Below are 144,179 nucleotides of genomic sequence, written 5' to 3' on the forward strand. Positions count from 1 at the left end.
GTTACTTATAATGTATTCATGATCACAACATATCAACATTCATGATTTCCATCCAACTACGATTCAATTGTAACACTACTCATCCTTTTAAAAACTCATTTTCCATGTTTTTTCTACAATCCAAGCATCTTAGCTTTCCATTACCTTAAACAACATAGTAAAATCAAAAAAACATACCTTAGATGATGGTGGAACAAGCTTTGAATGGAATTCTTACTCTTGCACCAAAGTTTCACTTTGCCTCCTTAGGGTTTTCTTGAAGAAGATGAATCCTTCTTGAGTTCCATATGCTTTGCTCCATGGATTTTATGTTGTTGATCTTCAATTACCCTTGAATTATTCTTATGGATGAATGTTAGAGTATTCTCTAGAGGGTTCTTGAAGTGAAGAGTGGAATTGAAATGGAAATAAAATGGAAAGGGTCCCTTATATTTAAAATTCAAATCTGGCCATCCTACTTTACACGGACCAACATACGGTCCGTATAATTTTCATTGACCGTATGTTGGACCGTATATTTGGTCCAATGAGCTATATTGTGCTGGGCCAAATCCACGGTTGGACATACGGTCCGCGGATTTTATACGGCCAGTATGTCTGGCCGTATGTTTGCCCAGTTTTTCGAGACTTGTTCTCGTCGACTCGTTTGATCTCCGATCCTTATGAAACCTTCTTAGTACTTTCTTAACACCTCAATACCAATATTAGGGACGTTATAACATGTATCTAACCATTATTATGCCATCACGGAATCGTTACGCATTATTTTCATCTGATACACAACATATGGTTTGTTTTTCCTTACTAACTTTCTTTCCTCACCTCGGATGTCTTGAGAATCTTAATTAGGGCCATTTATATCATTCCTTGCTCGTCAAAACATCGCATATGTTACGTCCTTCGCTCACCCATTCACTGTACATGTACGGAGGATTTCCAAGGTGTAACAGCAACGGTGCGAAAGAGGCATGTCGGATAGGGCAAGAATATTGAGGTACGATTGAAATGTAAAGTTGAGGAATGAAAGAGAAGGTCGATAGGAAGGTATAATAGGACGGATCGTTAAAGGATTAGGTACGTCTCGAGGTACGATATGTGAGGTAAGTTTTGACACCTTTATACTTTTTACTTGAAATTAGAAGCCTTATGTGGCGATGATACGATATGATATATACGTATATATGTTGGCCCTGTGAGGCATTGTTGGTATTTCCTGCGTGCAGGTTTTGGGATAGTAAGAAGTACAGAGGAAACTCTGCCCAAATTTTCCCAGAAATAGAAAAAAAAGAATGAGATATAGGTTCATAATATGTCTTGAAAGTCGTGGGGTAAATTTATTATGTTGGATTAAAGCTTTAAGAGATACCCTCCATGCCATCCATAAGAGGCACCATTCTTACTTGGGAAATTTCATTTCGAAGAAGCATATATGAGCAGCAAAGTTTGGAATTCATTTGAACGGACCAGAATACTTTCCAGCCACATTTTTACCTTAAAAAAAAGAAGCTCATGTTGAAGGACAAAAACGTCCAGCGATTAAGTTTCACTTTTATTGAAAAGTACAAAGCATACAGCAAGTAGTTTATGAACTTTAATTCGGAAGGGCTTGTGATGCTAAGGGATGATTTAGAAAAAGGTGGCAAATCTTAACAAAACATTTTATTGAGGTATCGAGTGAACTAATAAGTAGGGATAAATTACGACGAGTTTACAGTTAAAAGGAGTAATAGTATGATTGAGATAAAAGTATGGAGGAGGAAGAATTATGACAAATTATGAAGGTATTTATAAGACAGTGTGTGAGATATTATGGATAAGATTGATCAGAAAGGGTGAAGGGTTAAATACGCCTACTCCACAGAGTGCAATTAAAACATAGTAAGAATCGTGAATAAGGTTAGGAAGTGTTACATTATAGGATGGATTACGAATAGGATGTAATGTGAATACCATAAGGATTGTTATAGAATGAGTAAAGCCTAGCAAGGAAGTAACTAAAGGATATGATGTGATCAGCGTGAAACGAAAAGCAAATATAGAAAAAAAAATATTTACAAATTCCTATAAGGAAAGTTCAGAATAGCGATCGAGCGGTAACGAAAGTGAAAGCGAGCACAGGGAGAGGAGGAGTTAATAGAAGGAAGAAGATAAGAAGAAAGCGAGTGGGATTGCAGTGTAGCAATGTGTTACGACGTGTATAGCTGAGAAAATGAGTAATATAAGCGACAGAATTGTGAAAGACCGGACTAAAGGAAGATGAGCAACGGGACAGAATGAATGTCAGAAATGACTGGTATGATAAGAACAAATGGGGATGAACAGAACATACTTTGAAAATGAGAAAGGGGTTATGTAGGAGTAGTGTTTTCCGAAGGATACGGGAGTAGCATGAGATTCCTCGTGCACAAAATAAAAGATGGACATAAACTGGAGAAATGAAAGGAATACTAAAGGAAGCATTCAAGACAGCGTAATTAATTGAGTATGAGTATAGGATAAAAGGGAAATATCTAGCTACAAACTTAAGGTGTAGTACGACGAGAAGGTGATAAGACAAGACCACTATTAAAACGAATTTGATATGATTTTGAGTAAGTTAGAAGTTAGCGTTGGGTATACAACAAGGGTGTAAGAGCGTGAGGCATAAAGGAATACTGCGTGTATGTGACTTCACCTCGGAAATAGTGAAATATTTAAAGGACAGGGATTGCGGATTTGCGAAACAACTGATGTATTGTGGATTTATTAGAAGAAACAGATGATATCCGTTGGGATAAAGATAGTGTTATAGGAAAGCTTGGGACATTTATCATCAGAATATAAGTACTACCTAATTGAGAAGTTGAAACGACTATAAGCACTAGCTAATTAATGATCGGAATAAATGGAATGTGGCTTTGGATAAATCAATACATTAATTATATTACTCGAGTTCCAACCATCAGATAATATTTTGTATTATATATCGAGAGTTCTCGTCGCTTCGTGATTTGGTTAAGGTTTCGTACGTGGGGAATCAAAGTTATAAATGATAAGGAAAAGACATGGATATGGTATAAGTACAACCCCAAAGGGGGGAAGTGGGTGAAAGCAAAGTAAGTATAAATGGAAACAATTGACACTGAAATATATTTGATATAGATGCTTAAATTTCAATTGAGATCCCCTGCTGAAATAAGTTAATAAGCTCTGATAGCCAGCAATGAATGGATAGAAGACAGGATGGTATTTGAGACAAGACTTAGGATTATTTGTAAAGATTCTGTATAATATGACATTAGAAAGTGAATGCTTATAAAAGGAAAGAATACGACAAGAAAATGGTAACGGGTAGCTTAAGAGATATTATAAAGGATAGCAACGCTATACTGGATTAGAGGTTAAGGCATTGGCAATGGGGTTGCTTGCTAATGACACTGTAGCTTAAAAGTGGCAAAGGAGGAAGGACAGGAAATCTCCTCTAGTAGGATATGAGAAAATCAAATGGTGAATAAAGAAAGGGGAAGGAGCATGACAAGATAGACCGCAAGTGAGTTTTAGTACAAATAAGATATGCAAAATAGAATGAACCAGGAGAGGGGAAAACTATGACAAAGATTGGATATACTTCATACAAGTTGTACAAGAAGAGTTATGCAGTCTACGAATATTTGTATGCTAAGAATGACACCAAGTGTGTACTAGATAAGAAGAGTAAGGATTCAGTAACAATAATGTGGGTGTGACATTCTGGACACATTAAGGAAAGGTGAAAAATGGTTTGAGCCAAATTACCGGGATAAAATTTTTACTGAGGACAATAGGACATGGCCATAGTCGAGCCCCGACCCCATTGAAAGGTACGAGAGAAGAATGCAAGGTAAAGCATAAAGACTAGTGAAACGACGCTAAGGTATTTCCCGGGCTAACTTGAGCACTTACGCATATTCCGATGTGTGATAGGAGAACTAAGAGCAAATACAAGTAAAGGGGCAATAGAAGAGTGTGAGTCAAAAATTAAGAAATGACACGAGATAATATGCTTAAAGTATTGCCAGTTAGGTTAAGGGAAATTACGAAATGATTTAACCGAGACAATCAGAACAAGCGAGTTACGGGATGATAATGAAGTTATAATATGAGGGAACTCTAGCGCTATTTGATAGCCAACCCTAAAGATCGAGATCAAGACCTAAAAGCAAGTGATAGTTAAAAACCTTTAAAAGAAAGTCAAAAAGTGACACATGATGCTAAAGATTATAGAATACGGACTGCAACAGCAGAGCAAAGAAAGGTTATCGGAGTAGAATAATATTACACTCTGGGAAATTTCGTTTTATCCGTAGAGTCTGTGATGGGTCTACAAGTACCGGAGGTATGAAATACTCCAAGAATTGTAAAGTCTAATAAATCGATGATGGATGTCCGCACGTTACAAGGTCTTACTTAAGGATTAGCAATAAAGTGAAGTAAACGATACATCATCTTAAGGGAGTAACTGTAGAAGAAGAAAGAGTCGAGTTGTGGCTAAGTGCACCATGAATACAAGTCCAAATCAATCAGTGACAGTACAACTGAACGGTATGCAGACAAGAGAAAGAGTAACACTTCAGCAGAAGAGCTCGAAATACAACTGACAACCAACCGCGAAATGAGGAGGAGAGCAAAGACAACGACGTGAAATAATTACCTTGAGAAGCAACAAAAGGAGGAAATATTACGGGAATGACTATGTAGAGACCTGGAATGCGTTATAATGAATTATAGCAAATCGACCAATGAAAGAGGCACGTGAGGGGCATAATTAAATAAGGGAACACTTGAGTAAGTATTGGGAGTTCAGGACCAGTTTAACATTCGAGGACGAATGTTCTAAAAGGGGGAAGGATGTTATATCCCGTATTTTTATACGTCGAATTATTCACAATCTAATCGACATAAGTTAAGGACGGGATTATTTTCGGATATGAAATAGGAACCCTTAATTTTCAATTTTAGTTAGCATAAAAATTGTTTATAAATTTTATTTAGTGTAGAAATATTATTAGAGATTAGGGACTAAATAATTGTGATTAGACTATTAAGTAAGAATTAGTGGTTAATTAATTTAATTTTTAGTAGTGGGCCCCACCCGAAATAAAGAAAAAAAATATAATAACAATTCAAGAAAATATTTTGGTGAGTCATTAGAGGGGGGGGGGGGGGACGTGTCAATACAAGAAGCACCTTATATAAACAATTGGGTAATGAACAATTCCACAATTGATTTCATTTTACCAAAAAATCAAAGTTAGAAAAAAAATATAACTTCCATGGCTGCTCTCGGCCAGCCATGGTGATTGAGGAAAAAAATGATTTGTTGCATATTTGATCAAGTTCCAAGTGAATTACAAGTTCAAGGAGGTGATAGCAATATTGGATATTCAATTGAGGAAGAAGAAATTGTGAAATTGGAGCAATTAAGTGTAGAAATTCCTCCGAGAAAATTTAGGTAAGATTTTCTTATTTTGTGGTGTAATGGTATTAATAGTGTTGTAATGGAAGGATAAAAATTGGATTGGATGAAATTGGAAGTAAGAAATTGTTGTTATATGAAATCGTGGGTTGAAAAGGATTAAGAAGGGTAGTTGGATTGTTAGAATTGTTTGTGGGATGAATTGTAAGGATTTTATATGCGTATCTCTATTACTGTCATTGTTGATATTTCTGTGATAACAGGAGGCTAATTGGAAGTTCGGGTTACGTGAATATATAGGGGAAATGCTGCCCGTTTTCTGTTAAGTCCTTAACTAATGAAAACCCTAATCAAGAAAGTATAAGTTAAAGAATGAGTCCTATAGGCGATTGGTTACAGATCTACGAGCTAGGAAGTATAGTTGACTAACGATAGCGTTACTTTTATATTAAATAGGCTAAAGGGGCGACGAAGCCAACGTGACTACGATTAACCTTTAACAGGTATGTAAAGTTAACCCTTCTTTCTTTTTGGCATGATCTTTATGAAACGAATAGACGATGTGTATATGATTCCAAAGAAGTTCCTATTCTTAGAGCCACTAGGATGGCTACTGTTCTTGATTTCCAGAAGCTATTTTATTATATCTTGATACGTGTATACGATTCCAGAAGTTCTATTTTGATATAACTGTGACATTCGAAAGGTATTTGATATGACTATTGTCTTGATTTTCAAATGACAGTTCGTTTTGATTATTCCATTGTGTCTTTGATAATGTTTTAACTTTCATATGCTTGCTCACTACTCTGCTCGTGCATGCCTCAATATATCTTTCACTGAGTCCCGGGCCAGGATACGTTTTCGTGCACAGTTTCACTGCATTGTTCACCGAGTCCCTCACTAGAGGGCCGGAATATGATATATATATATATATATATATATATATATATATATATATATGATGACGTTATGATGTGTTTATGGAGTTATGACGTGTTTATGGCGCCAAGGATGGTATGTGGCGACCTTATTCACCGAGTCCTATAATGGGCCGGGTATTACATATAATATTGACATGCATGATTTATGTTTCAAAAGGGCAAGTGTTTTGGTATTCTGGATATTATACTTGTCTCCTGTACTACCTATTTCAGTTATGATCCCTTTTATTGTATTTCATTCTTTATATACTCAGTACATATTCCGTACTGACTGTTATGTCCCGTGTTTTCGTATAATTGGAAATCGTGAAATAATTACGACTTGTGGATTATAAGGACATATTTTGATTTTAGTGAATATGACTATGTTGGTTGTGAAATCTTTAAATGCTAAGACCTCGGGAAAGGCCAAGGGTAAATTTGGAACTTCGTAAATTAGTTTCGGGAATTTCAAAACGGGGCATTTTAAGAATTGGGCCCAAGAAATTACAATGCAAATGAAGCCCAAACAAATGAAGGGGGGGCCGGCCATAGTAGTGGCCCAAGCCCATTTTAAAGGGGCATGTGCTATGCACATGACCCCTAAAGTAGATATATACATGGATTACACTTGAACTTATCACAAAATTAGAAAAAAAATCAAGAACTCACCAAAAAGGGGTTCGGCCGAAGTGAAAAAAAAGAAAAGAAGAGAAAAATTCCAAGCTTGTGTGGTGATTCAAAAATCTTGGTTTCTACATATTTGTGAAGTACTCAAGACGCTCTCCGACGTGGTATAAATAGTTTGGCACGGGGACGACGTTTTCGACAAGTCGGGTTTTCAAGGAAAGGTAAGAATTTTGCCCCTTTTATGTTATAGAATTGATGTGAATGTGTTAAGCATTGGAAGTAGATGGAGATCCCGTAATTTTAACGTAAATAGAAAGTCGTGGGTGTGTGTGTGTAGTGTGTTTGGCCGTGAGTTATGGAAGGAAAGAAATGGTTTGAATTGATCTTGTTTAAGTTGGCATAATGTGTTGTTGTGACCCTTAGATCGTAATTGATTGATTGTTGAATTAAATTGGCGGTGGAAAACGAATTCGGATAATATCGGAAAGTGTATATCCTTGGTATTCTTATGTATATCAATGTATATTTTGGGGTGCTATAGACTTTAGATATGAATCTATATCGATGTTGACGAATTCAGATTGAAACGACGTTAGTTAGAATGTTCGTCGTGAATTTTAATGTTTTGAAGAATTATGGAACTAATGGATTTTGGTGCAATTTCGTGTATGGTTTGAATTGTAATGAGAATGTGGTTGTATAAGTTTGAATGTGGGAATGAATACAAATAGGTAGATATAGAATTGGAATTTTGAAATTTTGAATGGAAAGTTGCCAACTTAAGAAATCATGTAGGACTTTGAAGCTAGAGTGAATTGATTGTTGTTTACATTGTTTGGTTGATGTGTGGGCTGTTGTGGTTGGTTAATTTGAGCCGAGCTACGCCTCGGGGATGTTAGATTTATAGGGGAAATGCTGCCGAAATTTCGGTAGGCAAATATGGAGTTAAAGGCATTTTTGAGCCTAAGAATCTCAATTGGTAACTTTGACCATTTGCAGATTTTCGACGAAACGGGACGGACTTTTGGAGGAGCTTAGGACATCTGAGAGGTATGTAAAGCTTCCCAATTCTTTATTTGGCATATCTTAGTGTGTTAGTTGAATATGAGACCTTCCGGAGCATTTCTGCTCCTCGAAACCCGATCCACAGGAAAGTTACTATTCATTCAATTCGATTGAAGCCTAAAGGCTCCCTTTTGGCTAGAATGCCATTATTCGTCCGAAACCTATCGAAATGTGGTCGGGTAACCTAGAAATGATTATGTATGACCCTTGGCATATTACTGCTCGTAAAAATATGTTCGCCACCTCACTTCGACTCGAGGTGGGTCCGCTACCCCAAAATGCCCGATTTGCCCTTCGGGCCATCTTTGAGAATAGAGTTGAACGTACCACTTCTGATCTTTGGAACATCCTTCCACGGGGTATGTTTGGACTATGTTTGACAGTTTGGGTACGGCGGGGCCCTGTCTAGCCTTATGTTATGTTTTGAATTCGTAGAGGCCTGTAGTCATCTTTGTGGGGCGAGGGTCCTATGTGTTTATTGTCTGATTTTGCTTTCGGGTCTTAAAGCGGTCTGTTTGATATGATGGCCCCAAATGACCCTTTTGTATATATTTGTATTTTGACCGGCGATGTCTATTCCGCCGCTTTGTTTGAGTTTGATTTGATATGACCGCTTAAGACATATTTTCGATATAAATTATGTTTGATATAACTTCTTGAAAATTCTGAAATAAGTTTGGATTCGGAAATGAATATGCGATTTGGTCTGGGTACCCAGGTAGGGTGCCAGTCGCGGCCCACGGGGCTGGGTCGTGACAAAAGTGGTATCAGAGCGGTTTGTCCTCGGAATGTCTACAGGCCGTGTCTCGTAGAGTCTTGTTTATCGATGTGTTGTGCACCACATCTATAAACGGGAAGCTACAGGGCATTTAGGATGTCACTTTCTTTGAAATCTTAGATCGTGCGATAGAGCTGTGCTATTAGGATGATTATGATCTGACTCGCCTTTGTGTTTGCAGTGATGCCTCCGAAGAAGGCAACGGCGGCCCAGAAGGGAAAGGCGAGGATTGGAGAGACTAGCCAGGCACAGCGAGCTACCCGGGCTCGTGTCTATGATTTGCCTGAGGATGTGCCTCATTCTGAGGGGTCTGCTACACCCCCACTAGTACAGCCTGGAGCAGGACCTTCAGCAGCTCCAGAGGTCCGTGTACCCGCACCTGAGACTCCAGCTCCTCAGCCAGGGGCGGAGGATAGGACCCTGAGGGAGGCTGTACAGCTGTTGACTACACTGGTAGCAGGACAGGCTCGCAGGCGCGGGCGGAGGGACGACGATGATGATGACAGGCGGGACAGCCTGAGAGTTCGGGAGTTTTTGCTATGTGGCCCTCCAGAGTTCTTCGGGTCTAAGCCCGACGAGGACCCCCACGACTTCATTCAGGGGATGCGACGCTCACTGGACTTGGTCAGGGCTTCAGAGACCGAGTCAGTTGAGCTGGCTTCGCACTGGCTTCGAGATGTGGCTACCCACTGGTACGAGACTTGGGAGCTGTCTAGAGGAGAGGGTGCCCCTCCAGCCACTTGGGATCAGTTTGTGACAGCATTCACCCGCCACTTTTTGCCACCAGAGTTACGGCGGGCACGGGCTGATCGATTCTTACGTCTGCAGCAGAGGGGTCGTGTTATGTTCCGTATTTTCGTATAACGGGAAATCATGAAATAAATAAGACTTGTGTGTATCGAGGAAATAATTTGATTCAAGTTGCTATGCTCGTGTTGATTATGAAACTATTAATGTCAAGACCTCGGGGAAGGCCGAGGGTGAATTTGGAATTTTAGAAATTAGTTTCGGGAATTACAAAACGGGACATTTTATGCATTGGGCTAAGAGAATGGAATACAAAAATTGAGGCCCAAAGGAAGGAAAGTGGCCGGCCAAAGGGGGGGGCAAGCCCAAGCCCATTCCATCAAGGTCATGTGCTATGCACATGACCTATAAGTGGATATATATCACATTGTAATGGATAATTATCTAGAACAAAAGAAAAAAATTCAAGAACAAGAAAAAAATGGCTCTCGGCCGAAGGGTATAGGGAAAGAAAAAAAAAAAATTTGCTAGCTTTGTGGTGATCTAAAAATCCTTGTCCTTAACGTATTATGAAGTACTCGAGCCCCTCTTCAACGGGGTACAATTAGTTTGGCGTAAGGTGCTCGTTTGCGGCAAATCGGGATCTTAAGATTAAGGTAAGATTTCAATGTTTTTATGTTATGAAATGGGTACATATGTGTTAGTGATTGAATTAGCATGAAGATTTTGGAATGGTGTTGTGTTTGTGCTTGGCATGTGTGTGCAAAAAGAGTGTGTTTGGCCGTGGCTTGTATGTAGTGCAAGACCATGTGAATTTAATTCCGTTTAGTCGTTTGAGGTGTCGTTGTAACCTTTATAACGTAAATGAATGTTTGGAGAATTGATTTGGTGTTGGAAAATAATTTCGGACGTTATCGGAAAGCGTATACATTTGGTATATTTGTGTATATCATAGTATATTTATGACACTAAAGACTTTAAATAAGATTTATGGTTGATGATAACGAATTTGGAATGAAACGACGCAAGTTAGAACGTTCGTCGTAACTTTTGGTGTTTTGAATGAAAATTGGAAAGTAGTGAACTTTGGGAATGTTTGTATGTGATTTGGAACTTGTATGTAGTGTGTTTGAATAATTGAGAATGAGTGAATGAATGGACTAATGTGGAAATAGAGTTGGAATTTTGAAGTTGAATCAAGAATTTGCCAACTCATGTATTAAAGTAAAATTTTGAAGTTAATGTAGTATGATTGTGGTTTGTATGGTTTAATGATGTTTGGGGTTGTTGTTGTCGTTGTATTTTGAGCCGAGCTAAGTCTCGGGGGTGTTAGATTTATAGGGGAAGTGCTGCCAAAATTTCGGTAGCCAAATATAGCCCAAAGACTAAAGTGTTGATTCTCATGAATAGTAACTGGTAAAAGTGACCATTTGCAGTTTCTAGACGAAACGGGAATTGCGATTTGAGGAGTGTAAGGCGCCAACCAGGTATGTAAAGCCTACCTCTCATTCTTTTGGCATGTCCTAGACCAACTAGGTAAATTTCGGAATCACGGGAATAACTCTGCTCTCGGAAATCGAGGTTCAAGTTCGAGCACTATTCATTCAGCGCGATTGAAACCTTTTGGTCCCATTTGGGTAAAAGAACGCTCGTACCTCCATAACTTGTGCTGTTGAGTCCGAAACTCTTCGAAACTTTTGTAAATGACTCTATGGAGCCAAAAATCTGCGATTTGTGTCCGCCGCCTCAATTTGACCCGAGGTGGGCCCGCGAGCCCCGAGGCTCCCCTTATTCGGTTTGTTTGATTCGTTTGTGTCCGTTATGATCCGCAACCGTCTGTTTATGACCCAAAGATGTGTTTGAAACTTCCTATGCCATCAATGTACGTTCTGTACTTTGAATGATGTGAGATTTTCGGAAAATGACTTATAAACAGTTCTTCTTACGAATTTGACAGTTTGGAACTTCGTAACCTTTATATGCCTACTTTTATCAATTCGATTCCTACTCCGAGCCTTCTGGCGTCAGTATCTACCTATATGTAAACGACATGTTGAGTCCGACAAATTATTTTGATATGCATATGGTTTCTGCACTACTCTGTTCGTGCTGTCTGTTGTGACTTCGTTCGTCGGTACCCGGGCCGACTTTGTGATCGTGCGCGCTATAATATATTCGGGAGTTATGATGTGTTACGGTTTCCGAGGCCTCGCCATAGGGCCGGTTACCGTTTATGGAGTTATGATGTGATATGGCATTTGATATGTTCTGATGATATGATGTGTGTGTGATATGATGTGTCTGGAGACTGTACGGAGATTTGAAAACTTCTGGAGTTATGATGTGTTGTGGCACCAGCGTCGGGGGGTGACCACGTTCCTATACCCTATGCATGATTTGATTTGCATTTGTACGTTCGCCTCCCGCACAGGTTTGCTTTGTCTACGATGTCGGTGTGTTTGTTCTTTCTGACTCCAGCTGTGTTGTGATTTCTGTACCCTCTGCTTTACATACTCAGTACTTCTCCCGTACTGACCCCCGTTTCTTCGGGGGCTGTGTTTCATGCCCGCAGGTACAGAAGCTCGTCTGGGTGGTCCTCCGATTTAGGCTACTCAGTCTGCTGTGTTGGAGAGCTCCCCTTGATCCGGAGCCTACTTTTGGTACATATCTTTTGTTGTGTCTGTATTCTGTATACTTGGATGAGTGGGTACGGCGGGGCCCTGTCCCGTCCTATGTTCATATGTCTTATGTTCTGTTTTGTCTAGAGGCCTGTAGTCAGATTTGTGGGTCGTGGGTCCGGTGTGTTCGTATGTGAGCCTGTTTTGTGTTCTTAAGCGGCCCGTACACTGCTATGGCCAAGTCGGCCTCTGATTTTGTATGTATGTGTATGCTTTTGGGGGCGATGTACATTCCGCCACCCTTCGGATGTGTGTGTGTGAAAATTTGGCGAAGTACATTCCGCCTCTTTTCTGATTTGCGATTTGTTTGATCTGTACGGGCGACTGCTTAGGATCAGTATTCGGTAGATGTCTGATTACGATGTTGAGTCTGAATATCGTATGTTGTGTTTGGACGAGTCTGATTTCGATGATATGGGTGTGAGTTTGTCTGGGGTGTCCCTGTAGGGCACCAGTCGCGGCCCACGGGGTTGGGTCGTGACAAAAGTGGTATCAGAGCGGTTTGTCCTCGGAATGTCTACAGGCCGTGTCTAGTAGAGTCTTGTTTATCGATGTGTTGTGCACCACATCTATAAACGGGAAGCTACAGGGCATTTAGGATGTTACCCCTTCTTTGGATTCTTAGATCGTGCGATAAAGCTATATGATTAGGATGATTCTCCTTTACGAATTGTTGTGCCTACAACAAGGCTCCATGGAGCAGAAGTGTCGGTATTTGGAAAAAAAAAAAAAAAAATGATTCTGACCCTCTTCCTGCAGGTGATTGTAGGTTGGTGAAGGATGAAGAGGACGGCTTCCGACGATGAGGATGGGGGTGCCAAGAAGGCCCCCAGGCCGTCACCAGGGCCAAGTAGGCAGGGCCCCAGTTACTCGATCGAGACGGATCCTTCGGAGGATTCCCCGGAGGATAGCTACGATACGGATCCGTCGGAGGACCCCTCTACGACTCCTCCAGAGTCCCCGATCCCTGGGGCGGAGGATCCCGTGGAGGATGGCTACGACACAGATATCTCGGAGGGTCTGGCGATGACCCCTCCGGAGTTTCTTACCTCCGCGGAGGAGGATAGTGATGAGGCAGGCCCATCGGAGCATTCTTCTGGGATGACTCAGGAGGAGATTTTCAAATACGCGCCAGCTCTTGTCATTAGGGAGAACCCTGATAGCCCGGCCACCTCGGAGAGTGCTATGGATTTCTCCGGTTCTTGGCCTGGGTCACCGGTGAGCCGGGATTTGTCTGACCGTCCGTACCCCTCCGATTCAGATGCAAGTGATAATGGAGACCAGATAGCCAGGGAGCAGACAGACGTGGATGATAGTGGACATACCTCTCACGGCAGCTCCCCAGGTCAGACCCGATATTGACTATTTATAAGTGTATGAGTTTTTAGAATTTTCTAAATGTGTATGATATTCGCAAAAACGTTGTCCTATGAAGACGACGGAAATTTAAGGGAATTAGAGACCGGGTGACCCAAGGCAAGGGCGACTAAATATCCCCACCGTTCGAGTGATTTTGGAAATCCTGGATGAAGGTAAACAGGGAGGTGCCCCGATGCCGTTCGAGTTGGGCACGTGTGGTAAGTGTCGACGATGTTATAATTTCTATTTGAAGTCATCAGCCCTGTGTGGCTGCGTTACGACGTGATATGATATGTATGTGTGTGCATATGTGTTGGCCCTGTGAGGCGTGGTTGGTATTTCTGGTGTACAGGTTTCGGATAGTAAGAAATACAGAGGAAACTCTGCCCAAATTTTTTTCCAGAAATATAGGAGTAAAAATGGAGACCAAGTACAAAAGGCCCCGCGATACTTATCGGGCTTTAGTTTTCTTCTGACGGTAGCCAGAGAACACCTTACGGTGGCATTCCTATCGGATCACATCGATTATTTGGAGGCTTAGACTCGTGGGTTAGTTGTGATCATATGTATATGTGTATGAAAGTGAATGTTGGGAATTCAGAAAGGCGACAAGGTAATGGTACGGCTTAGCCGAGAGTGGGACCCGCTACGAAAAATTTCCGAAAAATTTGCTAAGACCCCGTTTGGCCTAAAATTTCGTGACAAAGGTCGTGCGAGGCAATTGGCGAAATTATATCAGCCCTAACGCGTTAAAATACGTAAAAGATTCGGGGTTAAGCGTGCTCAAGCCAGAGCAATTCTGGGATGGGTGACCCCCTGGGAAGTAATGCAAAATTTTGCACAAGTGTAAGTATGATTAATGTAAATGAGAATTTGGGGTAACCAAAGATAAATAGAATGTGTGTGGAATAATTAGTGCCCTTTCGAGAGTCGCGCGGAACGAGGCGGACTAAATGGGCAAAAAGAAAATGGTATGACACCGCTTGGGAAATTGAACGAATTTGAATAACAGTCAGAGATGCTCGCCAGTAAGGTATGAGTAAACGTGTGTATGTGTATGTGTATGTGTGTGTGTATGATTTCCATTCAGGGCCATGAGGGCTAAGAGCCGAGCCCCGGAAACTAATGCTGTGATAAATAAAGGATAAGCAGTGTGAGTAGTTGGAATGTTTGAAGGAGTCGATACGTAAGACGCAAGGCGAATTGTGTGACGACTTGGTGAGTGAGTTTGCAAATAAAGGGAAATTCTCATGAATTATTGGAGCCTTAATATAAATGATTTAATCCCAAATTGATATTCTATCCATAGTGCTTCTGCACTTCCGATGCCGATGAGGCTCTACCTAGTACGCCCCTATATTTCTGAGTTCGACTGCGTTCTTGTTCGATGAACCTTTTGTGCGTTTGATTCTGAATCCGTTTCTGTCTGGCACACCTCTGTGGGTCTGACTCTGGATATAAATTCATCTGATATGCTTCGGTGCGTTTGATTTTGACCGCGTGTGTGTTCGATACACTTCGGTTTGACTGGTCACGACTTTGTATGAAACAATCCTGTATATTTGATTCTGATTTCGGATCTGTCCGATATGAGTCCGTACGTCTGACTTCGATTGTGAATCTGTTTGGTATACCTTCGTGTGTTTGATTCTGCTTACGAATTCGTCCGATACTCCTTTGTACGTCTGACTCCGATCTCAGATGTGTCTGATATGCTTCCGTACCTTCGATGTTGACTACGAATCCGTCCGCCATCGTTGAGTATGCCTGCTTCCGATTATGAATCCGTTCGGTTTTAGTTCTGAGTCTGTTGGGCATGAAGTGTCTGATATGAAGTAAAGTGAGATTACGACGATGTGGTAAGGAAACTCAGGAGTGTGAAAAGAAGATGATATTGGCGATGATATCTGGAAAGCGTCCGTCCCTTACAAGAATATAGTGCAGAGTTCGGTGATTACGTAGAGTATGAGAAAATGTATTATGAAGGTATTTGAGTCAGTGATGTGAAAAATCTGCCCTAGTATTGGTAAAGCAGCCATGTCGGAGAAATCAATAAGGGACAACTATCAAGAGAACCCTCCCGGAGTAGTATGACGCTCCATAAGGTCGATTTAACATTCGGGGACGAATGTTCTTAAGGGGGGGAGAATGTTATGTTCCGTATTTTCGTATAACGGGAAATCATGAAATAAATAAGACTTGTGTGTATCGAGGAAATAATTTGATTCAAGTTGCTATGCTCGTGTTGATTATGAAACTATTAATGTCAAGACCTCGGGGAAGGCCGAGGGTGAATTTGGAATTTTAGAAATTAGTTTCGGGAATTACAAAACGGGACATTTTATGCATTGGGCTAAGAGAATGGAATACAAAAATTGAGGCCTAAAGGAAGGAAAGTGGCCGGCCAAAGGGGGGGGCAAGCCCAAGCCCATTCCATCAAGGTCATGTGCTATGCACATGACCTATAAGTGGATATATATCACATTGTAATGGATAATTATCTAGAACAAAAGAAAAAAATTCAAGAACAAGAAAAAAATGGCTCTCGGCCGAAGGGTATAGGGAAAGAAAAAAAAAAAAAATTTGCTAGCTTTGTGGTGATCTAAAAATCCTTGTCCTTAACGTATTATGAAGTACTCGAGCCCCTCTTCAACGGGGTACAATTAGTTTGGCGTAAGGTGCTCGTTTGCGGCAAATCGGGATCTTAAGATTAAGGTAAGATTTCAATGTTTTTATGTTATGAAATGGGTACATATGTGTTAGTGATTGAATTAGCATGAAGATTTTGGAATGGTGTTGTGTTTGTGCTTGGCATGTGTGTGCAAAAAGAGTGTGTTTGGCCGTGGCTTGTATGTAGTGCAAGACCATGTGAATTTAATTCCGTTTAGTCGTTTGAGGTGTCGTTGTAACCTTTATAACGTAAATGAATGTTTGGAGAATTGATTTGGTGTTGGAAAATAATTTCGGACGTTATCGGAAAGCGTATACATTTGGTATATTTGTGTATATCATAGTATATTTATGACACTAAAGACTTTAAATAAGATTTATGGTTGATGATAACGAATTTGGAATGAAACGACGCAAGTTAGAACGTTCGTCGTAACTTTTGGTGTTTTGAATGAAAATTGGAAAGTAGTGAACTTTGGGAATGTTTGTATGTGATTTGGAACTTGTATGTAGTGTGTTTGAATAATTGAGAATGAGTGAATGAATGGACTAATGTGGAAATAGAGTTGGAATTTTGAAGTTGAATCAAGAATTTGCCAACTCATGTATTAAAGTAAAATTTTGAAGTTAATGTAGTATGATTGTGGTTTGTATGGTTTAATGATGTTTGGGGTTGTTGTTGTCGTTGTATTTTGAGCCGAGCTAAGTCTCGGGGGTGTTAGATTTATAGGGGAAGTGCTGCCAAAATTTCGGTAGCCAAATATAGCCCAAAGACTAAAGTGTTGATTCTCATGAATAGTAACTGGTAAAAGTGACCATTTGCAGTTTCTAGACGAAACGGGAATTGCGATTTGAGGAGTGTAAGGCGCCAACCAGGTATGTAAAGCCTACCTCTCATTCTTTTGGCATGTCCTAGACCAACTAGGTAAATTTCGGAATCACGGGAATAACTCTGCTCTCGGAAATCGAGGTTCAAGTTCGAGCACTATTCATTCAGCGCGATTGAAACCTTTTGGTCCCATTTGGGTAAAAGAACGCTCGTACCTCCATAACTTGTGCTGTTGAGTCCGAAACTCTTCGAAACTTTTGTAAATGACTCTATGGAGCCAAAAATCTGCGATTTGTGTCCGCCGCCTCAATTTGACCCGAGGTGGGCCCGCGAGCCCCGAGGCTCCCCTTATTCGGTTTGTTTGATTCGTTTGTGTCCGTTATGATCCGCAACCGTCTGTTTATGACCCAAAGATGTGTTTGAAACTTCCTATGCCATCAATGTACGTTCTGTACTTTGAATGATGTGAGATTTTCGGAAAATGACTTATAAACAGTTCTTCTTACGAATTTGACAGTTTGGAACTTCGTAACCTTTATATGCCTACTTTTATCAATTCGATTCCTACTCCGAGCCTTCTGGCGTCAGTATCTACCTATATGTAAACGACATGTTGAGTCCGACAAATTATTTTGATATGCATATGGTTTCTGCACTACTCTGTTCGTGCTGTCTGTTGTGACTTCGTTCGTCGGTACCCGGGCCGACTTTGTGATCGTGCGCGCTATAATATATTCGGGAGTTATGATGTGTTACGGTTTCCGAGGCCTCGCCATAGGGCCGGTTACCGTTTATGGAGTTATGATGTGATATGGCATTTGATATGTTCTGATGATATGATGTGTGTGTGATATGATGTGTCTGGAGACTGTACGGAGATTTGAAAACTTCTGGAGTTATGATGTGTTGTGGCACCAGCGTCGGGGGGTGACCACGTTCCTATACCCTATGCATGATTTGATTTGCATTTGTACGTTCGCCTCCCGCACAGGTTTGCTTTGTCTACGATGTCGGTGTGTTTGTTCTTTCTGACTCCAGCTGTGTTGTGATTTCTGTACCCTCTGCTTTACATACTCAGTACTTCTCCCGTACTGACCCCCGTTTCTTCGGGGGCTGTGTTTCATGCCCGCAGGTACAGAAGCTCATCTGGGTGGTCCTCCGATTTAGGCTACTCAGTCTGCTGTGTTGGAGAGCTCCCCTTGATCCGGAGCCTACTTTTGGTACATATCTTTTGTTGTGTCTGTATTCTGTATACTTGGATGAGTGGGTACGGCGGGGCCCTGTCCCGTCCTATGTTCATATGTCTTATGTTCTGTTTTGTCTAGAGGCCTGTAGTCAGATTTGTGGGTCGTGAGTCCGGTGTGTTCGTATGTGAGCCTGTTTTGTGTTCTTAAGCGGCCCGTACACTGCTATGGCCAAGTCGGCCTCTGATTTTGTATGTATGTGTATGCTTTTGGGGGCGATGTACATTCCGCCACCCTTCGGATGTGTGTGTGTGAAAATTTGGCGAAGTACATTCCGCCTCTTTTCTGATTTGCGATTTGTTTGATCTGTACGGGCGACTGCTTAGGATCAGTATTCGGTAGATGTCTGATTACGATGTTGAGTCTGAATATCGTATGTTGTGTTTGGACGAGTCTGATTTCGATGATATGGGTGTGAGTTTGTCTGGGGTGTCCCTGTAGGGCACCAGTCGCGGCCCACGGGGTTGGGTCGTGACAGGTCGGAGTGTTCGCGAGTATAACCTTGAGTTTGATTCTCTGGCCCGATATGCACCGGCCGTGGTAGCAGATATGTCCGATCGGATGCACAGATATGTTATGGGATTCGACTGGTATTTGGTTGATAGTTGTATGGCAGTGTCATTGCAGGCAGACATGGACATTTCCCGGCTTCAGGCCTATGCGATGGGTATGGAGGACCGTCGCAGATCTGATCCTGCTGGCAGAGATCGAGACAGGAGGCCGCCCAAGAGGGCTAGATCCGTGGGTTATTCAGGGGATTCTCGAGGCGGACAGCCTCAGCAGCAGCAGCAGTCTGACAGATATTTTCCTCCTTCCGGCCGGGGTACTCAGTCAGGTAGCCGGAGATTCGATAGTACAGGACCGTCTGGGGCCGGTCAGAGCTCCAGAGTGGCAGGTTCACAGGTACCCAGGGGTCCCAGCCAGGCCAGACCACCCAGGCCCCGTTGTCCTCATTGCGGGAAGTCACATCCCGGGGAGTGTTACCGAGCGACGGGAGCTTGTTTTTCTTGTGGCGGTCAGGGCCACTTTATGAGAGATTGTCCATTGGCTAGCGGTTCTGGTAGTGCTGCTCAGCAGACAGGGTCAGCCGCCGGTTCTTCTTCTGCTCCATCAGTTGCACGCCCTGGAGGGCGAGGTATTTCAGCACCGGCAGGACGCGGTCGAGGCCGCGGTGGCACTTCAGGTTCTAGCGGTCCCTCGAACCGCATATATGCTTTGGCTAGCCGCCAGGATCAGGAGGCTTCGCCAAACGTCGTCACAGGTACATTGCTGGTTTTCTCCAGATCTGTATATGCATTGATTGACCCTGGCTCTACTTTATCATATATTTCCCCGCTCGTTGCTAGTAAGATTGGGATAGTGTCTGAGCCTATAAAACCATTTGAGGTAGCTACGCCAGTTGGGGATTTTATTATAGCGAGGCAGATTTATAAGGATTGTTCTGTGACCATTTATGATCGTAGCACTAAGGCTGATTTGATAGAGTTAGACATGCTTGAGTTTGACGTCATTATGGGCATGGACTGGTTGTCTTCCTGTTATGCTAATGTCGACTGCCAGAAAAAGGTAGTCCGTTTTCAGTTTCCAGGGGAACCAGTCATAGAGTGGTTCGGATCTACAGCATCGCCGAGGGGTAAGTTTATTTCATACCTCAAGGCTAAGAAGATGATCCAGAAGGGGTATATCTATCATTTGGTTCGTGTGCACGATACTGCCGCGGAGGTACCTACCCTTCAGTCTGTTCCGGTCGTCAGCGAGTTTCCAGATGTTTTTCCTGAAGAGCTTCCTGGCCTTCCGCCTGAGCGAGAGATTGATTTTACTATTGAGTTGATGCCAGATACACAGCCTATATCTATTCCTCCGTACAGGATGGCACCAGCTGAGTTGAAGGAGTTGAAGGAGCAGCTGAAAGATTTGCTGGATAAGGGTTTTATCAGGCCCAGCACATCACCCTGGGGAGCGCCGGTATTGTTTGTCAGGAAGAAAGATGGGTCATTGCGGATGTGTATCGACTACCGGCAGCTGAATAAGGTGACTATTAAGAATAAATATCCCCTCCCCCGGATTGATGATTTGTTTGACCAGCTGCAGGGTGCTAGACATTTTTCAAAGATAGATCTGCGTTCTGGTTATCATCAGGTGCGAGTACGGGAGTCAGATATCCCGAAGACTGCTTTCAGGACTCGGTACGGGCATTATGAGTTCAGAGTTATGTCTTTCGGGCTGACTAATGCTCCAGCAGTATTTATGGATCTGATGAACCGGGTATTTCGGCCTTTCCTGGATATGTTTGTTATTGTGTTTATTGATGATATCCTGATTTACTCGCGATCAGTCGAGGAGCATTCAGATCATTTGAGGACGGTACTTGGCATCCTCCGTCAGCAGAAGTTATATGCTAAATTCTCTAAGTGTGAGTTCTGGTTGACTTCTGTGGCATTCTTGGGCCATATTGTCGGCGCAGATGGTATTCGGGTCGACACGCAGAAGATTGAGGCTGTGCAGAATTGGCCCAGGCCTACTACACCGACAGAGGTGCGTAGTTTTCTTGGATTGGCTGGGTATTACCGCAGGTTCGTGGAGGATTTCTCTTCTATTTCAGCACCACTGACGAGGCTTACCCAGAAAGCAGCGAAATTCCAGTGGTCGGATGCCTGCGAGCGCAGCTTTCAGATGCTGAAGGAGAGATTGATTACAGCACCAGTTCTGGCTCTTCCAGAGGGATCTGACGGGTATGTTGTCTATTGTGACGCCTCTGGTATTGGGATAGGATGTGTATTGATGCAGCACGGTCGAGTTATAGCCTATGCTTCCCGACAGCTCAGACCGCACGAGAAGAACTATCCCACTCATGATCTTGAGTTGGCCGCGGTGATTCATGCTTTGAAGATTTGGCGGCATTATTTATATGGGGTCCATGTTGATATCTATACGGACCATAAGAGTCTCCAGTATATTTTTAGGCAGAAGGAACTAAATTTGCGGCAGCGGAGATGGCTTGAGTTACTAAAGGACTACGACGTTGATATTCTGTACCATCCGGGGAAAGCCAATGTGGTAGCTGACGCGCTTAGCCGCAAGTCCGTGGGCAGTCTGGCTGATGTTCCATCTGATAAGAGAGATTTGGTTCGTGATATTCATCAGCTGGCCAGCCTCGGAGTTCGTTTGGTGGATTCTGGAGATTCTGGAATTTCTGTCCGTCCAGTTGCTGAGTCATCTATTATTCAGGAGGTAAAGCAGCGCCAGTTTGAGGATCCTCTTTTGATTCAGTACAGAGATGTGGCCCTTAGTAAATCAAAGACCTAGTTTGAGATCTCGCCTGACGGAGTATTATTATATGACGGCAGATTCTGTGTACCGGACGTTGCGGGCTTACGGCGGCAGATTATGGGCGAGGCCCATAATGCACGGTATTCTGTTCATCCTGGTTCCACTAAAATGTATCGGGACCTCAGGTGTTTGTATTGGTGGGACGGCATGAAGAAAGATATTGCTGAGTTTGTTAGTCAGTGCCCGAACTGCCAGCAAGTTAAGATCGAGCATCAGAAGCCCGGTGGATTATTACAGGAGATGGAAATTCCAGCCTGGAAATGGGAGATGATTAATATGGATTTCGTTGTTGGATTACCGCGTACTCTACGCAGGTACGACTCTATTTGGGTCATTGTGGACAGGCTGACGAAATCAGCCCATTTCCTTCCGGTCCGGACTACATATTCGGCTGAGGACTACGCCAGATTGTATATCAGAGAGATAGTCAGACTTCACGGAGTCCCTATATCTATTATTACTGACCGAGGTACCCAGTTTACAGCAAATTTCTGGAGGTCATTTCAGGAGGGATTAGGGACTCAGGTGAGTCTCAGCACAGCTTTTCACCCTCAGTCCGACGGGCAGGCCGAGCGCACTATTCAGACGCTCGAAGATATGTTGCGGGCCTGCGTTATTGATTTCAGGGGCAGCTGGGATGATCATTTTCCGCTTATTGAGTTTGCCTATAATAACAGTTATCACTCCAGCATCCAGATGGCTCCGTACGAGGCCCTTTATGGCAGGAGATGCAGGTCTCCTATTGGCTGGTTTGACGTGGGCGAGACTAAGTTGATTGGGCCAGATGTGATCCAGGAAGCTGTAGATAAGGTAAAGCTTATTCGAGAACGATTATTGGCTGCTCAGAGTCGACAGAAAGCTTATACAGATAGACGACGTCGACCGTTAGAGTTCCGGATTGGCGACTGGGTATTCCTGAAGGTGTCGCCCATGAAGGGTGTCATGAGATTCGGTAGAAAGGGTAAGTTGAGCCCCCGGTACATTGGGCCGTATCAGATCGTGCGAAAGATAGGCGAGGTCGCCTATGAGCTAGACTTACCATCCGACTTGGAGGCCGTACACCCGGTGTTTCATGTGTCTATGTTGCCGAAATGCATTGGTGATCCTGCCAGGATATTCCCAGTTGACGACATTCAGGTGACGGAGCAGTTATCTTATGACGAGCAGCCTGTATCTATTCTGGATCGACAGGTGCGGAGACTACGCACTAAAGAAGTGCCCTCCGTCAAAGTCCTGTGGCGCAACAATAATCGGGAGGAGATGACTTGGGAGGCGGAGGACGAGATGAAGAAGAAATATCCCCACTTGTTTCCGACATCCGCAGGTAATCTAATTTCTTTTTCAGTTTGTTGTGTTGATTGATAAAATGAATTATGTATGTCATCATTAAAAAGGGACACTCCTTCCTTGATCATAAGACCTTATAAGATTAATTTAACATTCGGGGACGAATGTTCTTAAGGGGGGGAGAATGTTATGTCCCGTGTTTTCGTATAATTGGAAATCGTGAAATAATTACGACTTGTGGATTATAAGGACATATTTTGATTTTAGTGAATATGACTATGTTGGTTGTGAAATCTTTAAATGCTAAGACCTCGGGAAAGGCCAAGGGTAAATTTGGAACTTCGTAAATTAGTTTCGGGAATTTCAAAACGGGGCATTTTAAGAATTGGGCCCAAGAAATTACAATGCAAATGAAGCCCAAACAAATGAAGGGGGGGTCGGCCATAGTAGTGGCCCAAGCCCATTTTAAAGGGGCATGTGCTATGCACATGACCCCTAAAGTAGATATATACATGGATTACACTTGAACTTATCACAAAATTAGAAAAAAAATCAAGAACTCACCAAAAAGGGGTTCGGCCGAAGTGAAAAAAAAGAAAAGAAGAGAAAAATTCCAAGCTTGTGTGGTGATTCAAAAATCTTGGTTTCTACATATTTGTGAAGTACTCAAGACGCTCTCCGACGTGGTATAAATAGTTTGGCACGGGGACGACGTTTTCGACAAGTCGGGTTTTCAAGGAAAGGTAAGAATTTTGCCCCTTTTATGTTATAGAATTGATGTGAATGTGTTAAGCATTGGAAGTAGATGGAGATCCCGTAATTTTAACGTAAATAGAAAGTCGTGGGTGTGTGTGTGTAGTGTGTTTGGCCGTGAGTTATGGAAGGAAAGAAATGGTTTGAATTGATCTTGTTTAACTTGGCATAATGTGTTGTTGTGACCCTTAGATCGTAATTGATTGATTGTTGAATTAAATTGGCGGTGGAAAACGAATTCGGATATTATCGGAAAGTGTATATCCTTGGTATTCTTATGTATATCAATGTATATTTTGGGGTGCTATAGACTTTAGATATGAATCTATATCGATGTTGACGAATTCGGATTGAAACGACGTTAGTTAGAATGTTCGTCGTGAATTTTAATGTTTTGAAGAATTATGGAACTAATGGATTTTGGTGCAATTTCGTGTATGGTTTGAATTGTAATGAGAATGTGGTTGTATAAGTTTGAATGTGGGAATGAATACAAATAGGTAGATATAGAATTGGAATTTTGAAAGTTTGAATGGAAAGTTGCCAACTTAAGAAATCATGTAGGACTTTGAAGCTAGAGTGAATTGATTGTTGTTTACATTGTTTGGTTGATGTGTGGGCTGTTGTGGTTGGTTAATTTGAGCCGAGCTACGCCTCGGGGATGTTAGATTTATAGGGGAAATGCTGCCGAAATTTCGGTAGGCAAATATGGAGTTAAAGGCATTTTTGAGCCTAAGAATCTCAATTGGTAACTTTGACCATTTGCAGATTTTTGACGAAACGGGACGGACTTTTGGAGGAGCTTACGACATCTGAGAGGTATGTAAAGCTTCCCAATTCTTTATTTGGCATATCTTAGTGTGTTAGTTGAATATGAGACCTTCCGGAGCATTTCTGCTCCTCCAAACCCGATCCACAGGAAAGTTACTATTCATTCAATTCGATTGAAGCCTAAAGGCTCCCTTTTGGCTAGAATGCCATTATTCGTCCGAAACCTATCGAAATGTGGTCGGGTAACCTAGAAATGATTATGTATGACCCTTGGCATATTACTGCTCGTAAAAATATGTTCGCCACCTCACTTCGACTCGAGGTGGGTCCGCTACCCCAAAATGCCCGATTTGCCCTTCGGGCCATCTTTGAGAATAGAGTTGAACGTACCACTTCTGATCTTTGGAACATCCTTCCACGGGGTATGTTTGGACTATCCTATGCACTAATCCAGGTTTTGAACTATATGGACCATTTTGGAATCGTTTGGCAAAATGAAACCTTATGTCGACTAAGTATTCGACTATTTTGTAATAGGATATGATTTATGAGTTTACTTTGTTTTGAAACATTATTTTGAAATACGATTTGCATTTGTTTGCTCACGACTCCGCTCGTGCCTTATTATGACTTCGTTCACCGGTTCCCGGGCCGATTTTGATTCGTGCGTTTTATGATAATTCGGCCGTATGCTGTGTTACGGTTCCCAAGGCTTCGCCATAGGGCCGGGTTCCGTTTGGAGTTATGCTGTGATATGGCTCGGGATGCGATACGCTCACCGATGATTATGATTATGTTCGGGGATGTACGGAGATTTGAAACCTTCTGGTGTTATGCTGTGTGTGGTGCCAGCGTCGGAGTGGCGACCACGTTCTTAAGCGTTTGCATGATTTTATTTGCATAAAATATATGTATATGATTCCGATACAGATTTTGACATACCAGTTTGTACCCCACTTTGACATTTGATTTGCTTTCGGTTTTGACCCATAATTCTGTACTCCGTGCTTTACATACTCAGTACATATTTCGTACTGACCCCCTCTCTCCGGGGGCTGCGTTTTATGCCCGCAGGTGCAGACATCGGTGATCCTCCGCAGTAGGCTTCACTTCTTGCTTTTCGGAGTACTCTTACTGGGTCCGGAGTCCACTCTTGGTACAGACTCCTCTACTCTGTATATACTTTGCATATTTGACAGTTTGGGTACGGCGGGGCCCTGTCTCGCCTTATGTTATGTTTTGAATTCGTAGAGGCCTGTAGTCATCTTTGTGGGGCGAGGGTCCTATGTGTTTATTGTCTGATTTTGCTTTCGGGTCTTAAAGCGGTCTGTTTGATATGACGGCCCCAAATAGCCCTTTTGTATATATTTGTATTTTGACCGGCGATGTCTATTCCGCCGCTTTGTTTGAGTTTGATTTGATATGACCGCTTAAGACATATTTTCGATATAAATTATGTTTGATATAACTTCTTGAAAATTCTGAAATAAGTTTGGATTCGGAAATGAATATGCGATTTGGTCTGGGTACCCAGGTAGGGTGCCAGTCGCGGCCCACGGGGCTGGGTCGTGACACTGACCCCCTTTCTTCGAGGTGGCTGCGTTTCATGCCCGCAGGTACAGATGCTCGATTGGGTGATCCCCAGCTTAGGATTTCCATTCAGCTGTCTTGGAGAGCTCCGTTGTTCCGGAGCCTAGACTTTTGGGTACAGATCTCCTGATGTATTTATATATGTTTGTCCAGGGGTACGACGGGGCCCTGTCCCGTCATATTTCACTGTTGATACTCTTAGAGGTTTGTAGACATGTGTGTGGGTTGTATATAGATTATGGTCAGCTGTGTCTATATAGTTGTTATGGATGTTTCTGTTTGTTGTAGCAGCCTTGCCGGCTTGCATATGTCATCGATACGTAGTGGTAGCCTTGTCGGCTTGCGTAGTATATTGGCATGTAGTGGCAACCTTGTCGGCTTGAGTATTATAACGATATATAATGGCAGCCTCGTCGGCTTGCGTATTTATTACATTATGATTGATTCAGAACCTTTGGGTCTATGCCGATCCCCATGTTGTCTATAGTGTCAGTCTGATTATGTCTAACAGTTATATATGGGTGTCCAGCTCGGGCACTAGTCATGGCCCACGGGGCTGGGTCGTGACATTTATGAACTTATGTCTCATTCTCCTATTATTTCTAGGAAAATTTTGGCAGAGTTTCCTCTGTATTTCTTACTATCCCAAAACCTGCACGCATGAAATATCAACAATGCCTCATAGGACCAACATATATATGTATATATTATATCATATCATAGCCGCACAGGGCTCCCCATATCAATAACAGTATGAAAGTGATGAACTTACCTCGTATGTCCAACTCGAACTGTACCTATTACACTTTCCTGTTTACTTTCCCTTTCAATTTTTAACTGCAGGTTTCAATCACACCTGCGACATTCATACCGTACCTGACATGTACCCTGCTTACTTATCTTTTTATTGATTCATTCAGCTTCTTCTATTCATACCTTATAACTGAACTTATCAACAATATATATATATATATATATATATATATATATATATATATATATATATATATATATATTCAATCCATTTTCTTACTATACTTTAATAACTTACCTTGATGATGGCCAGTTTGCCATTCTGTATATACAATTTCTGATAACGTAACCTCGATGAAATATCTTACCTCTGTAACTCCCAGTAGCATTATTTACCTTCTCTTGTCGACACCATTCTCCTGCTGAAACCAAAGGTCAGTATATAAGGGATATCATTTCCTATCTCTTGGCTCTATTGCACGATCTAGAATAAGAAGAAAAAGTAACATCCTAAATGTCCTGTAGCTTCCTGTTTATAGATGTGGTGTACAACACACCGATAAACAAGACTCTACTAGACACGGTCTGTAGACACTCCGAGGATGAACTGCTCTGATACCACTTCTGTCACGACCCAGCCCCCGTGGGCCATGACTAGTGCACGAGCTGGATACCCATATGTATACCTGTTAGACCTAATCAGACTGACACTATAGACAACATGGGAATAGACATAGACCCAAAGGTTCTGAACGTCACATATCAAGATAATTTGTCCCATGCGGAGTCTCAACCAATCACAACGAAATCAAATACGCAAGCCGACTAGGCTGCCACTACGTGTCGATAACATATCCAAGCCGGCAAGGCTGCCACAACCAACAGAAACATCCACAACGACTATATAGACACAGCTGATCATAATCTATTTACAACCCACACACATGTCTACAGACCTCTAACAGTACAAACAGTGAAATATGACGGGACAAGGCCCCGTCGTACCCCTGGACAATCATATATAAATACATCAGAAGATCTGTACCAAAAGTCTAGGCCCCGAAACAATGAAGCTCTCCAAGACAGCTGACTGGAAATCCTAAGTTGGGGGATCACCGAATCGAGCGTCTGTACCTGCGGGCATGAAACGCAGCCCCCCGAAGAAAGAGAGTCAGTACGGAATATGTACTGAGTATATAAAGCATAAGAACATCAAGCACAGATGAATCATGGAAACCAGTCTCAATAATTGAATGCATCTGTGGCTAACATCTGAGAATATCTGCGTAACTCTATATGACTGAAACTGACTCTACGACGTATGTTAGGCATAGATTATAATATAACTAATAGTGATGTGGAACGTACAGCCAGATCCATATATAATATAATAGTGCCGAGGAACATACGGCCCGATCCATATATAATATAATAGTGCCGAGGGACGTACGGCCCGATCCATAAATATAATATTTTAGTGCCGAGGAACGTACGGCCCGATCAATAAATATAACATGTTAGTGCCGAGGAACGTACGGCCCGATCCATAAATATAACATGTTAGTGCCGAGGAACGTACAGCCCGATCCATAAATATAATATGTTAGTTCCGAGGAACGTATGGCCCGATCCATAAATATAATATGTTAGTGCCGAGGAACGTACGGCCCGATCCATAAATATAACATGTTAGTGCCGAGGAACGTACGACCCGATCCATAAATATAATATGTTACTGCCGAGGAACATACAGCCCGATCCATAAATATAATATGTTAGTGCTGAGGAACGTGCGGCCCGATCCATAAATATAACTGTCATACCCCGACTTTACTAGGGTGTGATGGGCACCCGACCCCATGTCTGGAGTCGAGCGAACCCGCTGACTCTTGTTACATATAGAAATTCTTGAATCAATTAAGAAAGAAGTACATAGTAAGCTCTCCCATATTGTTTTTTCATAAGTAAAATCTGACATCATATAAGACTCGTGACGTGAAACATAATAACATGTCGGCTGCTGGAGCCGCTTACTGACAACCCAATACCTACGACTCTGTCTGCAAAGTATCTAACATCAAACAAACATCATGGCTCAGATACTCTGACTCGACAGCATTCCAGAACAAGTGGAGCCTGCCAACTCCGCTGGAACATCTTCTATGATAGCTGTGGCTCATCTGGTGTACCTGTGCGGCATGAACGCAGCCCCCGAAGAAGAGGGGTCAGTACGAGTAATGTACTGAGTATGTAAGGCATGAATAGTAACATAATAAAGGAATATACAGTATGAATAATAACGGAATAGACATATGGAGCTTATCTTGGGACAGAAGTAACCTGTACATATGAATGCCTTTCTGCGGATGCCATGCATGCTTAGTTTCTTATTCAGAAAAACGGTGCTTCTTATTTACATATACAGAAAACAGAACATTTCAGAAAACGGTGTCCTTTATTTACATTCACAGACGCCGAGTACATCGGCTCTCCCACCCCCCTCCCCAACTGTGTCCCAACATATATATATATATATATATATATATATATATATATATATATATATATATATATATATATATATATATATATATCACATATACAGACGCCGTATCCGGCTCTCCCATATCCCGCGTCCGGGCATCCCGCGTCCAGGATGAAATCCAGCTGAATCAGGTGGTGATATAACAGTGGCCCTTCCCCTTTCCCCATATACATATACGTATACATATTCACATTCATATGCATGTGTCATACAATTGGCATGCATGAGAGCCCAAAGAAAGTCATGTGTCCATCGGAGTGACATAAGGTCGGTGACCTCCGATTACATTATGGAATAATCATGGTCACTTTGTCTCACCTTGAATGAACGAGTATTTTAAGGTGAGACTACCAACGGAAAATAGCCTTATGAGAGAGCATAGAATGAAATCATGGGCATTATAACCGCCAATTCATATGCTTTGAAGTCTTTTAGAAACTAGTGTCATAGCTAAGGAATAGAATTGAGGTTCAAGAACTAGTATAACACTTTCACATTCACATTAAATTCTTAGCTCAAGACTTTTGGTCATGGAATCATTCTTATCGTACTTATCATAGGCATATTCTCTTTCTTAACATCATCATTATCATTGTCATCATAGAAATATCCTCGTTAGCATAGTTACAGTACTTGTCATTCGGTGAACGGAATGAGGATCAAAAGTTTTCTTTGGATTTTGCTTCAAAATAGATCAAACGGAACAATAAGGAAAATCCGGGGACCATGGGCCCACCTCGGGTCAAATGAGGCGGCATACCAAATTTACGTACATTACATCTCATGATGTCACTTGTAAGGGTTTTAAGGTAGTCGGATCTCATTGGTGCCATTTCTAGTTGTTTAGGTAGTTTCCCAGCATTTGATAACATTTTGAATTCAATCTTATTGAATGAAAAAGGGCCAAATTCAATTTCGGATTTCTAGGGATAGGATCGTCCCCGAGGCCCGTATCCAATCCTATTATATCTAAGACATGCCAAAGAAGGAAGGATAAGACCTTACATACCTTTTCTGCTTCTTATGCGGCTCCAAATTCAAGTTCCAAATCCGCCAAAATCTACAAATTGGTCACATTTACCAAAACTTAATTAGAGCATTTCGAAGTTGAATCTTAAGATGACATTTGTCTATCGAAATTTCGGCAGCATTTCCCCTGTAAATACTCCATCCCACCAAGTTCAACTTGGTCAATTCTAATCAACAACAATCCCGGGAATTCAACCCGGCCAAACTATCAACAATACCAACAATTCTTATCAACAACATTAACATTCCATTCAACATACATTCCAACATTAGTAGCTCTTTTTACATAATCCAACGACATTTCCTTTCTTCCATATTCATGAAATATAACCACCACACATCAACAATATTATTCATGCAATTATAAGGAACCACACCAAAGTCACACTAACTCCTTCCATAATCCACAAACAAGCACAACTTCATTTTTAACCCCTTAAATTCTCATTTTTCATCATGAAATCCATAACACAACAATTAAATTACTAAATAAAAATTAACTCACCATCTCTACACAACACTATGTCATTCGGCCACCACACCACACACATAGCCACACTTCAACATGCATGATCTCATGTTCCTCATCCATTTTACATTATGGAATTCACAACACAACCATCAAACTAGTAAATAAAATCATTTCATCTTTTCTACATAACAACACATCATTCGGCCAACACAACACATAACATTTCCATACTTTTCATTCATTCCTATACATCACAACATGCATAACCATCCATAATACATATAAGAAGATTGGATTCTTACCTTTTTCCTTCAACTTCTCCTTTAATTATGATCATGAACTTGTAACAAAGAGGGGGTTTCTTGCTCCAACAACTCTTCCATGTTAAAGAGGGCCTTCAAATTAGTAGGAATACTTGAAGAAACTAATTTTTGGAACAAGATTTCAAGGGGTCAAAAACCCCCTAGCCATGGCCGAACCCTCTCTTTTTTCTCCACTCTCCACATTTTTTTTTTGTTCTTCTTTTTGTCTTCAATTAGAAGATAAACTCTCATATATATATATATATATATATATATATATATATATATATATCCTCCACCACCTTTATATTTGCACTTAGGTCCCTCTCTAGAATTTTCTTCTTTTTTCTTGATTTTTCTTTTCTTTGCTTGACTTTTCTCACTTGGTCAAAGAAGACCAAGTGTCTTCCCTTTTACACTTTAGTCCATCCATATTTACACTTTTCCCCCTTCACTTATAAAATGGCCACATGCTCCTTTTTTTTTTATTTCCTAGGGAATTCTTCCATTTACTTGAATACTTGTGAAATTACCATTTTACCATTTTGTGAGTTTCTCTTTTTACCCTTAACCTTTCTCAATATTTCCATACAATAATATTCATAAATAATATCCATAACCAACTTGTACATTAAAATAATTTTTGAAAATGGTCTCGCCCTTAACTTTCCACGACGACTTTGGAATTTCCAAACACACAAAATACGGGCTATAACAATAACATGTATAAATGCATGTAAGACTCGGAAAAGGATACTCTGAACTCCTCTGGTGAGATAAGAAGCTAGTATGATAAGTCTCTGGGAGTTATGGACATAAAACATAGGAGGCCAACGATACAAATATCTCTACACTCTCTAAGAATAGAGTCTTTGGAACTCGCTTGCTCACTGTGTTCGTTCATATGATAAGGATCATGCCAAAAAGAAAGAAAGGATAACTTTACATACCTTTAATGCTTATTCGTAACACAATACGTATACGCTGCCCGAAGTGTCTCAACCTATATTAAGACGTCAAGAACTATCGTTAAGTTACGGGAAGGTTCAAAACGTATTCCAACGTTAGTAGTTCATTTCTAGAAAATTGGACGACGTTTCCCTTATATTCAAACCAACCACATAACAACCAAGTCAACATCAACAACCACACGTTCAAGTATTATATCAAAACTAACCAAGACAAGACTCAAGGTTACTCCGATCAACCCGCATAACATTCCAATCAACCCATACATTACAACATTCAATAGTAATCAACCAAAAGACTACGACGTATTCAAGTTATTCTTAACAATCTATAGTAATAACACTTCATCGAGATGACCTTATAACAGTCCAACCATTATAGCAACATGGTGCATAACTCTAATTACACTTAATCTTCCAATTCAACAAGAATGACAACACGTCCCAAAACAGCCCCTAAAACAAATACAACTTCAACTTTAACCATCAAACTTCTTCACTTTCATCACATAATCCATGACAACAACAACTACAACATTAATTAAAATTAATCCACCATTTTTAATTAGAGCAGCCCCTACACGGCCCAAACAACTCCTCAATATCAACATACACAATTCTTGCATTCAATTCCATATCCACCAATTCATACAAAGACCACATCATTCCTAAAACATGTAGGAAAGTATTAAACCTTACCTTAACAAGCTTGGCTAAGACCAACCATGGACGTGAGCTTCCTCCATCTTTTCCTCCAATTGAACTCGAAAACTTAGCAATTTAATTATGCTAAGGGCTGGCCATGATTTCCTCCACAAGTTGCCATGGCTGTAAGCTTCACAAGCTCCCATGGCCATGGCCGAATCCCTCTCCCTCTCTCTTAAGCTTGAGGGCTTCTCAAATACACTTTGATAAATGAATTATGAATGCAATATGAGTCATTTTATGGCCTTATATATGCACCCCATAATGTTGACACATGTCCAACAAAAATGACATGTGTCCAACTATGACATGTCATCCTCCATGATCCAATTATATTTATCCATGTATTGTAGTGGGGTCCACTTAATAATCTAATCATAAATAATTAATCCCTAATCTCCAGTAATATTTCTACACCAATTAAATTTACAAGAAATCGTGCACTCATTAAAAATCGGGGATTAAAAGCCCTTGTCTCATATCCCAAAAATAATCTTGTCCTTAAACTTACGTCGATTAGCTTACGAATGATCCAACGTGCAAAAATACGCGGTATAACAATCATCATTGTCTTATTCATAACGCATATGTTGTCTTTATTTCATGAGAAGCTCTTATTAATCATAGACTCATAGTTTTCGAAATATAAGAGAGTCATGGAACGATAAGGAAGTCATATTGCACGGATCATGCCTTAGGAGAAAGAAGGGACTAGCCTTACATACCTTGATGTCGTTCTAAATTTATCAATTAAGCGCTTTCCTCCAATGTTCACGATTCTACATTCAAGAGAATTCGTAATAAGATTAGATAATCGCAACTATACTTAAGCTTAAGATAAATCTTATGAAAATTGGGCAGCATCTCCTTTGTTTCTACAACTTCCTCCATATGATATAACACTCCCAAACATCCATAACAACATTCATAATATCGTAATCAACAACTTCTTCAAGTTTGACGTTATTCGATTCCCACAATTTCTTACCAAAATGATTCATGACCATAACTATAGCATAGCACCGTACTCGTTATCATATTAAATTTCTCTAACATAATATGTATCATGTACAACAAGATTTTACTCATAATATATCAAGAGTCAAGATTTATGTCAAGCTACTCTTCAAGAATACCATTATTTTCAGATTTGAGCTACGTATTCTAATTTCTTCCATAATCAAAGTCTTTCAACCCTTAAATATTCTAAATAACATGAAATAATCATAAAAATCACCTTTTATTATGTAGGAACGGGATTTGGACGGAAACACCTCACTTGGAGAAAACCCTAACTTCAACTTCAAAGAGATTCTTGACTTCTAACAACCCTAGAGAACTGCCTTGCACTTGATTTCCTTGGATTGATGATATTGATCTTTGATTTCCCTTGAATTTTTGTAAATGAAGTGTGTGGAATGTTCTAGAGGTGTTGAGAGAAGTGGAGAAGTTGAAAGTGTCACACCCGACCTTACTGGGGTGTGATGGGCACCCGACCCTTACTTAGGGACGAGCGAACCCTCAGACTCTTGCTGCACATAAAATCACGTCAAACTTTTTAAATCAAATAAGATAAAATACATAGTAAATTTTTTTTTCAGAAATTTTCTTTCTCGTAGTTTCCAAGTAGAACAAATCTATAATCATACAAAATTCAGTACATAACACAGACCGACATATCGGCTGACGGAGCCGCTTACAGACTGACTAACAATACCCACGACGTTGTCTGCAAAGTCTCTAACATCAATCAAAAACCTTTGCATACGAACTCTGACTCGGCAGCGTTCCAGGAGCAAATGGAGCTTGCCAACTCCGCTGGAACATCTTCTATAATAATCTCGGCTCATCTGGGAGTACTTACGCGGCATGAAACGCAGCCCCCGAAGACAGGGGGTCAGTACGGAATATGTACTGAGTATATAAGGCATGCATCACAAAGAAGCAGACAAAACTAACAAACAAATACGGTATTCAGAGTACCAGACGCTCATTACTTTTCAGACACAAAGCATACATACCTGTCTCACATATCAGTGAATATACAAAAAGTAAGGGTGTTGACCAAAGTACCAAAATACTTATTCTACATTTACAGATCGCATGTCCGAAGAGGTGCAGAAAATACAGAATACAGAACGGAGTACCGAACGTACAGAGGTGATATCACGCGCTAGACGAGGTACAGAACGTACAAAATGCTCAGATGATGTCATGTTTCGGACGGAATACAGAACGTACAAAATACTCAGATGATGTCATATATCGGACGAAATACAGAACGTACAGAACACTAGAGTGCTTACTTTTCGGACACAAATTATGCATATCGAAATCATATAATATTTCCACAGATAACAGATCCCGGCCCTGTGATAAGGGACGCGGTAAACAGAATCATCATATGTCAAAATCATGTGTCAATATATACATATGCAGATAGCAGATGACAGATCCCGGCCCTGTGATAAGGGACGCGGTAATAGAACCCGGCCCTCTGGGAAGAGACGCGGTGACCAGAATCATATGCCATCCTGGCAGCCATCCCCATATCATCATATATAGATAACAGAACCCGGCTCTCCCACCGAGGGGCACGGTGAACAATGCAGAGGAAATGCACGATAACAGAACCTGGCCCAGGACGCAGTGAACAAGCAGAAGAAGGGCACGATAACAGAACCTGGCCCGGGACGCAGTGAAAGAGACATTGAGTCATGCACGAGCAGAGTCATGAGAAACCATATGCACATAAATCCAGACTCGATGGATGGGTACACTTGCCGACATTCGAAGACTCAGAAACGAGTTTCGGGTTCTTCCAAGTTAATATCAGGAAGTTATGAGCATTTGAAATACAGAAACCTCTTCGGACTTTTAAGCGATCCGAGATCGTACTTAGAGAACATTAAGGATTACAGAGAATACTCATATCAGAATACTTGGATCAGAAGGCTCATATCCAGACATTCATAGCCGAATACTTATTTCGGAATACTTATATCGGAATACCCATGTCAGAACACTTATACCAGACACTCATACCAGTATACCTAACTCAGAATGCTTATATCAGAATATTTATATAGGATTATTTATATTGGAATGCTTTAATCAGAACACTTATATCGGAATATTTACATCAGAATACTTATATCAAAATGTTCGAATCAGATCGTTCGTATCGGAGTATTTATATCAGAATAGTCGAGTCAGAACACTTGTATCTGAGTTACTAGGTACTTATAACAAACTCGGAACATTGGCCAAAGTTTCCCTTAATTATCGTACGGAAATAGGGCAATTAAAACAATACAAATAGGTCTCGGGGGTTGTGGGCCCACCTTGGGTCAAGTCGAGGTGACATACGTAAAACTATAAACATTTGGTCTTATAAGGTCATCTACGAAAGTTTCAGGGCAATCCAGTTCCGTTGGTGGAAGTTACATATATTCAAACTAACTTTTTCAACTAAACATAATATGCCTAATTCAATTACACTGAATGAAAAAGGGTCAAACATAAGCTCGGATTTCTAAGAGTAGAGTCATCCCCGAGGCTCGAATCATAGCCTACCACATCTAGGACATGCCAAGAGAAAGAGAGGGTAAGCCTTACATACCTTAGTTGCGCCTCACGCTCGTCCAGATTGAATTCCCGTTTCGCCCAGAATCTACAAATGGTCATTTTTACCAAATGTTAACTATAAGGCTTTTGGTATTCAATCTTGAATTGGTACTTGTCTACCGGAATTTCGGCAGCACCTCCCCTGTAAATACAACGCCCCGAGAATTTAACTCGGCCCAGAATATCAACAACAACAACACAACAATACCAACAACAAACCAACAGCATCAATAGTCAATCAAAAATGCATTCTAACATACATTGTTTCCTTTCCTAAATAGTGCAACAACATCCAACCCAACTTTGCACTTCTAAGTCAATATCAACATTTTCATATTCATGTACCAATTTAAGATCATTCTAACACAATTCGAACGCTTTTCGTGTCACTCTACAAAATAGGCAAGATTCCACCAAATTCCAAAACTTGCCCGAAAACTCCTCAACTTCCCTAGAAACGATTTTTAATGCATTTCTTGCTTCCGAATTCATGAACTACTCCAACAACACACATTCTAACAACATTATACTCGTGAATATAGAAACGACATTAATATTACATTGGCTTCCAAATCAACCCATAATATTTCCAACACCACTTTAAATCATCAAATTCCCATTTCTATCATAGGATACATATCAACAACAATTAAATTACTACATATAAATTTGGTCATCTTTCCTACACAACATATACACCACATGGCCAACCCAACATCTACAACTTCAACTAAAATCATCACACTTTCATTGTCAACATAGAATTCACAACAACAACAACAACTAAAACACTTCATAAAATCATTGAATCATTGTTACTACAATCACCCATGCACACGGCCACACACAATCATCATGCAAACTTCCATATTCTTATGAATTCTACTCCTTTCTACATTCCACAACATAAACAAAGACTCCATAACATATAAAAGGAGATGAATTTTTACCTTTTCCTTTAACTTCCTCACTTAACCAAAGTTGTCAACTTGCAACAAAGAGAGAGATTCTTGCCTCAACAACTATACCATGTTGAAGAGCATCCTTGAGTTAGTATAAATGCATGAAGAAATAAATTTTTGGGACAAGATTTCATGGGGATGAAATCCCCTCCTCTTGGCCGAAACTCCCCTTCTTTCTCCTTCATCTTTTTTTTTTGTTCTTTCTCTCAAGTTCTTGAATTTTCCAAATGGCAATGTGATGAATTCTTCTTATCCATGTGCCATATATTAAAGGGTCATGTGCATGGCACATGCCCTCCTCTAGAATTTTCTTGAATGGTGGCAAAAGATGACTTATTTGTCATCTTTGCTTATTTTTTTTCTTTTCTCCTCTTTTTCTAGAATTTTGTGAAATTACCATCTTGCCCTTAGTCTTCCACATTATTTCCATTGGCCATTTTGCAAATTTCTCTTTTTACCCTTGGCCTCTCCCAATATTTTCATACCACCAATGTTCATAAATAATATTCCTAACCACTCGTACATTAAAATAATTCTTGAAAATGATCTTGTCCTTAACTTGTCACGACTTTCTCGGATTATCCGAATGTATGAGATACGGGATGTAACATCCTCCCCCCCTTTAGAACATTCGTCCTCGAATGTTCAACTGATCTTGTGGAGTGTCATAACACTTCGGGAGGGTCCCTATCATAGTTATTCCTTTCTTCGTACCCATTCTCTGCTTTACACCTTACATTCTTCGTAATCGGATTTCCCTACGCATGACATATCGAAAACTTCTTACCACGAGTCTTTCTCTCACTTTAGGTATGTATCCTTATTTGTCCACATCTTCATGCCCTATCTTTTTTCAAATAGCCTGGTGTTAAGGCTTCTCCATTCTTAACTTATGATAGGAATAACATCAACGTATTTTATAACACTTGCACCATTTACCTTTGCTATCACTTGGACTTCGGTACCCTTATTCAGTTGGTGCCTTCCATATCGTAGCACCGGTTACTGGGACACACGTGTCCACTAATACAATCACAAATAAAGTGTCATACGTATCCATATATATATATATACATATAAGTATTATCAACTAGCCCATAAAATACTTCCAATCGTCATTCAAGCCTATCCAAATTCCAGAGCCGTGACGTACTTTTTGTCTCTCCACCGAGCTAGTCTGCCTTGTTCTATGCGCCTTCTTATGGTCTCCAACCATCCCATATGTTCTAATTTCACTCAGGCCATTCCAGCCTTTCATTTGTCTCTTACAACTAAATCTTTGGAATTTCTTGCATACTTCCCAGGGGGTCACCCATCCTGAAATTGCTCCCACCTGAGCACGCTTAACCTCGAAACCTTGGTGGAATTTGGCGCCTTAACGCCAATATAATCATGTCCACTTCCTGGTATATCCTTTACTACATAATCTAGAGCAAGTCAAGGTTTTATAGATTCTGAGACACATTCGTAACACGTCCTTTCTTGTGAAATTACTATTTTACCCTTTTCGGTCTTCCATACCACCTTTACAAATTCTTATCATTCGAAATCTGTACGCAGCAAATACCAACAATACCTTACAGAGCATACGACTATATATCACATTCTAGCCGCCCAGAACTTTCTGTTTCAGGGAACAGAACGATTATCTCCAGACTTGCCCTTGTGACCCTTCCATATCATTTCCCATCTTCTTCCGTAGTATGTAAGGCTTGCATATAAGGGATCTCATGTCCTATGACTTGGCTCTATCGCACGATATATGACAGAAAGAAGGTCAACAATCCCTAGATGCCCCGTAGCCTCCTGTTTATGAATGTGGCGCACTTCACACCATAAACAGGACTCTACCGGACACGACTTTGCAGACAACCCCTAGGACAGACCTGCTCTGATACCACTTTGTCACACCCGACCTTACTGGGGTGTGATGGGCACCCGACCCTTACTTAGGGACGAGCGAACCCTTAGACTCTTGCTGCACATAAAATCACGTCAAACTTTTTAAATCAAATAAGATAAAATACATAGTAAATTTTTTTTTCCAGAAATATTCTTTCTCGTAGTTTCCAAGTAGAACAAATCTATAATCATACAAAATTCAGTACATAACACAGACCGACATATCGGCTGACGGAGCCGCTTAAAGACTGACTAACAATACCCACGATGTTGTCCGCAAAGTCTCTAACATCAATCAAAAACCATTACATACGAACTCTGACTCGGCAGCGCTCCAGGAGCAAATGGAGCTTGCCAACTCCGCTGGAACATCTTCTATAATAATCTCGGCTAATCTGGGAGTACTTGCGCGGCATGAAACGCAGCCCCCCAAGACAGAGTGTCAGTACGGAATATGTACTGAGTATGTAAGGCATGCATCACAAAGAAGCAGACAGAACTAACAAACAAATACGGTATTCAGAGTACCAGACGCTCATTACTTTTCAGACACAAAGCATACATACCTGCCTCACATATCAGTGAATATACAAAAAGTAAGGGTGTTGACCAAAGTACCAAAATACTTATTCTACATTTACAGATCGCATGTCCGAAGAGGTGCAGAAAATACAGAATACAGAACGGAGTACCGAACGTACAGAGGTGATATCACGCGCCAGACGGGGTACAAAACGTACAATATGCTCAGATGATGTCATGTTTCGGATGAAATACAGAACGTACAAAATACTCAGATGATGTCACATATCGGACGAAATACAGAACGTACAGAATACCAGAGTGCTTACTTTCCGGACACAAATTATGCATATCGAAATCATATAATATTTCCACAGATAACAGATCCCGGCCCTGTGATAAGGGATGCGGTAAACAGAATCATCATATGTCAAAATCATGTGTCAATATATACATATGCAGATAGCAGATGACAGACACCGGCCCTGTGATAAGGGACGCGGTAATAGAACCCGGCCCTCTGGGAAGAGACGCGGTGAACAGAATCATATGCCATCCTGGCCGCCATCCCCATATCATCATATACAGATAACAGAACCCGGCTCTCCCACCGAGGGGCGCGGTGAACAATGCAGAGGAAATGCACGATAACAGAACCTAGCCCGGGACGCAGTAAACAAGCAGAAGAAGGGCACGATAACAGAACCTGGCCCGGGACGCAGTGAAAGAGACATTGAGTCATGCACGAGCAGAGTCATGAGAAACCATATGCACATAAATCCAGACTCGATGGATGGGTACACTTGCCGACATTCGAAGGCTCAGAAACGAGTTTCGGGTTCTTCCAAGTTAATATCAGGAAGTTATGAGCATTTGAAATACAGAAACCTCTTCGGACTTTTAAGCGATCCGAGATCGTACTTAGAGAACATTAAGGCTTACAGAGAATACTCATATCAGAATACTTGGATCAGAAGGCTCATATCCAGACATTCATAGCCGAATAGTTATTTCGGAATACTTATATCGGAATACCCATATCAGAACACTTATACCAGACACTCGTACCAGTATACCTAACTCAGAATGCTTATATCAGAATATTTATATCGAATTATTTATATTGGAATGCTTAAATCAGAACACTTATATCGGAATATTTACATCAAAATACTTATATCAAAATGTTCGAATCAGATCGTTCGTATCAGAGTATTTATATCAGAATAGTCGAGTCAGAACACTTGTATCTGAGTTACTAGGTACTTATAACAAACTCGGAACATTGGCCAAAGTTTCCCTTAATTATCGTACGGAAATAGGGCAATTAAAACAATACAAATAGGTCTCGGGGGTTGTGGGCCCACCTTGGGTCAAGTCGAGGTGACATACGTAAAACTATAAACATTTGGTCTTATAAGGTCATCTACGAAAGTTTCAGGTCAATCCAGTTCCGTTGGTGGAAGTTACATATATTCAAACTAACTTTTTCAACTAAACATAATATGCCTAATTCAATTACACTGAATGAAAAAGGGTCAAACATAAGCTCGGATTTCTAAGAGTAGAGTCATCCCCGAGGCTCGAATCATAGCCTACCACATCTAGGACATGCCAAGAGAAAGAGATGGTAAGCCTTACATACCTTAGTTGCGCCTCACGCTCGTCCAGATTCAATTCCCGTTTCGCCCAGAATCTACAAATGGTCATTTTTACCAAATGTTAACTATAAGGCTTTTGGTATTCAATCTTGAATTGGTACTTGTCTACCGGAATTTCGGCAGCACCTCCCCTGTAAATACAACGCCCTGAGAATTTAACTCGGCCCAGAATATCAACAACAACAACACAACAATACCAACAACAAACCAACAACATCAATAGTCAATCAAAAATGCATTCTAACATACATTGTTTCCTTTCCTAAATAGTGCAACAACTTCCAACCCAACTTTGCACTTCTAAGTCAATATCAACATTTTCATATTCATGTACCAATTTAAGATCATTCTAACACAATTCGAAAGCTTTTCGTGTCACTCTACAAAATAGGCAAGATTCCACCAAATTCCATAACTTGCCCGAAAACTCCTCAACTTCCCTAGAAACGATTTTTAATGCATTTCTTGCTTCCGAATTCATGAACTACTCCAACAACACACATTCTAAAAACATTATACTCGTGAATATAGAAACGACATTAATATTACATTGGCTTCCAAATCAACCCATAATATTTCCAACACCACTTTAAATCATCAAATTCCCATTTCTATCATAGGATACATATCAACAACAATTAAATTACTACATATAAATTTGGTCATCTTTTGTTATGTCCCGTATTTTCATACGCCGGGACGTTTTAAAATAAGCGCGACGAGTTAAAGGCAAGACTATCTTAAGATATGAAGTAGAGATTTTAACTTCCGGTTTCGTGTCGAGTCACAATTTATCCACAACTTTCGTGTGGCATTAAACTAGTAATGGAAAATTGGGATTAAACTAACCATAATTGGATTAAAAAGTGGGATTGGAAAGACAAAAAAAAATCAGTCCACTTTATGCCTTGTTTGGCCGTGCCATGTAAGGCTTTGGTCAAAGAATCTTGACCCAATTTAGTGTAATCCACATGGCCAACTCAATGAGGGGAACATATTGACACAAAGTCTGATCACTCCACACCTTCACAACATAATTTTCATCACCACAAGTCAAGAAACATTTAGAGATAGAAAGAGTAGAGAGAGGTGCTCTCGGCTAAGAGCTAGCCGAAAGGGTGGGGTGATATTGTGCCCAGAAATTCCAGTTTTTCTCCATCAAAACTATCCCTCATCTAGTGTGTAAGAAAGTGTATTAGTTGTTGAAGAGAAACAAGAAAGTGAAGCACTCAATAGAGTTGAAAATTCGGCCAAGTGAAGCACAAGATTGAAAGGTAAGAATGTTTGTTGTTTCTTGTGTTGCATGATGATTTGAATGTATAGTTCATGCATGTTGTTGTTGGATTGTGGTTGTAGTTGAAGTAGAGAGTGAGCCGTGTGTGAGGTGAGTTTATGACTGATTTCATTGTGCATGTATTGTTAGTGAATTGAATATGTATCAACATATGTAAACGAACAAAGATTGTGGGAGTTTGGTTGTGATGTTGCATGTTGGCTATTGGACTGTTTTTGCTCGAATTTAAAATGAATCATGTGTTGAAGATTCTGATGAAGTCATGCTTAATCTTGTTGAACATGTATTGGAAATGAATTGAATGCATTGTAGTTGGATAAACGAATGAAAATCATGAAGTTGGAGTAGTTGTGATGACACCGGGTAGGGGGGCTGTTTTGGACGAATTCATGGACTGTTTTGGGCTATAATTTGATTGTTGTTGTTGTGGACATTGTAGTGTATTGTATGCATGTTGAATATGTAAATTAAGGTGTTCAAGAAACGAATTATGTTGAGGGGTAAGGGCAGTCCAAAAACCGTGGACAGTTTTAGGGATTAGAAGTGAAACTGTGTGTGTTGAATGTTGGTTTTTGTTGCAAACGTGTAGTGAATGTAAAATGCCATGATTCAAGTTAAAACTGAACTGATTGTGGGCTGTTGTAAGAGTGAAGATGATGCTAAAACAGTTCCAAGATTTCATGAAAGTAAAGTCATGAAAAATGTTGTGTTGTTGCAAGTTAAAACTGGAAAATTGCTAAGTAAGAATGGAAATGATGTGTGTGTTGGGTTGCCGTGTGTATGCGACTGTTTTGGGTGGTGTAGGGACTGCCCAAGTTCTCTAAGTCATGCTTAAATAAGTTTTGATCAATATATGAAAGAACGACTAGCCATGTTAGCTTGTAACGCTAGTTGGGTTAAATGCGAACGAAATGTTGTTTAATTGTTAGAAAGGAGTTGTGAATGTCACAATACGTGTTGAATGCCCTTGTAGACTAATTGTAGTTCTTCACATCTTGATATAGGATAAGTATTGTTGGGCAGCAAGTACAAGTTAGAATACAACTAAACGCAAAAGGTATGTAAAGCCTATTCCTTCTTTCTTTTGGCATGTCCTAGACGTAAGAATGAAACGATATGAATTTTGGGGTAAATTCTATTCTCTAGTTTCATGTATGGCTTATGAATCTATATTTCACTAATGTTATTGTCATGTACCTACAGTATGAGTGACTAATGAACGATGCATGAAAGTTCCTATACTTAAAGAATTGCACAACTAAAGACATACTTGACTTCCAAAAGCTATACCATATTAAAGTGACATATGTACATGAAGTCTAAAACGTTTCTTGTAATAGTTTGTTATGAGACTTGAAATGAACTGAAGGTGAACATTATTTTGACACTTAGAGCGGGTTAGTTGCTTATCCCTTGAGTCTAAAAAGATGATTTGCATATATGTGGTTGCTTATTATTCTGCTCGTGCTTACCGCTATATCCTTCACTGAGTCCCGGGCCAGGGTACGTTTTCGTGCGTACATTTATTATATTAATCACCGAGCCCCTCACTAGAGGGCCGGGACACGTTATGTATATATATATGATGATGATATGATGATATGATGATATGGAGATGATGGTGGCCAGGAGGGCATATTCCTTATTACCGAGTCCCTCAGGAAAGGGCCGGGACACGTCTATGTTTATGTTATGATGCTATGATTTTAAATTACCGAGTCCCTCATAAAAAGGGCTGGGACACGTCATGTATGTTTTATACAGAATGATTATGCAGCTTTGACTACAAAACTCTATAATAGCAATGATATGAGAATGATACAGATGAAATATGTTCAAAGGCAAGTTTTATGAAATTCTGTTGTTGCAATGCATCCTATGTACCGTGTCTCAATATAAGTCTATACTATGTTTCAAGCTTTACATATTCAGTACATATTCCGTACTGACCCCCTTCCTTCGGGGGGCTGCGTTCATGCCCGCAGGTACAGACGCTCGCTGTGGAGATCCGCCAGCTTAGATCATCTTTCAGCTATTTTGGACTGCTCCTTTGTTCCGGAGCTAGCTTGTGGTATAACCTCCTTATGTTGTGTCCGTATGTGTTTATTTGGGTACGGCGGGGCCCTGTCCCGCCACATAATATGGTCGTTACTCTTAGAAGTCTGTGGACATCGGTGTGGGTCTGTTTATAGTTGTTGATGCATTTTATGTTTTGACTTAAGTTTGGGGCGTACCCAGTCGTAATGGCAGCCTTGTCGGCTTGCATATGTGTGTATGTTTGGTATTTTGTATATCGTGGCAGCCTTGTCGGCTTGCTTAGGAATATATATAAATGTTGTTGTTTGATAAGTGCAACTCCTCGGGAGATGGATGACTAAGGCATACAGAACTTGACAAATCTAAATAACTCACTATCTTCTTACATACAAATGAGATCATGACATGCTAATTATAAATTATTAGAGTTAACAGATAAATATGAGTGTCCAATTCGGGCACAAGTCACGGCCTACGGGGTTGGGTCGTGACAAAAGTGGTATCAGAGCGGTTAAATCCTCGGAGTGTCCACAGACTGTGTCTAGTAGAGTCTTGTTTATCGATGTGTTGTGCACCACGTTTATAAACAGGAAGCTACAGGACATTTAGGATGTCATCTTTTCTTCTCATTCTAGATCGTGCGATAGAGCTGTATTATTAGGATAAAGTTTTCCCTAACAGATTGCTATGTTTTCAGCGATGCCTCCAAAGAAGGCGACAGCCGCCCAGAAGGGCAAAGCGGTAGTTGGGGAGACCAGTGGGACCCGGAGAGTCACTAGAGCTTATTCCCAATATGTGCCTGGGATTAAAATTCAGTCAGCGAGCTCCGCTCCACCATCACTATCAGAGGAGCCTAGGGCAGCAGCAGCTGCAGGTCAGGAGACAGACTTACCACCAGCTCCTGCGGCTCCAGCAACCGAGCCTCCAGCTCCCCAGCCAGGGGCAGAGGATAGGGCTATGCGTGAAGCAGTACAGTTATTGACTAGGTTGGTATCGGGAGAGGCTCGTAGACGTAGGTTAGGAGGTGATGATGCGGATAGACGCGACAGTTTGAGGGTTCGCGATTTTCTGACTTGTAAACCCCCAGAGTTCTATAGGTCAAAGCCCGCAGAGGATCCACAAGAGTTTATTCGACAGATGCTGCGTACGTTGCGGGTGACTAAATCTTCCGAGACTGAGTCGGTCGAATTGGCTTCCTATCAGTTGCGGGATGTGGCAGTTAATTGGTATGAGTCCTGGGAGTTGTCCAGGGGTGAGGATGCTCCACCAGCAGTATGGGACGAGTTCGTAGAGGCTTTTCTGGGTCATTTTCTGCCTCCAGAGATGAGGCGAGCCAGAGTTGACAGATTTATACACCTGAGGCAGAATGGAAGAAGTATTCGGGACTATAGCATCGAGTTTGATTCGCTGGCTAGGTACGCGCCCGCTATGGTAGCTGACATGGCAGATAGGGTGCATCGTTATGTAATGGGCTTGGATAAATATTTGATTGATAGCTGTATGGCAATGGCATCTCAGCCCGGTATAAATATCGCTCGAGTGCAGGCATATGCCCAGGGAGTTAAGGGTCGACAGAGAGGGCGTCGATTTGATAGGGAGCAGGACAGGGGTCAACATAAGAGAGCTAGATCAGCTGGGTATCATTCTGGTGACTTTCGGGGTGGGCAGCCCCAACAGCAGTATAGTCGATATCCTTCCCAGCCGGCACGGAGTGCACCTTCATGATTTACTGGTAGAAGGTTTGATAGCACGGGGTATTCGGGAGCTGGTCAAAGCTCCATGACTTCAGGGTTCCAGACGCACAGGAATTCGGGCCAGATGAGACCACCTGTACCCCCATGTCCTCGATGTGGCAGACGCCATCCAGGGGAATGCCGCCTTATTACTGGTGCTTGCTTTTCTTGTGGCCGTCAGGGCCATACTATGAGGGAATGTCGATTTGGGGGTGGGGCAGGTGGGCCAGCTCAGCCTACGGGATCAGTTGCGGGTTCTTCTTCTTCTTCAGTTGCTATGCGCCCTATGGGGCAAGGTATTCCGACACCAGCAGGCCGTGGCACAGGCCGTGGAGGGGCTTCTAGTTCTGGCGGTCCTTCCAACCGCTTATATGCTTTAGCTAGCAGACAGGATCAGGAAGCGTCGCCAAATGTGGTCACAGGTACATTATCGATTTTCTCCCGAGATGTATATGCATTGATAGACCCCGGTTCCACATTATCATATATTTCCCCTTTTGTTGCTAGTAAAATTGGGATAAAATCTGAACCTATAGAACCATTTGAGGTAGCTACACCAGTAGGGGATTTTGTCTTGGCAGAGCTAGTATATAAAGATTGTTTGGTAGTCATATGTAATCGCTGTACCAGGGCAGATTTGATAGAGTTAGCTATGACTGAGTTCGATGTTATTATGGGGATGGATTGGTTAGCTTCCTGCTATGCTAACGTTGATTGCCGAGGCAAATTAGTTCGGTTTCAGTTTCCAGGGGAACCAATTATAGAGTGGAGGGGGAACACAGCATCGCCGAGGGGTAAGTTTATTTCATACCTCAAGGCAAGGAAGATGGTTAGAAAAGGCTATATTTATCACCTGGTTCGTGTGCATGACTTGAAAGCAGAATCACCGACTCTACAATCTGTCCCGGTGGTTAATGAATTTCCACGTGTATTTCCAGATGAACTTCCAGGCCTTCCTCTTGAACGTGAGATAGAGTTCACTATAGATGTATTGCCAGACACTCAACCTATATCTATTCCTCCTTACAGAATGGCACCTGCAGAGTTGAAACAATTGAAGGAGCAACTGAGAGATTTGCTGGAAAAGGGTTTCATCAGGCCCAGTACATCACCTTGGGGAGCACCAGTATTATTTGTACGGAAGAAAGATGGGTCGCTGCGAATGTGCATTGATTATAGGCAGCTGAACAAAATCACGATAAAGAACAGATATCCCCTCCCCAGGATTGATGATTTATTTGATCAGTTGCAGGGTGCTAAATGCTTCTCAAAAATAGACTTGCGGTCAGGTTATCACCAGGTGCGGGTAAGGGAGACAGATATTCCGAAGACTGCATTCAGGACTCGATATGGACATTACGAGTTTAGAGTGATGTCTTTTGGGCTGACCAATGCTCCAGCAGTGTTCATGGACTTGATGAACAGGGTGTTTAAGCCATTCCTTGACTTGTTCGTGATTGTATTCATTGATGATATTCTGATCTATTCACGATCGGAAGAAGAGCATGCAGAGCATTTGAGGACAGTACTCAGGGTACTCCAGCTCCAGAAGTTATATGCTAAGTTCTCTAAATGTGAATTATGGTTGACTTCTGTAGCATTTCTGGGGCATATTGTTGGAGCAGATGGTATTCGGGTAGATTCGCAGAAAATTGAGGCCGTCAAAACTTGGCCTAGACCTACGACGCCTACTGAGGTACGTAGTTTTCTGGGGCTGGCAGGGTATTACAGGAGATTTGTAGAAAAGTTTGCCTCTATTTCAGCGCCTTTAACAAGGCTAACACAGAAGGCAGCCAAATTCCAGTGGACCGATGCTTGTGAACGGAGTTTTCAATTATTGAAAGATAAGTTGACTACAGCTCCTGTTCTAACTCTTCCTGAGGGGCCAGATGGCTATGTTGTTTATTGTGATGCTTCCGGTGTTGGGTTGGGTTGCGTGTTGATGCAGCACGGCAGAGTTATAGCCTATGCCTCCCGACAACTCAGGAAACATGAGAGAAATTATCCTACACATGACCTGGAGTTGGCAGCAGTGATACATGCTTTGAAGATATGGAGACATTATCTGTATGGCGTGCATGTTGATATTTATACAGATCATAAGAGTCTCTAGTATATTTTTTAAGTAGAAGGAACTGAATTTGCGACAGAGGAGATGGTTAGAGTTGCTGAAGGATTATGATGTTGATATTCTATATCACCCAGGAAAGGCTAATGTGGTACCAGATGCACTCAACCGTAAATCTATGGCTTGTTTGGCCGGCGTACAACTAGAAAAGAAGGAGATAGTTCGTGAGATCCATCAGCTAGCTAGTCTTGGAGTTCGTTTGGCTGATGCTGATAATGGTAGCATTATTGTACGATGTGTTGCTGAGTCCTCTATTGTAGAAGAGGTAAAGAGACGGCAATATGAGGATCCTGTTCTGGTACATTATAGAGATACAACACTTCAGAAGGATGAGACCCCATTTAAGATCTCAGCCGATGTAGTACTACGATACAGAGACAGATTATGTGTACCTGAGGTTGCAGGGTTGCGGCAGCAGGTAATGGGGGAAGCACACTATGCTCGTTATTCTATTCACCCGGGATCGACAAAAATGTATCATGATCTTAGGTGTTTGTACTGGTGGAACGGCATGAAAAAGGACATAGCAGAATTTGTGGCCCAGTGTCCAAATTATCAGCAGGTCAAGATAGAGCACCAGAAGCCCGGAGGGCTATTGCAGGAGATGGAAATTCCAACCTGGAAATGGGAAGTAATTAATATGGACTTCGTCACAGGTTTCCCTCGCACTCCACGGAAGAATGACTCTGTCTGGGTTATTGTTGATAGACTGACAAAATCAGCCCACTTCCTTCCAGTCAGGACTACGTACTCAGCTGAGGATTATGCCCGATTGTATCTTAAGGAGATAGTGAGACTTCATGGAGTTCCCACAGCTATTATCTCAGATAGAGAGGCCCAGTTTACAGCTAACTTCTGGAGATCCTTCCAGGAGGGATTGGGGACACATGTGAGTCTCAGCACCGCATTTCATCCTCAGACTGACGGGCAGGCTGAGCGTACCATCCAGACGCTACAAGATATGTTGAGAACTTGTGTTATTGATTTCAAAGGCAACTGGGAGGATCACTTGCCGCTTATCGAGTTTGCTTACAATAACAGTTACCACTCTAGTATTCAGATGGCGCCGTACGAAGCCCTGTATGGCAGGAAATGCAGATCCCCTATAGGCTGGTTTGATGTTGGCGAGGCTAAGCTGATAGGCCCAGATATGGTTCAGCAGGCTGTCGATAAGGTGAAACTTATTCAGGAAAGATTACTGGTAGCTCAGAGTCGGCAGAAGGCGTATGCGGATAATCGACGTCGACACTTGGAATTTCAGGTTGGCGATTGGGTGTTCTTGAAAGTGTCACCCATGAAGGGTGTTATGAGGTTCGGCAAGAAAGGGAAGTTGAGCCCAAGGTACATTGGACCTTATCAGGTCATTCGTAAGGTAGGCCAAGTTGCTTACGAGTTAGACCTGCCAGCGGATTTGGCAGCAGTACATCCGGTCTTCCATGTGTCCATGCTTCGGAAGTATATAGACGATCCTTCCAGGGTGTTCCCTACAGACGATATTCAGGTAACAGAGGAGCTATCATACGAAGAGCAACCTATTGCCATACTTGATCGACAAATCAGGAGGTTACGAACAAAAGATGTGGCGTCGGTTAAAGTGTTGTGGCGGAACAATAATAGGGAGGAGGTGACTTGGGAGGCTGAAGAGGAGATGAAAAAGAAATATCTTCACTTGTTTTCCACATTTGCAGGTAATTTAAACTCCTTTACTTGATTGTGTTAAATTGTCTGCTCAATTTATATGTTAGCAATAGAGGAAACCCTTCCCAAAACCCTTATAGAACCTAACGGGATAAAAATCAACATTCGAGGACGAATGTTCTAAAGGGGGGGAGGATGTTATGTCCCGTATTTTCATACGCCGGGACGTTTTAAAATAAGCGCGACGAGTTAAAGGCAAGACTATCTTAAGATATGAAGTAGAGATTTTAACTTCCGGTTTCGTGTCGAGTCACAATTTATCCACAACTTTCGTGTGGCATTAAACTAGTAATGGAAAATTGGGATTAAACTAACCATAATTGGATTAAAAAGTGGGATTGGAAAGACAAAAAAAAATCAGTCCACTTTATGCCTTGTTTGGCCGTGCCATGTAAGGCTTTGGTCAAAGAATCTTGACCCAATTTAGTGTAATCCACATGGCCAACTCAATGAGGGGAACATATTGACACAAAGTCTGATCACTCCACACCTTCACAACATAATTTTCATCACCACAAGTCAAGAAACATTTAGAGATAGAAAGAGTAGAGAGAGGTGCTCTCGGCTAAGAGCTAGCCGAGAGGGTGGGGTGATATTGTGCCCAGAAATTCCAGTTTTTCTCCATCAAAACTATCCCTCATCTAGTGTGTAAGAAAGTGTATTAGTTGTTGAAGAGAAACAAGAAAGTGAAGCACTCAATAGAGTTGAAAATTCGGCCAAGTGAAGCACAAGATTGAAAGGTAAGAATGTTTGTTGTTTCTTGTGTTGCATGATGATTTGAATGTATAGTTCATGCATGTTGTTGTTGTATTGTGGTTGTAGTTGAAGTAGAGATTGATCCGTGTGTGAGGTGAGTTTATGACTGATTTCATTGTGCATGTATTGTTAGTGAATTGAATATGTATCAACATATGTAAATGAACAAAGATTGTGGGAGTTTGGTTGTGATGTTGCATGTTGGCTATTGGACTGTTTTTGCTCGAATTTAAAATGAATCATGTGTTGAAGATTCTGATGAAGTCATGCTTAATCTTGTTGAACATGTATTGGAAATGAATTGAATGCATTGTAGTTGGATAAACGAATGAAAATCATGAAGTTGGAGTAGTTGTGATGAAACCGGGTAGGGGGGCTGTTTTGGACGAATTCATGGACTGTTTTGGGCTATAATTTGATTGTTGTTGTTGTGGACATTGTAGTGTATTGTATGCATGTTGAATATGTAAATTAAGGTGTTCAAGAAACGAATTATGTTGAGGGGTAAGGGCAGTCCAAAAACCGTGGACAGTTTTAGGGATTAGAAGTGAAATTGTGTGTGTTGAATGTTGGTTTTTGTTGCAAACGTGTAGTGAATGTAAAATGCCATGATTCAAGTTAAAACTGAACTGATTGTGGGCTGTTGTAAGAGTGAAGATGATGCTAAAACAGTTCCAAGATTTCATGAAAGTAAAGTCATGAAAAATGTTGTGTTGTTGCAAGTTAAAACTGGAAAATTGCTAAGTAAGAATGGAAATGATGTGTGTGTTGGGTTGCCGTGTGTATGAGACTGTTTTGGGTGGTGTAGGGACTGCCCAAGTTCCCTAAGTCATGCTTAAATAAGTTTTGATCAATATATTAAAGAACGACTAGCCATGTTAGCTTGTAACGCTAGTTGGGTTAAATGCGAACGAAACGTCGTTTAATTGTTAGAAAGGAGTTGTGAATGTCACAATACGTGTTGAATGCCCTTGTAGACTAATTGTAGTTCTTCACATCTTGATATAGGATAAGTATTGTTGGGCAGCAAGTACAAGTTAGAATACAACTAAACGCAAAAGGTATGTAAAGCCTATTCCTTCTTTCTTTTGGCATGTCCTAGACGTAAGAATGAAACGATATGAATTTTGGGGTAAATTCTATTCTCTAGTTTCATGTATGGCTTATGAATCTATATTTCACTAATGTTATTGTCATGTACCTACAGTATGAGTGACTAATGAACGATGCATGAAAGTTCCTATACTTAAAGAATTGCACAACTAAAGACATACTTGACTTCCAAAAGCTATACCATATTAAAGTGACATATGTACATGAAGTCTAAAACGTTTCTTGTAATAGTTTGTTATGAGACTTGAAATGAACTGAAGGTGAACATTATTTTGACACTTAGAGCGGGTTAGTTGCTTATCCCTTGAGTCTAAAAAGATGATTTGCATATATGTGGTTGCTTATTATTCTGCTCGTGCTTACCGCTATATCCTTCACTGAGTCCCGGGCCAGGGTACGTTTTCGTGCGCACATTTATTATATTAATCACCGAGCCCCTCACTAGAGGGCCGGGACACGTTATGTATATATATATGATGATGATATGATGATATGATGATATGGAGATGATGGTGGCCAGGAGGGCATATTCCTTATTACCGAGTCCCTCAGGAAAGGGCCGGGACACGTCTATGTTTATGTTATGATGCTATGATTTTAAATTACCGAGTCCCTCATAAAAAGGGCCGGGACACGTCATGTATGTTTTATACAGAATGATTATGCAGCTTTGACTACAAAACTCTATAATAGCAATGATATGAGAATGATACAGATGAAATATGTTCAAAGGCAAGTTTTATGAAATTTTGTTGTTGCAATGCATCCTATGTACCGTGTCTCAATATAAGTCTATACTATGTTTCATGCTTTACATATTCAGTACATATTCCGTACTGACCCCCTTCCTTCGGGGGGCTGCGTTCATGCCCGCAGGTACAGACGCTCGCTGTGGAGATCCGCCAGCTTAGATCATCTTTCAGCTATTTTGGACTGCTCCTTTGTTCCGGAGCTAGCTTGTGGTATAACCTCCTTATGTTGTGTCCGTATGTGTTTATTTGGGTACGGCGGGGCCCTGTCCCGCCACATAATACGGTCGTTACTCTTAGAAGTCTGTGGACATCGGTGTGGGTCTGTTTACAGTTGTTGATGCGTTTTATGTTTTGACTTAAGTTTGGGGCGTACCCAGTCGTAATGGCAGCCTTGTCGGCTTGCATATGTGTGTATGTTTGGTATTTTGTATATCGTGGCAGCCTTGTCGGCTTGCTTAGGAATATATATAAATGTTGTTGTTTGATAAGTGCAACTCCTCGGGAGATGGATGACTAAGGCATACAGAACTTGACAAATCTAAATAACTCATTATCTTCTTACATACAAATGAGATCATGACATGCTAATTATAAATTATTAGAGTTAACAGATAAATATGAGTGTCCAATTCGGGCACAAGTCACGGCCTACGGGGTTGGGTCGTGACATCTTTCCTACACAACATATACACCACATGGCCAACCCAACATCTACAACTTCAACTAAAATCATCACACTTTCATTGTCAACATAGAATTCACAACAACAACAACAACTAAAACACTTCATAAAATCATTGAATCATTGTTACTACAATCACCCATGCACACGGCCACACACAATCATCATGCAAACTTCCATATTCTTATGAATTCTACTCCTTTCTACATTCCACAACATAAACAAAGACTCCATAACATATAAAAGGAGATGAATTTTTACCTTTTCCTTCAACTTCCTCACTTAACCAAAGTTGTCAACTTGCAACAAAGAGAGAGATTCTTGCCTCAACAACTATACCATGTTGAAGAGCATCCTTGAGTTAGTAGAAATGCATGAAGAAATAAATTTTTGGGACAAGATTTCATGGGGATGAAATCCCCTCCTCTTGGCCGAAACTCCCCTTCTTTCTCCTTCATCTTTTTTTTTGTTCTTTCTCTCAAGTTCTTGAATTTTCCAAATGGCAATGTGATGAATTCTTCTCATCCATGTGCCATATATTAAAGGGTCATGTGCATGGCACATGCTCTCCTCTAGAATTTTCTTGAATGGTGGCAAAAGATGACTTATTTGTCATCTTTGCTTATTTTTTTCTTTTCTCCTCTTTTTCTAGAATTTTGTGAATTACCATCTTGCCCTTAGTCTTCCACATTATTTCCATTGGCCATTTTGGAAATTTCTCTTTTTACCCTTGGCCTCTCCCAATATTTTCATACCACCAATGTTCATAAATAATATTCCTAACCACTCGTACATTAAAATAATTCTTGAAAATGATCTTGTCCTTAACTTGTCACGACTTTCTCGGATTATCCGAATGTATGAGATACGGGATATAACAGAAAGAATGAAAATTTAGCAGTGGGAACATGTATTTATACTTGGAAATTATTCAGCCTGTCGGTACTTATACGGACCCTTATACGGTCTGTATAACATTATACGGTCTGTATAAGTGTCCGTATTTCACCATTAGGAAAAACATCTTTTCTGTTGGGTTATACGGACCCTTATACGGACCGTATAAGTGGTCGTATAACTCCACTTTTCTGAAATTATTTCCGTCGTTTCGTTTGATCTCCAATCCTTATGGAACCTTCTTAGCACATGTTTAACACTTCATTAACCACTTAAAGAGCATTATAACTTTTCCTCAAGACAACGTTAGATCAACATTAGCTCGATACTTGCAACCCCTTTCAAAACACGACTCATACTTAACATTCTTCAGCGAACTTTCTTCTCTTGCTTCCAACGTCTTTAGCATCTTAATTAAAACCGTTAAGTAACCTTTCTTACTTGTAGGGAAATCGAATACATCTCACCTAACGTTAGTCTATCTACCACATAACGACATGAAATTTTTCTGAGGTGTAACACTCTTCCCTCCTTTAAAAACATTTGTCCTCGAATGTTAAGTTCTTGGGAATTCTACATAAATTTCGCCAGAGTTTCCCCTGTAATGTGGCCCTACCATCCTATCACAACAGCCTATAATAACAACACCTCATAGGGCTACAGGATAATAGCAATAAATTATGGCCACACACGACCAAAAGCATTAAAAAGGAAGGATTTCATACCTCATAATACCAATGTCTTACCTTGAATCTCTTCCGGGAGTGGAAACAAGTGTGGGTACTTGGACTTTATGTTTTCTTCTGCTTCGCAAGTCATTTCTTCTCGGTCATTGTTTCGCCACAAGACTTTGACCCAATCTTTCTGTAACTTGAACATCATCTACCGGCACGATTCTAGTAGGGTCTCCGATACACTTACGGAGCATTGATACATGGAAAACTGGATGGACTAATTCAAGTTCTGCGGTTAAGTCTAGTTCATAAGCTACTTGGCCTATCTTGAGGATAATCTTATAAGGTCCAATGTATCGAGGACATAATTTTCCCTTCTTACCAAATCTCATCTCGCCTTTAATCGGTGATACCTTCAAGAACACCCAATCATCAACTTGAAATTCTAAGCCTCGCCGACAGTTGTGCGCATAAGATTTCTGGCGACTTTGGGCTGTCAGTAATCGATCTCAGATGACATTGACCTTTTCCACCGCTTGTTGAATCAATTCCGGGCCTATTAGCTATGGCTCTCCTACTTCAAACCACCCTATTGGGGATCTACACTTTCTTCAATATAGGGCTTCATATGGGGGCTATCTGAATACTAGAATGATAGCTATTGTTGTATGAAAACTCAATAAGAGGTAAGTGGTCATCCTAACTACCACCGAAATCTAGCACACATGCCCGTAACATATCTTTCAGGGTCTGAATAGTGCATTCGGCTTGCCCATCAATTCTTGGATGAAATGTTGTGCTCAGTCTAACTTGAGTACCCAAACCTTCTTGGAAAGACTTCCAAAATTTAGCTGTAAATTGTGCTAATCTATCTGTGATAATAGATATCGGGACACCATGAAGTCGCACAATCTCTTTAAGATACAACCTTGCATAATCTTCTGCTGAATATGTAGTTCTGATTGGAAGAAAATGAGCTGATTTCGTGAGTCTATCCACGATTACCCATATGGAGTCATATTTTCGCCGGGAATGAGGTAAATCTACAATGAAATCCATGTTAATCACTTCCCATTTCCAGGCCGGAATTTCCATGCCTAGTGACAATCCTCCTGGCTTTTGATGCTCAATTTTCACTTATTGGCAATTTGGACATTGAGCTATAAATTCTGCAATGTCTTTCTTCATTTCATCCCACCAACACATTAACTTGAGATCGTAATACATCTTTGTCGCTCCTGGGTGAATGCAATACCAAGAATATTGAGTTTTTCTAAAATCCGGCGACGTAGTCTTGCAACATTTGGAACACATAGCCTGTGTCGGTACCTAGGAACTCCATCCTCAGAAACTTCAAATGATGAATTTTCTTTCTCCAGAAATGTATCTACGACTCAACTGGGGATCTTCATATTGGCGCTCCCTCACCTCTATATCTAAGGATGAAACAGCTGGGTTGTGAATACCAGTTCTTGCATCGCCTGAATCAATTAGACGAACTCCAAGAGTAGCTAGCTGGTGAAGCTCGCGGATTAATTCTTTCTTCTCCGGAGAAACCTCACATAGACTACCCATTGATTTGCGGCTAAGTACATCAGCTACTACATTTGCCTTTCCGGGGTGGTTTAAAATACTCACATCATAATACTTCAGTAATTCTAACCACCGGATCTGCCGAAGATTCAACTCCTTCTATTTGAAAATATATTGGAGATTCTTGTGATCTGTATAAATATCAACATGAACACCATACAAGTAGTGTCTCCACATCTTTAGTGCATGAATAACCGCAGCCAATTCGAGATCATGGGTCAGATAATTCTTTTCATGTTTCCACAACTGCCGGAAGGCATAGGCAATGACTTTACCATGTTGCATCAACACTGTCACGACCCGACTAGGGGCCGTGACGAGTACCCGATACTTGTACCGAGCACTCCTTATTTATCATATTACCTTTACCTCTTAGCAAGCCGTGTAAACAGAGCCATATTTTTTTTTGAACATTAACATTAGCAGCGTCATTCTGAACATAGGCTAATAAACTTCGTTAGCACTTTATACAACAACATCAACATGCCAAAACACCATATATCTAACTATACTTGACTGACTGTACATATCTGCCTACGAGCCTCTAGACATAGTACACTTATACATAGAAAGGGCCGAGTACTATCGTGCCCGAGATTATATATACACAAAATAGTACCACTGAAATAAGGCTCCGGAACGACTGGAGTGCTGTAGAGTACTGCTGGCAGAGCTCCTAAGGATCAAGTCCACCTGTCTGCTGACCTGCGCGGCATGGAACGCAGTGTCCACAAGAAGGGACGTCAGTACGAATAGTGTACCGAGTATGTAAGGCATAGAAAATAATACAAGGAGTAACATAGAGTACGATTAATAATATCATGGAGTCACAGGGCATATAACGAGGCGAGAAAGTAACCTGTGCATTGGAAGGCCCCTTTTCAGGCCGGCTGTCATGTAGGCTTGTCCTTTCGTCTTTGAAACGTTTCTTTTCATAAGCATAGGAATTAACACTTATATATTACTTATTCTCGTGTACAGAAAACAATACATTTCAGTAACGGTACCTTTTGCTCACATTTACAGACGCCGAATACAATCGGCTCCACCCCCACGGTGTCCCTTATTCTCGTATACAGAAAACAGTACAATTCAGTGAACATCATCTTTTATTCACATTTACAGACGTCGAATACATCGACTCTCCCAAGCCCCCTCCCATACGGTGTCCCAACACATTACATCATATATAGGTAGCATACATTATATATATATATATATACAGACGTCGCGTACGGCTCTCCCATATCCCGCGTCCGGGCATCCCGCATCCAGGATGGAATCCAGCTGAATCAGGTGGTGATATAACAGTGACCCTTCCCCTTTCCCCATACACATATACATATACATTTGCTTATCTTTTATACATATACACGTCTCATATACAATTACTTATCTTATTTATATATACATATCCATACACATATACCTGTTTTATATACATATATCATATAAGCACACAAGAGCCAAGGAAAATCATGTATCCATCGGAGTGACGTAAGGTCGGTGACCTCCGATTACGTTATGGAATGCTAGTTATAGATTTGTCTCACCTTGAAGGAACAAGTATTTTAAGGCGAGACTATCAACGGAGAATAGTATTACAGTAACCGTAGAATGAAATCGTGGGCATCATTGACCGTCATAGGCTTTGGAGTCAGAGAAAATAAAGATATAGCTAGGAAATATAAATACGATTCAAAAATTAGTGAATCACTTTCATGTTTACATAAGATACTTAGCTTAGTCATCTTAGTCATAGAGTCGTTCCGGTCGTACTTATCAAAGGTACATTCTTTTGTCTAACATTGTAATTATCATTATCCTCATAGAAACATTCTCGTTAGAGTAGTCATAGTAATTATCATTCGGTAACGAGATTGGGATCAAAAGTCCCCTTTGGATTTACTTCAAGTAAGTCAACCACGACTATAGGAAAATCCGAGAGTAACGGGCCCACCTCGGGCCGGATGAGGTAGCGTATATGATTTACGTATATTACGTGCCATAACGTTACTTGTGAGGGTCTTAGGGTAATCGGGTCCCATTTATACAAGTTCTAAGGGTGTAGGAGATTTTTCCAACAATTGGCACACTTTCTAGTTCAATTCTATTGAACAAAAAGTGGAAGACTTTAGGTGCGGATTCTGGGGAACCGAGTTGTCCCCGAGGCTCGTACCCAACTTATTACAACTAAGACATGCCATAGAAAGAAGGGTGAAGCCTTACATACCTCTTTCCGCTCCTTTGGCTATCCCGAATTCAACTCGCAAATCCGCCAAAATCTACAAATTGGTCAAGTTTACCAAACATGATTAGTGCCTTTAGAATTGAATTCTTAAAATGATACTTGGCTACCGAAATGTCGGCAGCACTTCCTCTGTAAATATACCATCCTCAACATTCAACTTAGTCAAATTCCAATCAATCACAAATCCGGGAATTCAAACCCGGCCAAACTATCAACATAAACTCAACAACCACACTAGCAATTTCCATATTCAACTCAAGGTACATTCCAACACTTTAATTAGCGTTCTACTTCCTTCAAGACTTTCCAATTTCAATAAAACAACAACAACCTTATAATACATATTCCAACAACATCATACTAATATCATTACATACCATCCATACAAGAACATTATTTTCAATATACACAATCTTCCAATTGCCAATACCTCACCAAACTTATCAAGTCTTTATTTGCGATATAACATCTACAACACAACGACTAAGATATTAATTACAACTCGCTCATTATTCTTTCACAACTCACCAATATACACGACTATACATTAAGTATACACGGCCACATACACACCACACACTACACGGTCATATCATGCACACACAACTACATTCTATCCAAATTCATTCCACTTCCATTTTCCACATATCATTTACAACCATAACAACCAAACACTAGACAACATAATTGAATCATGACTCCTACACACACACATATATATATATATATATATATATATATATGCACGGCCATATACTATATTTCTCTCCTTCATGAATTTCATCCATTTTAGCATACTACAACACATATAAACCATGTATAACACATAAAACAAGATTAGAATTCACCTTTCTTCTTCAACTTCTCACTTGGCTACAACTTGGCAACTTGTATGTTTGTGAGTTTTTCTTGCTCCAACAACAACTCCACCTTGTTAAGCACCCTTTACTTGGTAGGAATTGATTTTTGAAAGAATTTTTACCAATTTTCCTTGGAAATTTTACTATGGCCGAAGGCCTTGAGGGTTTTTTTTCTCCTCCTTTCTTTTGTTCTTGCTTTCTTGAAATCTCTAGAAGTTTATGAGATAAAGATGACTTAGTCATCTCTTATAAATTACAATTTAAATCCCACATGGGCTTGGCCCAAGTCCATGGCCGGTTGGGCCTTGTCCATTTCCTTAAAAATTTGAAGCCCACTTATTATTCTTAGCTAGTTCTTGTAATTTATGGAAACAATTTTTCCAACTTCCAAATTTGCCCTTCGTCGTTCTCCATATTTCCACTTCTAGACTTTTCATAAGCAACTCATGTGCCAAACAAAATAAAATATTGCCTTGCTTGTTGTTTTCCCGTGATTGTCTTGAATTATCCGATTGCATAAAATGCGGGATATAACATCCTCCCCCCCTTTAGAACATTCGTCCTCGAATGTTAAACTGGCCTCATAGCGTAGTATCATACTTCGGGGAGGTCTCTTTTGTCAATACCTCATGTCACTTAGCATGTCCCTCTTAGGAGCTTAGGTTGCCCTTTTGCGATCTTTACAGTTGTACTTCCTTCTTCGTGGCGTCTGCCGCGTCTATCCCTTCACTAGACATGTTCCCGTATATCGCCAAATCATGGAGTTCTTGCATTAGCTAGTGTGGACTCAATATCGGTCTCTCCCTGTGACACCTGTACTTTTCTCCGTCATTCCCAAAGCTTTCTGTTGTCATGACTTCCCTTTTTCTGTTAGTTTCGTCCGTCTCGGCCTATATAATTCGTATGGGGTTTCTAACCACTTTCCACACCCCAATTTACCTTGGGCTGCCTACTCTTACACTCGTCTCTTGTTTCCGCCTTTATGAGATTTTCAGCATATTTCCCAGGGGGTCACCCATCATGAAAGTATTCCCACCTGAGCATGCTTAACCTTGAAACTTTAACGCATTTCAGTGTCTCGGTGTTAGTATTTTTACCTCCGCTTCCACGTACTATCTATATCACATAATATGGGGCAAGCTGGGGTCTCGGCAATGTTCGAACGCGCTCATAGCACATATTTCTCTTTTAATGACTATTTTAGCCTTCGTGGTCACTACTATTCACCCTTTTTCTTGTGTGCACGGGTACCCTTATCCTAAATTTTCCCGAATTTCTTATATGTTCCGCAACACACGGGACGGTGCAAGATAAAGTAAAATCCAGTTCAATTTAACATCCATATATTATAGAAAAGATGCCGGAAGTGTACCTGTGGCCGCGTCGGTGGAAGGTTCAGGGTCCTGTCGTCCTGTCAGTGCATATAAGCGGTGCGGAGGACCGGCTGAACTAGGTGCCCCTCCTCTACCTCAGCCGCGGCCTGCTGGAGCCTGGGAAGTCTGTCCATGAAGGCGCACGGTCGACGATGAACCGATTGCCGATCCGGCTGGCTGAGTTCGGCCTCCTTCATCCTTTAGTGGGCAGTCACGTACAAAATGGTCAGTTCGACCACAGGCAAAGCAACCACCGGTGTCTAGGTAGCACTGCCCAGAGTGGGGCCTGCCACACCGAGCACATCGTGGTGGGGGCAGCCCCGTCCTGCTAAAATCAGCTCTGTACTGGGATCCTGAAGCTCTAGTACCCTGATCTGGTCCCGAATAGGCGGAGCGGTCAAATCTTCTATTTGCAACTCGAGGTGGTGCACTGGCCACTGATTGGCCTGAATACCTAGACTGCTCTTGTGCCTGCTCCCCTCTATACTCGCTTCTAGCCCCAGAAGATCTGCCCCTTTTTCTGGGACCCCTATCTGAATAACGCTCCTCTCTCTGTGACTGGTACTGTTCTTCCAGAGTTTGGGCGTGGGCCTGGATGCGGGTAATAGTCATCCCGTCCTGGAGTGAAGCCGTCAAACATTCCTTAACCAAATGTGGCCCTAGCCCACTCACAAATCGGTGCACATGATCTCCCCTATCAGCTATCATGGCTGGGCCATACCTGGCTAATGAGTGAAAACGGAGGCTGTATTCTCGAACGCTCATATTTCCCTGTCTCAGGTTCAAGAACATATCGGCTCGAGCCCGTCGAACCTCTGGCGGTAGGAAATGTCGTAGAAATGCCTCTATAAAGTCCTGCCAAACCGGAGGGGGTGCATTTGCTCCCCTCGAAGATATCCAGCTGCTGTACCACAGAACTGCCACATCCCGCAGCCTGTATGAAGCCAACTCTACGGACTCCGTATCCGAAGCATGTATGAACCTCAGAGTCCTCAGCATCTCATCTACGAAACTCTGCGGGTCTTCCTCTGGTTTCGATCCATAAAACTCTGGCGGCTTTAGGGTAATAAAGTCACGGGCCCTTGCACTTACCGCCCTGTCTCCCAGGTCTACATCTTGCCGCTGAGCCTGTGCGACAACGAGCTGGGTCAATAACTGGATGGCCTCTGCCATCTGCTGGCCCGGAGCTGCTGGCGGTGGAACTGGAGGTGCGGGGGCTGGAGCTGGAACTCTTTCCTGCTCTGCTGGTGCACGGGGAGCAGGAAAAGTCTGAGGGGGGGGCTTCATTATGAGATTCTCCTTCTTCTAGCTCCCGCTTGACTCTGCTGCCCGCCACCCTCTTGGCTTTCTCGGCCGTCGTAGCCTTTCTCTTCGGCGGCATTACTGAAACCATAACATAGGTTTAGGAAAAGGAATATGGAAGCCTGGCAACTTAGCTCTATCGCACGATTTCAGAATGCAAAGAAGGTCACATTTCCTAAATGCCCTGTAGCCTCCTGTTTATAAGCGTGGCGCGCTACACACTCATAAACAAGACTCTACTGGACACGGCTCGTAGACAAACCCCTAGGACCGAACTGCTCTGATACCACTTCTGTCACGACCCGACTAGGGGCCGTGACGAGTACCCGATACTTGTACCGAGCACTCCTTATCTATCATATTACCTTGACCTCTTAGCAAGCCGTGTAAACAGAGCCATATTTTTTTTTTGAACATTAACATTAGCAGCGTCATTCTGAACATAGGCTAATAAACTTCGTTAGCACTTTATACAACAACATTAACATGCCAAAACACCATATATCTAACTATACTTGACTGACTGTACATATCTGCCTACGAGCCTCTAGACATAGTACACTTATACATAGAAAGGGCCGAGTACTATCGTGCCCGAGATTATATATACACAAAATAGTACCACTGAAATAAGGCTCCGGAACGACTGGAGCGCTGTAGAGTACTACTGGTAGAGCTCCTAAGGATCAAGTCCACCTGTCTGCTGACCTACGCGGCATGGAACGCAGCGTCCACAAGAAGGGACGTCAGTACGAATAGTGTACCGAGTATGTAAGGCATAGAAAATAATACAAGGAGTAACATAGAGTACGATTAATAATATCATGGAGTCACAGGGCATATAACGAGGCGAGAAAGTAACCTGTGCATTGGAAGGCCCCTTTTCAGGCCGGTTGTCATGTAGGCTTGTCCTTTCGTCTTTGAAACGTTTCTTTTCATAAGCATAGGAATTAACATTTATATATTACTTATTCTCGTGTACAGAAAACAGTACATTTCGGTAACGGTACCTTTTGCTCACATTTACAGATGCCGAATACAATCGGCTCCACCCCCACGGTGTCCTTTATTCTCGTATACAGAAAACAGTACAATTCAGTGAACAACATCTTTTATTCACATTTACAGACGCCGAATACATCGGCTCTCCCAAGGCCCCTCCCCAACAGTGTCCCAACACATTACATCATATATAGGTAGCATACATTATATATATATACAGACGCCGCGTACGACTCTCCCATATCCCGCGTCCGGGCATCCCGCGTCCAGGATGGAATCCAGCTGAATCAGGTGGTGATATAACAGTGACCCTTCCCCTTTCCCTATACACATATACATATACATTTGCTTATCTTTTATACATATACACGTCTCATATACAATTACTTATCTTATTTATATATACATATCCATACACATATACCTGTTTTATATACATATATCATATAAGCACACAAGAGCCAAGGAAAATCATGTATCCATCGGAGTGACGTAAGGTCGGTGACCTCCGATTACGTTATGGAATGCTAGTTATAGCTTTGTCTCACCTTGAAGGAACAAGTATTTTAAGGCGAGACTATCAACGGAGAATAGTATTACAGTAACCGTAATATGAAATCGTGGGCATCATAGATGACCGTCATAGGCTTTGGAGTCAGAGAAAATAAAGATATAGCTAGGAAATATAAATACGATTCAAAAATTAGTGAATCACTTTCATGTTTACATAAGATACTTAGCTTAGTCATCTTAGTCATAGAGTCGTTCCGGTCGTACTTATCAAAGGTACATTCTTTTGTCTAACATTGTAATTATCATTATCCTCATAGAAACATTCTCGTTAGAGTAGTCATAGTACTTATCATTCGATAACGAGATTGGGATCAAAAGTCCCCTTTGGATTTACTTCAAGTAAGTCAACCACGACTATAGGAAAATCCGAGAGTAACGGGCCCACCTCGGGCCGGATGAGGTAGCGTATACGATTTACGTATGTTACGTGTCATAACGTTACTTGTGTGGGTCTTAGGGTAATCGGGTCCCATTTATATAAGTTCTAATGGTGTAGGAGGTTTTTCCAACAATTGGCACACTTTCTAGTTCAATTCTATTGAACAAAAAGTGGAAGACTTTAGGTGCGGATTTCGGGGAACCGAGTTGTCCCCGAGGCTCGTACCCAACTTATTACTACTAAGACATGCCATAGAAAGAAGGGTGAAGCCTTACATACCTCTTTCCGCTCCTTTGGCTATCCCGAATTCGACTCGCAAATCCGCCAAAATCTACAAATTGGTCAAGTTTACCAAACATGATTAGTGCCTTTAGAATTGAATTCTTAAAATGATACTTGGCTACTGAAATTTCGGCAGCACTTCCTCTGTAAATATACCATCCTCAACATTCAACTTAGTCAAATTCCAATCAATCACAAATCCGGGAATTCAAACCCGGCCAAACTATCAACATAAACTCAACAACCACACTAGCAATTTCCATATTCAACTCAAGGTACATTCCAACACTTTAATTAGCATTCTACTTCCTTCAAGACTTTCCAATTTCAATAAAACAACAACAACCTTATAATACATATTCCAACAACATCATACTAATATCATTACATACCATCCATACAAGAACATTATTTTCAATATACACAATCTTCCAATTGCCAATACCTCACCAAACTTATCAAGTCTTTATTTGCGATATAACATCTACAACACAACGACTAAGATATTAATTACAACTCGCTCATTATTCTTTCACAGCTCACCAATATACACGACTATACATTAAGTATACACGGCCACATACACACCACACACTACACGGCCATATCATGAACACACAACTACATTCTATCCAAATTCATTCCACTTCCATTTTCCACATATCATTTACAACCATAACAACCAAACACTAGACAACATAATTGAATCATGACTCCTACACATATATATATATATATGCACGGCCATATACTATATTTCTCTCCTTCATGAATTTCATCCATTTTAGCATACTACAACACATATAAACCATGTATAACACATAAAACAAGATTAGAATTCACCTTTCTTCTTCAACTTCTCACTTGGCTACAACTTGGCAACTTGTATGTTTGTGAGTTTTTCTTGCTCCAACAACAACTCCACCTTGTTAAGCACCCTTTACTTGGTAGGAATTGATTTTTGAAAGAATTTTTATCAATTTTCCTTGGAAATTTTACTATGGCCAAAGGCCTTGAGGGTTTTTTTCTCCTCCTTTCTTTTGTTCTTGCTTTCTTGAAATCTATAGAAGTGTATGAGATAAAGATGACTTAGTCATCTCTTATAAATTACAATTTAAATCCCACATAGGCTTGGCCCAAGTCCATGGCCGGTTGGGCCTTGTCCATTTCCTTAAAAATTTCAAGCCCACTTATTATTCTTAGCTAGTTCTTGTAATTTATGGAAACAATTTTTCCAACTTCCAAATTTGCCCTTCGGCGTTCTCCATATTTCCACTTCTGGACTTTTCATAAGCAACTCATGTGCCAAACAAAATAAAATATTGCCTTGCTTGTTGTTTTCCCGCGATTGTCTTGAATTATCCGATTGCACAAAATGCGGGATATAACAAACACACAGCCTAACCTAATACCAGAGGCATCACAATACAAAACATAACCATCTGACCCTTCTGGGAGTGTCAGGACTGGGGCTGAAGTTAATTTATCCTTCAATTCTAGGAAACTGCGTTCACAAGCATCAGTCCATTAAAATTTCGCTGATTTCTGAGTTAACTTCGTCAATGGTGCTGAAATAGAGGAAAACCCTTCCACAAATATCCTATAGTAACTTGCAAATCCTAGAAAACTACAGGCTTCTGTAGGCGTTGTAGGCCTTGGACAAGTCTTCACAACCTCAATCTTTTGAACATCTACTCGAATGCCATCGACTGAGATAATATGGCCCAAAAAGTCACAGAATTTAGCCAAAACTTGCATTTTGAAAATTTGCATACAATTCTCGAGTCTGAAGAATTCCAAGGACAATACGCAAGTGGTCTACGTGCTTTGTTTCTGACCGAGAATATACCAAGATGTCATCGATGAACACGATCACAAAAAGATCTAGAAAGGGCATGAATGCGTTATTCATCAGATTCATAAACATCGCCAGAGCATTAGTCAACCCAAATGACATAACCCATAATTCGTAGTGAACATATCTCATGCTGAAAGCTGTCTTGGGAATATCTTCTTCTCTAACTCTCACTTGATGATACCCCGATCTTAGATCAATTTTGGAAAACCATTTGGCACCTTGTAATTGGTCAAACAAATCATCAATTCTTGGAAGCGGATGTTTATTCTTTATCATCACCTTGTTCAATTGCCTATAGTCAATGCACATCCGTAGGGAACCATCTTTCTTTCTCACAAATAGGACAGGTGCTCCCAATGGTGATGAACTGGGCCTAATGAATCCCTTCTCAAGAAGATCATTCAGTTGTACCTTTAGCTCTTTCAACTCTGCAGGAGCCATTTGGTAAGGAGGAATAGAGAAGTATCTGGTAACACATCAATAGCGAAGTCAATCTCTCTCTCCGGAGGAGGAAGGCCTGGAAGTTCATCTGGAAATACATCCAGAAATTCATTCACTATCGGCACGGATTGAAAAGTCGGTGGCTTTGCTTCAGTATCATGAACTCAGACTAGATGGTAAATATAACCTTTGACGATCATCTTCCTCGCCTTGAGGTAGGAAATAAACCTACCCCTTGGAGACGTTGTATTACCTTTCCATTCAAGCACTGGTTCTCTCGGGAATTGGAATCGAACTATTTTTGTTCTACAATCCATATTAGCATAACAAGTAGCTAACCAATCCATGCCCATAATCACATCAAAAGCTAACATTTCCAGCTCAATCAAATCAACTTTAGTCTAACGATTGCATACTACAATCACACAATTTCTATACACTTGTCTAGCTACTACGGGAACACCAACCGGAGTAGATACCTCAAAAGGTTTAATTGGCTAAGATTTTACCCCAGTACAGCCAGCAATATAGGGAGTAATATAAGACAATGTGGAACCCGGATCAATCAACGCATAAATGTCATGAGAGAATATAGATAGTATACCTGTAACCACATCCGGTGAGGACTCAAGATCCTGACATCCGGCTAAAGGATAAATACGGGGCTCGATACTGCCTGAACAGGATGCTCCCCCTCTGCCCTTACCAAAGCTTGCTAGAATCTGGGAGTCTACCGGGGCGCACAGATGAAGAATAACCGGCTACTGATTCGGTAGGCTGAACCCCACCTCTACCGTACCTCGAGGGATAATCGCGCATCACGTGCCCAGTCTGTCCACAAACATAAAAAGCATCTAAACCTAGGTGACATGGGCCCAAATGTAACTTTTTGCACTGACTACATCGTGGAACCGGTGGTCTCCTCTGGCTAGGATCACCTCCAAACTGGGAGCCTGATGTTACATCCCGTATTTTATACATTGGGACAATCTGGATTAACTATGATACATTAGGGCCAAGACCTCTCCGGGACATGCAGTCGGGACTTTTGACCTTCGATTTTATTTTGAGACATAAGTTGTACATGAAATTGTGGGCATGGAACACTTAGGAAAAGTTGGGACCAAAAGTCATATTGTTGGAAGTTGAAAATCATGCTAAAAAAGGCCCTTTGGCCGTGTGGCTTTGGAATTGGTCCCACACTTTTTGTGGCCAATTTTAAATGGTCCAACTCATGTGTGGGCCATGGACACTTGGAGGGTTCACTTAGGAGCTTAAAAGATGACTTCTAAGTCATCTTCCATCATTCTACACTTAGCAAAAAAATCAAGAAGTTGAAGAGCAACAACAACAACCATTCGGCCAAGCCTAAGAAAAACCAAGTCCAATTTTAGCCATCCCAAAAATATTTCTTTGGTGCAAATCCACTAATTGAAGGTCCCTAAGTAACGTGGAAGTGTTGTTGGAGCGATCAAACCATCCGTCTAGTAGATCGCAAACCCTAGCCTATTTGTGGAGTTGAAGAAGAAAGGTAAGATTTGATCTTGTTTTATGTGTTGTGAATGTTTTATGCATGTTGTAGTATGTTAATATGGATGAAATTTGTGAAATATAGTAAGTTGGAGCTGAGCCATGTATGGTGTGTATGGTCGTGTAGATGTGTGTGTTCTGATTGGGTTGATGAATTGTTTCTATGTAGCATATTTAGTTGGGTAGTGTGGAGAAAAGAATAAAAATCATCAATATATGTATATGCGTAGTGTGGCCGAATGTAGGTCATATTTCGTGACAAGAATGGATTATGGTCGTGTTCTCGGGTTTGGGATTATTTTCGGGTAAATTGGAGCAATTGTTGGATTGTTGGGAATATTGTGTAAATTGTTTAAAATGTCCTTGAGTATTGTTGGTATGGGTTTGGGTTGGTAATGGAATGTATGAGCGGTAATGTGGCTTGAATGTAAGCCGTCGAATTGAATATTATGAATGTTGTAGAATGATGTAAAAGAGAGTTATTAATGTTATATTGCCTTTCGGATTGGTCATTTGAGTAGTTAGGTTGGTTATTGTTGTTGTGATTATTGATTTGGCCGAGTTAAATTCTCGGGGTTGGCCTATTTACAGGGAAAATGCTGCCCAAATTTCTGTAGAATTGAGTGTTAGTTGGAATAAATCGCCTAAGTGTCTATGTCTAATATTTGATACTCGTTGACGTATTTGTAGACCTTGGGGAGCCCGAGGCGTAGGTTGGGATTAGCTTGAGTTGGGCTATCTTGGAGTGCGTGCGAGGTATGTAAAGCTCAACCCTTCCTTCTTTTGGCATGCCTTAGTTATAAATAGATTACGTCACGAGCCTCGAGGAAATTCTAAATTCGCAATCCGAGCACGTTATGACTCTTATATATATTTCTTGGCATTCGTATGTTTGATGTGATGAAATATGAACCCTTATGTCTTCGAAACAATTGATTTCCAAATGTTGCACAAAAAGTTTTGTTTTAAAGCATTCCTTAACTATGGACGTCGTATCTTTCACATAAAGGCTCGGATTGCTCCGATATTTTCGTAGGAGTTTGCATGGCGTATGATGAATATGTTCTCCATAGGCGGGCCCGGCTCGGGTCGATACCCGTCCGTGGGTCCCGCGACTTTCCTTTATGTAATTCGGAAGACTTTTGAAAGAATTTGGTATGACTATTATTTCGATTCTCAAGTATGGTCATTTTACTTATATTTGAGTCCATGATAATGATTTTATGCATATGGTTACTCACGACTCTGCTCGTGCGTTCTGTTATATCTTTCGCCGAGTCCCGGGCCGGTTCTGTTGTCGTGCGCACGTTGATATACTCCGGTGTTATGCTGTGTTTATGGTTCACCGAGCCACTCACTAGAGAGTCGGGTTCCACTTATATTGGGCGTTATGCTGTGTATGGCGTTATGTTGTGTTATGATGTGTGACGGGGACACGGAGATGTGAAACCTTCTGGTGTTATGCTGTGTTATAGCGCCATCGACGGGCGGGCGTCCATATTTTCTGTGCCCTATGCATGACTTATATTTTGAGAGTAAACATTTTGATATTTTGGACTTGCACTTATTTTCTGTACTTTTATTTCATTTATGCCTCCGATTTGTTTACTGTACCTTCTGCTTTGCATACTCAGTACATATTTCGTACTGACCCCCCTTTCTTCAGGGGGGGGGGGGGCTGCGTTTCATGCCCGCAGGTACAGACGCACAGTTTGGTGATCCACCAGTTTAGGACACCCTCTTCTGCTGTTTGGAGTGCTCCTCTTATTCCGAAGCCTACATTTTGGTATATATACTCGTTCGTTGCATATGTATATATTTGTTCAGGGGTACGGCGGGGCCCTGTCTCGCCATATGATTCGGTTGGTCTGTTTAGAGGTCTGTAGACGTATATGTGGGTTTGTTCCTACTTCTGTACAGATGTGTTTGTATGATCCCGCTCGCCATGGCAGCCTTGTCGGCGTGCACTTGTATATATTTTGGGCCGTTGCGCCATTTGATAGCCTTGTCGGCTTCTGATATATATATATATATATATATATATATATATATATATATATATATGGTTGTGTTGAAATGTGTCTGAGACAGTTTGATATAATTTGAGGCAGTGTGTGATATTTGTGCCTGTATACGCTATCTGTATGTGATTCGGATTGGATGAGTGTGTTCGGGTGCCCAGTTCAGGCACTATTCACGGCCTACGGGGTTGGGTCGTGACAGAAGTGGTATCAAAGCAGTTTGTGCTCGGAATGTCTACAAGCTGTGTCTCGTAGAGTCTTGTTTATCGGTGTGTTGTGCACCACATCTATAAACAGGAGGCTACAGGACATTTAGGGTGTTACTTTTCTTTGAATCTTAGATCGTGCGATAGAGTTGTGCTGTTAGGATGACTCTTTTTTTATCAGTTGTGGTGTTTTTCAGTGATGCCTCCGAAGAAGGCAATGGCTGCCCAGAAGGGCAAGGCGGTGATGGGAGAGACTAGTCAGATGCCGAGAGTTACCCGGGCTCGTGCTCAGGATTTGCCCGATGTTGTGCCCCAGTCGGAGGATTCTGCTACACCACCGGAGGAGCCTGGAGCAAGTCCATCATTAGCTCCAGGCGCTCCAGCGCCCGAGCCTCCAACTCCTCAACCAAGGGTAGAGGATAGGACGTTGAGGGAGGCCGTACAGTTGTTGACGACTTTGGTGGCGGGACAGGCTCGCAGACGCGGGCTGAGAGGTGATGATGATGAGGACAGGCATGATAACCTGAGGTTTCGTGATTTTCTGACATGTAGTCCCCCATAGTTTTTCGGGTCTAAGCCCGAGGAGGACCCCCACGACTTCATTCGGGGGATGAGGCGCTCATTGGGACTGGTCAGGGCTTCAGATACCGAGTCCGTTGAGTTAGCCTCGCACAAATTACGATATGTTACGGCTAATTGGTATGAGTCCTGGGAGTTGTCCAGAGGTGAGAGTGCTCCCCCAGCTACTTGGGATGAGTTTGTGGCCGCTTTTCTCTGCCACTTTTTTGTTATGTCCCGTGTTTTCGGATAATTGGAAATCGAGAAATAATTAAGACTTGTGTGTTATGAGGAAATATCTTGATTCTAGTTGATGTCATGTTGGTTATGAAATCATTAATGTCAAGACATTGGGGAAGGCCGAGGGTAAATTTGAAATTTTGGAAATTAGTTTCGGGAATTACAAAACGAGACTTTTAATGAATTGGGCCAAGAAAAATTGATCAAGAATTGAGGCCCAAAGATAAAGGGTGGCCGGCCAAAGGCCAAGGCCCAAACCCAATTCCTTATGATCATGTGCCATGCATGTGGTCATATAATGGATATATATCAAGTTGCCTTTGTAATTATCAAGAACAAAACAAAACAAAAAATTGAAAAGTGAGCAACACCACAAAGAGGCTCTCGGCCGAATAGGGAAAGAGAGAAAGAAAAAAAATTCCCAAGCCTTGTGTTTGATCCAAAAATCCTTGTTCTTCACATATTGTAAAGTACTCAAGACGCTCTCCGACGGGGTACAATTAGTTTGGCGGAAGGTGCGCGTTTGCGACAAGTCAGAAACTTAAGAAAAGGTAAGAATTTTGCCCCTCTAATGTTATGGAATTGATATGAATGTGTTAAGGATTGAGAATAGACGAGAATTCCGTAACTTTGATGTGTAGATGGGACCGTATGTGTGTGTGTGGTTAGTGTTGGGGCCGTGAGTTATAGGAAATAGAAGGCCATGTGAATTTGATCTTGTTTAGTTGGTTGTTGCGTCGTTGTGACATTTATGACGTAAATGATCGTTTAATGAATTGAATTGGCGTTGGAAAATGATTTCGGAACATTATGGGAAAGTATATACCTTTGGTGTATTTGTGTATATCATTGTATATTTATGATGCTAAAGACGTTAAATGTGACTTATGGTTCATGTTAATGAATTTGGAATGAAACAATGCGAGTTAGAATGTTCGCCGTAAGTTTTGATGTTTTGGATGAAATATGGAAAGTAATGAACTTCGGGAAATTTTGTATATTGTTGGAGTGTAATTGGGATGGGTTTGAATAATCTTGAATGGGTGAATGAATACAATAATGTGGGCGTAAGTTTGGAATTGTGAAGTTTGAATGAAAGTTGTCAACTTGTGTAGTAAGGTAGAACTTTGAAGTTAGAATGATTTGATTGTGATTTATGTTGCTTGTGATGTTTGGGTTGTTGTTGTTGATGTATTTTGAGCCGAGCTAAGTCTCGGGGGTGTTAGATTTATAGGGGAAATGCTGCCGAAATTTCGGTAGCCAAGTATAACCCAAAGATTAAGATGTTAACATTCATGAATAGTAACTGGTAAAAGTGACCATTTGCAGTTTTTGGACGAAACGGGAATTGAGATTTGACGAGCGTAAGGCGCAATCCAGGTATGTAAAGCTTACCTTTCCTTCTTTTGGCATGTCCTAGTTACACTAGGTCAAGATCGGACCCTCGGGGATAATTCTGCTCTTGAAAATCCGAGTTCAAGTTTGGGTACTATTCATTCAGCGCAATTGAAACCTATTCCTTACATTTGGTTGTAAGAATGTTCAAACCTTCATAACTTTTGCTATTGTGTCCGAATCTCTCCGAAACTTTCGTAGATGGCTTTATGGAGCCTAATGCCTGTGATTTGTGTCCGCCGCCTCGATTTGACTCAAGGTGGGCCCGCAAGCCCCGAGGCTTCCCTTATTTGGTTTGTTTGGCTCATTTTCGTTCGATATGAAAAGTAATCATTCGCCTATGACTCAAAGGTCCGTTTGAAATTTCCTATATCGTTATTGAACGTTTTGCACTATGAATGATGTTAGATTTTCGGAAAATGATCTGTGAATTGCTTTTCAAATGTTTTGCAGTTTGGAACATCGTAACTTCCATATATAAATTTTGATCGCCCTGACTCCTACCCCGAGCCTTCTGGCGTCGGTATATGCCTATATGTAATTATATGTCGAGTCTTGTAAATTACTTTTGATATGCATATGGTTTCTGCACTACTCCGTTCGTGCCATTCGCTATGATTTCGTTCGTCGGTACCCGGGCCGGCTTTGTGATCGTACGCACTATACCATATTCGGAAGTATGATGTGTTACGGTTTCCGAGGCTTCGCCATAGGGCCGGTTACCGTCTATGGAGTTATGATGTGATATGGCATTTGATATGTTCTGATGATGTGATATGTGTGTGATACGATTTGTCTGGAGACTGTACGGAGATTTGAAAAACTTCTGGAGTATGATGTGTTGTGGCACCAGCGTCGGGGGTGACCACGTTCCTAAGCCCTATACATGACTTTTATTTGCATTTGTACATTTATCTTCCGTACAGGTTTGATTTGCTACTTTGACGTTTGTGTTTGTTCCTTCTGACTCCAGTTATGATTGTGATTTCTGTACCTTCTGCTTTACATACTCAGTACTTCTCCCGTACTGACCCCCTGTTCTTCGGGGGGCTGCGTTTCATGCCCGCAGGTACAGAAGCTCGTTTGGGTGATCCTCCGGTTTAGGCTACCTATTCTGCTATTTTGGAGAGCTCCCCTTGATCCGGAGCTTAACTTTTGGTACATACCTTTTGCTGTGTGTGTTTCTATACATTTGTGGTTGTGTGGGCACGGCGGGGCCCTGTCCCGTCATATGTTCGTATGTTCTGTTTTGTTTTAGAGGCCTGTAGTCATATTTGTGGGTCGTGGGTCCGGTGTGTTTGTATGTGGATCTGTTTTGCGTTCTTAAGCGGCCCGTATGCTACTATGGCCAAGTCGGCCCATGAGTTCGTACGTGTGTGTGTGTGCATTTGGGCGATGTATATTCCGCCACCTTTCTGATTTTGATATGACTGTTCTGCACGGGCGACCGCTTAAGGTAAGTGTTCGATCAATGTTTGTGTGAAGTCTGCTAGTAGTTTTCAGTTTGAACAACGTACGTTAAGTCTGAATGAGTCTTAATATGATGATCTGGGTTGTGAGTCTGTTTGGGGTGCCTAAGTAGGGCACCAGTCGCGGCCCACGGGGTTGGGTCGTGACATTTTTGCCCTCGGAGTTACGACGGGCGCGGGTTGATAGATTTTTACATCTGCAGCAGAGAGGTCGGAGTGTTCGTGAGTATAACTTGGAGTTTGATTCTTTGGCTCGATATGCACCTGCTATAGTGGCTGACATGGCTGACCGGATGCACCGGTACGTGATAGGGCTGGATCGTTACTTAGTTGACAGCTGCATGGCGATGGCATCGCAGACTGCTATGGACATCGCCCGGTTACAGGTTTACGCGCAGGGGATGGAGGACCGGCACAGAGAGGATCAGTCAGGCAGAGATCGTGATAGGAGACCGCCCAAGCGGGCCAGGTCAGCTGGGTATTCTGGGGAGTCTCAAGGCGGGCAGCCTCAACAGTATGTTAGACAGTCTTCTCAGCCGGCGCAGAGTGCACTCCCGCAGTCTACCGGAGAGGGATTTGATAGTGTCAGATACTCAAGAGCAGGCCAGAGTTCCAGAGCATCAGGTTCGCAGATGACCAGGGGTTCCAGCCAGTCCCGACCACCCAGGCCCCGTTGTTCTTATTGTGGGAGATCGCACCCAGGGGAGTGCTACCAAGCCACAGGAGCTTGTTTTTCCTGCGGCTGTCAGGGCCATGTTATGCGAGATTGTCCGATGGCGAGTGGTTCTGGTAGTACAGTCCAGCCGATGGGAAACGCCCCCGAATTGTTAGTAAGACCTATAGAATTAAACCAACATCCGAGGACGAATGTTCTAAAGGGGGGAGGATGTTACGTCCCGTATTTTATACATTGGGACAATCCGGATTAACTATGATACGTTAGGGCCAAGACCTTTCCGGGACATGAAGTCGGGACTTTTGACCTTCGATTTTATTTTGAGACATAAGTTGTACATGAAATTGTGGCAATGGAACACTTAGGAAAAGTTGGGACCAAAAGTCATATTGTTGGAAGTTGAAAATCATGCTAAAAAAGGCCCTTTGGCCGTGTGGCTTTGGAATTGGTCCCACACTTTTTGTGGCCAATTTTAAATAGTCCAACTCATGTGTGGGCCATGGACACTTGGAGGGTTCACTTAGGATCTTAAAAGATGACTTCTAAGTCATTTTCTATCATTCTACACTTAGCAAAAAAATCAAGAAGTTGAACAGCAACAACAACAACCATTCGGCCAAGCCTAAGAAAAACCAAGTCCAATTTTAGCCATCCCAAAAATATTTCTTTGGTGCAAATCCACTAATTGAAGGTCCCTAAGTAACGTGGAAGTGTTGTTGGAGCGATCAAACCATCCGTCTAGTAGATCGCAAACCCTAGCCTATTTGTGCAGTTGAAGAAGAAAGGTAAGATTTGATCTTGTTTTATGTGTTGTGAATGTTTTATGCATGTTGTAGTATGTTACTATGGATGAAATTTGTGAAATATAGTAAGTTGGAGGTGAGCCGTGTATGGTGTGTATGGTCGTGTAGATGTGTGTGTTGTAATTGGGTTGATGAATTGTTTCTATGTAGCATATTTTGTTGGGTAGTGTGGAGAAAAGAATAAAAATCATCAATCTATGTATATGCGTAGTGTGGCCGAATGTAGGTCATATTTCGTGACAAGAATGGATTATGGTCGTGTTCTCGGGTTTGGGATTGTTTTCGGGTAAATTGGAGCAATTGTTGGATTGTTGGGAATATTTTGTAAATTGTTTAAAATGTCCTTGAGTATTGTTGGTATGGGTTCGGGTTGGTAATGGAATGTATGAGCGGTAATGTGGCTTGAATGTAAGCCGTCGAATTGAATATTATGAATGTTGTAGAATGATGTAAAAGAGAGTTATTAATGTTATATTGCCTTTCGGATTGGTCATTGGAGTTGTTAGGTTGGTTATTGTTGTTGTGATTGTTGATTTGGCCAAGTTAAATTCTCGGGGTTGGCCTATTTACAGGGGAAATGCTGCCTAAATTTCTGTAGAATTGAGTGTTAGTTGGAATAAATCGCCTAAGTGTCTATGTCTAATATTTGATACTCGTTGACGTATTTGTAGACCTTGGGGAGCCCGAGGCGTAGGTTGGGATTAGCTTGAGTTGGGCTAGCCTGGAGTACGTACGTGGTATGTAAAGCTCAACCCTTCCTTCTTTTGGCATGCCTTAGTTATAAATAGATTACGTCGCGAGCCTCGAGGAAATTCTAAATTCGCAATCCGAGCACGTTATGACTCTTTTATATATATCTTGGCATTCGTATGTTTGATGTGATGAAATATGAACCCTTATGTATTCGAAACAATTGATTTCCAAATGTTGCACAAAAAGTTTTGTTTTAAAGAATTCCGTAACTATGGACGCCGTATCTTTCACATAAAGGCTCAGATTGCTCCGATATTTTCGTAGGAGTTTGCATGGCGTATGATGAATATGTTCTCCATAGGCGGGCCCGGCTCGGGTCGATACCCGTCCGTGGGTCCCGCGACTTTCCTTTATGTAATTCGGAAGACTTTTGAAAGAATTTGGTATGACTATTACTTCGATTCTCAAGTATGGTCATTTTACTTATATTTGAGTCCGTGATAATGATTTTATGCATATGGTTACTCACGACTCTGCTCGTGCTTTCTGTTATATCTTTCGCCGAGTCCCGGGTCGGTTCTGTTGTCGTGTACACTTTGATATACTCTGGTGTTATGCTGTGTTTATGGTTCACCAAGCCACTCACTAGATAGTCGGGTTCCACTTATATTGTGTTATGGCACCATCGACGGGCGGGCGATCATATTTTTTGTGCCCTATGCATGACTTATATTTTGAGAGTAAACATTTTTATATTTTGGATTTGCACTTATTTTCTGTACTTTTATTTCATTTATGCCTCGGATTTGTTTACTGTACCTTCTGCTTTGCATACTCAGTACATATTTCGTACTGACCCCCCTTTCTTCGGGGGGGGGGGGGGGGCTGCGTTTCATGCCCGCAGGTACAGACGCACAGTTTGGTGATCCACCAGTTTAGGACACCCTCTTCTGCTGTTTGGAGTGCTCCTCTTATTCCGGAGCCTACATTTTGGTATATATACTCGTTCGTTGCATATGTATATATTTGTTCAGGGGTACGGCGGGGCCCTGTCCCGCCATATGATTCGGTTGGTCTGTTTAGAGGTCTGTAGACGTATATGTGGGTTTGTGCCTACTTCTGTACAGATGTGTTTATATGATCCCACTCGCCATGACAGCCTTGTCGGCGTGCACTTGTATATGTTTTGGGCCGTTGCGCCATTTGATAGCCTTGTCGGCTTCTGATATATATATATATATATATATATATATATATATATATATATATATATATATATATGGTTGTGTTGAAATGTGTCTGAGACAGTTTCATATAATTTGAGGCAGTGTGTGATATTTGTGCCTGTATACGCTATCTGTATGTGATTCGGATTGGATGAGTGTGTTCGGGTGCCCAGTCGGGCACTAGTCACGTCCTACGGGGTTGGGTCGTGACACCTGAGACCCTTGAACTCTGACCTGGACCAGAATAAATGGGGCGATCAAATATCCTGCCCGCAAATCGAGGAGGTCCACTCATCGTGGACTGGCCCGAATACCTGGAATATTGTCGCCGCTGACCCCCTCTATACTCACTACTAGCACCGACCGATCTGTCCTTCTTGCTCTGCCCTCTATCGATATCACGCTCACCCCTCTATGGCTGTTGCTGCTCCTCTAGATTATGGGCGTGGACCTGAATATAAGAAATGTCCATCCCCGCCTATAGTGAAGCCATCAGACAATCCTTGAACAAGTGTGGCCCTAAGCCGCTCACAAATATATGCACTTTATCTCCCATGTCAGCCACCATAGTTGGAGCATACCTAGCAAATGAATTAAAATGAAGGCTATACTCCCGGGCACTCATATTCCCTTGCTTAAGATTCAAGAATTTATCAGCTCTGGCCCGACGAACCTCGGGTGTCAAATAGTGGCGGATGAAAGCATCTACGATTCTTGCCAAACTGGGAGAGGTGCATTTTCCTTTATTGAAGATATCCAGTTATTATACCAAAGAACCGCCACATCTCGGAGTCTATAAGATACCAACTCCATGGATTTCGTATGGGATGCATAGATGATTCTCAACGTTCTCAGCATCTCATCAATAAAACCTTGTGGGTCTTCATCTGGCTTTGACCCAAAAAATTCTGGAGAACTTAAACGCATGAAATCATGGGCTCTAGCACTAGCCGCCTTGTCACCTGGACCAGTACTCGGCCGCTAAGCTTGAGCGGCAACTAGCTGTGTCAATAGCTGAATAACTTCAGTCATTTGTTGATCCGAAGCACCTGGTGGAGGAACTGGAGGCATAGGAGCCGGAACTGAAGTCCACTCTTATGCTTCTAGAATAGGCGGAGTGTGAGAGGTATTGGATGGAGCCTCATTTTGAGATTCACCTTCTTCTACAATAGTTGGCGGCTCCCTTTCTATCCGCCTTTCTGTCGTAGCCTTGCCCTTCTGGGCGGCTGTGGATTTTCTCTTTACCAGCATCGCTAAAATCATAACGCACAATTAGGGAGGAGAAAATCTTATAACATGGCTCTATGGACCGATCTAATGAGAAGATGAATGGTCATTTTTCCTAAATGGCCCGCAGCCTCTTGTTTATAACTGTGGCGCGCTTCACCCCTATAAACGAGACTCTGCTGGACATGGCTCGTAGACACACCCTAGGACGGAAATGCTCTAATACAACTTTTGTCACGACCCGACTAGGGAGCCATGACGAGTACCTGGAGCTGACTACTGAGCACCACTCATTACGCTAGTCACCATACTCGTCCTGAACACATATAAACTTCAAGGCAGAACATAAATATCCATAAGCCCTCACGGCTCTAAAAATGATATATAATTAAACAATGTAGTCATCATGGAACATCTACTACCCATACGTACATATCTATGAGCCTCTACTAGAGTACTAAGACATAAGGACGGGACAAGGCCCCGTCGTACCCAATTATATACACAAAAGAATATGACCATAAGTAGCACCTCTGGAGTAGTGGAGTGCTCCTGTGAATCTGCTGATAAGCTCCTACGGGTCTGCACCGTCTCCTTGTCTACCTGTGGGCATGAACATAGCATCCAAAGAAAAGGACGTCAGTACAAAAAATGTACTGAGTATGCAAGGCATGAATAATACTAACATAATAAAGAAATAATGAAACATGAGATGAAGATATAACCTGCTTAGCCTTTAAGAGAAAACACATGTTATACATATCAAATATACCATCATCGTTATTCCGCGTCCGGGTAACTATCATACTCCGCCCACTAGTGGTGTCATGCCCGACCCTCTGGGCAAGGTGTAATCATAAGTCGGCCGCCTTCGCGGTGTCATGCCCGGCCATCTAGGCATGGTGTAATCATAAACCGCCTGCCTTCGCGGTGTCATGCCCGCCCATCTAGGCACGGTGTAATCTAATCATCATATACTTATCATAGAGCATGCATTAGAACTCAATTACATACTACAACTTTATCGGGGTGACGTAAGGTCGAGAACCCCCGTATTTCATTATGGAGTAGTCATGATCATCATGTCTCACCTTGAAGGAACTAGAATTATAAGGTGAGTCTAGCACCAATGAATGATATTAAGGAATCGTTAGCTTCATATGAATATCACATCATAGGCTTTGGAATTTCTAGAATTAGGCTCATCATCATCATTGTCATATTCATAACGCATCTCGTCTTTATTTCATAAGAAGCTCTTATTAATCATAAACTCATAGTTTCCGAAATATAAGAGAGTCATGGAAAGACAAGGAAGTCATATTGCAAGGATCATGCCTTAAGAGAAAGAAGGGACTAGCCTTACATACCTTGATGTCGCTCTAACTTTATCAATTAAGCGCTTTCCTCCAATGTTCACGATTCTACATTTAAGAGAATTCGTATACGGTCCTTATAACATTATACAATCCGTATAAGTATCCGTATTTAACCATCAGGAAAAACATCTTTTCTGTTGGGTTATACGGACCGTATAAGTGGTCGTATAACTCCACTTTTCTGAAATTATTTCCGTCGTTTCGTTTGATCTCCAATCCTTATGGAACCTTCTTTGCACTTGTTTATCACTTCATTAACAACTTAAGGAGCATTATAACCTTTCCTCAAGACATCGTTAGATCAACATTAGCTCGGTATTTGCAACCCCTTTCAAAACACGACTCATACTTAACATTCTTCAACGAACTTTCTTCTCTTGCTTCCAGCGTCTTTAGAGTCTTAATTAGAACCATTAAGTAACCTTTCTTACTTGTAGGGACATCACATATATCTCACCCTGCGTTAGTCTATCTACCACATAACAACATGAAATTTTTTCGAGGTGTAACAGTCAAGAGATTGCAAGTTTATGGACGATGCGGTACAGGGAACATAGGTTAGTTGCGAGTTATATCGATGAAAATGACTAATTCGTAAGACAATTTATGGGTCTTAATAGAATTGTTGAAAGAAGCATTAGGATAAAAGCAATGCCCTCATGGTTTAATGGTTGTAGCAAGTAGACGACAATCAAAGGGCAATCAAAGAATTAATCTTTGACCTTCCGAGGCAATGGGGCAAGCGAAGACGTAAGGATTAGATATTACAAGATATGGGCCATAGAACGGAAGAGGGGCAGAAAGTCAAACATGGTAGTTATACAATAATAAGGTAGATTATGAGACAGAGTTAAAGGATTGTCATATGATGGAAAAGCGATATTAACCTTAAGATGATGATAGGTGTGGTACAAAGAAGATTACCTATATCGGTGCGGATTCAATACGTGGATACAAGTAGTTTCCAAAAAAGGTACTCTTAAAAGGCCTATTGCAGGGCATGATTATTATAGAATTTAAAACCCCTTAAGATGATAAATCATGTGAGTATTATTGCTTCTGTTCAGGCATAAGATAAATGAAAATAAGACTGTATCCCCATACAACAAAGGGTTCGTACGAATGATTTTGTAATGGGGATATAGAGGCAATACTTATAAGATTAAGATTAGGGGGAGTCGTAAATTATAAGGATAGAAGGTATCTCGAATAATTAAGTACGAACAAGGATTGACGAGTTCAGGTATCACGAAGGGCCATACCAGAAGAGTGACTTACGTGTATCTTTTGAAAGGATATTCGTGATGTGTCAACTGAGTGGTTAACGAAGATAGCTGATGTATTATAGACCTCATACTAGATGAGCTTGATGAAAAAGTACTAGGAGATATAGCGACGCAAGTAGTAAGAAGGAGAAGAGGTAAGTGTTGAATAAGTAACTCAGCAGAAGATGGAAAGTACACAGGACAGACAAAGATGTAAACAAGATAAAGAAGCAAGCTAGCAACAGGGAGTCATTAATAAGAAAGGGACTCATTCTCAATTATATAGATGGAGTGTTATAGATGGTTCCTGTCAGAAGCGATTCCAAGAAAAATGTATGTCGTACCCTTTAAAATCTAAACAAAGAATGGAAGTGGACCTATATTACTTCTGCTAAGTTGTTCTCCTCTGTCCGTTTTCCTCTCATTATTAACTAATCTATCATGCTGCCTTGTACTTTCATACGTTAAGTTTCGCCGTGAGTTAGTCGTCGTAGACTTGGAGAGCGAGATACGATTAAGTACGATATGTGAATGGGATGAATGGTTCAATGAGCAGATGCATGAAGGAACAGGAATAAGAATAGAGTACAAGACTAGTTTAATATTCGAGGACGAATGTTCCTAAGGGGGGAAGGATGTTAAATCCCGCGTTTTCATACATTGGAAAGTGTACAAGTTAAATGACATTAGTAACGGAAAATGAGGTTATCCCCCAAGCTTATAGGTGGTTAGAGTGATGGTACATATGTGTCGTAAGGATTAGAAGTTAAACAAATCGAAGAAAATAAGTTTCATTGAGGTTCGAATATTTTTGAATGAAATATTGTCCAAGCTATAATATCCCGTATATGTGGACTAGGAAATTGAACCGTCCAACATGAGCAAATTTACCCGAGTCCGAAGGATTTGGTCATAGTCAAGCATGGAAATCAAGAACTCGGTGTATACAAGGAATGAATTCCCGAAATGATGTAAGACAAAAAAATGTGACGATGATGATTGCAAATAATATTATATGTGTGATAATGAGGTTATGGACTAGTGCTATATCACATGAGTGTAATAATGAGTATATAATTATTATTTAAGTGAATTGAGGTCAAGAAATTGATTATGTCTGCAAATGGTTAAATGAGGAATTGTAGTGGGAGACAAGAAAAACCAAAATCTTGTTGGATAAATATTATTTTCCACGTAAATGATGGAGAGTGTCACTGTCACGACCCGTCTAGAGGGCCGCGACGAGCGCCCGGTGCTAGCCCACCCGGGCACCCCTTAACTTACACTTAAGCTTAAATCTAGGTGAGCCACATAATTCTACTCGTTCATCATGCTAGTCCTATTGGACGACAATGCCTTTTTATCATAATTGGCACCTATGCCACGTCAACGTACATGAGCCAACAAGGCTATCAAAATGACATACAAAATACAGGCCGTCAAGGCCAGACAAATCTAACCATATACACGTGACTATGAGCCTCTAAGAAGAGTATAACATATCACATGGGCGGGACAGGACCCCGATATGCCCATAATTATATGCACAAAACAATAAGTACCCAAAAGCCTATCTCCCTGTGCACCTACGGGCATGACGCAGCGTCCACAAACAAAAGGACGTCAATACGAAGAATGTACTGAGTATGTAAAGCATGATCAATATCAATATAGAAGCATAAATAGCAACATAAGAAATAGCATAGAATGGGAGATGGCAATATCATCGTCATATGCACTTACTTGCCTTTCTTAGGAACTTTCCATTTCTAATACGTGTTTGTGTACATACATCATTATCCGCATTCATAATAGTACCCGTACCATATTTGTGCTCGTATTCGTATACATGCCTCTTATTCACATTCACATACATAGTCATATCATATTCGTATTCATATCATATACATAATCATATCATATACATAACATTTACATAGCATACCCGACCACGTAGGATCGGTGTTTCATACAAACTTGGCTAACCAAGGCTCAAGGTTACTCATACCTGGCCCTACCAAGGCTTCAGGGTTACATCTACCTGGCCCTACCAAGGCGTCAGAGTTGTCCGTACCATCCGCAGAGGTGTGAACGCGTTACGTAATCATATACATACTTATTTACATATCTTACCCGGCCTCATAAGCTCGGGGTTCCATAATAGTCGTACATAGATACATATACATCATGGCTCATAAGTGTCACGACCCGGCTAGGGGGCCGCGACGAGCACCCGGTGCTACCCCACCCGAGCACCCCCTTATCGTACATAACATAACATCTAGGTGAACCATAAGTCAATTCGTGCTTTTCTTATCGTTAATCATACTGATCCCATTAGACGACCATCATCATTTAACATATCATAGGCATCTATGCCACATCATAAGTACAAGGCCGACGAGGCCAACAAAAGATATACAGAACAGGGGCCAATATGGCCGAACATCTCTACCTACATACGCCTGACTACGAGCCTCTAAGAGTATGACATATCATATGAGCGGGAAAGGACCCCGCTATGCCCATAATTATATACACAAAAGAATAAGTACCCAAAAGCTACGGCTCCGAAAGAAATGGAGCTCTGCTATGCAATCTCTGAATAAGCAGTTATGAATCAAGTCTGTCTCCCTGTGCACCTGCGGGCATGACGCAGCGTCCACAAACAAAAGGACGTCAGTACGAAGAATGTACTGAGTATGTAAAGCATGATCAACATCAATATAGAAGCATAATGGATATCATATGAAATAGCATAGGAGGGGAGACAGTAATATCATCATCATCACGTCGCTTACTTGCATACTTCGTCGTTCGTATCCCATAATAATACTCGTACCATACTTGTGCTCATATTCGTATACATGTCCTTATTCGTATTCTTATACATAGTCTTATCACATTCATATTCATATTATATACATAGCCATTTCATATACATAGCAGACCCGACCTTATAGGATCGGTGTTTTATATATATACTTGGCCAACCAAGGCTCAAGATCATGCATACCTGGCCCTACCAAGGCATCAGGGTTATCCGTACCTTCTGCAGAAGTGCGTGCGCGTTACGTAATCATATACATACTTTATACATAGTTATATACATATAGTCTTACCCGGCATCATAAGCTCGGGGTCTTATCATAGCCCTTGATAGGCATACATATACATATAGCATAGCTCGTAAGCATCTCTAGTCTCATTTTACTCTCATCATCATTACTATCCTCCTCATTATTGTTACATTTACATTATAGACTTACTCGTCATACGAGGAACATAGTATAATCAAAGTACATATCAAGGGTCGTGAGCTTATGAGCTCGGAATGTCATCCATGTGAAGACAACATACTCATATAGAAGAATTAGGAATTTGGCCAAGAACCATGCCTTATGAAAGAAGGGTTAGCCTTACATATATTTTCGTAGAACTATTCTACACTTGCACGTTCCCTTCCAAAGCTAGCGTTTATACCTTCATTATTATCATAACAATGGCCATTAGTCATTCACATTATCCACATTATCTAGATTCCTCAATTTGCCTCTAATTCACCCACACTCATGGTCACAACACCCAACTTCGTCCATTCGTCTAAAGTGTTTAGTTCATGATCTTAATACCATTTATAACACATTCATATCACAACACAACAACATTCATAACTCAATTCAAACTATTTCTCAAAATGTCACTATTTATCATTCATGACCTAGTTGACCACATTTTATACAATCCACGTATTTTAATTCTCCAATACCTTAAACATCTTGTAAAAATCATGAATCTTACCTTAGAAGTTGTAGGAACAAGCTTTGGTTGGTAATACTCTTCTTTGAGTAAAACCCTCATTTTTCTCCATTTGGATTTCTTGACTTAGATGATCCTTGATGATTCCCTTACCCTTGATTCACTTGTCTTAATGTTATTGATGGCATATAATCCTTGAAAACTCATATAATAAATGTAGAAAGAAGTTTTAGAGAGAAGTGGTGTAATCTGGAAATGAAATAAGACAAGTCTTGATCCTCATATTTAATGAATTGGAAAATATGTGCTGGGTGAATAGTGGTCGTCCATGGAGGTTTACGGTCCGTATTCCACTTTACGGACCGTCCCTCGTGGTCGTCTTTAAGCTTAAGCAGGACCAGAGACTTTGGCCTACATGCATGGTGATTTACGACCATGGTTTACGTGCCGTAAATCACTTTATGGTCCGTCCACCAGGTCATATTATACCTTTTCCTCAGCTGGCAGAAAGTTGAAGTTTTGCATGCCAGTTTATGACCTGGCAGTTTACGGACCGTATACCAGTTTACGGTCCGTATTTGCACTTTACGACCACTGGCAGAAAGCTGAAGCTTTGGCATGGCAGTTTACGTCTGCCAGTTTACGGACCGTATTGCACTTTGCGGTCCGTATTTTGCAATATACGATCACTGGGCAGTTTTGCCAACTTTAATTTTTTTTTCTCATTTCTCAACTTTTCATTCCAATCATCCACATCCCTTTACATACATTTCCCATGAATCATTATACACTCGCACTCCTCGCACACATCATTAGTTCATTTACTTGCGAACCAACGGGAAATTTCCGAGGTGTAACATTCTACCCCCCCCTTAGGAACATTCGTCCTCGAATGTTAAAGGCTTGGGGAATTCCATAAAAATTTCGCCAGAGTTTCCTCTGTAATGTGGCACTACCACCCTGTCACAACAACCCACAATAACAATGCCTCACAGGGCAATAATACAACAGCACTAGAAATTTGGCCACACACGACCTGAATGTAAAAAAGGGAAAACATGCATACCTTATGATTTTGACGTCTCATCTTGGACTCCTTCCAAGGGCTGAAATAAATGTGGGTATTTGGATCGCATATTCTCTTCTGCTTCCCATGTCATTTCCTCTCGATTGTCATTTCTCCACAGAACTTTAATTGAGGCCACTTCTTTGTTTCTAAGCCTCCGTACTTGCCTATCTAATATGGCAATGGGTATTTCATCATAAGTTAACTTATCTGTCACTTGAACATCATTCACTGGGACGATCCTTGTAGGATCTCCAACACACTTCCGAAGCATCGAGACATGAAATACTGGATGGACTGACTCCAAATCTGGAGGTAGATCTAGCTCACTTTGCCTATTTTGCGTATAATCTCATAGGGTCCGATATACCGGGGACTGAGCTTCCCCTTTTTGCCAAATCTCATAACGCCTTTCATTGGCGACACTTTCAAGAATACCCAATCCTTAACTTGGAACTCTAAGTCCCTTCGACGATTATCTGCATAGGACTTCTGGCGACTTTGAGCCGCTAACAATCGATCTTGTTTAAGCTTGACTTTCTCTATTGCTTGCTGGACCAAATCTGGCCCTATCAACTTGGCTTCTCCGGTTTCAAACCACCCAATTGGGGATCTACACTTTCGCCCATATAGAGTTTCATACGGTTCCATTTGAATGCTAGAATGGTAACTGTTATTATAAGCAAACTCAATGAGTGGAAAATGGTCATCCCAATTTCCTTCAAAATCTATCGTACATGCCCGTAACATATCTTCGAGAGTCTGAATAGTACGTTCAGTTTGCCCATCAGTCTGGGGGTGAAATGCCGTGCTAAGGCGCACTTGGGTCCCTAGACCCTCTTGGAACCATCTCCAAAACATGGCTGTAAACTGAGTTCCTCTATCGGAGATAATAGATACTGGAACACCATGGAGTCTCACTATCTCTTTAAGATAAAGCTTGGCATAATCTTCTGCCATATAGGTCGTTCTGACCGGTAAGAAAAGCGCTGACTTTGTGAGTCTATCCACGATTACCCATATAGAATCATATTTACATCGAGAACGTGGTAACCCTGTAATGAAGTCCATATTAATTACTTCCCACTTCCAAGTTGGGATTTCTATAGCTTGCAATAAGCCACCCGGCTTTTGGTGTTCTACCTTCACTTGTTGGCAATTAGGACACCGAACTACGAATTCCGCTACGTCTTTCTTCATCCCATTCCACCAATATATAGTCTTAAGATCATGATACATTTTCGTCGCTCCGGGGTGAACGGAGTAACGGGAACAATGAGCTTCTCTCAAAATCTGATGGCGTAGACCTGCCACATCGGGAACACATAACCTGCCTCGACATCGGAGAACTCCGTCTTCCGAAATGTCAAATGATGACCCCTCCTTCTGAGAGAGTGTATCTCTGTACTGCATTAGCATGGGATCCTCATATTGTCGCTCTTTTACTTCCGCTACTAACGATGAAACTGCTGAATTCTGAATAGTAGCTTCGCTGCTACCTGAGTCCACCACTCGGACTCCTAGGCTAGCTAACTGCTGAAGATCATGGGCCATCTCTTTCTTTTTTGGTCGTACATCACTTAGACTTCCCATCGACCTACGGCTAAGAGCATCAGCCACAACATTTGCCTTTCCGGGGTGGTACAGGATTTCAACGTCATAGTCTTTTAGCAACTCTAGCCATCGTCATTGCCGCAAATTCAACTCTTTCTGCTTGAAGATGTACTGGAGACTCTTATGATCTGTATAAATATCCACGTGGACACCATATAAGTAATGTCTCCATATCTTTAAAGCATGGACCACCGCAGCCAATTCTAAGTCATGGGTAGGATAATTCTGCTCATGTTTCCGTAATTGTCTAGAAGCATACGCAATCACCTTACCATTTTGCATCAATACACAGCCTAGCCTGACGCCTGAAGCATCACAATAAATAACATATCCTTCCAATCCCTCTGGAAGTGTCAAGACTGGGGCTGAAGTCAGTCGGTCTTTCAACTCTTGGAAACTACGTTCGCAAGCATCTGTCCATTGAAACTTACCTGACTTCTGAGTCAACTTGGTGAGCGGTGCAGAAATAGAAGAGAAACCCTCAACAAATCTTTTGTAATAACCTGCTAAGCCCAAAAAGCTACGAACCTCCGTAGGGGTCGTGGGCCTTGGCCAAGTCTTCACTGCCTCAATCTTTTGGCTATCCACTCGAATTCCGTCAGCTGCAACAATGTGGCCCAGAAATGCTACTGAGTTCAACCAAAACTCGCATTTGGAAAACTTCGCGAATAACTCTCGAGCTCGAAGAACTCCAAGGACAATTCGCAAATGATCCACATGTTCTTCCTCGGATCTAGAATACACTAGGATATCATCGATGAATACAATCACGAATAAATCCAGAAAAGGCCTGAATACATTGTTCATTAAGTCCATAAACACTGCCGGTGCATTAGTTAGCCCAAACGACATTACTCGGAACTCGAAATGGCCATATCTTGTTCTGAAAGCTGTCTTAGGGATATCTTTCTCCCTAACTCTTACTTGGTGATACCCGGACGTCAAATCAATCTTTGAAAACCACTTGGCACCTTGCAATTGGTCAAATAAATCATCAATCCTCTGGAGGGGATACTTGTTCTTAATCGTCACTTTATTCAATTGCCGATAATCGATGCACATTCTCAAGGAGCCATCCTTCTTCCGGACGAAAAATACGGGTGATCCCCACGGGGATGAACTAGGCCTAATGAAGCCTTTCTCAAGCAAGTCTTTCAATTGCTCCTTCAACTCTTTCAACTCTGCGGGTGCCATCCTATAGGGAGGAATAGATATGGGTTTAGTGTCTGGCAACACATCAATCGCAAAATCAATCTCTCGTTCGGGAGGAAGGCCTGGAAGCTCTTTCGGGAACACATCCGGAAATTCGTTCACTACCGGAACTGACTGAAGAGTCGGCGACTCAGCTTCTACATCTTCAACTCGCACTAGGTGATAAAGATACCCTTTCGTGATCATCTTTCTTGCCTTTAGATAGGAGATAAACCTACCTTTTGGTGACGCCGTATTTCCTTTCCATTCTAAGACTGGTTCTCCTGAAAACTGGAAGCGAACCATTTTCATTCTACAATCAACATTGGCGTAGCAAGAAGCCAACCAATCCATGCCCATAATGACATCAAAATCAACCATCTCTAGCTCATGCAAATCAATCATGGTACGACGATCACAAATCACAATCACACAATTCCTATATACTCGGCTAGTTATTACCGAGTCACCCACGGGTGTAGACACCTCAAAAGGTTTGATAGACTCCGGCTCAATTATAAATGGACCCGCAATATATGGAGTAACATATGATAATGTGGAGCCCGGATCAATCAAAGCATATACATCATGAGAGAATACCGATAATATACCTGTGACCACATCAGGAGAAGACTCAAGATCTTGGCGTCCAGCCAAAGCATAAATACGGTGCTGAGGACCGCTAGTACTGGGAGCTCTGCCTCTACCTCTACCATGGCCGACTGGTGCATGTGAACCCGGCCCCGTAGGGCGTACAGATGCTGATGATCCGGCTGCCGACCCTGCTGGCTGGGTCCTACCTCTACCCTGTACTGAGGGGCAATCATGCATGATATGGCCTGGCCGACCACATGAATAGCAAGCGTCTGAACCTGATCGGCACTGACCCCAATGCAACTTTCTACACTAAGAACATCGTGGTACGGGTGGCCTTGGCTGACCTGAATCACCTCTAAACTGAGACCCCGAATAACCCTGACTCGGCTCGGAACGAGTAGATCTGTCAAATCTCTGCCCCGTGAACTGTGGAGGTGTACTGGTCATAGAATAGCCTGAATGGCTGGGAAACTGCTGTCTATGTCCGCCCCTGGACTCGCTCCTCGAACCCGAAGGTCTGGCCCTCTTGTTATGGCCCTTATCCTGCTCACGTTCATTTCTCCGCTGCTGTAGGTGTTTCTGTAATGCCTGAGCATGTACCTGGATGCGTGCAATATCCATGCCATCCTGAAGGGACGCAGTTAAGCATTTATCCATCAAGTGTCGCCCTAGGCCTTTCACAAACCGGTGCACCCGATCGCCCATATCCGGTACTATGGCCGAAGCATACCTAGCCAAGGAATTGAAGCGGAGACTATACTCTGTAGCACTCATGCTACCTTGCCTCAGATTCAATAATTTATCGGCCCTAGCTTGCCGAACTTCTGGAGGCATGTAGTGACGGAGAAAAGCATCGACAAACTCTTGCCATACCTGCGGAGGTGCATTGGCTCCCCGCGAAGCCATCCATACTGTATACCACTGGATCGAGATATCTCTCAATCTATAGGACGCTAGCTCTACCGACTCAGTGTCTGAAGCATGTGTCAACCGGAGCGTCCTTAGCATACCATCAATAAAGTCCTGGGGATCCTCCTCCGGTTTCGACCCAAAGAATTTCGGGGGTTTCAAAGCAATGAAGTCAAGGGCCCTTGCACTAACAGCCCTGTCACCTTGCCCTGCGCTTGGCCTCTGAGTCTGGGCCGCAACCAACTGAGTCAACAAATTAATGGCCTCTCTCACGTCTTGGCCCGAAGCATTCGGTGGAGGAGCTGGAGCTGGGGCTGAGGCTCCCACGTGCTCCTCAGTAATAGGCACCGTCAGGGAGGACTGAGATTGAGCCGCACTCTAGGACTCATCTTCCTCTACTACCGGTGGCGGTGCTCTTTCAGCCCGCTTTTCTGCCACCGTCTTGCCCTTTTGGGCTGCTGTAGCCTTTTTCTTTTTAGGCATCTCTGAAATACACAACACACGATTTAGGAACAAGAATTTCTTACGTCATAGCTCTATCGCACGATTCTTATGAAGAAAGAAGGTCGTATATTCCTAAAATGTCCGCAGCTTCTCCTTTATAAATGTGGCACGCAACACACCCATAACTAAGACTCGACTAGACACGGCTCATAGACACATACTAGGACTGAACTGCTATGATACCACTTTTGTCACGACCCGGCTAGGGGGCCGCGACGAGCACCCGGTGCTACCCCACCCGAGCACCCCCTTATCGTACATAACATAACATCTAGGTGAACTATAAGTCAATTCGTGCTTTTCTTATCGTTAATCATACTGATCCCATTAGACGACCATCATCATTTAACATATCATAGGCATCTATGCCACATCATAATTACAAGATCGACGAGCCCAACAAAAGATATACAAAACAGGGGCCGACATGGCCGAACATCTCTACCCACATACGCATGACTACGAGCCTCTAAGAGTATGACATATCGTATGAGCGGGACAGGACCCCGCTATGCCCATAATTATATACACAAAAGAATAAGTACCTAAAAGCTACGGCTCCGAAAGAAATGGAGCTCTGCTATGCAATCTCTGAATAAGCAGCTATGGATCAAGTCTGTCTCTCTGTGCACCTGCGGGCATAACGCAGCGTCCACAAACAAAAGGACGTCAGTACGAAGAATGTACTGGGTATGTAAAGCATGATCAACATCAATATAGAAGCATAATAGATATCATATGAAATAGCATAGGAGGGGAGACAGTAATATCATCATCATCAGGTCGCTTACTTGCATACATCGTCGTTCGTATCCCATAATAATACTCGTACCATACTTGTGCTCATATTCGTATACATGTCCTTATTCGTATTCTTATACATAGTCTTATCACATTCATATTCATATTATATACATAGTCATTTCATATACATAGCATACCCGACCTTATAGGATCGGTGTTTTATATATATACTTGGCCAACCAAGGCCCAAGATCATGCATACTTGGCCCTACTAAGGCATCAGGGTTATCTGTACCTTCTGCAGAAGTGCGCGCGCGTTACGTAATCATATACATAGTTATATACATATAGTCTTACCCGGCATCATAAGCTCGGGGTCTTGTCATAGCCCTTAATAGGCATGCATATACATATATCATAGCTCGTAAGCATCTCTAGTCTCATTTTACTCTCATCATCATTACTATCCTCCTCATTATCGTTACATTTACATTATAGACTTACTCGTAATACGAGGAACATAGTATAATCATAGTACATATCAAGGGTCGTGAGCTTATGAGCTCGGAATGTCAACCATGTGAAGACAACATACTCATATAGAGGAATTAGGAATTTGGCCAAGAACCATGCCTTATGAAAGAAGGGTTAGCCTTACATACCTTTCCGTCGAACTATTCTACACTTGCACATTCCCTTCCAAAGCTAGCGTTTATACCTTCATTAATATCATAACAATGGCCATTAGTTATTCACATTATCCACATTATCTAGATTCCTCAATTTGCCTCTAATTCACCCACACTCATGGTCACAACACCCAACTTCGTCCATTCGTCTAAAGTGTTTAGTTCATGATCTGAATACCATTTATAACACATTCATATCACAACACAACAACATTCATAACTCAATTAAAACTATTTCTCAAAATATCACTATTCATCATTCATGACCTAGTTGACCACATTTTCTAAAATCCATGTATTTTAATTCTCCAATACCTTAAACATCTTGTAAAAATCATGAATCTTACCTTAGAAGTTGTAGGAACAAGCTTTGGTTGGTAATACTCTTCTTTGAGCAAAACCCTAGTTTTTCTCCATTTGGATTTCTTGACTTGGATGATCCTTGATGATTCCCTTACCCTTGATTCACTTGGCTTAATGTTATTGATGGCTTATAATCCTTGAAAACTCATATAATAAATGTAGAGAGAAGTTTTTGAGGACCAGAGACTTTGGCCTGCATGCATGGTGATTTACGACCATGGTTTACGGGCCGTAAATCACTTTACGGTCTGTCCACCAGGTCGTATTATACCTTTTCCTCAGCTGGCAGAAAGTTGAAGTTTGGCATGCCAGTTTACGACCTGGCAGTTTACGGACCGTATACCAGTTTACGGTCCGTATTTTCACTTTACGACCACTGGTAGAAAGCTGAAGCTTTGGCATGGCAGTTTATGTCTGCCAGTTTACGGACCGTATTGCACTTTACGGTCCGTATTTTGCAATATACGACCACTGGGCAGTTTTGCCAACTTTAATTTTTTTTTTCTCATTTCTCAACTTTTCATTCCAATCATCCACATCCCTTTACATACATTTCCCATGAAACATTATACACTCGTACTCCTCGCACACATCATTAGTTCATTTACTTGCGTACCAACGGGAAATTTCCGAGGTGTAACATTCTACCCCCCTTAGGAACATTCGTCCTCGAATGTTAAAGGCTTGGGGAATTCCATAAAAATTTCGCCAGAGTTTCCTCTGTAATGTGGCACTACCACCCTGTCACAACAACCCACAATAACAATGCCTCACAGGGCAATAATACAAATACACTAGAAATTTGGCCACACACGATCTGAATGTAAAAAAGGGAAAACATGCATACCTTATGATTTTGACGTCTCATCTTGGACTCCTTCCAAGGGCTGAAATAAATGTGGGTATTTGGATCGCATATTCTCTTCTGTTTCCCATGTCATTTCCTCTCGATTGTCATTTCTCCACAGAACTTGAATTGAGGCCACTTCTTTGTTTCTAAGCCTCCGTACTTGCCTATCTAATATGGCAATGGGTATTTCATCATAAGTTAACCTTTCTGTCACTTGAACATCATTCACTGGGACGATCCTTGTAGGATCTCCAACACACTTCCAAAGCATCGAGACATGAAATACTGGATGGATTGACTCCAAATCTGGAGGTAGATCTAGCTCATAGGCCACTTTGTCTATTTTGCGTATAATCTCATAGGGTCCGATATACCGGGGACTGAGCTTCCCCTTTTTGCCAAATCTCATAACGCCTTTCATTGGCGACACTTTCAAGAATACCCAATCCTTAACTTGGAACTCTAAGTCCCTTCGACGATTATCTGCATAGGACTTCTGGCGACTTTGAGCCACTAACAATCAATCTTGTATAATCTTGACTTTCTCTATTGCTTGTTGGACCAAATCTGGCCCTATCAACTTGGCTTCTCCGGTTTCAAACCACCCAATTCGGGATCTACACTTTCGCCCATATAGAGCTTCATACGGTGCCATTTGAATGCTAGAATGGTAACTGTTATTGTAAGCAAACTCAATCAGTGGCAAATGGTTATCCCAATTTCCTCCAAAATCTATCGTACATGCCCGTAACATATCTTCGAGAGTCTGAATAGTACGTTCAGCTTGCCGATCAGTCTGGGGGTGAAATGCCGTGCTAAGGCGCACTTGGGTCCCTAGACCCTCTTGGAACGATCTCCAAAACTTGGCTGTAAACTGAGTTCCTCTATCGGAGATAATAGGTACTAGAACACCGTGGAGTCTCACTATCTCTTTAAGATAAAGCTTGGCATAATCTTCTGCCATATAGGTCGTTCTGACCGGTAAGAAATGCGCTGACTTTGTGAGTCTATCCACGATCACCCATATAGAATCATATTTACGTCGAGAACGAGGTAATCCTGTAATGAAGTCCATATTAATCACTTCCCACTTCCAAGTTGGGATTTCTATAGCTTGCAATAAGCCACCCGGCTTTTGGTGTTCTACTTTCACTTGTTGGCAATTAGGACACTGAGCTACGAATTCCGCTACGTCTTTCTTCATCCTATTCCACCAATATATAGTCTTAAGAACATGATACATTTTCGTCGCTCCGGGGTGAACGGAGTAACGGGAACAATGAGCTTCTCTCAAAATCTTCACTTATTGGCAATTAGGACACTGAGCTACGAATTCCGCTACGTCTTTCTTCATCCTATTCCACCAATATATAGTCTTAAGAACATGATACATTTTCGTCGCTCCGGGGTGAACGGAGTAACGGGAACAATGAGCTTCTCTCAAAATCTGATGGCATAGACCTGCCACATCGGGAACACATAACCTGCCTCGACATCGGAGAACTCCGTCTTCCGAAATGTCAAATGATGACCCCTCCTTCTGAGGGAGTGTATCTCTGTACTGCATTAGCATGGGATCCTCATATTGTCGCTCTTTTACTTCCGCTACTAACGATGAAACTGCTGAATTCTGAATAGTAGCTCCGCTGCTACCTGAGTCCACCACTCGGACTCCTAGGCTAGCTAACTGCTGAAGATCACGGGCCATCTCTTTCTTTTCTGGTCGTACATCACTTAGACTTCCCATCGACCTACGGCTAAGAGCATCAGCCACAACATTTGCCTTTCCGGGGTGGTACAGGATTTCAACGTCATAGTCTTTTAGCAACTCTAGCCATCGTCGTTGCCGCAAATTCAACTCTTTCTGCTTGAAGATGTACTGGAGACTCTTATGATCTGTATAAATATCCACGTGGACACCATATAAGTAATGTCTCCATATCTTTAAAGCATGGACCAGCGCGGCCAATTCTAAGTCATGGGTAGGATAATTCTGCTCATGTTTCCGTAATTGTCTAGAAGCATACGCAATCACCTTACCATTTTACATCAATACACAACCTAGCCCGACGCCTGAAGCATCACAATAAATAACATATCCTTCCAATCCCTCTGGAAGTGTCAAGACTGGGGCTGAAGTCAGTCGGTCTTTCAACTCTTGAAACTACGTTCGCAAGCATCTGTCCATTGAAACTTAGCTGACTTCTGAGTCAACTTGGTGAGCGGTGCAGAAATAGAAGAGAAACCCTCAACAAATCTTCTGTAATAACTTGCTAAGCCCAAAAAGCTACGAACCTCCGTAGGGGTCATGGGCCTTGGCCAAGTCTTCACTGCCTCAATCTTTTGGCTATCCACTCGAATACCGTCAGCTGCAACAATGTGGCCCAGAAATGCTACTGAGTTCAACCAAAACTCACATTTGGAAAACTTCGCGAATAACTCTCGAGCTCGAAGAACTCCAAGGACAATTCGCAAATGATCCACATGTTCTGCCTCAGATCTAGAATACACTACGATATCATCGATGAATACAATCACGAATAAATCCAGAAAAGGACTGAATAGATTGTTCATTAAGTCCATAAACACTGCCGGTGCATTAGTTAGCCCAAACGACATTACTCGGAACTCGAAATGGCCATATCTTGTTCTGAAAGCTGTCTTAGGGATATCTTTCTTCCTAACTCTTACTTGGTGATACCCGGACGACAAATCCATCTTTGAAAACCACTTGGCACCTTGCAATTGGTCAAATAAATCATCAATCCTCGGGAGGGGATCCTTGTTCTTAATCGTCACTTTATTCAATTGCCGATAATCGATGCACATTCTCAAGGTGCCATCCTTCTTCCGGACGAAAAATACGGGTGCTCCCCACGGGGATGAACTAGGCCTAATGAAGCCTTTTTCAAGCAAGTCTTTCAATTGCTCCTTCAACTCTTTCAACTCTGCGGGTGCCATCCTATAGGGAGGAATAGATATGGGTTTAGTGTCTGGCAACACATCAATCGCAAAATCAATCTCTCGTTCGGGAGGAAGGCCTGGAAGCTGTTTCGGGAACACATCCGGAAATTCGTTCACTACCGGAACTGACTGAAGAGTCGGCGACTCAGCTTCTACATCTTGAACTCGCACTAGGTGATAAATACACCCATTCGTGATCATCTTTCTTGCCTTTAGATAGGAGATAAACCTACCTTTTGGTGACGCCGTATTTCCTTTCCATTCTAAGACTGGTTCTCCTGAAAACTGGAAGCGAACCATTTTCATTCTACAATCAACATTGGCGTAGCAAGAAGCCAACCAATCCATGCCCATAATGACATCAAAATCAACCATCTCTAGCTCATGCAAATCAATCATGGTACGACGATCATAAATCATAATCACACAATTCCTATATACTCGGCTAGCTATTACCGAGACACCCACGGGTGTAGACACCTCAAAAGGTTTGATAGAGTCCGGCTCAATTATAAATCGACCCGCAATATATGGAGTAACATATGATAATGTGGAGCCCGGATCAATCAAAGCATATACATCATGAGAGAATACCGATAATATACCTGTGACCACATCAGGAGAAGACTCAAGATCTTGGCGTCCAGCCAAAGCATAAATATGGTGTTGAGGACCACTAGTACTGGGAGCTCTGCCTCTACATCTACCATGGCCGACTGGCGCATGTTAACCCGGCCCCGTAGGGCGTACAGATGCTGATGATCTGGCTGCCGACCCTGCTGGCTGGGTCCTACCACTACCCTGTACTGAGGGGCAATCACGCATGATATGGCCTGGCCGACCACATGAATAGCAAGCGTCTGAACTTGATCGGCACTGACCCCAATGCAACTTTCCACACTGAGAACATCGTGGTACGGGTGGCCTTGGCTGGCCTGAAACACCTCTAAACTGAGACCCCGAATAACCCTGACTCAGCTCGGAACGAGTAGATCTGTCAAATCTCTGCCTCATGAACTGTGGAGGTGTACTGGTCATAGAATAGCCTGAATGGCTGGGAAACTGCGGTCTGTGTCCGCCCCTGGACTCGCTCCTCGAACCCGAAGGTCTGGCCCTCTTGTTATGGCCCCTATCCTGCTCACGTTCATTTCTCCGCTACTGTAGGTGTTCCTCTAATTCCTGAGTATGTGCCTGGATGCGTGCAATATCCATGCCATCCTGAAGGGACGCAGTTAAGAATTTATCCATCAAGTGTGGCCCCAGGCCTTTCACAAATCGGTGCACCCGATCGCCCATATCCGCTACCATGGCCGAAGCATACCTAGCCAAGGAATTGAAGCGGAGACTATACTCTGTAGCACTCATGCTACCTTGCCTCAGATTCTATAATTTATCGGCCCTAGCTCGCCGAACTTCTGGAGGCATGTAGTGACGGAGAAAAGCATCGACAAAGTCTTGCCATACCGGCGGAGGTGCATTGGCTCCCCGCGAAGCCATCCATACTGTATACCACTGGATCGAGATATCTCTCAATCTATAGGACGCTAGCTCTACCGACTCAGTGTCTGAAGCATGTGTCAACCAGAGCGTCCTTAGCATACCATCAATAAAGTTCTGGGGATCCTCCTCCGGTTTCAACCCAAAGAATTCCGGGGGTTTCAAAGCAATGAAGTCACGGGCCCTTGCACTAACAGCCCTGTCACCTTGCCCTGCGCTTGGCCTCTGAGTCTGGGCCGCAACTAACTGAGTCAAAAAATTAATGGCCTCTCTCAAGTCTTGGCCCGAAGCATTCGGTGGAGTAGCTGGAGCTGGGGCTGAGGCTCCCACATGCTCCTCAGTAATAGGCACCGTCTGGGAGGACTAAGATTGAGCCGCACTCTGGGACTCATCTTCCTCTACTACCGGTGGTGGTGCTCTTTTAGCCCGCTTTTCTGCCACCGTCTTGCCCTTTTGGGCTGCTGTAGCCTTTTTCTTTTTAGGCATCTCTGAAATACCCAACACACGATTTAGGAACAAGAATTTCTTACGTCATAGCTCTATCGCACGATTCTTATGAAGAAAGAAGGTCATATATTCCTAAAATATCCACAGCTTCTCGTTTATAAATATGGCGCACAACACACCCATAACCAAGACTCTACTAGACACGGCTCGTAGACACATCCTAGGACTGAACTGCTATGATACCACTTTTGTCACGACCCGGCTAGGGGGCCGCGACGAGCTCCCGGTGCTACCCCACCCGAGCACCCCCTTATCGTACATAACATAACATCTAGGTGAACCATAAGTCAATTCGTGCTTTTCTTATCGTTAATCATACTGATCCCATTAGACGACCATCATCATTTAACATATCATAGGCATCTATGCCACATCATAAGTACAAGGCCGACGAGGCCAACAAAAGGTATACAAAACATGGGCCGACATGGCTGAACATCTCTACCCACATACGCATGACTACGAGTCTCTAAGAGTATGACATATCGTATGAGCGGGACAGGACCCCGCTATGCCCATAATTATATACACAAAAGAATAAGTACCCAAAAGCTACGGCTCCGAAAGAAATGGAGCTCTGCTATGCATTTTCCGATAATATACCTATGACCACGTCAGGGGAAGACTCAAGATCTTGGCGTCCAGCCAAATCATAAACACGGTGCTGAGGACCGCTAGAACTGGGAGCTCTCCCTCTACCTCTACCATGGCCGACTGGCGCATGTGAACCTGGCCCCATAGGACGTACAAATGCTGAAGATCCGGCTATCGACCCTGAAGGCTGGGTCCTACGTCTACCATGAACTGAGGGGCAATCACGCATGATGTGGCCTGGTCGACCACATGAATAGCAAACATCCGAACCCAATCAGCATCGACCCCAATGTAACTTCCCACACTGGGAAAATCGTAGTGCGGGTGGCCTTGCCTGACCCGAATCATCTCTGAACTGAGACCCCGAATAACTCTTACTCAGCCCGGAATGAGTAGATCTATCGAATCTCTGGCCTGAAAATCGCGGAGGCGCACTAGTCATAGAATAGCCTGAGTGCCTGGACATCTGCTGTCTGTGCCTACCTCTAAACTTACTCATTGGACCTGAAGATCTGGCCCTCTTACCATGACCCCTATCCTGCTCGCGTTCACTTCTCTGCTGCTGTAGGTTTTCTTCTAAGTTCTGAGCATGAGCTTGAATGCGTGCAATTTCCATATTGTCCTGAAGGGACGTAGTCAAGCATCTATCCATCAAATGTGGCCCTAGGACTTTCACAAATCGGTGTACCCGGTCACCCATATCTGTTACCATGGCCGAAGCATACCTAGCCAAGGAATTGAAGTGGAGACTATACTCTAGAGTACTCATGCTACCTTGACTCAAATTTAGGAACTTATCGGTTCTAGCTCACCGAACTTCTGGAGGCATATAGTGTCGAAGGAATGCATCAACAAACTCTTGCCATACCGGGGGAGGTGTATTGGCTCCTCGTGAAGCCATCCAAACAGTATACCATTGGATCGAGACATCTCTCAATCGATATGAAGCAAACTCCACCGATTCGGTGTCCGAAGCATGTATTAATCGAAGCGTCCTCAATATACCATCAATGAAATCCTGAGGGTCCTCCTCCGGCTTTGATCCAAATAATTCCGGAGGGTTCAAAGTAATGAAGTCACGGGCTCTTGCACTAACAGCCCTGTCACCCTGCCCTGTACTTTGCTACTGAGTCTGAGCAGTAACCAACTGTGTAAGCAAATGTCACGACCCAACCCCGTAGGCCGTGACTAGTACCCGATCTGGGCACCCAAACACATATATCCAATGCTATCTCAACTGTTATCAAACGCATTCAAGTATAAAGCAGAAGCCGTCAAGGCTATATTTCAAATTTAGAAAATTTCCAGAAAGATTTTGGCAGAGTTTCCTTTGTTTTACAGACTATCCAAAATAACCCTGCGCACAGAAAATACCAACAAAGGCCACACCGACCAACAAAGCAACATATAAACGTATGCGGACCGGCCGCCGCGGCGAATGGGGTCGCCCCAAACACAACATATACACACATCCGTACAGAAAGACCCTAACCCACAAATATATCTACAGGCCTCTAACAGACATATAGAGTCATATGACGGGACAGGGCCCCGCCGTACCCCGAGTTTCCATACATACAGAATATACAGAAGGCAGAAGATATATATACCAAAAGTACACGCTCCGGACCAAAGGAGCTCTTCAAAATAGCAGAATCTGAGCCCTAGACTGGCGGCGTATCTTCAGGTGCGTCTGTACCTGCGGGCATGTAGCGCAGCCCCCGAAGAAACGGGGGTCAGTACGAAGAATGTACCGAGTATGTAAAGCAGAAACATAACAAACATAATCATAGCATGAACCGGAAGCACAGAAATATAACGGACAGAACCATATTCATTAGTAATCAAGATCATTACAACACAATTTGGAAGCATTTCATATCATGTCCACAAGGTATTCACAAGATATACATAATATACAAACTTTCCGATAAAGTCGTAATTCATCCAAAGCTTCTAACCTTTGGCATACATATTCATAACATGTTTCCATCTTCCAAATCTATCTATGATCATCATAATTTGCAACCTAACAACTTCATTTTTCATAATGTCATAAAATCATACTAAAACGACATAAGCTTCTACATTCCATTTCAATACAAACTTATATCATTTTATCTCCATATACATTGCAAGCATCACAATAACACAACTAACACATTAAACAAAATTAATTCCTTCCCATTCCAACTCCAATATACCACACGGCCAAATGCTCTTTTTACCAATTCAACCAAATTTATTCAACTTTCATTTCCAATGTGAATACCATCATCCACACAATTAGAATATAACATAAAATTCAACTCATATATGTATACCACATATACACCCACACGGCTACACATTATATTCTAACCCCACTTTTAAATCTTCCATATTTCTATACTTTCAACTCATTTCTACATACTACAACACAAACAAGAATTCATAACACAATAAAAAGGGATGAATCCTCACCTTTTTCTTTAGTCTTCTTCACTTGGACAAATGATCAAATTGATGAACCAAAGCCTCTTTCTTCCAAACCAACTACACCAAGTTGAAAAGGGACCTTGAATTAGTAGGAATTCAACAAGAAAATAATTTTTGGAGGGAGATTTCAAAGGGACAAATTTTGGAGCTATGGCCGAATGGCCTTGTTTCCTTAAGCTCTTGTTCTTGTTTTCTCCTTATGTTATTATTCTTGAAGCTTCTTAAGGATTATGACTCATATAAGCCCCTTTATATTAATTAGCACATGGAAACTAATTAAAATCATGGGCTTGGTGTAACGACCCAGCCCCGTAGGCCGCGACTGGCACCCTACCTGGGTACCCAGACTGAATCGCACATTCATTATCAAATCCAAACTTATTTCAGAATTTTACGAAATCATATCAAACGTAATTTATATCAAAAATATGTCTTAAGCGGTCGCACCAAATCAAAATGTCATATCAAATACAAACTGAGCGGCGGAATAGACATCGCCGGTCAAAAGTGCAAACATAAGCATAAGGGCCATTTGGGGCCATCATAATGAACAGACCGCTTTAAGACCAGAAAACGAAATCAAACCAACACATACAGGACCCTCACCCCACATATATGACTACAGGCCTCTACGAACTCAAAACAAAGACATATGGCGAGACAGGGCCCCGCCGTACCCAAATAGTCAAATGTACAGAATATATACAAAGCAAAAGGAGTCTGTACCAAAAGTGGACTCCGGATCAAAGAGGAGTAATCCGGAATAGCAAAGAGGGAAGCCTACTGTGGAGGATCACCAATGTCTGTACCTGCGGGCATAAAACGCAGCCCCCGAAGAAAGGGGGTCAGTACGAAATATGTACTGAGTATGTAAAGCACGGAGTACAGAAATATGGATCAAAATCGAAAGCAAATCAGATAACAAAGTGGAATACAAATCGGTATGTCAAAATCCGTATCAAAATCATATACGTATATATAATGCAAACGAAATCATGCAAACGCTTAGGAACATGGTCGCCACTCCGACGCTGGCGCCACACACAGCATAACACCAGAAGGTTTCAAATCTCCGTACATCCCCGAACACAAACATAATCATAGGCGAGCGTATCGCATCACGAGCCATATCACAGCATAACTCCAAACGGAACCCGGCCCTATGGCGAGGCCTCAGGAACCGTAACACAGCATACAGCCGAATTATCATAAAGCGCACGAATCAAAACCGGCCCGGGAACTGGTGAACGAAGTCATAACAAGGCACGAGCGGAGTCGTGAGCAGACAAATGCAAATCGTATTTCAAAATAGTCTTTCAAAACATAATAGTCTCATAACTCATTTCATAATACAAAATAATCGCATACTTAGTCGATATAAAGTTTCATTCCACAAAACGTTTCCAAAGTAGTACGTATAGCTCAAAACGTAACTTAGTCTATCGTAATATTCAAAACATATCCCGTAGGAGGAAATTCCAGAATCGAAGGTATCATTCCAACTTTATTCCAAAGGACAGCCCCATAAGACAAATAGGGCGTCTCGGGGTTAGCGGGCCCACCTCGAGTCAAATTGAGGTGGCGAACATATTTTCTGAACATTTATAGGCCAAAGGGTCATACATAATCATTTCTAAGTTACCCGACCACATTTCGATAGGTTTCGGACGAATGGTGGCATTCTAGCCAAAATAGAGCCCTTAGGCTTCAATTGAATTGAATGAATAATAACTTTTCTGTGGATCGGGTTTCGAGGAGCAGAACTGCTCCGGAAGTTCTCATATCCGCCTATCATACTAAGATATGCCAAACGAAGGAGTGGGAAGCTTTACATACCTTACAGACGTCGTATGCTCTCCCAAAAGTCAAGTCCCGTTTCGCCCAAAATCTGCAAATGGTCAAAGTTACCAATTGAGACTCTTAGGCTTAAAAATGCCTTTAACTTCATTCTTGCCTACCGAAATTTCGGCAGCATTTCCCCTATAAATCTACCACCCCTGAGACTTAGCTCGGCTCAATAAACATCAACAACAACGACCCAAACATCACAAACAACATAAACCACAACTAAAGCACTCTAACTTCAATATTCTTCCTTTCTATATGAGTTGACAATTTTTCATTCAAACTTCACAATACCAAACTAGTGTCCACATTATTATATTCATTCACTCATTCAAGATCATTCAAACACATCCCAATTATGTTCCAAACAATATACACAAATTCAAGAAGTTCGTCACTTTCCATATTTCATCCGAAACGTCAAAAATTCCGACGAACATACTAACTCGTATTGTTTCATTCCGAATTCATTAACAACAACCATAAGTCACATTTAAAGTCTTAATATCATAATTATACAAGGATATACACAAATATACCGAAATCATATACTTTCCCATAATAATCCGCAACCATTTCCAACGCCAATTCAATTCGTTAAACATTCATTTACGTCATAAATACCACAACGACGCAACTAATCAACTTAAACAAAATCAATTTCACTTGCCTTCCACACTACACAAGTCACGGCCACAACACCACACACACACACACCCACGGTTTCATACATACATCAAAACTACGAGGTTCTCGTCTATTCTCAATCCTTATCATATTCATACCAATTCCATAACATTAAAAGGGTAAAATTCTTACCTTTTCTTGAAATTCCGACTTGTCGCAAACGTGCTCCTTTCGCCAAACTAATTATATCCCGTTGAAGAGCGTCTTGAGTACACTACAAATATGGGAGGAACAAGATTTTTAGATCAAAACAAAGGCTAGAAAAAAAAATTCTTTCTCCCCAAAGGGGGTTCGGCTGAGAGCCTCAAATGGGGTGTTCTTCAATTCTTTTTTTTTTTATAAGGTTTCTTGATAATTCCAAAGGAGCAATGATATATATCCAACTAAAGGTCATGTGAAAATCACATGACCACTTAATAAGGGGCTTGGGCCTAGCCTTGGCCGGCCACCCCCTTGGACTTGGGCTCAATTTTTGTTAAGTTTTTCCTTGGCCCAATTCGATGAAGGCTCGTTTTGTAATTCCCGAAACTAATTTCCGAAATTCCAAACTTACCCTCGGCCTTCCCCAATGTATTTACACCAATAATTTCGCAACTAACATAGTCATGTTAACTAAAATCAAAATATTTCCTCACAACATACAAGTCTTAATCATCTTTCTCGATTTCCAATTATGCGAAAACACGGGACATAACATTCTCCCCCCCTTAAGAACATTCGTCCCCGAATGTTAAATTAATCTTATAAAGTCTTATAATCTTGACGGGGTAGTCCCTTTTTAATAATGGCATACTTAATTCATTTTGTCAATCAACACAACAAACTAAAAGTTTAGATTACCTGTGGACGTCGGGAACAAGTGGGGGTATTTCTTCTTCATCTCGTCCTCCGCCTCCCAAGTCATCTCCTCCCGATTGTTGTTACGCCACAGGACTTTGACAGAAGGCACTTCCTTAGTGCGTAATCTCCTTACCTGTCGATCCAGAATAGTTACAGGCTGCTCGTCATAAGACAACTGCTCCGTTACCTGAATGTCATCCACTGGGAATATCCTGGAAGGGTCACCAATACATTTCCGCAACATAGACACATGAAACACCGGGTGTACGGCCTCCAAGTCGGATGGTAAGTCTAGCTCATAGGCGACCTCGCCTATCTTTCGAACGATCTGATACGGCCCAATGTACCGGAGGCTCAACTTACCCTTTCTACCGAATCTCATGACACCCTTCATGGGCGACACCTTCAGGAATACCCAGTCGCCAATCTGGAACTCTAACGGTCGACGTCGTCTATCTGCATAAGCTTTCTGTCGACTCTGAGCAGCCAATAACCGTTCTCGAATAAGCTTTACTTTATCTACGGCTTCCTGGATCACATCTGGCCCAATCAGCTTAGTCTCGCCCACGTCAAACCAACCAATAGGAGATCTGCATTTCCTGCCATACAGGGCTTCATACGGTGCCATCTGAATGCTGGAGTGATAACTATTATTATAGGCAAACTCAATAAGCGGCAAATGATCATCCCAGCTGCCCCTGAAATCAATAACGCAGGCCCGCAACATATCTTCGAGCGTCTGAATAGTACGCTCGGCCTGCCCGTCGGACTGAGGGTGAAAAGTTGTACTAAGGCTCACCTGAGTCCCTAATCCCTCCTGAAATGACCTCCTGAAATTAGCTGTAAACTGGGCACCTCGGTCAGTAATAATAGATATAGGGACTCCGTGAAGTCTGACTATCTCTCTGATATATAATCTGGCATAGTCCTCAGCCGAATAGGTAGTCCGAACCGGAAGGAAATGGGCTGATTTCGTCAGCCTGTCAACAATAACCCAAATAGAATCATACCTGCGTGGAGTGCGCGGTAACCCAACGACGAAATCCATATTAATTATCTCCCATTTCCAGGCTGGAATTTCCATCTCCTGTAATAATCCACCGGGCTTCTGATGCTCGATCTTAACTTGCTGGCAGTTCGGGCACTGACTAACAAACTCAGCAATATCTTTCTTCATGCCGTCCCACCAATACAAACACCTGAGATCACGATACATCTTAGTGGAACCAGGATGAACAGAATACCATGCATTATGTGCCTGGCCCATAATCTGCCGTCGTAAGCCCGCAATGTCCGGTACACAGAATCTGCCGTCATATAATTATACCCCTTCAGGCGAGATTTCAAACTGAGTCTTTGCTTTATTAAGGGCCACATCTCTGTACTGAATCAGGAGAGGGTCTTCAAACTGGCGCTGCTTTACTTCCTGAATAATAGATGATTCAGCAACTGGACGAACAGAAATCCCAGGATCTCCAGAATCTGCCAAACGAACTCCGAGGCTGGCCAGCTGACGAATGTCACGAACCAAATCTTTCTTACCAGACGGTACATCAGCCAAGCTGCCCATAGACTTGCGGCTAAGTGCATCCGCTACCACATTGGCTTTCCCCGGATGGTACAGAATATCAACGTCGTAATCCTTTAGTAGCTCAAGCCATCTCCGCTGCCGCAAATTTAGCTCCTTCTGCTTAAAAATATACTGGAGACTCTTATGGTCCGTATAGATATCAACATGGACCCCATATAAATAATGCCGCCAAATCTTCAAAGCATGAATCACCGCGGCCAACTCAAGATCATGGGTGGGATAGTTCTTCTCGTGCGGTCTGAGCTGCCCGGAAGCATAGGCTATGACTCGACCGTGCTGCATCAATACACAACCTATCCCAATACCAGAGGCGTCACAATAGACAACATACTCGTCAGATCCCTCTGGAAGAGCCAGAACTGGTGCTGTAAGCAATCTCTCCTTCAGCATCTGAAAGCTGCTCTCACAGGCATCTGTCCACTGGAATTTTGCTGCTTTCTGAGTAAGCCTCGTCAGTGGTGCTGCAATAGAAGAAAAATCCTCCACGAACCTGCGATAATACCCAGCCAATCCCAGAAAACTGCGCACCTCTGTCGGTGTAGTAGGCCTGGGCCAATTCTGCACAGCCTCAATCTTCTGCGTATCGACCCGAATACCGTCTGCGCCGACAATATGGCCCAAGAATGCCACAGAAGTTAACCAGAACTCACATTTGGAGAATTTAGCATATAACTTCTGCTGACGGAGAATGCCAAGTACCGTCCTCAAATGATCTGAATGCTCCTCGGCTGATCGCGAGTAAATCAAGATATCAACAATAAACACAATAACAAACATATCCAGAAAAGGCCGAAATACCCGGTTCATCAGATCCATAAATACCGCTGGAGCATCAGTCAGCCCGAAAGACATAACTCTGAACTCATAATGCCCGTACCGGGTCCTGAAAGCAGTCTTCGGGATATCTGACTCCCGTACTCGCACCTGATGATAACCTGAGCGCAGATCTATCTTCGAAAAATATTTAGCACCCTGCAGCTGATCAAACAAGTCATCAATCCGAGGGAGGGGATATTTATTCTTTATAGTCACCTTATTAAGCTGCCGGTAGTCGATACACATCCGCAATGACCCGTCTTTCTTTCTGACAAACAATACCGGCCCTTATCCAACAAATCTTTCAGCTGCTCCTTCAACTCAGCTGGTGCCATCCTGTACGGAGGAATAGATATAGGCTGCGTATCCGACATCAACTCGATAGTAAAATCAATCTCCCGCTCAGGCGGAAGGCCAGGAAGCTCGTCAGGAAAAAAATCTGGAAACTCACTGACGACCGGAACGGACTGAAGGGTAGGTATCTCCGCTGCAGTATCGTGCACACGAACCAAATGATAGATATACCCCTTCTGGATCATCTTCTTAGCCTTGAGGTATGAAATAAACTTACCCCTCGGCAATGCAGTAGATCCGAACCACTCTATGACTGGTTCCCCTGGAAACTGAAAACGGACTACCTTTTTCTGGCAGTCGACATTAGCATAACAGGAAGACAACCAGTCCATGCCCATAATGACGTCAAACTCAAGCATATCTAACTCTATCAGATCAGCCTTAGTGCTACGATCATAAATGGTCACAGAACAATCCCTATAGATCTGTCTCGCTACAATAAAATTCCCAACTGGCGTAGCTACCTCAAATGGCTCTATAGGCTCACACACTATCCCAATCTCACTAGCAACGAGCGGGGAAATATATGATAAAGTAGAGCCAGGGTCAATCAATGCATATACAGATCTGGAGAAAACCAGTAATGTACCTGTGACGACGTTTGGCGAAGCCTCCTGATCCTGGCGGCTGGCCAAAGCATATATGCGGTTCGAGGGACCGCTAGAACCTGAAGCGCCACCGTGGCCTCGACCGCGTCCTGCCGGTGCTGACATACCTCGCCCTCCAGGGCGTGCAACTGATGGAGCAGAAGAAGAACCGGCGGCTGACCCTGTCTACTGAGCAGCACTACCAGAACCGCTAGCCAAAGGACAGTCTCTCATAAAGTGGCCCTGACCACCACACGAAAAGCAAGCTCCAGTCGCTCGGTAACACTCCCCGGGATGAGACTTCCCGCAATGAGGACAACGGGGCCTGGGTGGTCTGGCCTGGCTGGGGCCTCTGGATACCTGCGAACCTGCCACTCTGGAGCTCTGACCGGCCCCAGACGGTCCCGTACTATCGAATCTCCGGCTGCCTGACTGAGTACTCCGGCCGGAGGGAGGAAAAGGTCTATCTGACTGCTGCTGCTGAGGCTGTCCGCCTCGGGAATCTCCAGAATAACCTGCGGACCTAGCCCTCTTGGGCGGCCTCCTATCTCGATCTCTGCCAGAAGGATCAGACCTGCGACGGTCCTCCATACCCATCGCATAGGCCTGAAGTCGGGCAATGTCCATGTCTGCCTGCAATGACACTACCATACAGCTATCAACCAAATACCGGTCCAATCCCATAACATATCTGTGTATCCGATCGGACATATCTGCTACCACGGCCGGTGCATATCGGGCCAGAGAATCAAACTCAAGGTTATACTCGCGAACACTCCGACCCCTCTGCTGCAGACGTAAGAATCGATCAGCCCGTGCCCGCCGTAACTCTGGGGGCAAAAAGTGGCGGGTGAATGCTGTCACAAACTGATCCCAAGTGGCTGGAGGGGCACCCTCTCCTCTAGACAGCTCCCAAGTCTCGTACCAGTGGGTAGCCACATCTCGAAGTCTGTGCGAAGCTAGCTCAACCGACTCGGTCTCTGAAGCCCTGACCAAGTCCAGTGAGCGTCGCATCCCCCGAATAAAGTCATGGGGGTCCTCGTCGGGCTTAGACCCGAAGAACTCTGGAGGGCCACATAACAAAAACTCCCGAACTCTCAGGCTGTCCCGCCTGTCATCGTCATCATCGTCCCTCCGCCCGCGTCTGCGAGCCTGTCCTGCCACCAATGTAGTCAGCAACTGTACAACCTCTCTCAGGGTCCTATCCTCCGCCCCTGGCTGAGGAGCTGGAGTCTCAGGTGCGGGTACACGGACCTCTGGAGCCGCTGAAGGTCCTGCTCCAGGCTGTACTAGTGGGGGTGTAGCAGACCCCTCAGAATGAGGCACATCCTCAGGCAAATCATAAACACGAGCCCGGGTAGCTCGCTGTGCCTGGCTAGTCTCTCCCATCCTCGCTTTGCCCTTCTGGGCCGTCGTTGCCTTCTTCGGAGGCATCACTGCAAGCACAATAGCGAGTCAGATCAAAATCATCCTAATAGCACAACTCTATCGCACGATCTAAGATTCCAAAGAAAGTAACATCCTAAATGCCCTGTAGCTTCCTGTTTATAGATGTGGTGCACAACACATCGATAAACAAGACTCTACGAGACACGGCCTGTAGACATTCCGAGGACAAATTGCTCTGATACCACTTTTGTCACGACCCAGCCCCATGGGCCGCGACTGGCACCCTACCTGGGTACCCAGACCGAATCGCACATTCATTATCAAATCCAAACTTATTTCAGAATTTTACGAAATCATATCAAACGTAATTTATATCAAAAATATGTCTTAAGCGGTCGCACCAAATCAAAATGCCATATCAAATACAAACTGAGCGGCGGAATAGACATCGCCGGTCAAAAGTGCAAACATAAGCATAAGGGCCATTTGGGGCCATCATAATGAACAGACCGCTTTAAGACCAGAAAACGAAATCAAACCAACACATACAGGACCCTCACCCCACATATATGACTACAGGCCTCTACGAACTCAAAACAAAGACATATGGCGAGACAGGGCCCCGCCGTACCCAAATAGTCAAATGTACAGAATATATACAAAGCAAAAGGAGTCTGTACCAAAAGTGGACTCCGGATCAAAGAGGGAATCCTACTGTGGAGGATCACCAATGTCTGTACCTGCGGGCATAAAACGCAGCCCCCGAAGAAAGGGGGTCAGTACGAAATATGTACTGAGTATGTAAAGCACGGAGTACAGAAATATGGATCAAAATCGAAAGCAAATCAGATAACAAAGTGGAATACAAATCGGTATGTCAAAATCCGTATCAAAATCATATACGTATATATAATGCAAACGAAATCATGCAAACGCTTAGGAACATGGTCGCCACTCCGACGCTGGCGCCACACACAGCATAACACCAGAAGGTTTCAAATCTCCGTACATCCCCGAACACAAACATAATCATAGGCGAGCGTATCGCATCACGAGCCATATCACAGCATAACTCCAAACGGAACCCGGCCCTATGGCGAGGCCTCGGGAATCGTAACACAGCATACGGCCGAATTATCATAAAGCGCACGAATCAAAACCGGCCCGGGAACCGGTGAATGAAGTCATAACAAGGCACGAGCGGAGTCGTGAGCAGACAAATGCAAATCGTATTTCAAAATAGTCTTTCAAAACATAATAGTCTCATAACTCATTTCATAATACAAAATAATCGCATACTTAGTCGATATAAAGTTTCATTCCACAAAACGTTTCCAAAGTAGTACGTATAGCTCAAAATGTGCTAGCCCACCCGGGCACCCTTGGCTTACACATATACTTACATTTAGGTGAGCCATACGATTAAACATACATTTCCTTTCATCAATCACGCTAGTCCCATTGGACGGCAACATCTTTAAATCATCATTGACATCTATGCCACATCAATGTACATAAGCCGACGAGGTTATCAAAAGATATATAAAATATAGGCCGACAAAGCCGGACATATCTAACCACATACACGTGACTACGAGCCTCTAAAAAGAGTATAACATATCACATGAGCGGGACAGGACCCCGCTATGCCTATAATTATGTACACAAAATAATAAGTACCCCAAAAGCTATGGCCCCGAATGAAATGGAGCTCTGCTATGTAATCTCTCAGAAAGCAGCTATGGATCAAGCTTGTCTCCCTGTGCACCTGCGGGCATGACGCAGCGTCCACAAACAAAAGGACGTCAGTACGAAGAATGTACTGAGTATGTAAAGCATGATCAATATCAATATAGAAGCATAAATAGCAACACAAGAAATAGCATAGAATGGGAAATGGCAATATCATCGTCATATGCACTTACTTGTCTTTCATAGGAACTTTCCGTTGCTAATACGTATTTGTGTACATACATCATTATCCGTATTCCATAATAGTACCCGTAGCATATTTGTTCTCGGATTCGTATTCATGCCCTTATTTACATTCATATACATAGTCATATCATATTCATATTCACGTCATATACGTAATCATATCATCTACATAGCATTTACATAGCATACCCGACCACGTAGGATCGGTGTTTCTTACATACTTGGCCAACCAAGGCTCAAGGTTACTCATACCTGGCCCTACCAAGGCTTCAAGGTTACATCTACCTGGCCCTACCAAGGCGTCAGGGTTATCCGTACCGTCTGCAGAGGTGTGCGCGCGTTTTGTAATCGTATACATACTTATTTACATATCGTGCCCGGCCTCATAAGCTCAGGGTTCCATAATAGTCATACATATACTAGCTCATAAGCATCATTTCTATTAACATCATTATCATCATTGTCATCATTATCGTCATCGATATCATTATCACTATTATCGTCATTCGTCACATTTGCCTTAATAGGCCTACTCGTCATACGGTGAATTTAGTACAATCGTAGCATATCGAGAATCATAAGCTTAGTAGCTTTGAAGGTAAAAGCATTTGGAGAACATCATAAGCTCGTAGAAGATTTAGATGATTGGCCAAAGAACCATGCCTCATGAAAGAAGGGTTAGCCTTACATACCTTTCCGTTGCACTATTCTACACTTGCGCGTTCTCCTCCAATGCTAGCGTTTCTACCTTCATTGAAGTCATACTATCATTAGAATTGATAGCTAGCATATATGAATAAAGCTAGAGAAAATCAGACAGCATCTCCTCCATAACGTATCTCAACTCCCAAACGTTAATAATAAATTCACGATGCCATAACAATAGCCGTTACTCATTCACATTATCCATATTTCTAGACTTACATTCAATTCATCCATAACCAAGGCCATAACACACACGACGTCCATTTATATACATTGTTCATCTCATGTTCTCAACATCATTTATATCATATTTACATCACAATACATCAAGACCCATAGCTCAATTCATACTATTTCTCAAAATGACACTATTCCATATTCATGACTCATTTTTCTATACTCTTCTACAATCCAAGTATTTTAACTCTTAACTACCTTAAGCAACATAGAAATATCATGAATCATACCTTAAATGTTGTAGGAACAAGCTTTAGTTGATAATACTCCACTTTGAGCAAAACCCTAGTTTATCTCCATTTGGATTTCATGACCTTGGATGATCTTGATGGTTTTCTTACACTTGATCCCGTTGATTTATGTTGTTGATCACCAAATATCCTTGAATTCTTGTGGAATATAAGTAGAGAGATGTTCTAGAGAGAAGGGGTGTGATGTATAAGTGAAATGAAATAAGCCTTGGTCCCCTTATTCAATGACTTAAAAATCTAATTTGAAGTGCACAGTGGTCGTAAACGTGGTTTACGGTCCGTATTCCAGTTTACGGACCGTCCTTCATGGTCGTATTTAATCATATCAGAACCAGAAACTCAAACTGAGATGTGGTGATTTACGGACGCAGTTTACGGGCCGTAAACCACTTTACGGTCCGTATTTTGGGTTGTATTTAACCATTTGCTCATTTGGCAGAAAGTCGAAGTTTTGGAAGCCAAAATACGACATGGCAGTTTAAGGACCGTATACCACTTTACGGTCCGTATTTCATTTTACGACCAACTGGCCAGAATGCAACTTGCAACTTTTCACATTTCCAAAACCTATAATTATTCATTATGGAGCATAACCTATCTCTTATTGCAATTGCCTTCGGAATCTTACTTAGGGTCGTCAAATGTTATTTCTTACTCAGGAAAACATCGGATACTCGTACTCCTCACTAGTTCATTCATTGAGCAACAAAGGAAGATTTCTCGAGGTGTAACATTCCTCCCCCCTTAAGAACATTCGTCCTCGAATGTTAAAGTCTTCTGGAATCCTATAAAAATTTCGCCAGAGTTTCCCCTATAATATGGCACTACCATCCTGTCACAACAACCCATAATATCGATGCCTCACAGGGCCACAACACAATAGCATACAAATTTGGCCACGCACGACCCAAAAAGCATAAAAGGAAAACATACATACCTTAAAATCTTGACGTCTCATCTTGGATTTCTTCGACGGGCTGAAATAACTGCGGGTATCTGGATCGCATACTTTCTTTCGCTTCCCATGTCATTTCCACTCGTTTGCTACTTCTCCATAGAATCTTAACTGAGGCCACTTCTTTGTTTCTAAGCCTCCGTACTTGCCTATCTATTATGGCAATGGGTATCTCTTCATAAGATAACTTTTCTGTCATATGTACATCACTTATTGGCGCGATCTTAGTAGGATCTCCTACACACTTCCGAAGCATCGAGACATGAAAGACTGGATGGACTGACTCCAAATCTGGAGGTAGATCTAATTTATAGGCTACCTTGTCCACTTTTCGTACAATCTCATAAGGCCCAATGTATTGGGGACTAAGCTTCCCCTTTTTTCCAAATCTCATTACACCCTTCATAGGCGACACTTTCAAGAATACCAAGTCTTTCACTTTGAACTCCAAGTCTTTTCGACGATTATCCGCATAGGACTTTTGGCGACTTTGGGCTGCTAACAACCGATCTTGTATGAGCTTAACATTCTCTACAGCTTGCTGGACCAAATCTGGCCCTATCAATTTAGCCTCTCCTGTTTCAAACCACCCGATTGGGGATCAACACTTTCGCCTATATAAAGCTTCATACGGTGCCATTTGAATGCTAGAATGATAACTGTTATTGTAAGCAAATTCAATGAGTGGCAAATGATCATCCCAATTTCCTCCAAAATCTATCATACATGCCCGCAACATATCTTCAAGAGTCCGAATGGTACGCTCGGCTTGTCCATCAGTCTGCGGGTGAAATGTCGTACTAAGGTTCACTTGGGTCCCTAGACCCTCTTGGAAAGACTTCCAAAAGTTAGCTATAAACTGAGTTCCTCTGTCTGAGATAATAGTTACTGGAACACCATGGAGTCTTACTATCTCTTTAAGATAAAGCTTTGCAGAATCTTCTGCCATGTACGTCGTTCTGACCGGTAAGAAATGAGCTGACTTTGTGAGTCTATCCAAAATCACCCATATGGAATCGTACTTACGTCGAGAACAGGGTAAGCCTGAAATGAAGTCCATGTTAATCACTTCCCATTTCCAAGTTGGGATTTCTATGGCCTGCAACAATCCGCCCGACTTTTGGTGCTATATTTTCACTTGTTGACAGTTGGGACATTGAGCTACAAATTCTGCTATATCTTTCTTCATTCCATTCCACCAATATATGGACATAATATCATGATACATTTTCGTCGCCCCGGGGTGGATAGAATAATGGGAACAATGAGCTTCTCTCAAAATCTGGTGGCGTAGACCTGCCACGTCAGGAACACATAATCTGCCTCGACATCGGAGAACTCCGTCACCCGAAATATCAAATAATGACTCCTCTTTCTGAGGGAGTGAATCTCTGTATTGCATTAGCATGGAATCCTCATATTGCCGCGCTTTCACTTCCGCCACTAGCGACGAAACTGCCGAATTCTGAATGGTAGTTCCCCGGCTACCCGAATCCATCACTCGGACTCCTAGACTAGGTAACTGCTGGAGCTCACGAGTCATTTCTTTATTTTCTTGTCGTACATCACATAAACTTCCCATAGATCTGTGACTAAGAGCATTAGCCACCACATTCGCCTTTCCGGGGTGATAAAAGATATAAACGTCATAATGTTTTAGCAATTCCAGCCATCATCGTTGCCGCAAATTCAACTCTTTCTGCTTGAAGACATACTGAAGGCTCTTTAAAGCATGAACCACTGCGGCCAATTCTAGATCGTGGGTCGGATAGTTCCGTTCATGTTTCTGTAATTGCCTTGAAGCATATGCAATCACCTTACCATGTTGCATCAATACACAGCCTAGCCCAATGCCTGAAGCATCGCAATATACAACATATCCTTCCAATCCCTCTGGAAGTGTCAAGAATGGGGCAGAAGTCAACCTATCTTTCAACTCTTGGAAGCTACGTTCACAAGCATCTGTCCATTGAAACTTTGCCGATTTCTGGGTCAACTTTGTGAGTGGGGCTGAAATAGAAGAGAAACCTTCAACAAATCTTCGGTAATATCCTGCTAAGCCCAGAAAGCTACAAACCTCCGTAGGAGTTGTGGGCCTTGGCCAAGTCTTCACGGCCTCAATCTTTTGACTATCCACTCGAATACCATCGGCTGCAACAATATGCCCCAGAAATGCAACTAAGTTCAACCAAAACTCACATTTGGAAAACTTTGCAAACAACTCTCTAGTCCGAAGAACTCCAAGGACAGTACGCAAATGATCCGCATGTTCTGCCTCGGATCTAGAATACACCAAGATATCGTCGATAAATAAGATCACAAATAAATCCAGAAAAGGCTTGATCACATTATTCATCAGATCCATAAATGCCGCCGGCGCATTAGTTAGCCCAAATGACATTACCCGGAACTCAAAATGACCATACCTTGTTCTAAAGGTCGTCTTAGGGATATATTTCTCCCTAACTCTCACTTGATGATACCCGGACCTCAAATCAATCTTTGAAAATCACTTGGCACCTTGCAATTGATCAAATAAGTCATCGATCCTCGGAAGAGGATATTTATTCTTAATCGTCACCTTGTTCAATTGCCGATAATCAATGCACATTCTCAAGGAGCCATCTTTCTTTCGGACAAAAAGTACAGGTTCTCCCCACGGGGATGAACTAGGCCTAATGAAGCCTTTATCAAGTAGGTCTTTCAATTGCTCCTTCAACTCTTTCAATTCTTCGGGAGCCATTTTATAAGGAGGAATAGATATCGGCTTAGTGCCCGGCAACACATCAATAGAAAAATCAATCTCCCGCTCGGGAGAAAGGCCTGGAAGCTCTTCCGGGAACACATCCGGAAATTCGTTTACTACGAGAACTGATTGAAGAGTCGGCGATTCAGCTCCTACATCTTGAACCCGAACTAGGTGATAAATGCAACCTTTTGTGCTCATTTTTCTTGCCTTTAGATAGGAAATAAACCTACCTTTTGGTGACGCCATATTCCCTTTCCATTCTAAAACTGGTTCTCCCGGAAATTGGAAACGAAGCATTTTCATTCAACAATCAACATTGGCATAACAAGAAGCCAACCAGTCCATGCCCATAATAACATCAAAATCAACCATTTCTAGCTCATGCAAATCAATCATGGTACGACGATCACAAATCATAATTACACAATTTCTATATACTCGACTAGCTATTACCGATTCACCTACGGGTGTAGACACCTCAAAAGTTTTGATCGACTCCGGCACGACTCTAAATCGACCCGCAATATATGGAGCAACATATGACAATGTAGAGCCCGGATCAATCAAAGCATATACATCATGAGAGAATACCGATTATATACCTGTAACCACGTCAGGAGAAGACTCAAGATCTTGGTGTCCAGCCAAAGCATAAACACGGTGCTGAGGACCGCTAGAACTGGGAGCTCTCCCTCTACCTCTACCATGGCCGACTGGCGCATGTGAACCTGGCCCCATAGGGCGTACAGATGCTGAAGATCCAGCTACCGACCGTGATGGCTGGGTCCTACCTCTACCATGTACTGAGGGGCAATCACGCATGATATGGCCTGGTCGACCACACGAATAGCAAACATCTAAACCCAATCGACATCGACCCCAATGCAACTTCCCACACTGGGAACATCGTAATGCGTGTGTCCTTGCCTGACCCGAATCATCTCTGAACTGAGACCCCGAATAACTCTGAGTCAGCCCAGAACGAGTAGATCTGTCGAATCTCTGGCCTGAAAACCGTGGAGGCGCGCTAGACATAGAATAGCCTGAGTGCCTGGACATCTGCTGCCTGTGCCCGCCCCTAAACTCACTCATAGGAGCTGAAGATCTGGCCCTCTTGCTATGGCCCCTATCTTGCTCGCATTCACTTCTTTGTTGTTGCAAGCTTTCTTCTAAGTTCTGAGCATGGGCCTGATTGCGCGCAATATCCATACCGCCGTGAAGGGATGCAGTCAAGCATCTATCCATCAAATGTGGCCCTAGGCCTTTCACAAATCGATGTACCTGGTCTCCCATATCTGCTACCATGGCTGAAGCATACCTAGCCAAGGAATTGAAGCGGAGACTATACTCTAGAACACTCATGCTACCCAAGTAGTCTCGTGCTTTGCCTATAGTTTCTCTTGAGGGCTTCACTCACTGAGGTTTCTTACCTTTCACCTTTTTTCCGACACTTTGATCTCTTTATCTCCCATCTACACTCTTTCCTTCTTTTCCAAATATCGTAGTATTAGAATTTTCCAATCTTAACCTGTAGTGAAAATAACATCAGCTTACCTTGTGACACTCATACCATTTATTTTTGTTGTCACTTGAACTTCGGTACCTTTACTCGGTTGAGGCCTTCCATACCGTAACGCCGGTTGCCGGGACACACACACATGCCCACCGATACAATTACATGTGGGATATCCTACGCATTCATATATATGTATATATAATTACTACTACCTTGCCCACAGAATATCTCCAAACGCTATTCAAGCCTATCCTAATTCCGGAGCTGTGATACACTTTCTGTCTCTCCGGCAGTCCAGTCTGCCTCGTCTTACGCGACTTCTTATGGTCTCCAACCATCCCGTATACTCTAGTTCCCCTTAGGTTACCCTAACTTCTTTTTTGTCTCTTATGTCTAAATCTATAGGATTTCTTACATACTTCCCAGGGGGGTCACCCATCCTAATATTTCTCTCACCTTAGCACGCTTAACCTCGAAACTTCGATGAAATTCAGTGCATTAATGCCAATATAATCGCATCCACCTCACCGCATGGCCTTCATTACATGATCTGGAGCAAGTCGAAGTCTTACAGATTCCGAGACATTTTCGTAACACGTCCTTCCCTTTACAATTACTATTTTACCCTTTTCAATTCTCAATATTCACCTTTCACTTATACGTATGACTACCCTTCGTCCTAGATTCCCAGATTCCTGATGGTAACAAATATACCTTCGTCGCCATTACTTATGAATACTTCGGGTATCAGCCTGTTCGGATTTCCACTCACCATCCTTACATAATAATCTACAGCAAAACTGATTGTCGACTTTCTCTGAATCCTCCAACAGACCTTGTTCCTACTAAACCTCATATGTTATCCATTTTAATCCTCTGGACTGCTAATCGTCTTTCTCTCTATTATTCTTTATGCCATGCCAAATCCGTAGCTCCTCTAAAATATCACATCCCACTTATTGTCTATTTACGATATTTCCTTTCCACGCTTCTTCCTATTAGGCGTTCCCAACAATTCTGGCAGAATCTCCTTTACCATTCTTACTATTAAAAATCTGTACGCAGCAAATATCGACAATACCTCACAGAACATACTGCTATATGACACATTTCAGCCATCCAGTGCTTCCAGTTTCAGGTAAAAGAACAAAATATCAATACTTACCCCTGTGACTTTCCATATCATCACGCACCTTCTCCCGTCGTATGTAAGGCTTATATAAGGAATCTCATTTCCTATGATTTGGCTCTATCGCACGATCTTAGACAGAAAGAAGGTCAACAATCCCTAGATGCCCTGCAGCCTCCTATTTATAAATGTGGCCGGCTTCACACCATAAACAGGACTCTACTGGACACAACTTTGCAGACAACCCCTAGGACAAACCTGCTCTGATACCACTTTGTCACACCCTAATCTTACCAGGGTGTGATGGGCACCCGACCCCATATTGGGAGCCGAGCGAACCCGCTGACTCTTATTACACACATAGTCTCTTTGAACTCTTAAATCAAATAAAATGAAATACATAATGAGAGCCTTCAGAAATATTCTTTTTCGTGTTCTCAATTCAAACAAAATCTGTAAATATATGGAACTTATCACATAACACAGAATGACACATCGGCTAATGGAGCCGCTTACAAAACTGACATTCTATACCCACGACTCTGTCTGCAAAGTCTCTAACATCAATCAGAAATCATAGCACATATACTCTGACTCGGCAACACTCCAGGAGCAGATGGAGCTTGCCATTTCCACTGGAACACCTTCTAGCAAGTCTTCTATTCATCTGGGTGTACCTGCGTGACATGAAACGCATCCCCCGAAGAAAGAGGATCAGTACGGAATATGTACTGAGCATGTAAGGCATGGAATACAGAATAGAGGATCATAACTGAAACAGAGATTTACCAGAATCAAGTATGACCTTTTAAAACATCAAAGCACTTGCCCTTTTTAAATGAAAATCATGCATATCCACATCATATATCATATATACAGATAACGTGTCCCGGCCCTCCAGTGAGGGACTCGGTGGATAAAATCATACATGTCCACATCATATATCATATATGCGTAACGTGTCCCGGCCCTCAAGTGAGGGACTCGGTGGATAAGGTCATGCATGTCAACATCATATATCATGTGTATATATAACGTGTCCCGACGCTCTATTGAGGGACTCGGTGGATAGAATCATGCATGTTAACATCATGTACCATATATACATAACGTGTCCCGACCCTCTATTGCGGGTCTCGGTGAATGAAGTCATCATATGCCATCCTGGCCGCCATCCCCGTATCATCATATCATCATATACATATACATATAACGTGTCCCGGCCCGCAAGTGAGAGGGACTTGGTGAACAATGCAGTGGAGTACGCACGAGAACGTATCCTGGCCCGGGCTCAGTGAAGGACATATTGAGGCATCCACGAGCAGAGTAGTGAGAAACTATATGCACATAAATTAAGACTCGATAGGTAGGAACGCAAATCGACACTTGAGGATCATAAACACGTTTCAAGTCAATCAGGTTTAGTATGAGAAAGTTATGGGCATTTTTACCACAGAACCTCTACGAACATTTCCAAAACAAACCAGGATTGTATACAAAAGTTAGAGACTTTAGTACTTATAGAACTATTTTGGAGACATGAACTCTTTATGCTTTACTCATTATTCAACCATACACTAAACTCAACTATATCGAGCATACTCATGTCGAAAGTGAATAAGAATCATAGACAAACTCGGAAACATATCAAATAGAGCTTCGGAAGTCATAGATACGTATCAAAACCATATGAAGTAGCTTATGGAAATCAAGAACATTAGCCATCCTAGTGGCTCTAAGAATAGGAATCTCTTTAAAATCATACATATACCTCATCTGCTCGTTTCATAAGGATCATGCCAAAAGAAAGAAAGGGCAAGCATTACATACCTGCCCCACGTCCTATTAGCTACGCTTATTCTTCCAAGCTTGCTAGTCTACATTCAAGAAGATTCACATAATCATTAGATTCATCATCGTATACTTGTCTTAGTCCTTCAAATGAATTCATTTATAATCTGCCAAAATTTCGGTAGCATTTCCCCTGTAAATACACCATCCCCGAGAATCTAACTCGGCCAATTTATCCACAACAATCCGAGAATTCAACTCGGCCAAATTATCAACAACAATACCAACAATTATACTAATAACTTCAACAATCAATCCAAAATATATTCTAACATTAACAACCCTTGTCACATAATTCAACAGCCTTTCATTTATATCCAATTCAATCACATATAGTCAAGTTAACACCAATGATCCCACATTCAAGTATTAATCCGAAATAATTCTAACATGGTTCAAGAATACTTTAAACAATTCACATAATATTCCAAACAACCCAATCAACATATTACTTCACCCGAAACCTTCCAAATTCAACAAGAACAATGTGAACACATATTTTCTTCCTTCAATTCATGAACTATACCAATAATTCACACACTAACAACATTATTCTTATAATTACAAGAAACCATATTAGAATCACATTAATTCCTCCAATAATTTCTGAACGATTACAACTTCATTTCAATTCATCAAACCTTCATTTTCATCATGGAATCCACAACTACAACAATCAAAATACTAAATAAAATCAATTCACCACATCTTACCAACATCACTCCTATTCGGCCCCACCATACACATACATATTTCATGAATTTCATTCATTTCCACATACTACAACACTCACAAATCATCCATAACACATGTAAAAGAAGATTGAACACATACCTTTTTCCCACTCATCTTCTTTCTCGGCTAGAGTCCACAACTCGCACAACGAATACTTTGTTTACTCCAACAATTACTCCATGTTAAAGAGGACCTTCCAATTAGTTGAATTGCTAGAAGAAAATAATTTTTTGATCAATTTTCCAAGGGGTCATTTTTTTGGAGCTATGGCCGAATGGCCTTCTTTATTTTTGTCTCCAAGTTTCTTGAATTTTCTTGAATGAAGAAGAAGATGAATATGACTACTAAGTCATATATTATATACATATATTATACATCCATGTGAGCCAAGCCCACCCCACCTCACACGGCCACTTGGCCCCTTTTTTTTTTCAAGACTTATAAGTTTCCATAATGCACTTCTAACCCTAAATTATTCCTTAATATTTCCATGAGCCACCTTGTGAATTTTCCTTTTTACCCCTAGCCTTTCTTAATATTTCCACATCAATAATGTTCATAAGCAACTTGTATATTAAACAAGATCAAAATATGGCCTTTCCCTTAACTTCTCGCAATTATCTTGAATTATCCGAACATACAAAATACAGGTCATAACAGTAACATATGACAATGTAGAGCCCAGATCAATCAAAGCATATACATCATGAGAGAATACGGATTATATACCTGTAACCACGTCAGGAGAAGACTCAAGATCTTGGCGTCTAGCCAAAGCATAAACACGGTGCTAAGGACCGCTAGAACTGGACGCTCTCCCTCTACCTCTACCATGGCCGACTGGCGCATGTAAACCTGGCCCCGTAGGGCGTACAGATGCTGAAGATCCAGCTACCTACCCTAATGGCTGGGTCCTACCTCTACCATGTACTGAGGGGCAATCACGCATGATATGGCGTGGTCGACCACACGAATAGCAAACATCTGAACCCAATCGACATCGACCCCAATGCAACTTCCCACACTGGGAACATCGTAGTGCGGGTGGCCTTGCCTGACCCGAATCATCTCTGAACTGAGACCCCGAATAACTCCGACTCGGCCCGAATCGAGTAGATCTGTCGAATCTCTGGCCTGAAAACCGTGGAGGCGCGCTAGACGTAGAATAGCCTGCGTGCCTAGACATCTGCTGCCTGTGCCCGCCCCTAAACTCACTCATCGGACCTGAAGATCTGGCCCTCATGCTATGGCCCCTATCTTGCTCGCGTTCACTTCTTTGCTGTTGCATGCTTTCTTCTATGTTCTGAGCATGGGCCTGAATGCGCGCAATATCCATACCGTCTTGAAGGGACGCATTCAAGCATCTATCCATCAAATGTGGCCCTAGGTCTTTCACAAATTGGTGTACCCGGTCACCCATATCCGCTACCATGGCTGAAGCATACCTAGCCAAGGAATTGAAGCGGAGACTATACTCTAGAACACTCATGCTACCTTGCCTCAAATTTAAGAACTTATCGGCTCTAGCTCGCCGAACTTCTTGAGGCATATAATGTCGGAGAAAAGCATCAACAAACTCTTGCCATACCGGGGGAGGTTCATTGGCTCCCCGTGAAGTCATCCAGACTGTATACCATTGGATCGAGACATCTCTCAATCTATATGACGCTAACTCCACCGATTCGGTGTCCGAAGCATGTATCAATCGAAGCGTCCTCAACATACCATCAATGAAATCCTGAGGGTCCTCTTCCGGCTTTGACCCAAAGAATTCCGGAGGGTTTAAAGTAATAAAGTCATGGGCCCTTGCACTAACAGCCCTATCACCTTTCCCTGAACTTTGCCTCTGAGTCTGGGCCGCAACCAACTGAGTCAGCAAATTAATGGCCTCTTTCACATCTTGGCCCGAAACATCTGGTGGAGGAGCTGGAGGTGCTGGAGCTGGGGCTGAGGCTCCCTCACGCTCCTCTAATATAGGCACTGAACGGGAGGACTGGGATTGAGCCGCACTCTGGGACTCACTTTCCTCTACTACCGGTGGCGGTGCTCTTTCAGCCCGCTTTTCTGCCACCGTCTTGCCCTTTTGGGCTGCTGTAGCCTTTCTCTTTACAGGCATTTCTGAAATACACAACACACGATTAAGGAACAAGAATTTCTTACATCATAGCTCTATCGCACGATTCTTACGAAGAAAAAAGGTCATTTATTCCTAAAATGTCCGCAGCTTCTTTTTTATAAGTGTGGCGCGCAACACACCCATAATCAAGACTCTACTAGACACAGCTCGTAGACACACCCTAGGACTGAACTGCTCTTATACCACTTTTGTCACGACCCGTCTAGAGGGCCGTGACGAGCACCCGGTGCTAGCCCACCCAGGCACCCTTTGCTTACACATATACTTACATCTAGGTGAGCCATACGATTAAACATACATTTCCTTTCATCAATCACGCTAGTCCCATTGGACGGAAACATCTTTAAATCATCATTGACATCTATGCCACATCAATGTACATAAGCCGACAAGGTTATCAATAGATATACAAAATATAGGCCGACAAGGCCGGACATATCTAACCAAATACACGTGACTACGAGCCTCTAAGAAGAGTATAACATATCACATGAGCGGGACAGGACCCCGCTATGCCCATAATTATGTACACAAAAGAATAAGTACACCAAAAGCTATGGCCCCGAATGAAATGGAGCTCTGCTATGTAATATCTGAGAAAGCAGCTATGGATCAAGCCTGTCTCCCTGTGCACCTGCGGGCATGACGCAGCGTCCACAAACAAAAGGACGTCAGTACACAGAATTTACTGAGTATGTAAAGCATGGTCAATATCAATATAGAAGCATAAATAGCAACACAAGAAATAGCATAGAATGGGAGATGGCAATACCCGACCACGTAAGATCGGTGTTTCATACATACTTGGCCAACCAAGGCTCAAGGTTACTCATACCTGGCCCTACCAAGGCTTCAGGGTTACATCTACCTAGCCCTACCAAGGCAGCAGGGTTATCTGTACCGTCTGCAGAGGTGTGCGCGCGTTTCGTAATCGTATACATACTTATTTACATATCATGCCTGGCCTCATAAGCTCGGGGTTCCATAATAGTCATACATATACTAGCTCATAAGAATCATTTCTATTAACATCATTATCATCATTGTCATCATTATCGTCATCGATATCATTATCACTATTATCGTCATTCGTCACATTTGCCTTAATAGGCCTACTCGTCAAACAGGGAATTTAGTACAATCGTAGCATATCGAGAATCATAAGCTTAGTAGCTTTGAAGGTAGAAGCATTTGGAGAATATCATAAGCTCGTAGAAGATTTAGATGATTGGCCAAAGAACCATGCCTCATGAAAGAAGGGTTGGCCTTACATACCTTTCCGTTGCACTATTCTACACTTATGCGTTCTCCTCCAATGCTAGAATTTCTACCTTCATTGAAGTCATACTATCATTAGAATCGATAGCTAGCATATATGACTAAAGCTAGACAAAATCGGACAACATCTCCTCCATAACGTATCTCAACTCCTAAACGTTAATAATAAATTCACGATGCCATAACAATAGCCATTACTCATTCACATTATCCATATTTCTAGACTTACATTCAATTCATCCATAACCATGGCCATAACACAGACGACGTCCATTTACATACATTGTTCATCTCATGTTCTCAACATCATTTATATCATATTTACATCACAATACATCAAGACCCATAGCTCAATTCATACTATTTCTCAAAATGACACTATTCCATATTTATGACTCATTTTTCTATACTCTTCTACAATCCAAGTATTTCAACTCTTAACTACCTTAAACAACATAGAAATATCATGAATCTTACCTTAAATATTGTAGGAACAAGCTTTAGTTGATAATACTCCACTTTGAGCAAAACCCTAGTTTATCTCCATTTGGATTTCTTGACCTTGGATGATCTGGATGGTTTTCTTACACTTGATCCCCTTGATTTATGTTGTTGATCACCAAATATCCTTGAATTCTTGTGGAATATATGTAGAGAGATGTTCTAGAGAGAAGGGGTGTGATGTAGAAGTGAAATGAAATAAGCCTTGGTCCCCTTATTTAATGACTTAAAAATCTGATTTGAAGTGTACAGTGGTCGTAAACTTGGTTTACGGTCCGTATTCCAGTTTACGGACCGTTCTTCGTGGTCGTATTTAATCATATCAGAACCAAAAACTCAGACTGAGATGTGGTGATTTACGGACGCAGTTTACGGGCCGTAAACCACTTTACGGTCCGTATTTTGGGTCGTATTTAACCATTTGCTCATTTGGCAGAAAGTTGAAGTTTTGGAAGCCAAAATACGACATAGCAGTTTACGGACCGTATACCACTTTACGGTCCGTATTTCATTTTACGACCAACTGGCCAGAATGCAACTTGCAACTTTTCACATTTCCAAAACCTATAATTATTCATTATGGAGCATAACCTATCTCTTATTGCAATTGCCTTCGGAATCTTACTTATGGTCGTCAAATGTTATTTCTTACTCAGGAAAACATCGGATACTCGTACTCCTCACTAGTTCATTCATTGAGCAACAAAGGAAGATTTTTCTAGGTGTAACAAAAGTGATGAGCTTTTATAAAACATGAGATGTCATAATAATTTAATGAAATACTTGTTTAAATCATAAATGCGGAAATAACATGAGTTGAGCCAAAGATGGCTAGACACCTTGCATGTCTAACATAACTAAACCGACTAGTCTATGAAACTTCTAATCGAGAATCTTGACTGGAAAACGTACTTGCTGGGACAAGGCCCCCCAGCATACCTTTAAATGCATGACTAGTAAAATAAAGATAACTGACTAAAACCCAGAATGAGATGGGGCTCACCAATGAGCTGATACGAGCAAATCCTACTGAGCAGATGCGACTTCCTATAAATCCGTACCTCCATCGTGAAATGCAAGCCCCCGGGCAACAAAAGGGGACGTCAGTACATTGAATGAACTGGTATGTAAAGCAACTGAATGAAATAACATGGGACATGGAAATAACCTAATAGAGACTGAACTGAAACATGATCATGAACATGAGTACATATACATATATAACATGCGTAAAGTATCGTGAGTAAGGAGAGCAATAAATATAACCAATAACATGGTCTGGTACTTACGTCCTACCAGCAGAACACTCAGACCTTGCCAGGGACTTGAGGTTTAATAATATTATGAAAGGATCCAGTCATTATGAAAGATAGTCCGGGACATGGGTGGAGCGATTCTCATCCTACGGTGGCTATGTAGTTTCAGGCTATCTGAAACCTTCCTCGGTAATTATAGAAACTCCGAAAAAATCATAAACATGTAAAATAAGTGGCACTTCCTGCCAATGGTTTTCATGAATATAACTTGCTTGTACATGGATATCATGAATTATAGCTTGTTTGCATGAACTTGTAAAACATGTATAGTATTTTCTTGAAAATAACATAATAAAGCATAAACTAGCATGCATGAACCCATGGAATGAGATATATGAGTTTTTCATAGATTACGGATAGATTCTTAATAATCATAAAGAAATATTAAGAACTCAATGATGGAATTATAACAATTCATACATGATATAATCATGGACATGAACCTAGGGTTATCATGAGCATGGTATAGAAATCCTAGTTTTCGTAAAGAATCATAATTAATGGATTATGAGACGTGAGGAAGAACAATGATGTTCCCACACATAGATAGTAACTCTACATACCTGGTAATGCTCCAAAACTTGAATTAAAGACTAGAACTTTGAAGAAGATTTCCAAAATCTTGAACCTTGAGATGGGTTTTCTTGAAAACCCTAGGTTAGGAATGATGATTTCTTATTTAGATTACAAGGATATGTAATAGAATTGACTTGGAATAATTAGAATAGGCTTACCTTAGTGTTCTTGATGATGGGAGAGGGTAGAAGGTCGTTCTAGCGCTTGAAGGAATGAAAAATAATGATTTGAACTAATATGGATGAATATATACTATTCTGGAAAATTAAATTTTTACGCCCAGTATAATACTGGCCGTATTTTGAAAGACGGGCCGTACTTTGAAATACGGTCCATATTCTATGTGGACTGCACAGTGGCTCTTTAGTAAAATGACTATAACTCTTTGCACAGATGTCCATTTGACCCCCATAATATACCGTTGGAAAGGTATTTCAAAGCTATACAATTTTCATTAAGGAAGTTTTACCAAATTCCAAATATGTTTTGAAATACAGGCTATATTTTAAAATACGGTCCATATTTAACAATGTAACCTCCAAATGTCAAATTCCAGAATGCTCAAAAATCTTTGGTACCAGTTTACGACTTGAAATACGGGCCGTATACTGAAATACAGTCACTGTTCATGGGCGTAAAGCCCCATCTTGCAACTGAAGAGGAAATTTCAAATTCCCACATTCTTTATCTGGTTTTCTAAGTCTAGGACTATGGTCAAATCTTAGGTTAAAGGTACGTGGTGTTACATGGCCCTGAGCTGAAGCATTCAATAAAGCTATTGAACCATGCCTTAGCCCTTCCACAAAATAGTGCCCAATGATCTCCTTCAGCTGTATATGGTGTGAAAAGTCTCACAAACACCCCTTGTGCCTCTCCTATGCTTATGGTAGAGATTCAGAGTCTTTCTGAGGGAAGTTAACAAGTTTTCCTCTTAGCTCCTTCGTGTTATAGCCCGTATTTCGTACATTCGGATATTTCAAGGAAGTCGTGGTAAGTTAAGGGCAAGACTATTTTCCAAAGTTATTTTAATATACAAGTTGTTTATTAGTATGAAAATATTGAGAAAGGCTAAGGGTAAAAAAGGAAATTCACAAGGTGGTTCATGGTAATATTATGGAAGGCTAGGGGCAAAAAGGGAATTTCACAAAACTTCAAGAAAGTTCATGAAGGGCCCTTTGGCCGTGAGGTGTGGTGTGTGTGGGTCCCCCCCCCCCCCCCCCCATGGCCATGTGTCCATATTTTTATTTGTAGGAGCAAGTATATATATATAGAGAGAGGTGGCCAAAGCAAGACATATTCTTCATCTTCAAAAGTCAAGAAACTTCAAGAAAGGAGCCTAGTAGTGTTCGGCCATGGCTTCCAAAAATGGTGCCATGGAAATTGATCAAGAAAAATTATTTTCTTCTAGTATTCCAACTAATTTGAAGGCCCTAATTAACATGGAGTGGTTGTTGAAGCAAGCACCCCATTGATTGGTGCAATTCACAACCCTAGCTAAGTTAAGGAGTTAAGTGGAAAAGGTATGTATTCAATCTTCTTTCAAATGTGTTAGAGATGATTTGTGAATGTTGTAGTATGTGGAAATGGATGAAATTCATGAAGTATATATATATATAAGTCATGGCCGAATAAGGGTATGTTCCTAAGAAGAGATGAATTGATTTCTATTTAGTAGTTTGATTGTTGTTGTTGCGGATTCCATAATAAAAATGAAGGTTGGATGGTTTGAAATGAAGTTGTAATCATTGTGGGATTGTTGAAGAAATTAATATGACACTAGCATGGTTTTTTGTGTTGTGAAGATAATGTTGTTAACGTGTGGTCGTAGATATAATGCATGAATTTGGAGGTGAGAAATGTGTTGATTTTATTGAGTTTGGAAGAATTCGGATTATTGTTGATAATGTGGCCTAGTGGAATTCTCGGATTATTGTTATTAAATTGGCCGAGTTGCATTCTCGGGTTTGTTGTTGATGATTTGGCCGAGTTAGATTCTCGGGGATGGTATATTTACAGGGGAGATGCTGCCGAAATTTTGGCAGATTATAAGTGAATTTGTTTGAAAGACTAAGACAAGTGTGTGATGATGTATTTAATGATTGTGTAAATCTTCTTGAATGTAGACTAGCAATAACGAGCTTGGACAATTAAGCGTAGCTAATAGGGCGTGGGACAGGTATGTAAGGCTTACCCTTTCTTTCTTTTGGCATGATCCTTATGAAACGAGCAGATGACGTATATGTATGATTTCAAAGAAATTCCTATTCCTAGAGCCACTAGGATGGCTAATATTCTTGACTTCCATAAGCTATTTCATGTGGTTTTGATGCGTATCTATGATGTCTGAAGATCTATTTGATATGTTTCTGAATGGCATTCGAGACATAATTGATATGACTAATGTCTTGATTTTCAAATGATAGCACGTTTGATTATTCCATTGAGTCTTTGATATATTTTGATACGTACATATGGCTCCAAAAGCTCTATTTGATTTGATCCATAACGATATTCTAAAGGTACCTAACATGATGGTTGCTTTGATTTTCCAAAAATGGCTTCTGAAACGTTCGTAGAAGGTTCTGTACTAAAACGTCCATAACTTTTTCATACTAACTCGGATTGACTCGAAACGTGGTTATGATCTTATTCTGTGTCCTCTTAACGTTGTTATTCGTTGCTAGTCTCATCTTATAACAATTGTTCCTTCAAGGTGAGACAAGCCATGATGATTATTTCATAATATATTCGGAGGTTACCGACCTTACGTCACTCCGATAGAGACATAACATTCTCTGGGCTCTCCTGCATGCTTCTTACATGATATATGTATATGATATATGTATAGGATACATGAACATGATATATGTATACGTATATGGGGTAAGGGGAAAGGTTAGGCGCTATAGACGCATAACCACCTGATCAGTTGGTATAATATGATATCGTCCCGGACGCGGGATATATGGATAAATGGATCGGGCTGCACGTTCCGCAGCAATATAATATATATATAAATGGATCGGGTTGCACGTTCCGCAGCAATATAATATATATATAAATGGATCGGGCTGCACGTTCCGCAGCAATATAATATATATATATATGGATCGGGCTGCACGTTCCGCAGCACTAAGCATGCATGGTACCCGCCAAAAGGCACTCACATGTACAGGTTGCTCTTTTATCTCGCGATATGCTCTACATTTCCTTCGTGTCTTTATTCATGCTATGTATCCCTCGTATGTTATTATTCATGCCTTACATACTCGGTACATTACTCGTACTGACGTCCCTTCTTGTGGACGCTACATTTCATGGCGCGCAGGTACACCCAGATGAGTAGAAGGCTTTGCTAGAAGGTGTTCCAGCGGGATTGGCGAACTCCATTTCCTTCCGGAGTGATACCGAGTCTGAGTATATATGTTATGATTTCTGATCGATGTTAGAGACTTTGCAGATAGAGGCGTGGGTATAGGATGTCAATGTTGTAAGGGGCTCCGTCAGCCGATGTGTCATTTTGTGTTTTGTTATAAATTATGACTACAGATTTTGTTTGACTTGAGCACGATGAAAGGGAAGTTTCTGAAAGTTGTACTATGTATTTCATCCTTATTTGATTTAAAGGTCCAAAGAGAATATGTGTGTACTAAGGGTCAGAGGGTTCGCTCGGCCCTAAATAAGGGTCGAGTGCCCATCACACCCTAGCGAGATTAGGGTGTGACAAAGTGGTATCAGAGCAGATTGTCCTAGGGGTTGTCTGCAAAGTCGTGTCCGGTAGAGTCCTATTTATGGGTGTGAAGCCGGCCACACTTATAAACAGGAGGCTGCAGGGCATCTAGGGATCATTGACGTTCTTTTTGTCTTAGATCGTGCGATAAAGCCAAGTCATAGGAAATGATATTCCTTATACTAACCTTTGATTTCAGCAGACGCCCAGTATCGACGGGAGAAGGTGAGTGATGATATGGGAAGTCACAGAGGTAAGTTATGATATTTTGATTCTTTTACCTGAAATTGGGAGCCCTAGGTGGCGGGAATATGTTGTATATATATGCCCTGTGAGGCATTGCTGGTAATTGCTGCATGCAGGTTTTGGATAGTAAGAATTGTAAAGGAGACTCTGCCATAATTTTTCAAAATCAGGTCATTTAGGTAGGTAGACCTAACAGGAAGAAGCGTGGAAAGGAAATATCGTAAATAGACAATAAGTGGGATGCGTTATTTTAGAGGATTTATGGACTTGGCATGGCATGAAGAATAATTGCGACAAAGATGATTAGTAGTCCGAAGGATTAAAGTGGGTTACATTCGAGGTTTAGTAGGAGCAAGGCCTATTGGGGGATTCAGGGAAAGTCGACAAATGAGTTCTGTTGTAGATTATTATATAAGAATGGTGAGTGGAAATCCAAATAGGCTGATAACTGAGTATTTATAAGTAATGGCGACGAAGGTGTGTTCCCTACCATCAGGAATCTGGAAATCCAGGATGAAAGGTAACCATACTCACAGGTGAAAGGTGAATATTGAGGATCGAAAAGGGTAAAGTAGTAATTGTAAAGGGAAGGACGTGTTACGAAAATGTCTCAGAATCTGTAAGACCTCGACTTGCTCCAGATCATGTAATGAAGGTCATGCGATGAGGTGGATGTGATTATATCAGCGCTAACGCACTGAATTTCATCGGAGTTTCGAGGTTAAGCGTGCTGGGGTGAGAGAAATTTTAGGATGGGTGACTCCCTGGGAAGTGAACTAAAAGTCCTATAAATTGAGACATAAGAGGCAAATGAGGAGCTAGAGTAGCCTAAGGGCAACTAGAGTATACGAGATGGCTGGAGACCATAAGAGGTCGTGTAGGACGAGGCAGATTGGACTGGTGAAGAGACAGAGAGTGCATCACAACTTTGGAATTAGGATAGGCTTGAATAGCGTTTGGAAGTACTTTGTGTGCTAGTTGATAGTAATTATATATATATATATATACATGAATGTGTACGATATCTCCTATGTGATTGTATCGACGGGCATGTGGTGTGTGTCCCAGCAACAGGTGCTACGGTATGGAAGGCATCAATCAAGTAAGGGTACCGAAGTTCAAGTGACAGCAAAAAAAATAAATGGTACGAGTGTCATAAGGTAAGCCGATGTTATTTTCACTACAGGTTAAGACTGGAAAGTTCTAATACAGCGATAATGTCACGACCCAGCCCCGTGGGCCGCGACTGGCACCCTACCTGGGTACCCAGACCAAATCGCATATTCATTTCCGAATCCAAACTTATTTCAGAATTTTCAAGAAGTTATATCAAACATAATTTATATCGAAAATATGTCTTAAGCGGTCATATCAAATCAAACTCAAACAAAGCGGCGGAATAGACCTCGCCGGTCAAAATACAAATATATACAAAGGGCCATTTGGGGCCATCATAACAAACAGACCGCCTTAAGACCAGATAACGGAATCAGACAAACATACATAGGACCCTCGCCCCACATATATGACTACAGGCCTCTACGAACTCAAAACAAAGACATATGGCGAGACAGGGCCCCGCCGTACCCAAATAGTCAAATATACCAAATATATACAAAGCAAAAGAGTCTGTACCAAAAGTGGACTCCGGATCAAATAGGAGTACTCCGGAATAGCAAGAAGTGAAGCCTACTGCGGAGGATCACCGATATCTGCACCTGCGGGCATAAAACGCAGCCCCCGAAGAAAGGGGGTCAGTACGAAATATGTACTGAGTATGTAAAGCACGGAGTACAGAATTATAGATAAAAACCGAAAGCAAATCAAATGTCAAAGTGGGGTACAAACTGGTATGTCAAAATCTGTATCGAAATCATATACATGTATTTTATGCAAACAAAATCATGCAAACGCTTAAGAACGTGGTCGCCACTCCGACGCTGGCACCACACACAGCATAACACCAGAAGGTTTCAAATCTCCGTACATCCCCGAACATAATCATAATCATCGGTGAGCGTATCGCATCACGAGCCATATCACAGCATAACTCCAAACGGAACCCGGCCCTATGGCGAAGCCTCGGGAACCGTAACACAGCATACGGCCGAATTGTCATAAGGCGCACGAATCAAAACCGGCCCGGGAACCGGTGAACGAAGTCATAATAAGGCACGAGCGGAGTCGTGAGCAAACAAATGCAAATCGTATTTCAAAATAGTGTTTCAAAACAAAGTAAACTCATAAATCATATCCTATTACAAAATAGTCGAATACTTAGTCGACATAAGGTTTCATTTTGCGAAACGGTTCCAAAATGGTCCATATAGTTCAAAACCTGGATTAGTGCATCGAATAGTCCAAACATACCCCGTGGAAGGATGTTCCAAAGATCAGAAGTGGTACGTTTAACTCTATTCTCAAAGACGGCCCGAAGGGCAAATCGGGCATTTTGGGGTAGCGGACCCACCTCGAGTCGAAGTGAGGTGGCGAACATATTTTTATGAGCAGTAATATGCCAAGGGTCATACATAATCATTTCTAGGTTACCCGACCACATTTCGATAGGTTTCGGACGAATAATGGCATTCTAGCCAAAAAGGGAGCCTTTAGGCTTCAATCGAATTGAATGAAAAGTAACTTTCCTGTGGATCGGGTTTCGAGGAGCAGAAATGCTCCGGAAGGTCTCATATTCAACTAACACACTAAGATATGCCAAATAAAGAATTGGGAAGCTTTACATACCTCACAGACGTCGTAAGCCCTTCCAAAAGTCCAGTCCCGTTTCGTCAAAAATCTGCAAATGGTCAAAGTTACCAATTGAGATTCTTAGGCTTAAAAAATGCCTTTAACTCCAATTTTTGCCTACCGAAATTTCGGCAGCACTTCCCCTATAAATCTAACATCCCCGAGACTTAGCTCGGCTCAAAATACAACAACAACAACAGCCCACACATCAACAAACAACACAAACAACAATCAAGCCATTCTAGCTTCAAAATTCCACTTTGTTATCTAAGTTGGCAACTTCCATTCAAACTTTCAAAACTCCAATTCTACATCTACATAATTGTATTCATTTCCACATTCAAACTTATACAATCACAACCTAACTACAATTCAAGCCATACCCGAAATTACACCAAAATCCATTATGTTCCATAATTCTTCAAAACAATCAAAAGTTCACGACGAACATTCTAACTCACGTCGTTTCATCCCGAATTCATTAACATCATTATAAGTTCATATCTAAAGTATCTAGCACCCTAAATATACAATGATATACATAATGATACCAAGGGTATACGCTTTCCGATAATATCCAAAATCATTTTTCAACGCCAATTTCATTCACCAATTAATCATTTACGACATAAGGGTCACAACAACACATTATACCAACTTAAACAAAATCAATTCAAACCATTTCTTTCCTTCCATAACTCACGGCCAAACACACTACACACACACACACCCACGACTTTCTATTTACGTTAAAATTACGGGATCTCCATCTACTTCCAATGCTTAACACATTCACATCAATTCTATAACATAAAAGGGGCAAAATTCTTACCTTTTCTTGAAAACCCGACTTGTCGAAAACGTCGTCCTCGTGCCAAACTATTTATACCACGTCGGAGAGCGTCTTGAGTACTTCACAAATATGTAGAAACCAAGATTTTTGAATCACTACACAAGCTTGGAATTTTTCTCTTCTTTTCCTTTTTCACTTCGGCCGAACCCCTTTTTTTGGTGAGTTCTTGATTTGTTTTCTAATTTTGTGATAACTCAAGAGTAATCCATGTATATATCTACTTTAGGGGTCATGTGCATAGCACATGCCCCTTTAAAAATGGGCTTGGGCCACTACTATGGCCGGCCCCCCCTTCATTTGTTTGGGCTTCATTTGCATTGTAATTTCTTGGGCCCAATTCTTAAAATGCCCCGTTTTGAAATTCCCGAAACTAATTTACGAAGTTCCAAGTTTACCCTTGGCCTTTCCCGAGGTCTTAGCATTTAAAGATTTCACAACCAACATAGTCATATTCACAAAAATTAAATCATTTCCTTTTTAACACACAAATCGTAATTATTTCTCGATTTCCAATTATACGAAAACACGGGACATAACAGATAATTGGAAAAGAAAGAGAGTGAGTAAATGGAAGGCAAGGAGATCAAAATGTCGGAAAAAGGTGAAAGGTAAGAAACCTCAGTGAGTGAAGCCCCGAGAGAAACTACCGGCAAAGCACGAGACGACTTGGGTAAAAATTCAAAGATAGGCATGTGAAAAGGATAAAGTGTGGTAATATGGAACAAAAGAAGAATGTGTAGGGTACGAGAACCGATTTAAATAAGTGGGGCTAAAAGGATAGTGACTGCGACAAGGAATGTGAAGTAAGAGAAAGAATGCTTAGGCCTTGCGACGATGTTAAGGTGAGAGGTATATAAAGGGATAAATGTATGGTAAAATTTATATGGTTTCCTCGGACATGGAGGAGCTTTCCAAAAGGATAATATAAGAAAAGAATAGAATTACGCGTTTAAAGTAAAATTTCGCGAACTTCAGGGCCGATGCCACAAATGGCAAAAGAAGAAAGGTGCTCGAGTGGGAAGAGACCCAAGAAGGGTTGAGGATGAAAGTAGAAAAGGTATACTAACGGATTAGTCGAAGGAAGAGGAGAACATTAGGGAGCAAAATAATTAGAAATCTTTAACCATAGGAGTAAGAAGGATACCTTAACGATTTAGCGGTAGGAATCTGATTACGCATTACAGAAAGAATAAGGATGATGGATCGACACTGTTGATTGGGAAATTAACGGTATGGAATGAGAATTCATGTGAGGTTTGAGAGATTTGATCTAAGAGGAAATGGAATGAAATGCAAGAAACGTGCAGGGGAGACCGCTCGGTCATAGCATCATAAATACAGTTAAGGGGTCGACGAGCAAGGATAAGGAGAGCGTAAGCGGTAAGAATTCTGTGCTAAGAGCAAAAGTAGTGGGACACTAAAAAAATATGGACTCACAGCTGCAACGCAAACGCGTAGTTAAGAGAAATTACGAGTAAGTAAGCTAAATGGGTGAAAGGACTAATAGTGGATGGAAAGATATGGGAATATTGACAAGAATGATGATATAGGCGCAAAATGAAAGAAAAACTTATGGTAAGAAGTTTCGATATGTTATGCACAGAGTTGGAAAGAAAGATGAGGAGTAAGGTATAAATGAAGACTTTACAAAAGGACTGTTGGTGTATAAGGGACCCCTTAAAAAGGGGGGGAGAATATATTATATCAGACTCTAAAGGAATCGCAACACTTTCAGGCTCCAGAAGAGGGAAATTTATTAGCCCAGGGCCAGAAGTTCGAAACATATCGGCATATCAAGAGAATACATGAAAGAAGTAGAAACGAATTGACAATGAGTGTATCATGAGGCCGACATAAAGGGAAAGGATGGAAGACACTTTAAGAGAATTCTTCATGCCGACATGAATTATGATATGGTTAGACCATAATTTGAATCCCTCGTATCGAGCAACAATTGCGCAGTATCTAAGTAGGCAGCGATGTGTTCTAAAGGATAACAAAGAGAGCAGGAAAGGGCTACGAGCTAAGTTCACAAAGGATAATGGAGAGAATGATAAGATTCAAAGGATATTTCGGACAACAACGGCTATTATAATAAAAGTATCAACAATTGGTAGTTTGGAAATTTTAAAAAGAAAGAAAGAACGCAACACCTGTGAATGAAATAAAAGAGGTCACCGGATACTAGAAAATAGTTCATGGACCCTTAATTGTACGGAATATGAGAATATACGCTATGAAATTATATGAACTATCGACGCGAAGCGATGCTCGATCATATTTGTAAGGAATCCACACCGGAGAGCCAACAAGGAATAACGATGGACGAAACGAGCTCCAATACAAAGAGATCAAAGACAAGTATACTTGTATCAAGAGATGTGAGAGAATGAAGTAAAGAAAAAGTTGTAGTGAGAAATCAAAGATGTTGCAAATTAAGAAGTCAAGTGAAATCGGATCATAAGTTACCATAAGGGAAACTGGACTGCAATACAGTAGATAAATAAGAGCAAGGAACAACTTGTGGCCATATTGGATCGTCAAGTGAAGATTTTGCACCAAAGACGTGGCTTATGTCAAGGTGTTGTGACGAAACAATAACAGAGAAGAGATGACCTGGAAAGGACAGCTATAAGAGGGACCCTCCCGAAGTATTATAACACCCCATGAGGTCAGCTGAACATTCGAGGACGAATGTTCTAAAGGGGGGGAGGATGTTATAGCCCGTATTTCGTACTTTCGGATATTTCAAGGAAGTCGTGGTAAGTTAAGGGCAAGACTATTTTCCAAAGTTATTTTAATGTACAAGTTGTTTATTAGTATGAAAATATTAAGAAAGGCTAAGAGTAAAAAGGGAAATTCACAAGGTGGTTCATGGTAATATGTGGAAGGCTAGGGGCAAAAAGGAAATTTCACAAAACTTCAAGAAAGTTCATGAAGGGCCCTTTGGCCGTGAGGTGTGGTGTGTGTGGGTCCCCCCCCCCCCCCCCCCCCATGGCCATGTGTCCATAGTTTTATTTGTAGGAGCAAGTATATATATATATAGAGAGAGAGAGAGAGGTGGCCAAAGCAAGACATATTCTTCATCTTCAAAAGTCAAGAAACTTCAAGAAAGGAGCCTAGTAGTGTTCGGCCATGGCTTCCAAAAATGGTGCCATGGAAATTGATCAAGAAAAAATATTTTCTTCTAGTATTTCAACTAATTTGAAGGCCCTAATTAACATGGAGTGGTTGTTGAAGCAAGCACCCCATTGATTGGTGCAATTCACAACCCTAGCTAAGTTAAGGAGTTAAGTGGAAAAGGTATGTGTTCAATCTTCTTTCACATGTGTTAGAGATGATTTGTGAATGTTGTAGTATGTGGAAATGGATGAAATTCATGAAGTATATATATATAGGTCATGGCCGAATAAGGGTATGTTCCTAAGAAGAGATGAATTGATTTCTATTTAGTAGTTTGATTGTTGTTGTTGCGGATTCCATAATAAAAATGAAGGTTGGATGGTTTGAAATGAAGTTGTAATCATTGTGGGATTGTTGAAGAAATTAATATGACACTAGCATGGTTTCTTGGGTTTTGAAGATAATGTTGTTAACGTGTGGTCGTAGATATAATGCATGAACTTGGAGGTGAGAAATGTGTTGATTTTATTGAGTTTGGAAGATTTTGGATTATTGTTGATAATGTGGCTGAGTGGAATTCTCAGATTATTGTTGATTAATTGGCCGAGTTGCATTCTCGGGTTTGTTGTTGTTGATTTGGCCGAGTTAGATTCTCGGGGATGGTGTATTTACAGGGGAGATGTTGCCGAAATTTCGGCAGATTATAAGTGAATTTGTTTGAAAGACTAAGACAAGTGTGTGATGATGTGTTTAATGATTGTGTAAATCTTCTTTAATGTAGACTAGCGATAACGAGCTTGGACAATTAAGCGTAGCTAATAGGGCGTGGGACAGGTATGTAAGGCTTACCCTTTCTTTCTTTTGGCATGATCCTTATGAAACGAGCAGATGACGTATATGTATGATTTCAAAGAAATTACTATTCCTAGAGCCACTAGGATGGCTAATATTCTTGACTTCCATAAGCTATTTCATGTGGTTTTGATGCGTATCTATGATGTCTGAAGATCTATTTGATATGTTTCTGAATGGCATTCGAGACATAATTGATATGACTAATGTCTTGATTTTCAAATGATAGCACGTTTGATTATTCCATTGAGTCTTTGATATATTTTGATACGTACATATGGCTCCAAAAGCTCTATTTGATTTGATCCATAACGATATTCGAAAGGTACCTAACATGATGGTTGCTTTGATTTTCCAAAAATGGCTTCTGAAACGTTCGTAGAAGGTTCTATACTAAAATGTCCATAACTTTTTCATACTAACTCGGATTGACTCGAAACGTGGTTATGATCTTATTATATGTCCTCTTAACGTTGTTATTCGTTGCTAGTCTCATCTTATAACAATTGTTCCTTCAAGGTGAGACAAGCCATGATGATTATTCCATAATATATTCGGAGGTTACCGACCTTACGTCACTCCGATAGAGACATAACATTCTCTGGGCTCTCCTGCATGCTGCTTACATGATATATGTATATGATATATGTATAGGATACATGAACATGATATATGTATACGTATATGGGGTAAGGGGAAAGGTGAGGCGCTATAGACGCATAGCCACCTGATCAGTTGGTATAATATGATATCGTCCCGGACGTGGGATGCCCGGACGCGGGATATATGTATAAATGGATCGGGCTGCACGTTCCGCAGCAATATAATATATATATAAATGGATCGGGCTGCACGTTCCGCAGCACTAAGCATGCATGGTACCCGCCAAAAGGCACTCACATGTACAGGTTGCTCTTTTATCCACGATATGCTCTACATTTCGTTCGTGTCTTTATTCATGCTATCTATCCCTCGTATGTTATTATTCATGCCTTACATACTCGGTACATTACTCGTACTGACGTCCCTTCTTGTGGACGCTGCGTTTCATGCCGCGCAGGTACACCCACATGAGTAGAAGGCATTGCTAGAAGGTGTTCCAGCGGGATCAGCGAACTTCATTTCCTTCCAGAGTGATGCCGAGTCTGAGTATATATGTTATGATTTCTGATCGATGTTAGAGACTTTGCAGACAGAGGCGTGGGTATGGGATGTCAATTTTGTAAGCGGCTCCGTCAGCCGATGTGTCATTTTGTGTTTTGTTATAAATTATGATTACAGATTTTGTTTGACTTGAGCACGATGAAAGGGAAGTTTCTGAAAGTTGTACTATGTATTTCATCCTTATTTGATTTAAAGGTCCAAAGAGAATATCTGTGTACTAAGGGTCAGAGGGTTCGCTCGGCCCTAAATAAGGGTCTGGTGCCCATCACACCCTAGCGATATTAGGGTGTGACACTTCGTTTCCCTAGATGAAAGAATTTCTCGATGAATTTGCGTGAAAATATTTGCTATGAAGTGATAGAGCTCGAATGAAGATTCTGTAACCAATTCTTTGCTTCACCAATCAATGAAAACGGAAACAAGGCCAGCTTCACATAATTGTCGGAGACATCTCAATATTGAAAATTTTCGCTCAACTTCACGAATGTCATCAAGTGCTTATGCGAGTCTTCATGAGGCTTACCCATATACTGGCTTATATTCTACACCAGCCGCACTATTTTTTATTTCAGCTCAAAGTTTCCATTGATATCAAGCTTGACATAGCCTTAGCAGTATTTTCTAGACTAGGTCTAGCAAAAGTCAACACTGGAACTCGGTCTTGTTGTGCCATCTCAACCACTCTTTCAGCAACTCAAAAAAAAATCCCTATTCTCGACTTCGATATTGTCAATCAATTCAAGATTGCGCTCGTTGTTCACCATTTTTTTTTCTGCTTGTCCATTCAATTTCTAGGTCAAAGTCAGCTAATGCTTTTCCTTGACTTCGAGTATTTGGCATAAATGAGAGAATGCACCTAAGGAGCACAAGTCAACCAAAGAAACAGAGAAAACTTGAATAGATATTAAAAATTCAAACTAGAAAAATAGTAATTCTCTATGTCCCCATCAACGGCGCCAAAAACTTGTTGCTCCCAAACGCACCCGCAAGTATACGTGGTCATACAAGTAATATAAGATTAAAAGTCCAGAATTCGTACCCACAGAGACTTAGATGTTATACTATTCAACTAAATCAAATTCTTTTGTGACTATTCAAGAGAGTAAAAATCAAGGGGTTTTTGTTGTAACTAAACTATTGATTGAAAGAAAACTAATAAATGAACACTTTGTGATTTGGATGACTAGGAATAAGACTGTTAGGTTTATCAGATGAGAAAGAGTTCCAGGGTCATGGCTTTTGACAACCCAGTTAGTCTTCAGACAATTCTACCTATCTTATTTCCTGGGTTACTAGTTGAGGCGTTGATGTTAACTTTATGATATTCTTTCGAACTACTCACAATCCTGTAGATGCTTCTTTTAACGTCTATATTTCTATGATCGTAAGAAGTAACAAGAACGCATTTATATCTCCGTATCCAACTAAGTAGGGCTAAAGGGTATATTTCTGTTACACCCCGAAAATTTTTCGTTAACGTACAGTGAGTAGACTAACGAAGGGCATGATGTATACGATGTTTCGATAAGAAAGAAATACCATTTGATGATTTTAAATAAGATTTCAAAGACATTTGAGGTCGGAGATGAAAGTTGTTAAGGAAAGCAAGGTATATGTTGTGTGTCGGGCAGAAATTATGAGTATCGAATTAATGATGGCTTAATGATGTTTTTGAGAAGAGTTATAAAGTTCCCTAGATTGTTAACGAGGTGTTAACCAAGTATCAAGAAGGTCCCATGAGGATTTGAGATCAAATGAAGTGACGAGAACAAAATCGGAGAAAGGACAGTTTATACGACCAATTATACGGTCCGTATAATAGTCCACAGAATCATCACAGTGAAGGTCCCTCACTGATGGGATTATACAGTCACTTATACGGACCGTATAAAATTATACGGACCGTATAATGTGCCGTATAATGGTCACAGAATGAGTTGTTGAATGGGGTGATTTTACGGTCACTTATACAGACCGTATAAAATTATACGGACCGTATAATGTGCCGTATAACTGACACAGAAAGGGATGATTGCTGAAGCAATTTCACGGTCACTTATACGGACCGTATAAGTGTCCGTATAATGATGTCGGGATAGATTTTTAATTTATAAAGGAATATCCCAAGTTCATTTATTTCATTTCATTTTTCTTCTCCACAACTTAAGAATTCTCTAGAACCTTCCACAAACCCCATATACAAGAACTCATGAGAAATTGATGATCAACATCATTAAATTAACAAAACTAAGTGTGAGAAACACATCAAAGTTCATCCAAGTCAAGAAATTCCATGGGAAGTGGAACTAGGGTTTTGCTCAAGTGAAGTATTTCCACTTAAATCTCATTCCCACACTATCAAAGGTAAGTTTTATAGTATTTACATGTTATTTAAGGTGTTGAAAGGTTGAAACACTTGGATTGCGGAATGGTATAGGAAATGGGTCATGAAAGTGGGAATAGTGTAAATTTTGAGTAGTAGTTCGGAATGAATCATGAATATTGATATGTTGTGATTGTAATTACGTTATGAATGTTATATCCTGTATTTTGCATATTCGGAAAATTTGAAATAATTGTGACTAGTAAGAGGTAAGGCAATATTTTGATTCTATTTAATATATATGTTGTTCATGAAAAATATTGATGCGGAAATATGGAGGAAGGCCAAGGGAAAAAATTGGAAATTTGAAAAATGGTTTCATGAATTACAAAATATTAACCATAAGTAAGTGGGCTTGGAAAATAAAAAAAAAAAAGGCCCAACAAGGTAGGGCATGGCCCAAGGCCCATGTGAAATTAAATAGACCAAATAAATAGAGAGGGCCACTATTATTATCCCCCATTTTAGAACATTCAAGAAGATAAAAGATTGAGAGCAAAAAGAATAGGCCATTCGGTCAACAAAGAAAAGAAGAAAAAAATTGAAGCCTTCCATCCTTGGTCCAAAAATTCATTTCTTCTTGAATTATTACTAATTTCAAGACCCTCTTTAACGTGGTATAATTATTAGAGCAAGAAAATTACTTTTGTGACAAGTGCAAAAATTCTATTCAAGTGGAAAATTGAGGAAGAAGGTAAGAATTTCCATTCTTTTTCATGTTATGGAAGGTTTATATATATTGTAGTGAGTAGAATTGAACGAAAATCATAGAAATGTTATGTGTTTTGTCTGTGTGGCCGTGTGGTGCTAATTGGTGGAGGAAGGATGAATTAATTTTTTTTAGCATGTTAGTTGTGTTGTTGTGGCCT

The sequence above is a fragment of the Lycium barbarum genome, chromosome 1 (genome assembly GCF_019175385.1).
Source record: "Lycium barbarum isolate Lr01 chromosome 1, ASM1917538v2, whole genome shotgun sequence".
Classification (NCBI taxonomy): domain Eukaryota; kingdom Viridiplantae; phylum Streptophyta; class Magnoliopsida; order Solanales; family Solanaceae; genus Lycium; species Lycium barbarum.